The sequence below is a fragment of the Thermobia domestica genome, chromosome 15 (genome assembly GCF_964235325.1).
Source record: "Thermobia domestica chromosome 15, izTheDome1.hap1.1, whole genome shotgun sequence".
NCBI classification, from domain to species: domain Eukaryota; kingdom Metazoa; phylum Arthropoda; class Insecta; order Zygentoma; family Lepismatidae; genus Thermobia; species Thermobia domestica.
Genome location: NC_137468.1, coordinates 90,712,999 through 90,834,930, shown reverse-complemented (window position 1 = coordinate 90,834,930; position 121,932 = coordinate 90,712,999). Strand labels below are relative to the sequence as shown.

The 121,932-nt window shown below is 34.9% G+C and overlaps 2 protein-coding genes and 1 non-coding gene across 9 annotated transcripts in view; 2 read left to right on the top strand and 1 right to left on the bottom strand.

Annotated features, from left to right (window-relative positions):
- The first annotated feature begins 31,402 nt into the window (after nucleotides 1–31,402).
- Nucleotides 31,403–98,381, top strand: LOC145671139 (uncharacterized). Of its 3 annotated transcripts, none has more exons than XM_081739955.1 (11): nucleotides 31,403–31,559; nucleotides 37,216–37,697; nucleotides 43,177–43,350; nucleotides 48,847–49,422; nucleotides 59,472–59,645; nucleotides 61,659–61,802; nucleotides 65,091–65,318; nucleotides 90,261–90,442; nucleotides 93,636–93,789; nucleotides 95,337–95,429; nucleotides 97,440–98,381. In XM_081739955.1, exons 2-11 carry the CDS (start codon nucleotides 37,245–37,247, stop codon nucleotides 97,548–97,550), a joined length of 2,289 nt encoding a protein of 762 aa, XP_081596081.1. In that variant the 5' UTR covers nucleotides 31,403–31,559; nucleotides 37,216–37,244; the 3' UTR covers nucleotides 97,551–98,381. The 3 variants fall into 3 exon arrangements, with proteins under 3 accessions (XP_081596081.1, XP_081596080.1, XP_081596078.1); XM_081739954.1 differs by having other exon boundaries at nucleotides 31,450–31,716; XM_081739952.1 differs by lacking the exon at nucleotides 31,403–31,559 and adding an exon at nucleotides 32,315–32,378.
- Nucleotides 79,975–80,048, top strand: TRNAR-CCG (transfer RNA arginine (anticodon CCG)). Its single transcript has one exon. It is a non-coding gene; the product is annotated as a tRNA-Arg (tRNA).
- A 15,027-nt stretch (nucleotides 98,382–113,408) lies between the features above and the next one.
- LOC145671138 (PI-PLC X domain-containing protein 3-like) overlaps nucleotides 113,409–121,932 on the bottom strand; it is a 181,528-nt gene continuing 173,004 nt past the window's right edge. For 3 of the 5 annotated variants that reach the window (XM_081739943.1, XM_081739945.1, XM_081739944.1), the window contains exons 3-4: nucleotides 119,505–119,844; nucleotides 113,411–114,650 (exon numbers count right to left, since the gene is read on the bottom strand). In XM_081739943.1, coding sequence (XP_081596069.1) covers nucleotides 113,828–114,650; nucleotides 119,505–119,844 — 1,163 coding nt within the window. In that variant the 3' untranslated portion in view covers nucleotides 113,411–113,827. Of the gene's footprint in view, nucleotides 114,651–119,504; nucleotides 119,845–121,932 lie in introns of all 5 variants that reach the window. The other 2 variants (XM_081739951.1, XM_081739950.1) reach the window with 2 other exon arrangements.

The window sequence follows — 121,932 nt, the reverse complement described above, 5'->3', positions numbered from 1 at the left end:
CGTGTCCTAAGAGGAAGGAGGAGATTGAAAGAAAGAAAAGTGGTTTAGAAATTATGCAAACGTAGAATATGTCACGAGGTGAGGTGATATAGAATTCAGCGTGTCTTTCAGCTACTATCAAAGTTCCAGTTTTAATCATTTATATCTTTTTATTATTATTATTATTATTATTATTATTATTATTATTATTATTATTAATATTATTAAATAAGCACAGGAAACAACTAAAATGTATACCTAAGATGTATTTTGACAAATACAGTTGAAACATAAAAGTCGAAATAGAATAAAACTAATGAGCTTCAAGTCTAACATTATCACAGGTTTGATTTTGACAAAGAGATATGCTCTTACACTTCATTTAAAACATATTTAAATAGTGTTTTCTAGTGATACAAATATGGTAATTAGCTTAATTTCTCGTTTTCTTTGTTACTGTAAAGTTCATGTTATAAAGACACTTTTCTGGCTTTCAATTTGGCAAAATCTCTTTATATTGCATCCATATCAATTTCATTCAGAATGTCATCTTCAATGGCCATCAAAGCTACTCCATTTAATCGTTCTTGAGATATACTTGATTTCAAATAATTATTTATTAATTTTAGTTAAACTAGTTCAATACACAAAAATGACAAAAGTGTGTCTTAATTTATATGTAATTTGTCCCCGATCAGTGGCAGAACTTTAAAATCAGGTTTCTCCGCAAAAATTCTTTTCAGGGCCCCTTATGCTCATAGAACAATTCAATTCTTTCATGTTTCTTTCCAACATAGACGTTCGAAATCAGGCAGTAACACAATGTAAACACAAGTAATGATGCACCCATTGAGGTCCGAAGATTTTTTCGGAATAGCCTACAAAATGCAAATAATTTTGTGTATTTGCCCCCTGAAATTATGCTAATTGGGGGATTCAGACTCTCAGACTGCCTGTTCAGTGTTTCATCCACACATATTTTAGGGGGCCACTCCCCCCGGGAGGAGATCAAAATAATACGTCTATAATATAATAATAAATAAAAGAGTACCAGCAGTGGCCCTACTAAGTGTGCCCCTCGGAAGATGTTTTCTGAATAGAAAACTGCACCTATTAGGGATGCGCACGATACAAGATTTGTGGCTGTCTCGTCTCGAAAATGTGCTGAAAAAGTGATGGCTCGACTCGAAAAATGTATATTTCTCTATTGGAAGAGCCGTGTCTCGACTCGAATTTTGTCTGGAAAATTCTGTCTCGACCTGGCCCCTTGCGCATCCGTAGCACCTATGTCGGTACATTCCTGAACACAAGTAACTAATAATCAAAACTCTACTTTGCATTAGAATTATTACTAATTTAAAATATCGCTCCATCTAAATTTATTAGCAGAGAATGGATTAATAATTATTGTTATCTGTCATAATAAAACGAGCATCTGTATACGCTGCTGTGATTGAAAGTGAGAGTACTGAAAAAAAATACTTGTCATCCAAATGACTTTTCGTCGCTTTCGATTATATCCTTTCAAGTTCTATACTTATATGCCACGTGAAAACTAATTGTATTCAAACAAATTTTGAAATACATGAAATTTAATTCAGACCCGTAACCGAAATGACCGTATCGTTCCATTTTAATTCAACAATTAAATTACTGCAATCAGGTTAAAATAAATTTGTCAGCTTCAAAAGAATGTCGACCTGCAAATGCTTCGTTAACAGTGACTGATATTGACAACTCCCCACCTCAATATTTGTCTAATTTTGTCCAGCACTCGAAAGAAACTTTTTTAGAGCCTTCGGTTGCCTCTTATCTTCTTTCACGTTTTGTAGCTTTCTTTTCCGATTAAATGCTCACTTGGTTTTATATCGTTGGTCATTATTATTACATGAAAAACAAAGTACTATTAAAAAATGAAAGCACACATCATTATAAATAAAAATATAAACGAAAACGAAATGACTTAGGATAGAAATGAAAATGTTGACGAATGACAAATGACTAATAGATATTAACAAAGTGAGCATTAAGCACTGGACAGCGATTGTGAGTCATTAGGAACTTAAGTTAAAATTTCCCTCAGAAATGATTTTTAAAGAACCCATTTGTACCGCCCGTCTTTTCTTAGTATTCGCTCCACTCCCTGGACGAATGGACAAGAAAGCCTACTTGCTTGCATGGGGGCCCGAAGAATGTTTTTAGGGTGGTCATCTCCCTCGTTACTATATTACGTTTGGTATTTTTATTTGTATTAAGAAAATCTTAAGCAATTATACATATACATTATACTTGTCGTAAGCAAGGTGGGGCCTGGCCCTTTCGTCCCCTTTTGGGTGCCCATGCTTGCTTCAACTTTGATAATGTGCATTTCATTTACGGTGATCTTTCTCAATCCTTAACTGTTGAGAAAGGAATGAAGAGTCTGTTATATTTGTATTTTGTGCATATGGTGGGATTGTGGAAAGAATGCCAGTCTTTAGCTCTACGGTCATAGTGCTTAATACAACATCTATTGGAAAGCTAAATTTACATTGATTTTATCTCATATTCGTAAAATATCCCTTTTCCCTCTTTAAAAGATCTATCCTGTGCCATGGAAATTTTCCTCAAACTAGCATCTCTTGTGAGTGTGGCATTGGCATCAATTTCTAGAGGATATCAGGCTTAGCGCCTATTTTGAATTCTCCCTGTATGTTGTTATTGTTCTTCAAACAAGAAATTGTAATTATTAAATAATAAAGAAGAGACTTCCCTATGTTGTCACCTCATCCCAATACAAATTCATGCTTACCATTCTCTTCCTAGCTTCCGTAACTTCATCAAAACAAGCTCAGCCACGCCGTTTCAGCAATTAACAAACTTCCCTATTGACCAAGATAATTGTGATGAGCTAGTCATCCACGTGCGGAGCACCAGGAAGAAGCGAAAGCAAAGAAGTAGAACAAAACCAGGGGACACGGGACCCTCGAGGTGAGAAGTGTGACAGAAGCCGCCAGAAACACACTTTGGACCCCTATTCAGAAGAGTCGTCGTAGCAGCAATTGAAAGACGGTCGGCACGCCTGGGCCCTCACCAACCATTGCATGACAGAGGTGTCATTCTGAAGAGGCCAGGACATCTGGGAGCTGTTGCCCTGAGGTCGAGAGGTTCTTCACTCTCGAACGTGAGGTCCGGGATCGATACCAGACGGAAACACTCAACGAATTGGAGGATAAGGCTTCACCCGATATTTGAAGAGGCTCATCATATCGAAATGGCTGAGGTACAGTAAAACCCTTTCCTTTCCTAACCTTTGTGTCTCTGTGATTTCTTCTATTAGAAAATATGCATTTCATTTCATTCATCCCCAATTAATTACTTCAGCGCTGTACTGCTCAGATCCCCACGTACTTTCTCTCTTGCCATGCGAAGTGCTATCCCCACATTCTTTCAGTAAAGAACTAATAATTGAGCAAATAACTGTGGTTGTAACTCCACAGTACAGTACAGCAAGAAATTGATGTGCGAGTCCATTTCATTTGTAAAGGGGTGTTTTACAGCCAACCAAGCAAAGATTCGACTTTATTGTCCTTTTGATGTATTTTATCTGTATCTCAGTCTGTACAATATTTATTCGAAGCTATATGAGGAAAATTTTTCATCATATGAATATTTACATTTAAAACAAAATTCATTTTTCTAATTTGGCGCCCTGTTCACCTGGCACCTCCTGCGAACGCGTAGTTCGCAGGATTCAAGATCCGGCCCTGCAGTAACAATGGAATTCTGTATTACCGCCCGACTATCGTTGTTCTGAAAACATTCATCATAATATGACGTAGGAAAATGAGTTACATTAAGGTCTAAGATCTAATATCAAAGTTGAAACATCGCAAGTAAAACAAAAACATATAATAGCAAAAAGTTTTGAAAATAATTTCAGTTTAAACTAGCTGCGACTACATTTAATTCAAAATTGAACTTCTGGAGCGCAACATATGAGCGTAACTAAAAGAAAAAATCAATAAGAACAGTCGGGATTTGAACCTAAAGAAAACAAGTAGGAGTCCCTTATACTAACCATTCATCTACTATATTTTGTTTACTAAAAATATTTTCCATGCAGCAAAATGCCATTTCACACTGAAACATTAACAACACAAGAACAAAGTTTTCAAGAAAATTTGCCAAAGCTTATGTATTAAAAGTATCCCGGTATTCGCCCAGTGGTACTGCAAAATCACTAGTCAGGATGCCTCGTATCGAAATTTGAACCTGGAGACTCCCAATTACAAAGGTCAACGCTAACCAGTAACCTACGTTCGCTCAGTAAATGTCATGAAATTACTTTTCTGTAATTATTTTTGGAAAATGTTTATTATTTTCATGAAGCAAAGAGTGCATCTTCTACTTGGGTTGAGAACTATCTTATATAAAAAAGAGAACGTACAAATCCTTTGTTCCCTCATCACGCTAATACGGCTGAACCAATTTCTTTCATTTTTGGGGGGTTATTAGGATTTGGACCCTAGATGGTTTTTATCATATCACTTTAATTTTCAATTACCAGTGTCTTGAGATAATTGACCATTCAAGTGTCCATAACGTACAAATCCTTTGTTAGTTCATCATTGGTAAAAATAAACGTATTTATATGCAACCCGCATGACCGTGTCACTCGGCGGGTTAACATAAATGACAGGCGATATAATGTTAACATTAGTGCAATCTACTATGGTTTTTATCATATCACTTGAAAGCGAAAAAGTAAAAATTATCTAAGTAACAAAGTTTATTGCGTTCCGGGGTGACCGCAGCGAAGCGGGGCGGGTTAACATAAATGACAGGCGATATAATGTTAACATTTACTGCAATCTTCTATGGTTTTTATCATATCACTTGAAAGTGAAAAAGTAAAAATTATCTAAGTAACAAAGTTTATTGCGTTCCGGGGTGACCGCAGCGAAGCGGGGTGAACGCTGCTAGTATACTATACTTCTAAGAGTCAACTAATAGTTGATGTTTATCATTTCCGTCGATTTTCTACGTCTGCTAAGTTATTTCAATTTTCTTTAAGTTTTCCCTTCCGGTTATGACAATGATTAGAAATGAAGAGTCCTCTTCTTATACAATTCTCTATCATTGTAACATTTTTTAGTCTAAATTCTGAATTATTGAAAATATTTAAATTAGTTAGAATGAAGAGGATAATACTGAGAAACATGATTAGAAAAAAAAAGAAACATTGTTGTTTAACGAATTTATAGAATCAAGCTTTTTCAAAACAAAAAATTCTGTATGGTATGGGATGATCATGAAAAAAGTAAAAATAGCCGTCGAGGACACATTAACCAACCACTGTACGCAGGTAAGTCAAGGTTCGTTAACTTGAAAATGAAATGAAATGAAATCTTTGAGTTTTACGTCCCGCGGTTTATGCGGGTTAGGCTAAAGGAGACGGTGATGATGAATAATGAATGAAATGGTGGAATGAAGAAAGTGAGGGGAAACGGGAGAACTCCGAGAAAACCCATGCACACGGTGTTTATCCACCATAAAGTTCACTTGGCGGGGACTGGGATCGAACCCGTGACCCCAAGCACCAGAGGTGAACGTTCTATCACTGATTCGTTAACTTGGTAGACGTATATGAAGAAATCACTAACAGAAAATAGCTGATAGCTTTACGCCTAACCATCTCAGCGACCTCGAAACTATGAACTCTACATGAACATCGGTTGTCGTTTTCGATCATTTTATATGTTACTCCCGTCCAAGGTCGCAAGGTGTCTTGCCCCTTATCCCAATGCATGAAAAGCAAATATTGGGGCAGGGAAGGAAGAACGCACACAACTCGCTGTATAGCTTTAGGGCAAATACCTAAAGGCACAAGCAATAAACCACTTGACCAAGAGCAATGTTGCAAAACATAAGACAGGGTAAGCCCACGCTCAGCCTGTTCGACACAAAATCACTGACCCTTCGAACAAGATAACATTATTGCGCTCTCAGAGTCAGGTTTTAATTGCATTTGTGTTGAAGTACGTTTTCTTTGATTTTTAAACATTTGATGAAGTTCTTACACACTGTTGTGTATGATATTTTCTATGTGGAATATTATTGAATATTTTCTACTGTACACATTGTGTAAATAGAACTCATCTGTATTTCTTACATTGACTTTGAAAACTTTAGCAATGCCCTCATGCGCTGTGTACGGCTTTAAAATGAACACACGAAATAGAAAAGTTGGTGAAGCGAATGTCAAGTTCCGTTCATTTCCAAAGCAGGGAGATTTACAGCAATTGTAAAGCAATAGGGGTGTAATTTTGTCATCTGTGGTTGGACCCAAAAAGCCGTAGGTCCACGCTGCTTATGCCCTTAGCAGAGCTGAGCTGGTTTTGAGTTTAACATCCCGTTCAGCAGCGAGGCTATATGATATGTAGACCTACTGGTTAACGTGGAATCCGAATCACATGAGCTCCCACCGGGAATCGAACCTGGGTCTCCCACGCCAAAGGCGCGTACGCTAAGCTTGTACCCTTAGTTTTATGAATTTTACCAAATGAATGAATATCTACATATTTTAACACAGTATATGAGTTCTTTGCTATATTGCTTTTGTAGTAATATTTTTGTCATTAATTTGCTTATTATGTATCTTTCTATATAAAATAACAAGTTCTGGCTGGCTGATTGATCAACGCTAGGCCAAACCGCTTAAGCTAGAAACTTGAAGTTTAGAAAGAGCATATGATTTGTAATGTAAGGTCCCACTAAAAGAAGAATATTTGGAAATTTGAAGGGAAAAGGGAGAAAGAGGAGTGGCAATTATCTTAAAATGCCCATACCTTGGAATCTTTGAGTGTTAACGACATGAAATTTGGTATATGGACTTCTCATTTAAAATAATTAGATATGTATGTAAGCGTTTTTATGATATTTGCCCTAGAAAGGAAGAAAATAGGGTAAAGTTACAATTGTTATAATTGGATGGTCATAACTCGAAAATCGTTAAGGTTATTGACATGAAAATTGGTTGAGTTGATTTTGAGTTTAACGTCCCATTCAGTAGCGAAGCTATATGAAACGTTAACCTACTGATTAACGTGGAATTCGAAATACATGAGCTCCCGCCGGGAATGAAAATTGGTGTTTAGGTTTTGCAAGTAAAACAATTAAAGACATGTTTCTGCGTTTTTTCATTTTTCCTTAAAAAAAAAGGTTTAAATTGTAATTGGTAAAATAGAATGGCCATATTCCAAAATCCCTTAAGAGTAGAAACATCTTGATTAAAGATGTATTTCAGCGTTTTATATATATATATATATATATATATATATATATATATATTACGGTTAGAAGAAAAACAGCAGGAAGACAAAGTTGGGAGTTGAAATTGTTACAATAAGATAGCCATATCTCGAAACCACTTAAGATCAGAGGTCTTAGGGATATGAGAAGTGAGAGGTCGGAGCAAGAGCAAATGCAAGCGTCTGGGGGCGGACTCCCCGCCTAGCCGAAAGCAAGTTATGCAATAAAACAATTTGCATCAGTTAGACTTTACACGGCGGTTTCTGGGTGTTGGTTTTTGAAGCTCCAAGTTAATCACATAACTTCAATTTACATGTCTTTATTTTCTAAAATTCAGCAGTTGTTTATAAGTGGGTATTTTGGACTCAAATTTTACATTTAAATTCATATGTTTTTTCGTTATTTATATCTGGTATCAACTTTGTTTTCTTTATCAGAAAGATAGAAGAAATTTTCGATTATTTTTACATGTTCCTGTGTCTCCCATGATAGAACTAGAGGTGATACGGGTTTCGATTCCCGTCAGGAGTCGTGTGGTTCGGGTTCCACGTTAAGTCGTAGTTGTACGTCTTGTATAGAGTAGTAGCTGAAAGACACGCTGAACTCTATATCACCTCGCCTCGTGAGATATTCTACGTTTGCATAATTTCTAAACCACTTTTCTTTCTTTCAATCTCCTCCTTCCTCTTAGGACACGCATAGGTTCAAACAGAAACATTCTTCACGGTTGGAGGACGCAAGGCTACTGTACCATACGCGTACAACCCTTATGGGACTAGGTAGTGAGTTGCGCAGTTTGAGTAGCACGCACGAATAAACCACGCTTACATTTATTATATATAATTAATAAAATCTCATAATAGGACTTACTCTGCACGTCAAACTTTTAACATATGTGACTTTTTAGATTCTGTTCTTCTTCTGCTTTATTATTATTATTATTATTATTATTATTATTATTATTATTATTATTATTATTATTATTATTATTATTATTATTATTATATGAAGCAATTATCTCGGCAAACTTGGTTAATACACACCATTCAGCAACCGGTAGTTGTAGAAATCTGGCTTTTCCAACAGTAGTTGTTAGCTCAATCGGTAGAGCGCTCAGCCATGGGTTCAACGGTTGCGAGTTCGAATCTAGTCTAAGTCAAAAGATTTTTTTCCTGATATAATTCTTGAAATGGAAATGTTTCTCTCTTCACCTTTATCTCGTAATTCTGAATAGAGATGTTTGGATGTGAAAGAAAAAGTATACTAGAATATAAGAAAAGAGAGGTAATTTACATGATACCTTTTGCAATTTTTAACTATATTTTCACCTATCAAGGACGTTTCTAAAAAGTTCAGACTTCTAGAGCTCCTTTTCGCTCTCTTATGTGTTCTTTAACTGATTTCTACAGTTACTTAGTGAATCACATATACATATATTACAGATGTCGTATCTCTTTCTCTTCTCTCTACATCATGTCTGGAGATGAATGTTTTGACAATAGGTTACAAACACGATTTTAAAAAATAATACGATCTGCGATATCAGTGATACATATTGTGGTGTTTAACTTAACATATAAAACAATAAATAGAAAAACTGAGAATACGAATCTTTTCGTGCACTGATGCTTCAATAACAGTGAACTGATGCTTCAAATCTGTGTCTTTACTCCCTTCACCTATGTTAATTCCCTAGTCAAAATAAAAACTCTTCAAAATTAATCACAAATTCTTATACAACCATCCCTTCCTTGGAGTACTGCGCGGTCACATACCCGTCACTGCGATGTAAAGGCACTTATGGCGACGAGGATACATATGTGCATAGAGTCGGCATATAGAAAAACCTGGCACACCAGTGGAAATCCGTAAATAAGAAGTTCTATGTATTTCAAAAATACAAAGCTCCAGTATTGTAAACATTCTTCTTTCTTAACAAAATACATAGTTTTACATTTTAATTTGGAACAATTGCTTCTTAATTTAGAGATATTAGTTTCTATGAACTAGATTCCAAGGGGTTCGATCGATTCGTCGACCTTCCTGTATACACCCATGCAAACAATTAAAAGACTATGCCGAATATCGGAAATTAAAACGCAAATTGCGGTTGCTCTTACTAGTGATGAGCGCAAGAGTCTTGGTCTTGCAGTTTTTGCAAGAGTCTTGCATGCAAGACCAAGACCAAGACCAAGGGGTGCAAGATCTAGACCAAGACCATACCTGCAAGACTAAGACCAAGACCATACCTGCAAGACTAAGACCAAGACTCTTGCGCAAGAGTTTTGCACAAGTACCGACATTACTTGAAATTTTTTATAGAATGTAAAAAAGAAGGAGATGGATTTCTTTGCTTCAGTAAAAATGTTGCTGGAGTGAATGTGTTCTAAGTAGTTTATACAATCCGTGTGAGTCTATCTGCCCCTGTAGCATATAGCTACAGTATGTCATTTTCTGAATCGGTTGCTCGCGTTTACTGTAAATATTGCTCTTTTCAAGCCATACAGGTGTCGTTTTCAAGCCACACAGGCGCCATTTGAGCTTTTTGGGTGGACAAACACTGTGTGCGTGGATTTTCTCGGTGTTTTTCTGTTTTCTCCTACTTTCTTCATTTCACCATTTTAGTCATTTCTCATCATTACCGTCTCCCTTAGCCTTGATGCATAATCGTGGGACGTTAAACGAGATACTTCATTTCATTTCAAATCATGTTAGTGGTGTTCTTCTTCCAAAACTAAAGAGAAATGTAGTATTGAACATTGATAATACCGTACACCATAGGTGTCGACTACATGGGTATAGCCTTGGCTCCGAGACTCAAGCATCCGTTGGAAATTTTTAATGTGTGCTCATAAAATTAATATCAAAATAACATTTTCATGACACTGACGAAAACTTAGTGCATGTGACAGTAAGTTTGATTTTGTGGACGGGTGCTGTGTACGTTGAAACTTTTAGCCTCCTTAGGTATACGACACATCGAGGATTGAGTGATATAATATATTACAACAATAAATCTATATTATAAAATTGAAAGTGACTATTTTTGTGACTACTAATCTCTTTAGCCACCCGACCGATCTCGATCAAATGTTCAACATAGATGAGGTTTGGGCCTGGGAGTGTTTTCATCATTTCACTTTGACGGTAAAACTTAGGGGAGGGGAGAAGGGGGAGTTATAAAATAAATAAAATTTAATAACTCTTGAATCAAACGACATATCTCGATCAGTTTTTAACATAGATGAGGTTCAAGCCTGGAATATTATCTTTCAGTTCACTTTGACGGAGCAACGTAGGGGAGGAGGAGGAGAAGGAGATATACAAAAATCACTATAAATAAAAAATAGAAGTGACTAAGTTTGTGACTTAATAGCTCTTGAACCAATCTCAATAAAGTTTTTAACATGAATGAGGTTCGGGACTGGAAAGTTTTTTAGTTTGTTTCATTTTGATGGTAGAACGTAGGGGAAGAACGTTTCATTTTGATGGTAGAACGTATATATAACAAATAAAACTTAATAACTTTTGAAACACTCGACAGATCTTGATCAAATGTTCAACATAGATAAAGTTCAGGCCTGTGGCGATTTTTTATAATTTTACTTTGATGGTGCAACGTAGATGAAGGGGAGGAAGGAGATACATGTAAAAAACTAAAAATATAAGTGACTGTCATTGTGACTTCATCACTCTTGATCCAGCCGATCGATCTCAATCAAATTTACAACATAGATGAGGTTGGGACTTGTGGTGGTTTTTATCATATCACTTTGACGGTAGAATTTAGGAGAGGGGAAGGGGATGGAAAATGTACAAAAATAAATAAAATTTAATAACTCTTGAACCACCCGATCGAACTCGATCTCATTTTCAACATAGGATTTTCAACATAAGATCGTTTCTGTCATATCACTTGGACAGTGCAGTTTAGGGGGGGAGGGGAAAGATATTTAAAAATGATCGAAAATTACCGATATTAAAATGGAATCTATAGGTTTGGGGTCGCTGAGCTAAACAGTGACACTTTCGATGCTGTATAAATTCAAATTCAGCCCCATAGCTTGGCGGAGGGAAGGGAAGAGATATAAAAATGATCGAAAATGACAAATATTAGTGTCGAATCCATAGTTTTCGAGGTCGCTGAGTTGAATACTGACGTTCTGATAACGTTTACGACCAAATTCAGCATCGTAATTTGGGGGAGAGGGAGATACATAACAATAATAAAAAATGATCAAATATTAGTGTCGAATTAATAGTTTTCGGCGTCGCTAAGGTGAACAGTGATACTTCCTATCCCGTTTAAATGCAAATTCACCACCGCAACTTGGGGAGGAAGGAAATATATAAAAATTATCGAAAATTATTATTATCGATGTCGAACTCATGGTTTTCGTGGTCATTGTCATGAACAATGACACTTTCGATGCCGTGCCTCGCAACATGGGCAGGACGAGATATATACGTTTATTGAAAATGACCGACATTAGTGCCGAATCCATAGTTTCCGGGGTCTCTGAGTGAAACTTCTGATGCCGTTTAAATCCAAATTCAGCCCCAAAACTTGGGGAGGAGGAGGAGAGATAAATATAACAATAATCAAAATGACCGATATTAGAGAGCGCTTTACTAATAGTAAAAAGTAAACTGACGAACGAAATATATTACTATTTTTTTTAGTTTAACCCAAAGAAGTGGGTAATTGATGCTACTAATCCATATTCACAAGTGAAACTTCAAATAACTTCTGTTTTAATATCTTCCTTCAACTACGGTCTCTTCCTTCGCTCGCACCCTCCCTCTCTTTCCTTCCACAATACCCTCCAGCACGTCCCTCATAATACAGATCCTCCTCAACCAATATCCTAACCAGTTCCTCTTCCTCCTCTTAACAATATCTAAAATTCTTCTTTTTTCCCCTACTGCTAATATTTCTAACACCTTCTCATTCGTTTTACGTTCAACACAGCTCATTCTCTCCTTTTTTTCCTAGATGCCCACATTTCGAATACCTGCAATTTTCTTAATCGCTTTTGCGTAATGTCCATGTTTATGCCTCATATAGTACATATTGGAATCAGTAAAACAAAATCTAATATTTAACTGGAAGTTTAATACAAGGATAAGCTAATAGTGGTTGACAACAAAAACCTGACGCCTTTAGAGTTTAAAAATAATTTTCCAATGCATGGTACTTCAATAATCTGTGCCGTCTTGATTTTCTTTCATGCGTCGCAGAGGTAGCGTCCCCAGTTTGGGAACCAGAGGAGTGTTGGATCTGTTAAAAAGTATAAACAGATTACGAAATGTTGTGACTTAGGTGTACCTTATAAGTAGTGAAGCATGGTCGCCCATGAAAAAAATAAAGGTCGTCACCTATGTTGTACATTATCATCATACACGATGTTAAACTATATTACATTTAGAAACATACATTGTATTTCTGTTATTATTGGCGCATTGTAGAGCTTATTATCCCTTATATCCAGAGTAAAATTTACCTATGAAAAGCTTGAGATTTCTTAAATGCAAGACTTGCGAGACTTGCATGCAAGACCAAGACCAAGACCAAGACCAAGAGAAGGTGTGCAAGACCAAGACCAAGACCAAAGATTCCAGTGCAAGACCAAGACTAAGACTGGATGTACAAGACCAGACCAAGACCAAGACCACCCCGGTCTTGGTCTTGGTCTCGCATTTGCTCATCATTAGTTCTTACGGAAACTCAGGAGTGCTATAACGAAGATCTTGGGACAATGCGTCAGCAGGTGGTCTTTTGTGATCCTTGTTGGACAATGGATTTTGTCCTTGACTACACGCACGTATATGTGTGTGAACAATGTATTAAAGTTTAGCACACATATTTCTATGTGTAATAAATTAGGATAATGGACATGTCGGCTCTCTTTGTCCTTTGTTGACAAAATTCTTGCACAATAGCTCTTGTCCTTGACAAGATTTTTGGAGAATAGGTCTTTTGTATTCAAAATTCTCGTATAATAGATGAATGACCTTGAGTACACGCACGTGTACGTGTGGGAACAATGTACGGAATTTAACACAGATGTTTCTACGTGTAATAAATCAGGATAATTGACATGTCGGCTCTCTTTGTCCTTTGTTGACAGAATTCTCGCACAATAGCCCTTCTCCTTGACAAGATTTTCTGAGAACAGGTCTTTTGTATTCAAAATTCACGTATAATAGGTGAATGACTTTGAGTACACGCACGTGTACGTATGGGAACAATGTATGGAATTTAACACAGATGTTTGTATGTGTGATAAATTAATTGATATGTTAGCTTTCTTTGTCAAGAAAAGAGTATGATTGTGGAAGAGGCTGAATGCAGGTGTGCATTGCTTTTTTATTGTTGACAGGAATGTCGTTGACCTTGAATTGTTACGTACGCATGAGAAAATTGTTTAGGGAGGGCAGGTACGAATTATTTTTATTGACTATTTACATGACCGCATGTACGTACGCAGGGATTAAATGTTTTGTTTACTGTATAAAGAAATATTAAATTATTGAGAAAGGTGAATGATCTTGTATTTCTTAGAATTTGATGTAATTCCGAGAGGACTAGCTCAGGAGAGTAATGCTCCCGGAAGTAGGAACGGAAAACACAGTTCTGATTAGTTGGCGTTATCTATGTCTTGCCATGTTGCATTCAAATAGCAGAATTCAGATGATTGTTGTTGTCGGTCCTCGTGGCCGAGTGGGCTAGCGCTATATGCTAGTAACGAAAATCTTTTGGCGTGAGTTCAAACCCGGCCCGACGAAAGTTTTAAAACATTTTTTACATTTTTATAACACTTTTAAATTAAAATAATACGAAAATAATACTCAAAAATGTGATTTACTTACTTTTGTGCAGATAAGTAGTAGTAGTAGTAGGAACGGGTTACAAGCCCCGCAGGGCTCGTTTTGTTTCCCTTGTACTCCATGATATAAGGCTCGTTTTGTTTCCCTTGTACTAAATGATATAGATTTAAAACTGACTAGGATAAAAACTTAAAACAACTGACTAGGATAGCGCGTAAAACAGCTGGCTAGAGTAGCGCGCGAAAAAACGTACTTTCGGGAGTATTACTCTCCCGAGCGGGACGTATTCCGAGAATTTTATGTAATTCCAAGAATTCCACACGAAGATTGCCGAAGATACACGAACAATGTTTTACAAAAAACATTGTTTAGTTTAGTGATGGAATAGTATTTGTTCTGTTTTACATTTGTTTAGATAAAAAAGCATATATGAATAAAAGCCTTTTCATTGGTAAAGTAAAAGAAGAATAAGTATGGAGAGTATAGTACAGTTACGTGAAATAAGGTGTGTAAGTGTTTGAAAATTAATTTTAAATATATTAGTTAGTAACATTATATATGGGTGATAAAAAATTATTGAAGAAGAATATATTGTGTAAATGTGTTGTAAATAAAGTAGACATGAATTGTATAAAGAAGTCAATACATCAGTAGGAAATAGAAGATATTTTACTAAGTTTCGCTTACAGTTACAACTATCTTAACGAAATGGGAAATGAGTTCTTTATTTTGGGTGAAAACCTAATGAAATCTCAAGTAAAGGATATTATGGAAAACAAAGATGTGGAAGAAAATATATTTTCCACGTACGTAGAATCCCATTTTGTCGCTTTGATTACGCTAAGAGAATCATTTTATAAGATACTTTAAATTACTGAAAACGAAAAGTGATATGTTTTTAAAGGATTTTGTGGATATTCTCCTTGATAAAGATAGAAGTGTTGAATAAAAAAATAACCATTAAGAAAGTTTTGGTGTTGGTGAAAAATGTGTTTTAACATTTAAAGTTTGTGAATATATTGTAGAAAAGAAAGAAACTTTAAAATTACAGAAGAATTTTTTTTACAAAATTTGATATCGGGTATTCATATTATCAAATATTTAAATAAGAAAATGTTGGAAACTAATATTTGTTTAATACTTATAAACGCTCCATCTTTCTCATTTTCATATATTGTTTGCTGTATAGTATTATTTCACATGTTTGTATTATATTAATTTTTCATTATAGTTTATTTCATTTTAAGAAATCAGTTAAAGAATAAAATAATTACTTGGAAAATATTGTAAACTAAGTAACACTGTTTTGACTTTTTGACTTTATGAGATTTGCATATTTCAAGAAGTGTAGAAGTAAACCGGAGGTGAACGCTCTACCACTGAGCCACTGCGACCCCCATTTGGTGTGTAATCTCGCACCCAGACGACTTTGAATCGTGTGTTTATAAGTTGAATTTGAAATTATTATATGTTCTAACTCAAACGTTAATTGTGGTAATCAAATACCAATTTCCCGAAATTAGAGTTTTCCAAACGTATAACTAATATTAAAAGTATAACATAAACGAAAAATATAAGCAAGAAAAATATACATGGTTGAAATATGATATACAGAAAAATATAATAAATCAAAATAAAATAGTAGAAAAATAAAAGAAAGAAAATAGCATAGCAAGAAAATACCAGACGGCTAGCACAAAAATAAATAAAAAGGGTTAGTTTATTACGTTAGTTTTAGAACAGAAAATTGAACACAGAAATAAAAGACATAAAGGAAACATTTTAAGGAAAGGAAAAAGATTTAGTTGCAAACACAAATAACAGAACAAAAAATTAAAAAAAAATAGGTCAATTTGTTAAAATATAAAAAGCAAGAAAAAGATTTAACATACAAAGTTGTATACAAAGCATGTAATAATAATAAACAAAATTGTGCACGGTTTGAAAAATTATTTTTATGTAAATGTGTTTTTATTATTAAAAAATATTAATATCAATTTTACTTTGTATGCTAATTTTTTTGTTATTGCAATATTTATTTTAATTGCTAATGCATAATTTATTTATTTCTCAATTGTAACATTAGTTTTTTCATTAAGTAACATTTAATGACATTTTATTTTTCTACTTAAATACTTTTCATAGTCATTTATATTATGTTCTAATTAACATGTTGTATTTAGTTATAACTGAACAATCGTATATTGTGATCTGCAAAAAATTATTTATACGATCTTTTTTAAAGAAAACTCCGCTAATTTATTCTTTTGTGTTATTTATGTAAAATTGCTTTTACAAATTCAGAACACTGTGTGATCATACTAAAAGCTCGTTGTTATGTTTACTTGGTTCGGTTCCTATGGAAGTTCTGCACAATATTATTTGTGATGCTATGAAGAATGTTCCGAAAACACTAATTATTTCTAAACGGATCGCTTCTAAAAAAATGCATTTATTTATTTATTAGATCGTATATTTTTACCTCTCGTAATTCTTTTGGATCGCTTCCATAGGAAGCTCAGTTTATGTATTGGATCTTATCTTTTATTCTCTCGTCATAATTTACTCATTGGACAATCTAAGATTGTGATCCTATTAAAAGTTACTTGTAAAAATATTCCGTAATATTAATTATTTCACGGATCGCTTCTAAAGTATCTCTTTGTTAGATGTAGTTCGTACGATGTCTGTTGGAATTTCATGACAACACTCATAGAGTGTGAACCATCAAATAATTATTACACAAACTCGTTCTTAAATTCGATTGTAAAAATAATTTTAAGTTTTAAAGTTACTTATTATCTTTCAAAATAGTGTTTGTTTAACAACAAGAGTTTTACGGTATACTAGTGTGTTAAATAAAAATTTGCTTAGTTAAACACACCTATATCATATAATTTTTTCTCATAGTAAATAAATACAGAAAGTAAACAACATACCTGAGTAAAGTTTGAAAATATAGTGGTAGATAAAAGAAAAAAAGAATACCACAGACTAAGAACATTGCTGTTGTCGTCAAAGAAAATAAAATCTTAGAAAAATGAATCTAAGTTTAAAGAAGTTTTAAAAATACTCTGAGGGAAGAACAAAGTAAATAAAATTTCGTCGTAAAGGGCAAAAGATATGAATTCAAAGGTAAAAGGATTTTTAAGACAGTGTTCGAAGTAATTAAATTATTTATCAGTTTCTGTGTGTGAAAGAAAAATCTTTGAAAAGAATTTCATGGGAGAACAAATGAAAGGAAGGTTAAAAACGAAAGGAGAGGATATCAAAGTCACGCCTCTGGAGTGAGACAGCAATTCAAAGTCATGCCGCTGCAGTGGGAGACGAATTGAAAGACATGCCGTTGCAGTAGGAGTGGGAATCAAAGTCACACATCTCAGTGGAAGAGGAATTCAAAGTTATACCAACTGTAGTAAAATTATAAGGGAAGAAAAATCAAAAAGAAAACAATAACTGTTTTGTGATCAAAATATTAAAGCATTGTGTAATGTAAGAATTTCTGGTTTGAAGGAAATGTTATTATGGTACGGACAACAGGAGTTTAGCGAGGAAATTAACATTTCAGTATATCGGCTAACAACAGCGAAACGTCAACATTTTATTCCCAGTTCCCCTAAAACATTTACATTATTGAGAAAAAGAAGTCAGATTTTTTGAGATGCGGTAAAACATTTACATCAGCGAGAAAAATTCAAATTTTATGTTTGATATACATCGTAAGATAGATATTTAATCCGTACAACATAAAGAAAAAGTATATTTCTTTTGCACTTAATAATATAATATGGTCGATGGTAAAAATTCTGTTTACTAAATTTTAGCCGCTACATATTTCCTATACTTTAAATACAAACAAAGTATAAAAACATACTAGTATGTGTTTGTTAAGAAAAAATAATCATTGACTTTCATACTCAGTGATAACCATTATATTTGCTATGCACTATAATTATATCCTATACTTTAATACGTACAGCAAATAAATCATTTGTTATCGTTTATAGTAAGTGCGAACCATTATATTTATCGAGCACTGTTGCAACAAACAAAGCCTAAAATGAAATATTTCATCTGCAAGAAATTTTAACGTATATATTCCCCTTACTTCAGTTACTAATATATATATTTGACGTTAATGGTAGGTGCCATATTTTTATGCATTAACCGCATGACATATTTTAACATGTAAAATGGAATAAAATCATTGCTAACGTACAATCTAACTTTTTACAACTACGTATATTGTACGGCAATACATATAATGTGATAGGCAGCCATATTCTTTTTTTAACATTACTTAGCTCATATCTTTTATTTTCTCGTAATTACTCAAACAATCTTCGATTGTGAACTTTTCAAAAATCGTTTCTTACAGAAACTCTGTTTATTTCACTTTACACAACACTCGTAGACAGTGATCCGTCAAATAATTGCATAGCAATATTGGTTTACTTCTTTAAGAAGCTCAAAAACACTTGTAGAGTGTGATTCGTCAATTAAATCGTATATTTTAACCGCTCGTAATGATAACTCGAACAATCTATGGTTGTGATCTTACTAAAAAAACTCGTTTCAAAATATATTGCGAGAATATTCAAATTTCTTTAGAAACGCGTTGTTTAAAATTGATTGTGAACCTACTAAAATTCTTAACAGAACACTCGTAGAGTGTGAACAAATTAAAATTCTTGCGGAAGCTCGCGGAAGTATTGTTAAATAATTACTACGCACTGCACATTTCTTTTACCCATCTATAAGCACTAATGTATAGTATGTGCCTTATATTACACATTTACCACCCTCAGTGTAGCTGACATTGACTTCCTAAAACAGTAATGTACGCTATACGCATATCACTCCTTGATTATCCGCTATGCATGCATACGAAGTATTGTATGTTCCATAGCGTTACTTCACGGTGACGTTATCCTTTGAGGTTACTTAACGCTGTGCATTTCCCCTATGGATAAATACGTAGTATTTCATGTTCTGTATAGCATAACATTGTATGCAATTTATGGTAGCTTATCTTAAAACAGTAATGTATACTATATATTTTCAAACGCAATATTGCATACTGTGAGCATGATAATGTGTCATTTATACAGAAAAGCTGACAATATCTACAATACTAAGCTCCATCTGTTTTTAAATTCACGCTTTGCATTACTGTGGCGTGCCACGTATATGTGCCTTGTCAAATTTCCTCGTGCTGATTATAGCCAGCTGGCGGACGGTTCACGCGACCCGGCCCACTCCGCGCCTACCGTTATTTCGTGCCTCCCCGCGTCGGGACGGTAAACGGGTGGGCAGAAAAAATGGCGCGCCAAACGAATTCATATTGGCATGTGCTTGTCAAGTTAAAAGTCACCATACTTGTTCTGTTCCTTGTACAGAAAAGTCTATTACTTATATCTCTTACGCATATAAACTCTAAGTTTGATGTTTTGTTGAATCTATTCGAAAATAGCTCTTATGATTTCCCATTATATGAAAGCTTTTAGAATACCACACATAATTGCTATTTTTAGATATTGCCCAACATCTACGAACCATTACTACTTTTGTTTATTAATTGTAAGGTTTTCGTAATTCTTCTACTGAGATTATCTTTTTGGCCTATTACCAATATGAAATAAATTATTGATTTCTTTGAACGAAGGATTCTATATACAGGCGTAAGTTCTACTATTGTCCTGAATTAATTTCTTTATGTGAACTGCCTTCATTTATGTTGGTTTTATACTGATAAAAAATTTCGACTTTGCAATCTTTATTCATTTTTACCTAATCTTTGTAATCGTATTCTATATACATATGCATCCTCATATATGTATTTTCATGTATATCAGTTATGTCTCAATATTTACTATAGAATATTTAATATAGAAATAGGCTCTTCTCTATGAAACTAATGCACTACTAGTATACCTTCCTTCATATCAGTCAACTGATTAACTAAATAGTACAGACTTATCGTCTGTTACCAACAAGACGAACTAAGCTCAGTATCGCCTATTTGAAACACTAAGTATTTAACACTTGTAAAATATTCTAAGGCTTTACCTTAAAAGGCAAAGAATATATGCAGTTATCCTTAGACCGAATATACGAGAAAAAAAGTCTATGCTTTAAGTTCTTCTACGAATTTGCCCTTGCTCTGAAATATTCTAAAAATGCAAAGCTCACTTTGCATTGAGGACATATTCACTTCTCTTGTCCTTAATTTCCGCTGTAAGGTTACTTTTTGCGCTGTTAGTGTACAATGCAGATGTTATAAACTAATTTTTTGTGCTAAGCACGATCACACTCTTCAATATGATAATCTCAATGGACATGGCTCTTGCATTCTCTTCTGTGTAACACATGTTGGTATACAAGGGAACCCCACCGTCCCCTAAAATTTTCACGGTAGGCTCCCAAATAAACTATAATATGATTGGATTACCCACTTTTGGTGTAACACCCAAGAATTATATCTCATGCCTTACTACAGTTGATACATGCAATCTCTAATTGAATGTATTTCATTTATTTCAACAATAACTTATGGAACCCAGAGGTTCACAAATTTTTTGATTGACTTCTATTGTGCACCATTTTCAACTTTGTATTAGTATTACTGTCAATATTGCACTCGCTTCTGTGCCTAGGTCTTGTTAGTGATCTATTTTTTGCGTACATGACTTGTATACCTAACACGCATAGGCCCTAAGAATGATTACTAAACCATATATTATAGGAATTTTAAACTAAAAATCATGCATGTTTTCTCTAAAATGTGCTCGCTTACTTTGATGTAATATAAATATATATAACCTCAAATTAAGCGAGCACATTTTAGAAAAAAACATGCATGATTTTAAGTCTAAAATTCCTAGACAAGAGAGTTTCAACTGGATACTAACTCAAATTCAATGCTTTTAGTTAACATTTAAGTTCTTCATAGGTTTGTTTTTCTCTGTTAATATAGATCCTTGATTTGAAACCGTACACTTTAACAGCTTCATAATTTCCCTACAAATACCTATATTACTTATTCTGTTCGTTACTATCGAGACTCTAAATTATTAAACCTGAAAACTTTTATTTGCTTATACCGTCAACCACATATCTGTATATTATTTCATTAATGCTTACCTTTAATGGAGTGGTGCACTGAATCAGTGGTAGTGCTTATTTGTGTTGTTTGGGGGTCCCTCATTTAATCTCCAGCGCGCTGACTCATTAATAGAGTGGTTACTTTTACTAGTTGAGGTCCCTGATTGAATTTCGAGCTACTAACTCACAGGTAGAGTGCTTCCTTGTGCTACTTGGGACTTTCTCATTTAATCTGCAACGGTGTCACTCACAGGTAGAGTGCTTACTTGTGGTACTTGGGGATACCTCATTTAATTTCCACAGCTGTGATTTCGTGGTAGAGTGATTCCTTCCGGTGTGTTTTCAATCATAACATTTATGACCAAAATAAAAAATGACTTTAATTTCATAGATAATTTCAGCGATAATTAATATGTCCATGGATTTTCCACTTTATTTATCTTTCATCACTAATAATTTGTCTTAAAAAGTGAATTGCTAACCTAATTAAACTAACTAAGTAACCATATTGCTTATGGAACCAGGATGTTCAATGCCGCGTTCACAAAAGCTCTTCACTGACATTTATCTTTAGCCAAGTGCATCTACTTGGTACTTTATACTGTGCGATCCAACTTAATATTGTTCTCCCATCTCTGCCTATGTCTTCTCTTTTACTGGTTAAAATTTTGAAAGTGTTTTCATCCTAGGTGCATAACCTGTCCAAAGGAGCCTCCTAGAGTTGACGACCCTAACAATACTAACTACATAATTCCTCGTTATGAAGTTTGCACCATTCCCCATGTTCGTTCCTCTAGGGGTCCAAATATTCGTATCAGGAGTTGCTAACCTAGTCAGTATAATTGTATGACCTGATCTCATTTTCTTGTTTAACTACTACTGATTTCAACTCTTATTTCTCATCCAAACTATGTTCTATCTGTAATATACATTTACGCAATATTATACACCCTCACAAGTTGTCAAAATTATGAAATCACTGAAAGTAATGATAGTATTTCAACTTATTGTTCTACATGGATCACAATTTTTAATTTTATCATTAAAAGATTCCAGTTTGTTTCAGAAACCCTCATTCTTATTTACACCTACAATTATTCAAATGAATAGATTCGACCGTTAAAAGACGGTTATTTTACAAAAACGAAATAATTTCAAGTAATTTACTCACTGATCACTCATTTGGTTTCGATTATTGTTTATCATATCTTTTGATTGTAGCCGATATTTTTAAAATCGTAAAGTATCTAGCGGAATGACAAACATATAATCAAAGCAGTGTGTTATCCTACCTCTATAAAATTTAATGACTCGCAAACTATAGCTCACGATGGTAAGTAAGGATCAAGCTCAATTTCATTTCAATGGTCTTAGTATTTTTAATGATATTGAATTTTTTCGCCAAACTTCAAGTAAATTTTACAATAAAGAATGACTCGGAGCCATAGAATATTTTTCTTTACTATTCGATAGGAAGAAAAATATTTCACTTAGTTATTAAAGAAAGAAAGAAAGAGAAAAAAGCATGACTTCGGATATTCAAGTGTCTGTCCCACATAATACGATTACAGTTTCCGCTAATCAAATTTTGGGTTCGTCGAAGACGAAGCGCTTGGCTTTTTTTATCATCCAATTACCTCCGTTTCCTTTAACGGTAAACTTATTTGTGAAACAAAAAGGATTCATAAGAAATTTTCTCTAATAACAAAAAATGTGACAGGACACCATATGATCTCCATGTTTCAAGTTCAACTATCTATCTTTATCAATCATTTGCAATACTACATGAATCTTTGAAGTTACAGTAAAACCCTGTCAGAATTTTTGCCAAGATGTTATTTAATAAGGACAATATGTTGGTAAACCGAAGAACATAATTCTTGTAAGTTATATTTCAGAGAGTAATAATATGATTAGAATAATTTTACTGAAAAAAGTGTCAAATACGTTCCAAAGATAAGATTACCCACAACTCTTCCAGAAAATCAAGTAAATGTCCTTTATTTTAAAAGTATACAGTAAAAAGTTTCACATAAAGTAGCTCCTAAGAGAAATATTTAAGTTAAACCAGATATTTCCTAGATTATTATTTTGCTAAATTATTAATTGTTTTACTAAAAAGAATATTCTCTAAACGATTTTTTCATTTTCCTTTTCCTCAAAAGAACGAACCACTGCAATAATAACCTTAGATGCTGAAAAATCCGTCGCCCAGGTTTATAGTTCTCTTTCTAAAAAGAAAGGGCAAACAGTGAGAAAGGAACCATACACAAACAGGGGGAAATTATAGCTATTGAACTAAGGCTCACAAAATTTCTACCCCAAAACTTGTTTTGAGACCATTACTTTTAAAGTTAAAAATGAGAAACAATTGTCAAACAACAACAAATGTTTTCTTTACCATCAGCAACAAGTAAACAAACAAATTTTCTTCATTTATTTTACTCAATGTTTACACTTTTACATAACATGGACGGTCATCACCGATTTCTACAATTATTTTTTCCTTCTTCTTTTGAAGGAAAATCATCTTAGCTGATAATATGCGGAAAAATCTTAATCCTATTTTCTATCTGAATTCAATTTTTCCAGTATTGAATTCTAAGTGAATAATGTAAATCATTTTTTCATACCCTTATTTCATTAACTAAGCATTTAGCGTACATTCCGAAAAAAATCCTACAATTCAGGTCTCATATGCGTACAAAAATCAAGATAATAATAATAATAATAATAATAATAATAATAATAATAATAATAATAATAATAATAATAATAATAATAATAATAATAATAATAATAATAATAAAATTTCTTCATATCCACATTGGCAATGATAATTCCGACTTCAACTTGCGGTCGGTTGTTTATATGGTTCGAATACTATGCTATGCTGTAGGTTCACATCTCATATAGGTTAGCTGTTATCATCAGATTCTACCAGGAATAAAAGTTCTGTAAAAAGAAACAATCACCTATTCAATATAATTGGTCACTGTATTCTTTCTTCCAATGTCACCATTTTGCTCTTCTGTGCATGTTGGTAGCTTCTATGAAAGGATTTTTCAAATTTCGAAATACTTACCTTCACTTTCTGTTTAGAAGCTGTAAAATAAAAAAAAATTCTTCCACTATTCTTAATGTGTGTCAGACAATCTATTTTCAAGTCACAATTTAAGTGGTTCAGATCTTACGTTAATCTGTAGGTGTAAGTCTCAAATAGCCTTATTACTGAAAAACAAAAAACAAAGCACAATTTAAATGGTTTGGATCCCATGTTAATCTGTAGGTGTATGTCTCATATAGGTTCACTGTTGTTAAAAAACAGATTTTTTCAACAGCAAAAAGTAACCACTTTATCTTTCTTTTCTTTTTACATATCCCATTCAAAAAGAGGAATCACATTTTCTTGAAATAAAACATCAAATTTTCACTACAGCTACACCACTATACTATTTTTTTCTTTTATTTTTTTTAACTATTTGCAATATGTACACATTTTTATTGTCATAATTTTTCCATGCGGCGCTCTAAAGCAATAAATTTAAGCACCGCTCCATATTGTATGGTGTTATTTTCCTTATTTAAGTACTTTGAAAAAATTGGAAAAAGTTCTTTAGTATCACTTTTTGTTAATTTCATGTAAACGTTTTTCTTTCTGTTCCCCTGCAATTTCTTGTTCTCCTGAAAATTCTTTTCTTCGTTAGTATTTCCATATCTTTTCTCTTGTTAAGTCAACAAGTGGAATGTCTCTAGCCTCTGCCATCCTGCAAAGAAACAAAGATACAAAATAATCAATAATACAAATTTACAATCCTATACAATCTAACTTAAGTATCCTTATGGTTAACCAATTATTACAAAAGAGCTAAATCTGGTTCCCGACAATTTAATCCTATGTTAGTTACCCCTAAAATCAAAACTCAACATTTTGCTAAAGGTATACCTCTAGTACTGATAATTTTCTGTTATTTTATGCAAACATCATTTTCAATAAATTATAACTTAAAGACCGGGCTTTAGTTCTACAAAAGGTAGAAGTCTAAATAATATACATCTACTTTATGCCTAACCGATTAACGTACATGCCATTGCTTTCAAACATCTCAAGTCCTATTCCCAGCGGAAGGTCATGTAATTCAAATTACAATTTAAACAGTAGGATTTAATTCGCGTTTCCTCGTAACTCAACAGAATGATAAACTCAAGTGAACAACAAACCGATTTTTGACGATCAAATTATTTCATTACGAAAATACATCAGTTTTCCATACGACAAAAGGTTATTTTTAAGTGGTTTATCATAGCTTAGGTTATTCAGACAATAAACTAAAAAACATTTTATTTAGTTTTTCAAGGTATTAAACTAAATTTTACTATATTCATATGATTTCTTCCTAGTTCATGTAATCCTTCAGATTAGATAATCCAACAGTGCTCTGATGCATATTGGGTTGCCTATCATTTAGGGTTTAAATACAAAATTCTTCCTTTCCCCGAGGGACATCATCCCTCAAATCATAAAGGGGTAAATAGGTTTAGATATCAAACTTTATATCCTAAATCCTAAACTGTTGTCTTCTGCGGTGGGATCATTCGATCGACAAAGTGTAAAAGCTTTTCAAATCAAGCAATCTGCGTGAAAAATAGCTCATTCACACCGAACAAATTTTAATAGATTCCTTTCCTTTCGTTGGCCGCCGATGGGACGTCCTCATACGCATCGATTTAAATAATCTTAGGTACCAACAGTCTAAAAATCTAATTCCTTCATATATTAATTTCATACAAACTCATAAACCTCTGTGAAACAAATTTCATATATCGCTTCCATTAATAATTTTTCACTTAAAAGGTAAGTCAAAACTACAGCATTTGTCTCCAAATCACTAGTTTAATCCAAACTGACCTCACAAGGGGTTATACAAAACATGTAAAAAAAAAGCTCACAATTAATTTTTTCTCTCTCTCTAGAAAACAACAGTATTGGTTTCAGGACACGGTGGCTTAGTGGTAAAGCGCTTACCTTTGGTGCGAGGAGGACCCTGGTTTAATCACGGCCAAGTAAGTTTGTGCTGGACAATATCGTGTCCATAGAAAATATCATATAATGCTACTCATCAAAAAACTTCTTTTATGCAGAAAAGCAGAGAACATCCACCATCTTTATTTTCTTTCCGATCAGTGCCATCTGTTTTCCAGTCCTATGCCTTCCTTTTCCTCCGTTGTTTCTTCTATCCTTTCTATTTTGCAAAAATCTCAACATAATTTTTCTGCTCCCGACTATAAATCATGCATCAGCATATTCAAGCTATTACAATCACATTCACTATAACATCATCTGGTTTACTCTTTTCCAATCTATTACAATGGAACATGAGGAGTTCTCGCAGTAAACTGTATGCCTTACATCACCTAATATCTTTGTTCCATCCGTCTTTTCTGCTGCTCCAAGAAACCTGGTTTACAGATTCCTACCGTTTTAACATCCCTTCCTACCATTGGCTTCATGATGTTCGCCCAGACGGTCGAGGGGGACTCTCTCTCTCGGCATTCATAATGCTTTACCTTACGTTCTATACCCTCCTCCCATCCAATACCAGAAGTTCAATGCCAAATTGTCACCGTTCAATCTCTCACCCTGGTTAACCTTTATATTCCCCTCATGTTCACCTTCCTGATCATCTCTGGCTCTATCTTTCTAATTTCCTTTCCCCTCCCTGGATTGTAGGCGGTGACGTAAATTGTAACCACCCATTCTGGGGGGCACCCTTATCAAACCCAGCTGGCTCTGCCCTGTATCGCCTAGTTACCACCTTATCCTGTATTCTTCTGAATACTGACACCCCTACACGTCTTCCGCGTCCCCACGAACTCCCTACCGCTCCTGATCTTACCTTTTGTTCTCCTGGTTACTCTAGTCACCTCACATGGACCGTTTGTTCTGACTCATACAGCTGTGACCACTTCCCCATCATTTTACATAATTCTCCCCCTTTTCCTCCTTATCCACTACAGGTCGCCCATATTCTACTAACCTCGATTGATCCATTTATTCTTCCTGCTTCGACTATTTCTCACTCCCTCCCTCATCCCGCGATCCTTTACATCTTCACACTGCTTTATGTTCTCGCCTTTACCAGGAAGTATCACACTCCCACCCTCTCACTCAATTCGTTCCTCCATTGCCCATTCTCATTATCCTAAATGGTGGACTAGAGAATGTCAGCAATGGATTTTCCGAAGGCATCAAGCCACTACTCGCTCCTATTCCAACTTCCTGGTATATCTACAAACCCAAGTCACCACGACCCGTATTCTTCAACAAACCTGTCGTAATGCCTGGGGCCAATTTTGTTCAAGCCTACGTTATGGTCCTTCTCTATCTTCCATTTGGAAATTTTACCGGTGCCTTCGTAACAAGACGTGTCGTCCTCCCTCTGGTGAATATATTTCTTCTCCCTTGATTCATCAATCCCACTTCCAATTAGCCCCATCCACGTCTCTCTTCCCTCCTCTCTGGCTTTCTCCTCTATTCCCCAGAACCATCCAGCCCTCTCCATCTTCCTTTCACCATGTATGAACTCACTCTCATCTTATCCCGTCTACCCAACTCTTCATCTGGCAAAGACGGCATACATTACCGTCACCTACAACACCTTCCTCCACCGTATCAGCAATTCTTATTCACATTATATAACACTGCAGTGGCGTAGGGAAGGGGGGGGGGCCGGAGGGGCCGGGCCCCCCCAAAGAGGTCCGACAATGTACTTTGGTACTTTGATGTTTGTAATTTTTTATATATTTTTATGTTTATAAATTTTTTTGTTTGTAATTTTTCTATATGTACCTATAACAGCACTTGGCCCCCCCCCCAAACACACATCCTGGCTACGCTACTGTAACACTGTATGGTCTTCTGAACGAATTCCCCCTCCGTGGAAAGACTACCTTATTATTCCTATTCTCAAAGCCACAAAACAACCTGGTATCGCTGAACATTATCGCCCTATTGCCCTCTCCTCATGTGTCTTAAAAGTCTTCGAACATTTGAAACAACGCCTTCAATGGTTCTCTGAACACCACCTTTTATTTTACAAACAACAATACGGTTGTCGACTTGATTCCAGTGTTAGGGGGCGCTGTGGCTCAGTGGTAGAGCGTTCACCTCCGATGCTTGGGGTCCCTGGTTCGATCCCAGCTCGTGCCATGTGGACTTTGTGGTGGACAAACACCGTGCTCGTCGGTTTTCTCGGGGTTCTCCCGTTTCCTTCCATTTTCTTCATTCCACCATTTCACTCGTCTCTCACAATCACCGTCTCCTTTAGCCTAACCGGCATATTCGTGGGACGTAAAACTAAAGATTTCATTCCATTTCATTTTCATTTGATTCCAGTGTTTGCGACTGCTTTTCGTTCTTATCTTCGATATTTAGCTTGCTTTTTCTCGTGCCCAGTTTGTTTTTGCAGTATTTCTTGACCTTTCTCAGGCTTATGACTCTGTTCCTCTTTATGACCTCCTAGATATACTATGGCAACAAGGCATCTTTTCAAAATATCTCTGTATTATATACAACGTTCTGCTTCAACGTACCTTGTATCTTTGCCTTGGTTCCCAACTCCCTGAAGGTCGCACATCTTCCCTAGGTCTTCCTCAAGGTTCTGTATTAACTTCTCTTTTATTCAATCTCTTTCTGGCTTCTATTCTTGGCCAAACCAATAACACTGTACGGGTTCTTTCTTATTGTGATGATTTAGCCTTTTATATTCCTTCCACCTCCTTTCAACTCGCTATACCCCAACTCATATCTGCTCTCACCACATTCTCCACCGCGTTCACCTCTGGTGCATGGGGTACCGGGTTCAAACCCTGCTCTCGCCAAATGAACTTTGTGGTGGACAAACACTGCGTGCGTGGGTTTTCTCGGGGTTCTCCCGTTTCCTTCCAGTTTCTTCATTCCAGCATTTCATTCATTTTTCATCTTCACCGTCTCGTTTAGCCTAGCCGGCATAATCGTGGGACGTAAAACTCAAAGATTTCATTTCATTTTTTCTCCCTTGGTACTTCTATGACTATCCGTTTTTTCCCCAATCTCTTTCTATCATTTTTCCCCAATGCCCTCCCGCCCACCTTTCCACTCCCGTCTCTTACCTACATCATTTGTCCCCTTCCATTCCTCTTCTTCCTCAGCACACTGTGCGACGGTTGAGTCCAGGGCTTGCATTTCGGATAAGCCTTTTACGATTCCTCTCTTCAGCAATGTTTCAGTTTTAAACTGTCTCATTATGTCACTACTTTTCTCACTGAAGTTTATGCCTTATTTGCGACTCTTCTTCATTCTCTTCAGTATCAGTATCCATCTATCTGTATCCCACTGATTCTAAATCTCCCCTACAATTCCTACTATCTTTCCCCTGGACTTCGAAATCCTCCTGGATTCTTTATGAAATTCGTCTTCTTTTACACCGTCGCACTTCCCTTAACTAGACTACTTGCTTAATCTGGTCTAAAGGCATACTCGGGAATTCCCTAGCTGATGCCGCAGCCCGTTTCGGAGCCCTGCAAGGCACTCCCATAGATCTTTCAATCCCGCCTATTGACCTTTTTCCACTACTTACTACACTTCATTATCAAAGATTGACTGCTTATAACGCCTCATGTACAAAGGCACGTTGGTACTGGCACCATCCTTGTTCTCTCTGTTCTCCATATTGTTTCTTAATCATAATCTATCTCCCTCCTACCTGAATTTTCTTCTCCGTAACAGACTTCACATTCTGTCTACTCCCCAACGTTTATATCTTCTTCGAAAACGTACTACTCCACTTTGTAACTGTGGTCTCGATACTGGCTCCATAAATCATCTCATTTTCTCTCTACCAGCAATATCGCCAGCCATTTCTCGACATTCTTCATAAATTTCATGGTTCTGGTCCATTTAATGTAAATTCGTTAATTTTCGCTTTATCTCCACCTGTTCTTAATGCCTATTATCTTTATTTACAACGATCTACGTTATTTCGCATCTTATAAGCATCTCTAAAGATTCATCTAATTTTAGCATCTTTTTCTTTTGAAAACACTGCCTTTAATTGAAAGTGGAGCTTTATTAATGTAAGAAGCAACCTGAGAAGAAGAAGAAGAAGAAGAAACTATTTGCTGTAAGCGTATTTTCGAAATACACTGGACTCTAGCCATAAGGCATTGTGAACGGGGTGACGCTTGGCAACAATGTAGGAAAAATGAATGACGTTTATATCCCGAACGAGTCATGACCTACATATAGCACAAAGTAAACGCCAAATGCTGTCGGTTCTAGTAGCCGAGTGAGCTAGCGCAACATGCTAGTAAGGAAAATCGTTGTTGGCTTGTGTTCACATCCTGCTTAGGAAAGTTTCTTCTTATTATTAATTTTTTATAATACTTCTTTTCGTTAAAATAAGATTAAAATAATATTCAAAAAGTGATTTACCGATTATTTTTTAAAATTTTCATTAAACTTCTTTCATTAAAATAAGTTTGCCCTTGTACTTATACAGATCCATAGCAAAAGTAATAATAATAATAATAATAATAATAATAATAATAATAATAATAATAATAATAATAATAATAATAATAATAATAATAATAATAATAATAATAATAATAGCAATAGTAGTAGGCACGGGTTAGAATGCAATTCAGCATTCATTTGTTTCCGTGCGATGTTGCCAAACCTAATGCCTTCTGGCTAGGGCTGAGTGTATTTCGAAAATATGCTTGCTGTAAGAGCTTATTTGACGGAATTCGACAGTGGTCGTTACGGTGTGTGCTACGTGTGTTGTACTGCTCTGTGAAGAATAGAGTGCAGTGGGATTTCCTATACACCTACATTACACTTACATTTTCTTTTACATTTACACGTACATAACCCCTTTCTTATTTATACTCTTTCTTCTTTTTTATTCTACACTTATCACTTTCCTCTAACTTTTTGCCCTGTTCAACTTGGCTTTCAGCCCTCTTTCACTGTCTGAACTTTCCCGATTTTGACCTTTTCCTGACTTTGAACTTTTCCCGATTGTGTCCTTTCTTCCCAATTGTGTCCTGTATTTTATCAATTTTGTTCCTGAATCACAAATCCTTCGTGTGCGGTACACAGAAGGCAATTTTGCATTTTTAGCACACATGACTTTGATGCTGGTGCACTTAGACCGATAATGGTCTCAAGACGAGCCGAGCTTATCAGACAATTCAATTTCTCTTGATTACAAAATCATATGTTTGTTTCTTCTTCTTTAAAACTTTGAAGATGAAGAAAAAGACAACACAATAAAAGTTAGCTGGTTAATACGGATCAGATAATTATGGTGATTGTTTTTTTTATGTTTTTCAGAAGCAGATATAGGTTATTTTGTAGTGGTGTGCACAATCCGTCTTAATGCGCTAATATTACATTTACCACAATGATAATTATGACACAGTAAACTGCGTCGTCAATGAAAAAGTATATTTACAATTTTAAAGGTAATTTTAATTAAATGTGTAAATTCAAGCGGGTTTACCAGAAGTAATTGATGAAGTGTAATTCTTTCACGATTTGTGTATAAATATAGCTTCCGAACATACACCATAAAAAATTACTAGGTAATAGTATACAACAGTGCCTCATGATCTGTGCGCGTGGATACTTCCTACTGTTGCACTACGTATAAAAATGATTTTATTACATTTAGAAGTAGCAAGAAGCATCCACGTGCACGTGACATGCGATATGTGTTTCAAATCCCCCACATATACTCATACACTACGTACAAGGGCACATTATTATTCTTCGCATACCATAAAACACAACGAAACGCAACGCAAACCGACGTACATTTTATTTTATATTACTCAGTAATTAAATGAAAGTCGCATTTTTACCTCATTTTCAAGTTCCTATATCCTCAATGAATAATCCTTAAAAGACTGCACTTCGTGAGTCCTCGCTAAATGATGAGGCACTCTCGTATACTATATCCAATTACTATGTTAAAAACAAGCTGGGTAATAGTATACATGAGAACCCCCAAGCTGTATTAGGTGGACACTAGTAAGCACGAATGCTATTTAACCGAGTCAATACAAAGATGAGCTGATGGGTGTGCGTGATAGTATGAGCTGCGTTAGAAAGCGCGTTAGCGACGGTGGGTATGTTTATATGCATAAGTGTGACTAAAGAAAACAGTTTTTGCATTTGTTTGAGTTCCTGTAGCACTTGTAGGTACTGATTTACACTAATACTTCTACTCTTATAAACATATAATATAGCTATGTTACTATTCAATTCTGCCACCTGTAGAAATGTGTTCCTCATAAACATGTCTCCATGCACGGTATTGAAATTCACCTATAACTTTTGCCTAATGTATGTCTTCATGTGAGCATACTTGTTTTAAGTGGAATGTAAGTTTATGAGTCTATAAGATTTCCTGGACGGGCACTGCGTTCATTAACGTAAAAGCTGTCGCGTTATATTGCTTTCAACACTAGGTATTTTCGTAAATAATGCAACAAAGGTTTTTTACTTCAAATTGTTGTTTTTCTTTTGTTGATATTTATTATTTGATGTACAGATAATTATGTTTTGCCGCACTTTGCGTTCTCTTAAACAAAAGATAGCGTAAAAAAGAACACCAGTATAGACGTGTTGTACTTTTTGCAACAAGGTTTATTTTCGTAAATGATGAGATAAATTATCACCCAGTCTAATCGATCTACATTGTGTATAATTACACACTTCGTGTAAATAACCACAGTTTGCATTATGTTGTGCTTGATCTTACAGTTACGCTAAGAGAAATGTTCCGTGAGAATGGGTGTGTTGCAAAAAGTACAACCCATCATAATCCTGTCAAGTCGCAGTTTATTGCATACTAACGAAACGGAAGAAGCTGACGTCATTGTAACAGTTGATTGACGAGAGTTGACCTCTAGGAGTGTTACTGTTGGGTTTTACATCAGCACCCGTGCTTTATGGTTAATAGGCGATTTCATGTGTGAGACAAAATGACCACCAAGATGTATATCAATACTGGGGGGCTGCGGTGGCTCAGTGGTAGAGCGTTCACCTCTAGCGCATAGTGCTCCTGGTTTGATCTCAGCTCGCACCAAGTGAACTTTGTGGTGGACAAACACTGTGTGCGTCTGCTTTCTGAGGATTCTCCCACTTTGTTCATTCTACCATTTTATTCATTTCTCACCATCACCGTCTCTTTTAGCCTAGCCGGCATAACTGTGGGGCGTAAAGCTGAATAATCTTATTTCTAAATCCGTATTTTATGAATTTCGTTGATGAACTTTCGTATGTCACTGTTTTGTTTTTCTGTGTGTGGTAGACATGAGATGTTAAAATTTTAAATATACCGATAGAATACAACGTCTGCGAGCATTAAGATATATTAATAATAAAAAGATGCTTAATGAAATAGCGTGCTGATTTAATTATATCCTTAATCTTTAATCTGCACGTATAGATCACTTATTGCCTTAAAAACTATTATATATATGGACATTCTTTCATTGCATTTTTACATTTCATGCTTGCACAATTAAATACTGCGGGTGCCACCTTATAATGACAGTAAATGAATTATTATTGCAGAAAAGACCTGAATTCATTTTTTATAAATTTAGTTTATGGACATTTTCCGAATCTCTAGGGAAATATGCAACTTTCTGAATAGAAAAGATTGGAGTTTAAGATTTGACAATATTATAAACGAAGCGTCTAATTATGGATTATATACAGAAAGATGCCCATTGAAGAGTTTTGCAGTTTTCTTTCTTTTCCTCTGGAGCATAAATTGTGATCAGTCGTGAGAAAGCGGCGTTACTTTTTGCAGAATCCACCAATCATTTTGTTGAACAACACTCGAGCGCATTCAACACAAGGTGTAACTGATTTGTTCGATCAATAGGGGTAAGCAGTACAGTACCATCCACCCTGCTCTCCGAACTTAAGCCTTTGTGAATTTGTCTTGATTCCTAAGATGAAGGAACCTCTGCGTGATATTCGATTCAGAACTGTCCAAGAGAATCTCTAATTGGTAGATCGGCCCATCAGAACAGTCAACACAAGAAGTACTACTATAGGTACCCAGCGACTTCCACATCACGCTGATGACTACTTTGAAGTACTGTAAATATTTGTAACTTGTATCAGTTGTAAATAAATAATTGCTACTATTAAAGCTCCAACCCTCGTAAAATTATAAACGGCTCAATACCTTACGTCTGATTATAAGACGTTTAATCAATTAGCTTCACTTTCAGCTGTCAAATGAGGTTAAATCTGCGACCCATACCCTGAGATTTGGGACACTAACAAAATCTCTTGCGCAAAACACTCAATACCACGTGATCACCCGATATCAAAGAGTACCGTAATAACACAATCCACACAAAAGAGAGGTAAAACTTATTTAATTGTATGTACAACTTGCGAAAAAAAAAATGAAATTTGTAAGTTTTATGTCATATCACTTCTGGCATATTGTGGTTAAGTTAAGAAACGCAAACATTTCTTACGTCTTTTCAGATTTCTATTTTGATGATTACAGCAAATTATTGCAGCAGCCAGTCTTGTTGCCTCTTCTACGTAACACTAATTAAGGAAGTTTACTTCTAAATATTCTTACATGTTATTCACCTTAGTTCTTTTCCAAGAATACACTAATGGGTCGATCCATATGAAGTGAGCGAATTAAGGTTACTTAACCATTTTATAATCAAATGATTGCTTCATGGATTCCTTCATGATTAAAGACTCCAATTTTTTCTTTTCTTTTTTTCTTTTATAATCGTTTTCCCAACTACGATGGCAGCCATTTTCATTTCACAACCCGCGGTGATTTTTGCGTTTGTAGGGGCTTGCATTAAGTTATATTACTGAGAGCTGGTAAACCACAAGTTCATGAAACAAAAATAATTTTATTCAGGAAAGAAGAGCCCATTTGTGTTCAATACACTTTTAATGAAATCTGTATGCAAAATAGTCCAAATCCATCTGAACAGTTGACACCAAATTAACAAATGTGCATTGTTCGAAGGTATAAAACTCCAAGGAGGAATAATCTCAGGCTTAATTATTTGGGGATGGAGGTGATGAAGTAGTTATCTAAATATACTATATGAAAGAGAAAAATTAAACACTGGGAGTTGGTCCCTTTAGAAGTTGTAATGTCTCAAAAACCAAAACTTTGAAAAAATCGAAATTTGAATCCTTGTATCTTTCTTGAGACAAAGTTTTAAATTTTTAACAGATATATTTTCTATCGTGTATTATTCTGCTATGCTATGCTTCCAATATCATGCTTGAGATTTAGTTCATTACAAGTCACACATAAAAACGAGAAAAAAATTATGTTTATCAATAATAAATAATATGATTTTATAATTCGTAACTGAGCATATGAAACACATTATAATACATATCAAATACTAATCTGTTCCTTTTTAATAAATTTTTAGCTGATATTTTCATTACGTCCCATTGGTACTTCGGGGCTAAGCTTTACAAAATATCCTGTATGTTGTTATTAATTAGAATATCGTGAACTGGAAATATTTGCTAAAAATTCATTTAAAAAGAACAGTAAATGGGTTAGTTTTTTTATGATCTTAATTAATACGTCGTAGTGCATTTGAACCTACCTATGTTACAGAAAATAGTTGATATGATATACATTTTAAATGAACGTGAATAATTTGAAATTGTGGATAATTAGAAAGTGCATTGGTTCTCTTAGGTACGAATTAAAGGAGTTCCATTGTATAAACAACTCAGGCCTATTTAGTCACTAATTTATAACACAGTGTGTATAGAGAATATAACTGATAAAATCACTCTTGGTTTATCAAAATTATACTTTTATTGTATAAGATGAGGCCCAGGATCATTCACTAGGCCAATCGATAAACCACCATTCTCCCATTTGTAAATTATTTAGGAAATGATGCTAAAGTAGAAAGCGAATATTTTTGCGTCTTAATTATACTTTGGAACACAATACAGCTACAGTCCATTATTTTTAGCAGTATCTAGTAAACCATATCAAGGGAAATCATCCACGTTATAAACGAACGCTTCATTTATTTTTCTGACGCCACTACTAAACAGTATAAGACAAAAATTTAGTGAACTTACATCACCATAAAACAGATTTTGATTTGGAGATGAGTTGCAATTTTTTGGTTCATATCACGCCTCTGATGGTGTGGGCGGTACAACAAAACGAGAAGTAACCAAAGCAAGTCTCCGGCTCCTTACTTTAACTAAATCTTGACGTCAAAAGAAATGTTTGAATTTTGTGAAGATCATTTAAAAGAGATCACCTTCACTTTATATCAAAAATGAAGAAATCATTCAATATCACAACAGCTACGGGTTCCATAAGCCATATAGTTAGTTAATAGTAAATAAAAATTCTCAATGGTTAAAACATCCAAAAGCATAGCTCATATAGTTTTGGTTGTTAGAATACTAATTGGTTCACTTGATTGAACTCTTTCTTCATTAAAAGCCCGTGAGCTGGAAGGTATTGCAATGGAGAAAGCTTTATATATATTCAGTCCTGAGAAATATTCGAGGCGATATTGTTCTTAGGATTAATTGGCTATATTGTTGATCAGTACAATAAGGATTCATGTAATAATTGTTTAAGATATTGAAATTTATTTTAGACAGTATCAGCTGTTCTTTATAACTGTTATACTGTAATATCGTAATATTAGCTTTGACAATTCATGTTTGTTATTAATACATTACTAATATCAGCAGATATGTTGTTTCACTAATTTGTTTACCAAAACGTGATCAATTAATGATCTGTATAGTTTGTTACCATGGTCGGGTATTTTACATAACCTGGAAATAGCCAATATTCTCTGCAGTATTGTTGATATTATAATATTTTAATAATATATTGTGCAATAAAACCATACATGTGAAAATTAGTCAAAATTTCATGTTTTCTTTTGCAGTGCGAAAGTTATTTTTAATCATAATAATAATGACTTCATTGGAAGAAAATGTTACAGCCAAATCGATTTCGTGGCAAGAGAGGACAGAGAAATACGTAGACGAAAAGAAATACGAGCAATTACTGAAGACAACACCCATTCAGTTGACATATATTAATAGTGAAAAATGCAGTAATGACGAGAACAGTAAAACTGATGATGCCTCTGAAGACAAGCTTGAAAATAATAATTTTAATCCAGATACTAATTCCGTGGGAGGAGAACTCGAATCGAAGAGGGATTCTTCAGAGGAACAAATTGTTATAGAAAATGCTTCAGATCATCCAGTATATATATCATTAACACCTGTTGACAGTGCATACGCCACTTGTGAAAGTAGTTCATTGAATTTGAAGCCAGAAACTGAGAATGCAGGTGATGTAAATGTACCCAGTAAAGATACAATACGGACACCTTTGAAACCAGTGCAACAGAACTGTGAGGTAAGTTGCTCTTTAGATTTTACTCCATAAGATTTTCATTTTATTTAATTTTAATACGAGAGACTTGAAATTTGATTCGATTACTGTCCCGGTTATGCAGTTCGGGATCTGCGTTCAACGTCATAATAGTTTCAGTACTAAAAAGGTGCGAACGTGAACGTGATGTTTGTCATTTACAGTTTGGTAGGCTTAACAGGAATAGGAGGCAGTTCAATGTTGAAGTGCTTGTTTGCCATATTGTCGTGGGTTATGAAGTAGTCTATCTGTGAGAATTAAGTGCTTAATAAAATCCCTATCTATCTATCTATCTATCTTAAATGTCTCAAACATTCTCAATGTATCACTAACAACTGGAATATTTTTATTGAAATGGAAACAAGTATATATATATATATATTATTCCGATACACAAATCAGGTGATCGAGAAAATATTAGAAATTAGAGGGCTATAAGTTTAAAAAATGTATTCTGAAGACTTTTAAGATTAATTGAGGAGATTGATGCAACAAGGGCGTAAGTCTGGAGAAGAACGATGTTGAAAATTTAAGTAGTGTCTTTTTCTTATATAAAACAATGTAATATGCAGCATATTATTTCGATATTGAATTGAAATGTTACCAGAAGGTTAAACAAGCATGGCAAAAGCCACAAATGCGTTTTATGCAAAAAAGGCGTAAACTCACGTACGCCCTTATTAAAATCAAATTCCTTAATTATATAAGAAATCTTTTTGACTATAACACAACATAGATTCTGCAAATGTAGATGAATTGTAACCAATCTAACTCATTTTACAAACTTCACTTACCTCGCGATAAAGTAATTTACAGGTAGATGCTATATACATCGACATGTTGAAGGCATTGGACTCCATTGACAATGTATTGCATCTCCATAAGCTATCAAATATTAGATTGTCATTATCACAACATCTAGTGAAGGTCAAATACGGAAAGAATACCTCAGGTCCTCCTTTTGGGCCTTTTCTTTTCTCGATATTCGTTGTAATTTCTCCGAAAATATCAAACATTCAAAAAGTTCAGTACATCATGGTTCCTACAGACCTGGAAAGTTAGGGAACTTATTTTTTGTTAGGGAAAATCAGGGAAATTATTGAAGAGTTCTTTAATGTCAGGGAAACCAAGTAGTCGTTCTCGATTGTGGAGACAACTTTGAAGTAGTATGTTATCTGGGATTTATTAGAGATCGTATAGAATAATAAGTTACAGATGCATTAAGTTATGTCAAAATGTGTTGTGCCATGATTTATGGTTAGGTTCTTAACTCTAATGTACTTAATTAGATGAACTACAGCATCGAGTGTGGCGTCTCTGACCTTCTGAACTGAGATACATACGTTTTATTCGCCGACTTAAAAAAAAAGGGAGGGGGTGAAGTGTTGTGCGTATGCTCAAGCATCAGTCCTCGACGCAGGTGCACATATTTCAGTAGTTCCTTTTTGATGTTTGAAAAAGTGTTCTTTTCTGATTGTTCCACATAAATTTCATGAGAATCTAAGTATAGACTTCGAGCTAGACCATGAAGCTTCTTAATGACTTACAGTGTTCATACCATGATTGTGTGTATTATTTCACATAATTTCGACATGGATTCACCAATTTTATTGATTTACTTTTTGTTTGAAAAAGTATGTTCTCGTGATGATTTCATATAAAATCGATTAGGATCTGTTGATAATCATCGGAGCTAGACTATAAAACTCAGCGGTTGATAGTGTTAATACCTTGTGTATCTTCACGTATAATTCCGTGTCGCTTAGACCAACTGAAAATATATATACGAAGGTTAGGGAGTAAGTCATGGCAACCCAGTAATATTTCGAAAATTGAAGGATGTGTTAAAATGTGTATCCATAATGGATATTTTGTTGGTAGGAGTCATGAAAGAAAACCCAAGCAACCTGTGACAAATACATGTATTAGTGCACATGTTACAAAAACTCGTCTCATTATTCTAAACCCTTAAAATAATCTCCTGCATTGTCCACAGCATACTGTTATCAATATGAAAGATGTCAAATACCATCCGCAACGCCATCCTCTGCATCATGCCTGAAGCGATTGATCTATTGGCGCACAGGATTTTCAGTGTCCAGACAGGTAGCATATTAGTAGTTTCTTCACCTTTGGGATGAGGTGACAAATCCGGTGCATACGCTGAGTGCTGCAACTCTTCCTGTCCCTATCGGCGCAGTAGGATCCTACAAAGACTGCCTTGTGTTGCTTTGCATTATCGTGCAGTATTGATTGCATTATGCAATAAATCTGGACGCTTCTTTCTAACAGCACTTCGTAGATGTCTCTGCAGGAGGTCTTTGTAATACGTTGATGTGTCTGTGGAGCCATCAGGAACGAAGTGAAAAACAAATACTCCCCTTGCGTCATGTGCCACAATTACCATCAATTGGTTCAACATCCCAAGAATAGGTTTCATCATCTCCTTCTGCTTGAACCGGAAGTGGTAGAAATCAACTGTTTCTGGTTTCAACGTTGATCACCATAGTATAAAGATGGGGTGATATCAATAAAAATAAGTAACTACTCTTGAGAAGTCCTGCTCGAGAATCAGAGTAACTACACCTGGAGTAATCTCCTCCCTCAATTTCGTATCAATAAAACAGGCCACTACTCAGGTTTAGTCTGCTCCAGATTTATGAACGTTTACTCGCGCTTCCTCTGCACGTAGCACTGAATCGTTATCAATAAAAGAAGTGGTTACTCATTTCTCCCATCTGTTGGGCGGTCATTTCGTTGTGGGTAAAGTGCATTTGTGGATATTATAAAAGAGTTTCCAGTGATACTTTCAAAGTCTCAGTTACCAGAAAGTAAGCGAAGGAAAGCCGAAGCTTTGAAGGCAATTACAGTGAAATGCAACGAGATATCAAATACATCTACGACTGAGACACAAATCCAAAAGAGAACCTTTAATATTCGAGCGAGAATAAAACAAAAATAAAACAGAAAAAAAAAGAAAAAACGATAAACAAGAAAGTTCGAATCCAGCAATATCAAGATTAACACGACAAGCGCATATCACGTGTTGTCCAAGGTCTTTGTAGATTGTTTGGCTTTAAGAACGGAATCAGACGCTTATCCCCCCCCCCACTTTTTTTTTTTTTTTTTTTTTTTAAGTCCAGCCAGTCACATTATAAAGCACATCCATCTGATTGCATTTTCCACACCATACGTGTCCCCTTTCGCCTTGGCATAAAAAATACATTCTCATGTATACACCCTTCCTATCAACGTTGAGTTGAATTGATTTTGAGTTTAACGTCCTTTTCAGTAGTGAGGCTATATGAGACGGGACCCACTGATTAACGTGGTATCCAAACCACATGAGCTCCCGCCGGGAATCGAACGTGGGTCTCTCATGCCAAAAGCATGTACGCTAACCGCTTAGCCACGAAGGAGCTCTTCCTATTAGCGTATTCGTTTCCAAAGTACTAGGTTTCTTTATTGCCACGTGTGTATAGTCAAGTGCTCCGATAGCACCCGGAAATGTATATGGTTCTTGCCACTCTGCCTTTGCTATTTGCATATTACGCACACTTCCGGAAACAATCAATTTTCAGATATTGCAATAATCGCATCCATTACATTTGTAGTAGTCATAGATACATTACTTTGAGCAACACCAGAATCCCCTGACATTCCGACCTGGAATCCAGGATCACTCACGTAACGCAAGAAAACTCGCATCTTTTCCTCATTACGTAGTGCACCACCCCAAATTTAGATTGATTCTCCTAAAAAATGTTGTGCTAACCACTCTACATTTTCTTTCATGAACCTATAATGTTTTTGCAACATTTCTATGCAGTTTATAAGTTTTTCTACGTAGCAAAACAATCATATAATCTGCCATATTTAACACGGAGTCACCTATTTAGCTTCCTTCATAAATTTGAAGTAGTTACTCGGCTCGAGAATAGAGGTGTGGTTACTTCAAAAGGGCGGGGCTTCTCCGAGATCAGCCGAGACGACTAGTGCTCAGTTCTCTTTTTATTGATACCAATGCGAGTAACTACTACAAAATTGGGAATAATGAGTAACTTCTCCGTTTTATTGATATCACCCATGGTAGTAGATAGCGACAGGTGACTTTTAGCAATCGATTTAGGATTTCAAGAATTAATTTTGTCTTTTTCTATCCTTTCAAACCGGAAATGGTAAAAATACGATTTTCCGCTTATAACACTGATCGCGTAATGGATAAAGGGAAAAATAGGTTGCTACAAGCAGTCTTTTTTTATGTACAGCTTCAGTACCATAAGAATCTGATTTTCCACTAATACCTTTGATTTTATTCTTTTATTGTAAGTGGAAATGATAGACATCAATTAGCACTTCCGATTTCAGTATTAATATCCATAGAGCAAAAACGATAAGAGAGCAAATAATTGAGTCCTTTATAGAGATTTTGCATCTGAACAACAGGTTCTATCCTTGATCTTATTTCTCTACTGCAGTCAGTAGTTATAATGTACTATTTCAAGTGTGAGTATTAAATTAGCATAGTTTGGAAGTCTACCGTAGTTTCACACTTGGAAACGAAATTCACTTCTTTAATTTTAATCTTTTATTCCTACCTTATACAAATTTCCGCCTCGTATTTATTATTTCTTTGCTCTCGTACACACTCTCCGACCCACCTGTTCCCTCAGATTTTACTTGCACTATTGAACTCATCTACTTTCAGCCTATTACCTTCCTTGCTGATGTAGTGGCTGGCGCGTGTGTCTTTGGTGTTTGGGGTCTTGGGTTCTATTCCTTGTGGGAGAGCACTAAAATTTAATTTCACTTTTATTAATCATCTGTCTTCTTTAGCCTAAAGGGCATAAACGTGGGACGTTAAACTAAAAAAAATATCATGTAATTTTTAACTCCTAGCCTGGTAACAGTATCACAAGACCTGCTTTACAACAAACTTTCTTTTCTCCTTAATTCTTCCTCTCCATATTTGATGAAACATTTTAACTTTACCCTTCTTTTAAGAACTTACGTTTTGCAGGTAGCATAGTTTGATTTATACCTTGCAGAAAAAGAAAACTTTAAAAGCAAAAATTATATTCCTGTGTTTTCTTTAATTCCACCAAGGTATTAGATTAGAAGCTCTAAGAAAGAAAGTTAATAATGAATTGATGGGTATGCAGAAATTCAGAAAGTACATGAACCATTGTACCATCAATGGCTTTTTTTTTAATTTTTATTTTTTTATTTATTTTTTTTATTATTTTTTTTTTTATAGAAGATAAGACCTTCTTTACGTATCTTCTTATGGGAGACTTTTATCGTTATAGGAGTGTTCTTTAAACCGTGAGGGAATAAATAAGAAGTTCGTTGTTGAATGCATAGTCCTTTTTCACTACTGTGTTTTAAATGTTTGCGATAAGACAAATTTCATGTGCTTTTTGCACTAACTATTCTTTGTAAAATAATTTCCTTTCGTTTTCAGATATTTTCTGATGCCCAGGTAGTTGTTTCACAGCAATATGTCGACAAAATTCCAGACAACAAAAATGACTTTTTCCAAAAAGTAGAGTCTGTTACAAACGTCAAGGTAGAGTTGGACGAGAAGAAAAATAGGTTTGTTCTGCACGGTACATGGAACCAAATTATACTCTCTCAAGTAAGTACGTTGTGTGTAAGGTATAACATCTTAGCATATACCATATATATATATATATATATATATATATATATATATAATATTGTCGCATACCAAATTTTAAAAACCCCAAATTATTGTAAATATTTAAACTTTTGTAAAACTCTATGTAAATAATTCAAAGCTGGCTTGAGTACAAAATATTAACTGTCTGAATTGAATGAATTAAGTCAGGGTTGTTTCACTTGAAATCACTTCAAGTCTGTACTTCAGTTCTAGACTTGCCATTCGCCTTAGGAGTTACATAAGCTACAGAGGAGGCGGAGTGTTCGAGGTTTCTACAACTACCTCAAGGATCATAATGTAAGTGCCTTTAAATATTACCTTATCTGATAGTTTCAGATTCCCTGATTCGTATCTCAAGCACAGCCTTTATTCTCATTATAAGAACGAGTAATGAAATTAAAACCTCTTTATCACTCAATTTTCAGTTTCCTATTCTCTTTTATCCATGTTTGTGTCTCGCAATATTCCGTGAGAAATCAACTTAAGATTTAGGTAGACGGACAACCTATAGTCAAGGGTCTCAATTTACGTCCCAATATTAAGTATTCTTCACAAAGTGACATGGTGGAGGCGCCGGGGATCCCGGTACCTTTCGCATGCCATTCATATTTCCGTGTCTGGGAGTTCCACGTGTATGTCTGATAGAATAAAATAAGTTTTGGGCTTATTTCAATAAATAAAGAGGACTTAGATCCTGGAAACAACACTGACTTAATTCATTCAATTCAGACAGTTAATATTTGGTACTCAAGCCAGCTTTGAATTATTTACATAGATTTTTACAAAAGTTTAAATATTTACAATAATTTGTGGTTTTTAAAATTTGGTATACGACAATATATATATATATATATATATATATATATATATATATATATATATATATATATATATATATATATATAAATATCACTCCTAATCATTGATCGGAATCTAAATGAAAGTAAAAAAAAAAAATGTTTGATATTAGTCAGCCCCATAATATATTCCCGTAAAAAAAATCGTGCTCCTTAGAATTTGATTTTTGATTTTGGATCATTATTAAGTTAATTTAGCTTGGGTAAACATTTCTAATCCAAGTCGATTACACTGTGGACGCCTTTTTAAAAATGGCGGATGTATTTTTATGATGAATTAATATTTCGTGAATCATGAGACCTATATTCAATATTCTGATGTCAAAACATAGGCCTAGGCCAAGTAGTCTTATAAACATAGAAAATAACCTATCAGAGCAATCCTTTTGTCATTTTACAAAATGGCGGCTATTATATAGTAAACTATACTACAAAATGTTGTGATGGGTGCTATAATAAAGGAAAAGTAAAAATGTTTTAAAATAAACAAAATGAAAGTAGGTTTTAATCTTTTTAATGTATACACCTAACAATGTCTGAGATCAGAATTAATAGAAACAATGAATACAGGTAGATAAATATACAAAGCTACTGCAAGCCAATAACACGTCCCATTCTACCAGAAAGTTCCAAAGTGGCATCATGCAGTACCTGATACTGCAGTTTGTAAAGCCAAAGAAACTGAATTTGTCATTTCTCTTATTGGGTGTGAACTAAATGGTCAGAACAAACCAGCCCTTCATGGGGTGGAATTCGTGTTTTGATCTCTCTGAATAGCGTTCAAGTGAAGAAGGTTATTATTTATTTTATCACAAATACCATCTCGTGTCACAAACCACGTATAAGTATATACATCGGAAAATGCGTGCCCTGCTTGAAATTCTACCAATCCTGCCAATATTCCGCTACAAAAGTCTTTCGTATTGTCGCTTAGATCTGTATGATCAATTCAGAGGAACTTATTGATCTTTATCTAACGATGGCGTTTTCCACCTGACAAAGGTTGTCTTGCGGTGGACAGAAAGTTATGTAAGTGGATGTGGCATAGAGGATGCACTCATTGAGATCGAAATCTTTGGAAGCAAAACTGTGCAGTCCATATTGAGCGGAACTCAATTTGTTCAACCATTACTGGGTGTGCTCATCATCTCTGAGGCTATAGAAACATTGTGTTGAATGGCCTCCTGGAATAAGAATAACAAATTTGGTTTCACAGATGTTATAAAAGAAGTGAGCAAACCACAGACGCATTTCGTTCAGTATCACTCATTTTGAGAGCCAAGTTTGAAGAGTTAATCAAATAGTGTGAAAATAAATCAGAGCTTTGCAAGTATTGGGAAAATATTGTATTCTTAATCGGTCTAGTGAAAAATTAAGTACATGCTAATCGGAAAGGTGACTGGTAGCTACCGTGAAGACTATGGGGTCATTGATTCTGTGTGTCAGGAATTCGAGTGTATAAAATATTTAAGATATGGGTCCTGGTATTTGAAAAAAAAAAAAAAAAAAAAAAAAAGTAGAAAACAAGTACCTTTACAGCAGATTCATATAAGGACACTTTGTGGTCAAGGACAGATCCATCTGTATGTGTCCGATTTTAAACCTTCACCTCTACACACAGAATCGTCCGATCCGAATGATTCAAATAGCAGGAGAAATCCAAAAGAATGTAGTGTCGCGCCAAATTTGCGTGTATGTACATCATGGCTCCCAAAGTGAACCAGTTTTGTGAAGGCTGCGTCGAAGCACATTCCCACGCCAAGTTTTCCGTGACACAAATTCAGAAACAGGGCAGGGAAAATAGTGATTCATTGGAGTCAACGACCATCAGGAACATAATTAATCAACATAAACCCCATGACTGTTTCTATCTCGGAACTTACGCCGAATTACCCTGCAGTGAAACCTTCCTACATAACGTGTGGTGACAAGACGATTGCACGTCTCACAGTCAACTGTGAACCGCAACCTACGTGGCAAATTAAACCTTCTGGCCGTGTTTAAAATCGTGAATGTGTCCTTACTGCGTCCCATCGGAGAGAAAGAAAGACCCACTGCAGGCACCTCTATGAATGTCATCTATCCGATGAAAAGTGAAAGTTCGTTACCACACTCGATGAACTACAGATTTATCTATCAAATTGTGGCAAAATTCAAGCCATAACATGCACCCCACGCGACGCAAAAATCCGTCCTAACAGTACAAAGCAAGTTTCTCGAAGAGATTTGTGGTTGTCGCTAGACTGCTGTGAAGGCAAGTTAACTATTGGGCAAGTTCCTATAAAATAAACACCGCATTTTATCAGCAACATATCTTCACAAAAATTTATACAGAAGTTCTGCCCCGCTTATATAGAATCAAACTCGTGTGCATATGTATAGACCTCCGTTTTACACAGAGATTTCGGTAACAGATTACGGCAGACAACACCACCTCGTCTATTTCCTTCCAGGACGTACCAGTGAAGTCACCCGATGTTAGGTCCATGGATTTTTGCGGGTTTGGCCTTTCATGTCGTCGTATCACCACAGTCCGGAAATTTTGCCGGGAGGAGAGACTCAAGATTCTCGTTCCTGTACTTCAACGGAGCCTCGTACAATGGAAGGTACGGGGCAGGGCTGTTGCCAAGACACATGGCGATCACATCGAGGACAACCGATGGTGATCCCGTGATTTTTCCTAAGGCAAGTGGGACGTCAAAATCGGGCACACACAGACGGATCAACCTTCTGTAATGTGCGAATAACAAACTTAGATGTGTATTATGCAATATTTTAAATTGCAGAAGTAATATTTCTTATATAATATTTGTAATAATTTACTACATTGGAAATTGTATATAATAATTTACTACATTGGAAATTGTGAATAGTATAATTTATATAGCTTTTGCCTCAAATGTATTTATTTTTTGTAAGTTTGCCGCCTGCCTAAGTTGGCCAATTTTCAATGGAACCGATGGTGGACAGCATTGACAGATTTCACTGTAATATATGTTAACAACATATAAGGTGTAGTGAATATTACATTACATAAAGATCGACATTTTATTACATTTTGCCCTACTCTTAAAATTTCAAACTAATTTTAATTTATGCATAAAATATTGTGTGTTTGTATGCGTATTTCTTTATTAGTATAAATATATTCAAAGGAAATCAATCATATAAAAATAGAATCGTATGCGTAACAATGAGATTGACATATGTGTTAATATACGTATGATACGCTACTTTTCAACTAACAAAATTTCATTATCAAACATATATTTAATATCTGTTGATTGAAGTCAGTTTTCATAGATCTTTTTGTTTCGAAATATAGAAATTGATACAACAGGACATGATATTGAAAATAGCCAAGTAGATCGAATGTGTTGGTTCAGAACCCTGTTTTTCGATATCTCTTTTCCTTCTTCAGAGACAGAACGTTATAAATAGATGGACCGATCTCTCACAACAAGGTTAACTGAGGATTTTGCTTTTGAATCTAAAAGCTGTCTGTCCGTAACTTATAATGTGGCATTACATACTGACATTAAAAATGATTCTGACATTAAAAACAGCCAGGAAAATCCAGTGTCTTAATTTCGAGTTTGAAATCCGTTTCTTATTAACTCTTCGTTCTCAAGATGCAGACTGTTACTACAAATGTACAAGTGGACACGCAGACGAATAGACAAAAAATAATGGTATTGGAAACAGCTGGGTAAATGAGGATAACAAATCTAAAGTTAATTTGTCAAGATACGTTCTCGTTCTCGATCACTCCCCGCTGGTGTAGTGGCTAACCTGAGTGCCTTTGGTGTATGATGGTCCGAGTTCCTGGTGGGAGAGTTTTAAAAAGTTTCAATGCATTACGCTAGTTCGGATTCCACCCGAATTGTAGATTCACGTCTCATATGGCTTTGTGCTGAAAGGGACGCTAAACTTCAATCCAACCCAGCCAACTTTTCGTTCTCGAGGTAAACTGCATAACGAGCAAAGATCTACAAATTCAACACCAGGTCGTCATTTTGCACCTTGTAAAGGCACAAAGGCCGCTAAAAAACTGATGTTGGTAGAAGGAATTTTTAGTTCAATACATACTTGTAGATTTGCTCGTGTAGTTTAAAATATCAGTGCACTAGTTATAAACAGTAATACAATATTAAAAACGAGCTCCTTCGTGGCTAAGCGGTTAGCGTACGCTTGGGAGACCTAGGTTCGCTTCCCGGTGGGAGCTCATGTGATTCGGATTCCATGTTACTCAGTAGGTCCACGTCTGATATAGCCTCGCTGCTGAACGGGACGTTAAACTCAAAATCAACAATATTAAAAACGTTTTGAGAAAACGTTTATTTAAGTTATCCTTTTAGCTTTTAATTCAGAATATTTGTTTCTGATATTAAGTTTTGAATAGTTGTGAACTTATTCAGATATTTACTTCTGTTTAATTACTATTTAGATAGAAATATCAGTGTCAATGGAGATATCTCGAACTTTTTAAAAAAAAGATTTTCCAATATTGTAGTAGAACAACAATATAATTGAATATTGCAGAAAAGCTTCCAGGTATTGCAAAGTTTTATAACAATTAATTTCTTTCTTACAGGCCACATTGGAGGCGTATCTCACATACTGGAAATACGACTATAATCCAGAGGTTCAACCAGAAAGAACAGATAAACAAATAGGAAGTGAGTCTGTAGAATGTGTCTCTTCTGAACTAACTCAGAAAATTAGTGGAAGAATAAGTGCAAGTTCACAAGCAAAAATAAGTAATATAAGACTTCATCATCGTAAGGAAGCATGGCGTGCTAGACGAAAAGCGTCTAAATTTCAGTTAAGAAAGAATGAAAATGTAACTCTAAAGAAAAATAATACGTGCGAAGTTAGCTCTAGCTCTTCTACACATGAGAAACACCGCGAAAATAAAGAGAACGAAGTTTACATAAATATTACCGTAAGTGCTACTCAGTCCGACCCTTATGATAAAGAACTTGGTGATGATAAAACTGATAAAACTCAGGAAACAAGTGTGAGGACCAACGTTCGTCAACTACGGATGAAAAAAGCTAAAAGAAAAAACTATGATGAATTAGCGCCTTTTAAATATTTTTGTAGTCATTGTTCGTTTAAATCAAAACGAGGAAGTCACTACCAAAGGCATTTAGCACTACATCAGAGGGTAAGCTAAAATGTTAAAAATAAATTTCTGTCTTCATGTATACTATTTTAATGTTTATAAGGTTCTTCTATCAGTCGTCTTCTGAAAAGGAGGTGGAGTTTTCAGTTCTGTTAGTCTTAAGCTTCATATTAGGTAAGTTTATACCTCTGTACCTAGTAATACTATTTTGATTTTTCTTTTCGTGTGGTAACGCCTGCCCAACCAAAGATTTTCGTGAACTTGTGTTGTAAAAATCTTTGCCTTCTCTTGTAGTTGATTGGTTGGAATTTAGCATCTTTTTTCAGTGCCAAGGCTGTATGAGACATCGACCTATAGCTCGGTGTTGAATTAGTACCACCGAAATGGATTCACATTTCAAGGCTTCTCCACCAAGAATTATTGGATTTATTGGAGAATATTATTGAATTTATTTATTTATTGTTTATGCTGCGTCAATTATTGTATTATTTACAGTCCAGAAGTTGAATGTTCTTTTTTTGTGCATTCCTTATATGATCTTTAATTGTAGTTAATTTTTTCCCCTTGCATATGTTTCTTTTATGGAGCTAGAAATGTGATAAGTCCCACTGGCTTCTAAACTGCCTGTACAATAAGCAGAAGGAAGAAGAATTTTACTCACCAAATGCACCTCTTCTACGTTTAATTGGATAACAGTTTCAGTAACCTCTGTTATCTTTCTTTAATTCAAACATCCACAAAAAAATACAAGTACTGCGTCTTCTTAACATCACTTTAATATAGGTTGTGTGCTACTCCCTTCTGTTCCCTATGTAGACGAAGGCCGGAAGATCTAGATTACAGGTTCGTAACTAAGACAGTGTGCCTCGGAAGAAAGTGCCTAATTGAATGTAGCTAATAAATTTGATGAATATAGTGGACATAGTTACACTGCCCTATATACCAATGAAAGAAAACTTGGATATTCAGACGTGAATGAATCTTACATCCAATGTATTTTCGTACAGCTAATGTTACCTGAAGGATTCCGGAGAACGTTGATTTACATATACATCATTTTTTTTTTCTTTCTTTTAAACCTCCTGGCAACAAACCCGTTTCACAAAATATAGAAAGCAGAAGAATAAATAATTGTAGTTTATATCTTTAGGTGATTATTTTGTGGTTTAAAACTACACAAAATTATTTTTCAAAATTATTTAGTAGTTTTTGTTTTAAGACAATACACTATATATTGCACACATTCTTTCTTTTTTTTTTTTTTTTTTTTTCAAACAACTTAATTACAAAAAATTTTCAGAGATTATTTATGTCAGAGAGACAATTTTACAACATAAACATGAGGTAATTAACAAGTAATAAACGTAAACCCAATAGCGCAGATAGACATAACGTCGGCATATATATAAAAATGAATAAAGATAAACCAAACATTGAAACATTAACACTGAAATAAAATGAACAAATCTGTAAAGGTCCGTTACAGTTGACTCCCACCCTCTGGAAATTTTTGCGTTATCGTGTTGACTGTAATATAGTAATTCTATATTGTCACTTCTGTTACCTAAAATCTTAATAAATGAAAAGTTATTTCAAAATACTATATACATATAAATCCTGCTTTTATTACTTACCAATACTAATATGGTAATCTATGGTACTGCCTTTGGTGCACAAAGTTCAGAGCCGCATTATTAGGGGAAGAGCATCAAACTCACTACAGTAATTTAGATCCTACTTCAATCTGTAATTCTTGTCATATTTTGCTTCGCTGCTGACAATAGACATCTGTCAATCTAAATTGTACATTTTCATTAAGCTTTGGCAAATCTTACGTTTCAGCACTTGATAAACTTTTCTTTATTTTTGTAGTTGTTGAATTCTATATACGTTTCGGTGAGAAGTGTATGTGAAACTTAGCGATCTCTATAAACATTTATTTTTATTAACAAAGTGGTTGACTATACAGGGTGAATAAAACCTCCTACATTTTAAGGGCTAATAAAACAAAAAATATTGCAGATGAAAAGCTGTTTAGTCAAAAATATAAAATGGCATTGAAAACCGTTTGTAATTACATAAAATTCTTCTTATAATCTCTCTAGGAAGCTCTAAAGCTGCGGCATGCTTTGCTGTAAAACGTTTTGAAACTGCAAAATAGATTGTCTCACAGTTTTAATATTCTCACACGTGCAAACACTTTTAGGCAGATGTTTTTTGAACACTGACCCCGTTGTTCGAAAATTCTCGAACCATTGTAAGATAAGTCTGATCAGAAACATTTTCATTACCTGGAATAGCAAACTTTAAACGAAAATCTTTTTGCATTGTGATTACCAACTCTGCTCCTTAGAAACGATTCGACTGCGTACGCGCTATGAGTTCTTGACTAAACCATAATGACTGAAAACGGCAGGAGAGCAGTCAGCAAAAGTGATGGTCCGCACACCTCTCCTTTCTCCTCTGACAGCGCTAAAGGTGATCAAAAGTGGAGAGCTTTTATTCGGTATTATTGACAATAATTGTTATGTCATTTCAACACACAACAGAACACAATAATTCAAATCAGAACGAAGTAATTACTAATTGTTTTCAATTCTATTTTATATTTTCCAATAAACACGATTTTATGTACAATACTTTTTGTTTGATAGCCTTGAAATGTTTGATAGAGGATCGCCCTGTATAATCCCATTGTTTGTCTAAATCGCCTTTATCCAGATTTAGTATTGAATTTTTACTCTTAGAATAGATTAGAATATAATTCTTAGAATAGATTAAATCCACTTCTTTCTACAATCGAAGTAGCCTGATGTACAATTTTTACATCCTTAATTTGATATCGTGAAGCATTCAAATGTTAAGGAAATCGCAAGCACCTTGATTCAGTTTATCTAGCGTATCTAATGTGTTCCTAATTCTCATTAGGGGAGTTCGATAAGACAGAGGACCTATCGAACTTCGGGAGGGAAAATTTATCGAGTTGTCATCGGTTACTCGAAACCGTTCGAGTATTTGAAATTATCAAAGTTTCGAGTATTATCGAAATTTAGGGTATTGTCGAAAGTTCGAGTATTATTGAAGTTTCAGGTACCGGTATTATCAAAAGTTCGAGTATTATTGAAGTTTCAGGTATTATCGAAAGTACGAATATTATGAAAGTTTCTTGTAGCCAATGATTCCTTCTTGCAGCCAAACTAGTCAGACACCTTTTATCATGTGATAAGTTATTGCAAAGTTGTATTTGTGAGGGGAAAGGATAGCGTGCAGAAAGGGACTGCTTTTGCGACAGACACACACACACACACATACGCAGGAAGTTCAATTTCTTCCTGAATTCTATACTAGGGCCCTGTATCTCTGGCTTTGACAGCTATGCGAAAAAGAAAGCGAGGGTTAATACTACACTGACACCCCCCTCCCCCCATAAGATCCAATGAGTGACCGAGCTGTCACCGCTCTGACATGGAAACTAAACGTTGTTGCCGCTTCGTGTTGTCCCTTTTGTTTCTGCATAGTTGAGTGGAAAGTGCTTTGAGATTGTGTTTGGCTATTGCGACTTGGTGTTTTTTTCTTTTTGTGTGTTTGGGTGTGTTGTTAAGAATATTGTTGTAATTACGTAGTGACAACGACCAATTTCTTCAGAACCGAAGCCAAAGAAAATATGAGTGTATAAAGGATAAAGCCGAGAATTGATATACAGACTTCGTGAATATTTCGAGAAAGAGCGCGATAATGGTGGCCCTCTTCTCCCTGTGACGAGGATGGTGGATAGAGTGGCTGATGCCCTTCGTGTGGGAAAGTCTACTGTTAAGAACATAACAAAAGAAAAATGTCCCGAAGAACTGAATTCTCCCTCGGCAGTTTTGGTTACTCCAGGCAAAAAAAGAAATCGACCCAATGTTAAAACATCTTTAGATCGTTTCCAGAATGACGCAATAAGGCAACACAATTTATCAATATTATATAAGAAAAGAATTCCCGATTCGCGGTAAGCTTCTCAAGTCCTTGAAAGAAGCAGGGCTTTTCGAGGGAGGAAAAACAAGCTTGAGTGTTGTGTTAAGGCAAATTGGTTTTAGGTGGAAGAAATTCTCTGGAAGAAAAGTTCTTATGGAAAGAAGCGATATTGTTGCTGCTCGGTGCAAATTTCTGAGAGTGATGATGAAAATAAACCCGGAAAACTTAGTATGGCTGGACGAAACATGGGTGAATGCAGGACACACGAGAAGCAGTGCGTGGACAGACGATACATCCGAAGGGACAAGGAGGACACCTATTGGCAAGGGAAGTCGACTTAATTTGCTTCATGCCGGGACTGTGCGCGGATTTGTACGTGAGGCAATGTTGCTTTTTAAATCAAAGAGCACTCGTGATTATCACGAGGAAATGAATTCCACAACTTTCGAAGACTGGTTTGTCAATAGTCTACTTCCAAATATTAACGAGAATTCCGTAATCGTGCTTGATAACGCGGCTTATCATTCCGTTTAAACGAATAAACCTCAAAATACCAACAGCAAAATGGAGGACATGATAAAGTGGCTTGAAAAAAATAATGTTCCTGGTGTATCACCAGATATGAAAAAAGCCGAATTAATAGCATTACTAAAAATCTATAAGCCAAGACAGCCATCATATGAAATCGATGGAATTGCTGAGGCTCACGGGCATACAGTTATTCGACTTCCATATCATTGCCATTTTAACCCAATTGAGTTAATTTGGGCTCAAGTTAAAGGTTGTGTGGCTCAACATAATAAAACATTTCGTGTAGATGACGTGAAAAATTTAGTAATACAGGCGATCGAGAAAGTGTCCCCGAGTAATTGGAAAAACGCCGTTGAGCATACGTGGAAAATTATGCAGCAAGCTTTGGAAGCTGAGAGTGTCTTCGAACAAACTGTAGAAGATTTAATCGTAACATTGGGTGATGGTGACGATAGCAGCGACGACAGTGACGATGTAGAAGAAATTTCGGCAGTTAACTCTGACGAATTATTTCAAGATTGTGGAGTTCAACCTATCGATAGTGACGAATACATGTAGGCAGCGAAGGTATGTCAGTTTACTCGATTACTTTATGTTTAATTCGGGCTATTTTTATTTTGTTTCCTTACACGGAAAGTTTTGAAACCCCATGAAAATTCAGCATTTATTAAGTAATTCATTTCGGTTGTATTTGCTTGCTTTTTCTGTTTATTCTTAGCGTGTGCGGTTAAACCCACGACAAATTGGCAACATTGTTTTGTCCACGTGCAGAACTGTCAGAACCAGAGACATAACGGCCATAGTATAACTCTTGTTATTTGCTGACCACCTATTGAATCAGTGTTGCCAGACGTAGGTCTTAAACGTACAAATACTATAATTTGCTCTTTGTACGATATAGTATGCGGTCCAGCACCTCAACCATATTAATTATGTGTGGTGTTGCTAAACTTTTGTAGCAAAATTTTATTTTTAAGCCAAATGTGTTATCTTCTGTGATGTTTTCTCTCTCTCAATGGCCTCTAGTTCACACATTGCCGCAACCAGATATGATGATGCTTTGGGCGCAAACTTCCCCTTTCGCCTTTTAGTAAAATAAATGTTAATCAAATCAGTGGTGATTTCAGGAGGTTGCTCAGGAGGGATATTTCCCCTCAAACATATCTCTGTTCGTGTTCACCGTGGTTTACCAGTATTTTTGCTACTTTTACCCTCCGTGTATTCAAAATCTCCCGGGGTAGGATTATCATAATTTCTGGACACCAATCCCGGATATTTTTTTTTTTAGAATGGTGTGTGTTTATTGAGAAGTTTAAAAAAAAAGTCTAACCTTAAGTTCCAAAAGTGTTTATGATCATTTTCTTGACAACATATATTTGTATATTATTGTCTTAATTATTGTCTAAATTTATTTTTCTGAGTAAAGTATTCTTCCGAAGAACACCTTATCGCTATTGATTTTTTCCATAAATATCAGCACAAACCAGATTTGGAAGCCAACCATTTGACCAAACACAGTGAAATTTCCCAACCTTTTATTTTCCCTGAAATTTCGGACATTGGTTAATTCCAGACAATTTTCCGGACACAGGCTTGAATCCTGGACGTATGGTAAGCCTACTCGGGGAAAACGTTGAAATCATCACTGAGTTTAATGAAAATGAAAAATGGAAAAAGATCTATTACCACGACATGATTATATACAGTGTATGTTCTAAACTGTCGGTCTGTACTCACACACTAGCGGATTCAGAAGCGTCATTTGGTGGGGGTAGATTGCTTCCTGGACGAATAATGTTGGCTTAAAATACGTAACAGTTTTACATCAATTCAGAATAACGTAGTGGATTATTTTATATATAGGCCTATTAAAAGGAAGTCTTTGGCGGAGGGGAGGTCGGCTGGTCCCCCAGCCCTCCCCGTGGATGCGTCAGTGGATCCGCATGTGATAGTTTCGTACCATCTCAAAGTAAGTTAAACTCTATAAGTTGTCTTTTGTATTGTTCGAGCCAGTGGCGTCTGCAGAATTTCAAGGGGTGTTCATCCAGTCAATTTTATTCTTTTACAACAAGCGTGATTTTTGTATATATATATTTACATCAGTTAATGATTATGAAACCAAACACAATTCGAAGCTTTCTTGCACCCACTGGAAAACGTGAAGTAAATTAATATTTATTTGCATATATTGTTATTGTAGACGGTTCCCATAATGCCCACCGACTTCGATTTTACAAAATTTGAAAAATAAATTTCACTTTTTATTTTGTGGTCAATTTGAAGGCATTTTGTTATACTACCATTAAGAAACCCATATACATCATATTACGAATCAATCATTATGAAACAGTTTCATGTGTTACACGCAGCAGTGGTACCAATCTTTGAAAGTTTCATTTACAACTTTTTTCTTTTTTATTTGATTTTGTGAGTAATTCAGTATAAAGGTACAATAAGATTTTCTCTCTCTCTCTCTCTCTCTCTCTCTCTCTCTCTCTCTCTCTCTCTCTCTCTCTCTCTCTCTCTCTCTCTCTCTCTGTGTGTGTGTGTGTGTTTCTAGTTTCCGGCGTAAGCGTGTGGATACTACCAGGTATAACTTCCGTCTGTACATATGCTAGTGTGTGTGTGTGGCGGGGGTATATGAAGTATTAATTGGGATCGCGTAGTGGAACTTATCAATATACATATGTGCGACCGTTACTTCACACGGTAACTTTGGAAGAATGCGAATTTTTAAATTCTGCTTTTTGCAATAAATAAGTAGAGTGATACCTCTCGAGGGAGTTGGTTAATGGAGGTGATTCGCCAACTGGAAGTGATAGAAATGAGTCATTTCCGATTTTAACGTTGATCACTGTAGAGTGGAAATGGTAATAAATAGTAAGAAGCAGTTTTCGGCAATCGATAAAGGGTATCAAGGATAACTTTCAGCTTCATCCTTAATATCCTTGTAAAACCGGAGGAGATAGAACTTAACTTTGATTTCTGGCTTCAAATTAATCTATATAGTGAGATAGGAAGAAGCTGTTTTAAGAATGAATTTAGCATTGTGGGAATAAATATCGTCTTCTCTTTTAAACTTCTAATCAAATCGTAAGTAGCAAAACTCAATTACTTCCCATTTTAGTGTTGATCACAACAGATTTAAACGATACTAAATAGCGGAAAGAGGTTTTCTGAAATCAATTAAGTGTCCCAACAATATGCTCTATCTCGACTCTAATCTTTCTACTAAAACTTGAAGTGGCAGAAATCAATCGCTTCTGGTTATAACATTGAGCGTTATAGAATGGATAGCGAGAAGGCTTTTTAGGTAATTCATTAAAATTCATTAAGTGCTCCAAGAGTATATTCCATCTGGGCAGTAATCCCTCTACTCAAATCGGAAGTGAAATAAATATACTAGAACTTTTGGTTCCCAAACCACTTCAGAAAAGTTTCATGATCCTCTTTAAGATTTTTTTATTATTAGGATCACGTAGTGGAACTTGTAATATCGTAATATTAGTAGGTACATACACTCATGTCCAAAATTATTGTCGCACGTTTTATAAATATGTTGTTGTAAGAATATAATTTGATAACGAATTTGCCCGGTATTTCTTATAATGTTAGTATGTGTATAATTGGCAAGGACATATATGTGGCAAATTTCATGTCAATAGAGCAGTAAATAAGAACAATAAAACGAAAATAAAAACTTTATTGTCCATTTAGCAACATTTTGTTTTACTCATTGTAATTTTCGTATTTATAATCCTTTTCGTATGAAATTTACCACAAATATGTATTTCCCGATTATACACATAGTATCAAGTATTAAAAGTACCGTTTTTGCACGTTCAATGTTAAAGCGGGAACTAGTTTATTTCTACCACTTTCTATTTCAATACAGTATTAAGGACGGAGATGAAAGGTACTCTTGGGATGCTAAATCGACTGCCGGAAACTGTTTCTTGCTATCTATTACCCTTTTTGGTTTACAAGATCAACGTTAAAAGCAAAAATTGTTGATTTCTACCACTCCTGGTTTCTGATCCATAACCTCCTGGCTTAAGATCCTCTACTAACGAACTCTTTCGAGATAATTACTCTAGCTCTCAATTGCAAAAAACAGAAGTCAAATTCAGTTTCGTTCAAGAGTTTCGTGCGGAGTAACGGACGGGATGGATCAACGTACTAACTGTATAATATTATTATAAATCTTACTGTTTAATCCCAATAATTAGATAAATATTTCAGCGTTTTTGATTGTGATCTAGAAAGAAAGAAAAGGGTTTGGAAGAAAATAGAGGTGGATATTACAATTATTATTATACTAAGATGTTTATATCTCGGGATCCCGTGAAGTTGAAGACATGAAACGTGGTATTTGAACTGAAATTGGTATGCTTCCAGATATAAAGTGCAAGGCCATAGTCCGAACAAACACGATGGCCTGGGAGCAAAATCCCAGGTATTTGAACTGAAATTCAGTATACTTGCAGGTATGTGAGATGCGAGGCCGTAAGCCGAGCAAACACTAATGATTGCAGGTTTGAGATGCAAAGCGTTAGACCGAACAAATTTTCGGGCCTGAGGGCAAAGCCTCCAGCGAGACGAAGGCTTGTATTGAATGAACTCTGATGAAGACACTAAGGAGGCTCACAAGGAGGGAAGGCGAAAGTGTTAGGAATAAGCAGCTCCATTTGTGTGTGTGTGTGTGGGGGGGGGGTCGGAATACGGTATGGAAAAAGAAATTACACTGTTTACCTTTGATAATAATTATTTCTAATTCGTATCAACGTAGTGATCGAATAAAACATTTATATAAAATTGTATTAATCAAAATTCCTTAATTTTTTATTAGTATTCATAAAGGAATATATATATATATATTAGTTTCTTTTTTTAAATAATTAAAGGCTATCAAGATTATTTTATAATAATACATCTATATAAGCTATTAGAATTTGTGTACCCTATTAAATGGTATATTCTACAGTGGGCTCAGTTTAAAACTTGCATTGCAATACATTCAATTTAAAATATTTCGGAATAGTTTATCATTTGTTTCATTTTTGTGCCATTCTTGTAGAGGAGAAGGAGAGGATACAGAGAGTGGAGCAGAGGAAAGCTGTATCTCGGGGTCAGTTTTTAATGAATGAACTGTAATCTACGTCGGTTTAAAATTCTGAACTATAGTTTGTGATACGCAGTATACTTGATATTTTTCTGTCCTTTTAAAACTAATTTCAAACTAAGAGGACAAGGGCAAATCCGGAGGACCACTTGTGTCCGCAGATCATACTTTGAGAAAATCTTACCTACAGGAAACTGAAAGATAACTTTTGTGAAATTACCTACACATGGAACTGGTTCGTACAGATTTTTCTTTTAACTTAAAAGAACTTTCTTTTAGCTTCTTTTAACTTAGTTCCTTTTTCTCCTTAGTTAGAAATCTGAGAGTAAATTTCGTGTAGGTTTCAATACTGAAACACAAGAGTGGTAAGTTGAATAATTCTGCAGTTATACAATGAAGCTTTATAGCTGTAATCTTGACTTCGTTTCTTAAGAACTAATAGTGAAAAAGTGTAAACTGTTGACTATACATTTACTTTCAGGTATCAACGTTATATTCCTGTAACAAATGCAGTTTCACTACCATTAGACTAGGAAACCTACGACGCCATGTAGTTGAACATAGCTCAACTACCTATAGCTGTGATATCTGCCATTATCGAACAGATGATGAAAAATTCCTCATGAGACATAAACGCGTGAAACACAATGACAGGGTAAGTGTATCATCTGATGAAAATAAATAAAAAGCGTAAAGTGCGGTATTGTTCGTTAATCAAGAACAAAATACAAAAACTTGTAATTCACCTATTAAAACTCGAAAGTTTAACGCGCACTAGATAAAGGTTACTACTATGTGAAACGCACTAGTAAACCCATTTCGAACCGATAGTAAATTTTGTCCAGGGCATTGTATGACTAAATTAGAATTGATCTTAGACAAATTTGAGAAAATAAGTTTAGAAATGGCTTCATTAGATTTCCATTGATCAAAGAAAACACTCTTATCCTTATTTGTTATATGGAGAAAGCAACCAGGATTAGCTATTGACATATTTTCAGGTTGAAGATACAGTTGAATTTTCAGGTTTCAAAATAGTAATTTCATAACACGTTATGTAGCTGTTAAAACAAATAAATAAATAAAACATTTTAAAATTGCTATTGTTGTAGTTGAGTAAAAGAGAAGTATAAATGATGAAAAAGCCTGTAAAATTCGAGAACCAAAATACATTAAATTACCTGCTTGTTAACATGATATGGTCGTAACGTTAGAAAGATTAGACCCTTATCTAGTATTTTGTTGTTCCACCTTTGGGCGTCTCAATTTATTTGGCTCGTAGTAAGATTACTGTAATGAGTCCTTAATATCATTTCGGGAGAATAATGTACCACACAGATAGAATATCACTCTGCAAATCACACAGATTAACGGGTATAGGAATAGATCCATAATGTTTCGAATTACTAAAAACTCAGGCAAAAATTGATGGAGTTTAAATTATAATCGCCAAATTGTTCTCCAAATATAGTATGTTAATCAAGCAACAGGTCATTTTGTATTTTGGAGGTTAGTGCGAAAGGGTTTTTAACAAACCGTATTACTCTGTAAAGTAGCATAACGTGGCGTATATGGCGTATATATATATAATTCAAATTCGTGTATATCTCGAGACCACAGTTTCACTAAATTGGTTGGAGAATATCCAAAATTTAGATGACAAACAACTTTCGTGAAATCTGTGAGATACTCTTAAGGTTAACAAGGTTAATTCGACACCGGAAAAATTAACATAACTTACATTTTATGTGAAATTGAACTTAATTGTCTTACTAGAGCAAATAAAGCTGTATTGTAGTATACTACAAAAGAATAGCATTAACTGTCTCATGTTAGGATATTACTGAATGTAGTCAAGGAAATATCAGGAAATACTACAAAAGAAATAAGACAGATCGAACGTTTTTATCTGTGATAATATCAAATGCATTTCGCACTATTAGGTTGAGAGACTGGATATTCGGTTGGGTACTGGCAGTGAAACATTGTACAATAACCTAAAATTTGTGATGATTTCTTATCTTGACCGGCCCTTCAAAATACATAGGTTCGTAAAAATCTGAGATGGTAGGGTTGTGAAATGTATGGGGTATGTTGATTGGGTATGAAATGACCCAATTGAGTTACTAGAGATTGATAGAAAAGGACTTAATGGTAAAATCAATAATGTACTGCCTACATGTTCTTCATAGCTACTTTCATATTTTCTGTTAGGTTTCATCATGAAATAGAACTTACGTAATAACATGTTCACCAGAATAGAATTAATAATATTCTTTCTATGATGTTATCTATTGCTGTCGATGCGAATTCAGCATTCATTTGGAGAATCGAGTAGTTACTTATGAAATAACGCTAGCTCAAGTTAGTTTGTGAATGAGAAAGTTAAAAAAAAAAAGTAAGCCTGAACGTCTGCCGTTAGTGCAAATATATGAATCTGTGTTTTAAAAGATGGTACTTATATGATTACTTACTTACATCCATTTCGTCCAGAATTGACTACTTACATCTGCTCGAAATTTGCTAACTAATGTAACAAAAGCACAAAAGTCAGTTTTGATTCTCTGTGCGTCGTTTTCTGTATTTTAATGTTTTTGTACCATGTATCTTCCATTTAATAAATTTATTAGTATTATTTTATTTGTCAGACTGTTTTACTCTGTTTTAGGATATGGGAGAAAGAACTGTGGAAGTGTATAACTGTTCAGAGTGTGATTACTCTTCCACAAAGTTATCGTTTCTTCAGCGACATTTGAAGGTGCATAATAATACCAATGTACATGGATCGTCGCAGGCGTTTGAATGTCAGGATGTAAGTAGATTTTTGAGGGAAAATTAACACTAATATTGTAACGGATCATCCATGACATGCTCTATTCGTTTTGTTTCTATTTCATTTCTTGTTCTTTTCCCTTAAGTTTTGTTATTACTGATATTTAGCCATTCCAAAGATTGATTATGTTATCTTTTTTTTTCTATTTAATTTCTTTTCTTGATCATCTCAAAGATTATTTATATATGGATTGCTTATTGTGTTTAATTCTGTTTTGAAATTCGGTGTATATGTAAATGTAAACATATTGTTGGGTTATAAGTAGGGCAACCAACTTTATGCTTTATTTTTCCTTACATTATGCTTTATTATGCTTTTTCCTAAATGATACCTTAATGTGATGTTGCCTTGAATATTTATTTTTACCTATTTAAGAGTGGTGGCCAAACTATTGCCTCTGCTTCATCCTTACTTTGTACAGTTTTCCTTAACCGGTGTTTCGAAGAGGAAACATTTAGCTCACAGTCAGCTTCTCACATTTAATGAATTCAGAACAAAGAGTACAAAGTAGATTACCGCCTTCTACTTTGAAATTGTCAGTTGAAAATTCTCTTACTCTCACATATTTTTGATTTTGGCATCTTGAAATAAGCATAACCAGTCTTGCCTGCCTTTTAACAAAGTGAGGAAATTTAAAAAATCCTTCAGAGCGGAAGGTGAGGAGAGAGGAGTTCGAAGTTTCCATGGTTACGCGTAAAGGCAATTAGCATTTAATTTCCATTGTTTGCGGCATTGATGACAATCTTCGTTGATTATTTTTCCTTTGGCACAAAATATATTAACATACTTTTCTTTGTTGTATACGTATACAGGGTTCTGGATTTAAAAGCATTAAGCATTATACTTTGTTTTAAATCGTAAATTATGCTTTATTATACTTATAAGAATACCAAATTTGGATATGTAAAATGGTCAAAATCACAGATATGGTACCAACCATAGGTGGAAAATTCTATTATGCTTTTTATGCCTTATGGTTGCTCTAGTTATAAGTTATTTATTTGGTATTAATTTTACGAACCAATATGGCTAATGTTTTTAAATTTCTCTAACTCTTCAATTAGCATATACTCCCTGTTTTTTCCGTAAATATTTGCTTAAAAAATAGATACGATATAATATAATTCAGTTTCTTCTATATAAAAATGATAAAAATCATACAGTAATATAATTTGTAAATATAATTATGTTTGTCAGGTACCAAATTAACTTCAGTAATGCTATTTTAATTTGTGTTTTCGAAAAAGTAATAAGCGTATAAAACCACGAGATGCTAAATTGCTAAATGTCCCCTATGTTTTCTTGAATGCCTATACTTTATATCCTACACGTATCTCAAAGTTCTATTGCAGGGAATTTTAATGTACGAAGTCCGTACCAAAAGCACGTGCCGTTAACATATAACTTCGGTCATGTTCAATACTTAGGTGAGACCATTTTGTCACTTTTGAACATAATTTCCATCCATCTCCACGCATCGTTACAGTCTATGTATCCACCTTCCAAAGGTATCTGTGAAGTCATTTTGGGATGTATATTTGAGGCACTGGTATATTACACTTCCGAGGGAACTTCTGGGTGAAAAATATCTGCTCTGCAAGAAATTCTTGATCTTGAGAAACAGCCAGATGTCGCTGGAAGCAAGATTGCGGAATAGAATGGGCGTGGAAGAGATTCGATGTGTTTGTGCTGCAAAACATCGATGACGATGCACTCTGTATGGCTGTGCATTATCCCAGTGCAGAAGAAATCCTGAACTTGCGAGCTGTTACCGATTTTCTTGGAATGTAGAAAGCAATCTCTTCTCTAGAAGTTGCATCCAATACTGTACAGCCAAGTGATCGTACGTCCTTTTGATATATTGTCAGGAGAATTACTCCCCTTTTATCCCAAAATGTAGCATAGAGAACTTCTTCGTGAGGGAACTGTGTGAAATGTTTGGGTCGGGATGAAGAATAATGTTTCCACTATTTTGACTACGGTTTGTTTCGGGACTGACTAAACTCTTCATCCGTGGTGATCACGGAGTCAAACAATTGTCCATTGGCAGCACATTTCCTGTCAGCAGGTCACGAATATTGGGCAACATGAAGTACTTGAAGTGTGAATCATGAGTAACAGCTTAAAAATATTTTGAAATACGGAACCACACCTACCCCCTTTAAAATAATAATTATTATTAGAAAACCACTTAAGTTTTAAAAGTTACTACACAGAAAAGTATATTTGTTCGGGGATGTACGAAACTATTTATCAATGTACAGTAAATTATCTAAGAATGGCAGATATATATATATACAATGTATAAGTAAGGGATATTTTAGGTAACAATCGAAAAATAAAATATAGCAATTACAGGATAAAGAAAATATTAGAAAACCATATCATTAAAGAAATACAATTTTTGCGCAATGTTAACTCATAAATTGAAAGAACTGTGTTCGAAGTGTACCATGTCCTCTAAAGAAACCCACACTGAATTTGGATCAAAGCATCCTAAAGAAAAATCACAATATCACAATCAAATACACACGCAAGTTTGCTCCTGAGTTGATATTTAAGAGTAGTCATTCTTACTTAAGAGAGAAAGAGAGAGAGAAAAAACTAGTCATTAATTATGAAGTAGATCATAGGAAGAAAAGCACATATTAACAAATTATTCATCAGAAAATCAAGAATAAGAAGCAAGCATAGTCCGCAGGAGGCACCGGATGGGACAGTATTAAAATAATGGTGGTTCGGATTTCACCTTAAACTGTTGGTGCATATCTCGTATGCCTTTGATGTTGAAAAGGGACGCTGCTCTGCAGCAAACAACAAGAATAAGTAGATGCGAGAAAAAGGCTTCTACAAAAGTTTTCCGATCATATAAATAGGTGTATTGAATTACTTATCCTCAGAAGTTCTTTTAATAAGAAGTAATTCTGTTTCATATTTTATTCTCCCTTTTGTAAACAAGCATTGACTTATTTAGATGCTCCTAAGAAGAAGATAAAAGACCTAGGTACGTCGATTATTTTCCAAGTTATTAATTTTTAAGCATGTTTGACAGAAGAATCTCAATAATAAAATATATGTAAGAATAGTAACATGTGAACACAAGTGGGAATCTTTACTGCCGGAAGAAGAAAACTGACTAGTTTTTGAAATATTGTAGATATTTATTCACTATATCTGTCAACGAGGTAAGTATGAAAAATTTACGTATTAGATGTTAGTTTTAATTAAGTTATTAAGAAAGTAAAACTCATTATGTGTGCTTTTCAGTGTCATTACAAAACGGGAAGAAAAGAGCATTTTCTGCGGCATGTCAACAATGTTCACAACAATAAAAGACCGTATCTTTGTGATTTCTGTGGGAAGGCATTCAAACGCTATGACGCGTTGAAACAACATAGAATCATCCATGCAGATGTGGATCCAGCTGCGGTGGTTTTCTATTGTAAAATGTGTGGTAAAGGATGTAGATCACAGGCGCATTTAAATGAGCATTTGGTAAGTAATAACTGTATTTTGTCTTCAGTGGATCTATGCAAACTTACTTGATATATAGTTTTGTTTTAGAATATTTCGAAATCAAATAAAGGCCATGATAAATAACACTCCATAATATATTGACATATTTGAAAATGTTAAATATATTTAGAAACTCGAGAGCGAATCAATAAATAATGCACAACAGTTTCTTTACATGCTATATTGATCTGAGAGGTAAAAATTGAATGAAAAGCACTTTAAAGTTCGAGTGTAGTCGCCAGTTATTCGATTAGATGTACCTGTAGCGAGGGTAGCGTGAACTACTGAGTAAAGATCATGTTGTGTTACAGTCGTCTACTCGTGAAAAAGCGAGAGATGTAGTGCTTTCTTGTGGTCAAAAGGGCAAAATCCGAGGGACCAGGTAATGTAAATTCTTTGAAGAGGGCCGTGTAAACTTCGCGAATTTTTCACCTACTGGGCGTCTAGCAGCAGTTTCAAGCGAACAGAATGTCACAGCCATTGATGAGACAATTCGTAGTGAGTGGTAAATCCATCTTCGAATATTGTCGAATATGTTCAATATTTCGTACAGTATATTGTATAATGCGATGCATGGCAAACTGAAATTTTTTAAAGTGAATGCTTGGTAGGTGGTAACGAACCTCACGGACGTCCGTAAGGGGCAACGAATGATGGCATGTATGTGGACCACCTTGTACGGTACGCTGAAGAAGGACATACTTTTCTGGAAGGTATCGTTACAGGTGAACAGTCCAGCAAGCAACCCTGGAATGAAAAATACCCATTCTCCAGCAAAAGAGAAATTCAAATTGACTCAATCTTGAGACTAAGTGTTAGTGACTGTATCTGAGATATGCAAATGGTTCTACTAGCGGATTTTGTAACACGCAGGGCCGTTGTAAATGTTACATCGTATGAAACAACATTGCCCAAATTGTGTCATGTACCTCGTGACAAACATCCTGGCATTAATGCTGAAAATGTCAAACTTCACTACTATATACACATATTTTGCTAATTCTGTTTTGAGAAACTCGAGAAGTTTGGATGGGAGATGCTCGAGCGCGCGCCGTTCAGCCCTGATCTGATACCTCCAGTCTATCATCTTGGCGCGATGAAAAACTTCTTTAGCGGCAAACATTTCAGTTCTGATTATGAATTCAAATCGGTTGTCCGCATGTAACAGACCGATTAATGGTTGTTACATTCTATTTGAATTGGCTCCCGGATTGTAATGTTTACCCGTGTTGAAATGTTTACCGGTTGCTTATGCAGCGTTAAAGTTGGTTCGTGTATTTTAAAACTGCACCCGAGTGCCTCCAAAGATTCGTTTTAATGGTAATTTATTTTGTTGTCAATGAAATAAATGGCACAAAAGAGTTATTAGTTTTATATGCGATACGCAAAACACACGTAAACACACCAATAGTTTATCACAAAATTTCGAATTATTTTCTTTCTACAATGTTTTCGCGGTACTGTAATAATTCCATTTAGGTTAGAATATATTGAAAATTTGATTTATATTTTACTCTACTTCCATTTGCCTTAATTTACTTTACCTCATAATAATATCAATCCGAAACTTCGATCATAAGACAATTCTACTGATCAGGTCATTTTCCGCTGTTGCTCTTTGTCATTCTTTTGTCAAGAGCATAGCGATCATTTCGATTGCGGCCACAAGAGGGCGTTCGAATCACTATTAGAGAAAACGAAATGCTAAAAGATAATAATGGCGGATTGAAACGCAGTTAAAATTCTTAGTTACTAGGGCGACTGGTAAATAATGAGCAGGAAGAAGTAAGTGCTTATTTTTAAAATTAATAAATATAGTTTCCAGTAAGTTAGAAATTAGAAATATATATAAATCTTCGTGATCTTTAAGGTTAGATTCCTGTATCGATATATAATTATGGTAAAACTGTGTTAATTACAGTTGAACATATAATATTTAAAACCGCGTTTATTAAGGTCTGGTAAAGCGAAGGTGATGACGCAGTAAAACGCCGTTCTTACAATAAGAAGGATGATGGCTTAAGTCGGTTCCTCAAAAACAGAAATTTTGTGATCAAAAGTGTAGAAATTTTGGACGTTAACCTATTACAAATTATTTATTGGAAAACCTAACTTAGTTTGGGAGAAATAGAAACACTGAGGAACCGACCGAAGTGAAAATTCTATAAAACGATTTTGGGTAAAGCCATCAAGTGTTACTTCCGCCATTACGAGTGATAGCGTAATGTGTAGGAAGTAAGTAGTTGGAGATCATCTCGTCAAATACAGGGACCAAGTCCCATATTCAATAGGACTTGGAACCAATATCCGAGGAGATAACCTGCAACGTGTAGCTAAATAGGTTTGCTAACCTATTCCGTCCTGTGAAGCCAAGGATCCAGGTGACAAGGACTAAGAGGACTGTCTTATAGGAACTCCATCAATTTGGTAATCTTTATCCAATTTATCTTATTTCCTTCTTGTTCCGAGCATAAACAGACTCACTAATTCACCAAATGGAGTGCTTTGACATAAATATGTGTAATTAAAGTAAAAGGCGTTACGCGTTTAGACAGCTCATCTCGTTACACTCAACAGAATGATACCATAAAAGTATGTGATCAACATTGAAAATTGTTGGTGAACTTTACTTTAAGCGCACCGCTTGATATTAATATTTTCTATGTGAGAATTGATACGGTTTTCCTTTATTGTTAGATTAAGTAATATCTCCGCCCTGAAATGTTATTTTAATGTGTACCTTATTAAATAATGTGTTTAGGTTAGGTAGAATTCAGATTTAACGTGTCCGATAATATACATCTATCTTGACTGTTAGGTTAGGAAATCAGATTGTGTGCTTGCTGCCAGATAATGTACTTTTGTGGGGTCTTGTGATGTGTTTCGGGAAAATTATATTTCAATTGCTTGTTTAGGTTAGTTAGGTTAGTTAGATTGAACTCGTGTGCTGATGATTAAACAATGTGCTATTATCCTGCCTCGTGATATATATTTCGGGGAAAATTATATTTCAATTGCTTGTTTAGGTTAGTTAGGTTAATTAGATTGAACTTGTGTGCTGATGATTGAATAATGTGCTATTATCGTGCCTTGTGATATATTTCGACTAAAATTATATTTCAATTGCTTGTTTAGGTTAGTTAGATTGAACTTGTGTGCTGACTGTTAAATAATGTGCTATTAATTTTGTATTGCGATATTGCGGGAAAAACATGTTTTTGATCGTTTGCTTAGGTTATGTAAATTGAACTTATGTGCTCACCGTGAATAATGTCCTATTATTTTGTTTCGCGATATATGTTTTTTTTTTTTTCCTCTCATGTATTTCAAATTGCGTAGGTTAGGGTTTTATGTAAGTTAAGGAATTATATTTTGAAATGATTTCGTCCATCGTTGTTTCATGATACGAAGGTGCATACTTGATCTATGCAGATTTCCGATATATTTAAAATTCTGTTCGAATATGCTTCCGTGCAAGACTCTGTCTTGGGCATATATTCAGTTTAATGGTGCCAGTCACACGTTACGGGATTTCTTACATATTTGCCTCATCGAAAGTTAACGTGGTTAACTGATGTCCAACGTTACTGACAAGTAAATACGTATTTAGATTCATTCAATTTGTCGATCTTAAACACAATTCTGAATTATGTTATGTGTCCATGGCTCTTGAAAATTAATGACATGATATTGTGAACTTAAGAGTGATAATAAGGTTGATAATGACGTTCAACTTCAAATATTACGTAAACCCTGGCGTAGAGAAGTAGAAGTAGAGTATTTTTTTCTTCATTTGTAAATATATCATTTCATTAATAGTAGAAGTTTTTTTTTGTAGATGTATTATGTACGATTGATACATGCTACTTACTTGTGCTAGAGTGCAATAATAATGTAGTAGCAGTCGTGTAGGCTTATGTTGTCGCCTAATTCAAATGATATGTACAGGGTTATAAATTGCGAACGTCTATTTAGTAATAATTTCAATAATGATAATGTCATTTCGTTGAGTGAATACTTAGAGCATATGGACTGTTACATTTTTTTTTTTAGTGATCACGAACTGAATATATATATATATATTGTATAGATATGGAAATATGAAAAATCGATACAAGGTTGAAGTTAAGCCAATGTAATAACATAATATCGTAATTGTTTGAATGCACTGCGATGTAGGCAAATATTTAACAGACTTTATTCTGTTGCTCTTGTTAATTACAATGTAACTGTTGACTGATTGGCACAAATAAACAATCACGACCAAATCTCAATTTTATAATTTCGAATACCGCTCATAGAGTCAAGCATATGTAAGATTTATTTTTTTTTCTTTCTTTCATTTAATGTAAGTTAATAACGTCGAGTCGTCTTTCATTTTGATTAGCCACTTAACAAGAATTTGGGATCTTTTGATAAAATTTGTTGCGCATGCTTGAATTGAATGTTTTTTTTTAGCTAACATAACCAAAGAAAACGGTTTGGTATAAATTATTTTATTTTGATTTTTATGACCGTAAAACGGGATGTTTCAAATTGGCGACCTCAGCTTTAGGATTTTTGTTTATTTGATAATTTGTGTTAATATGTGAAGCTGATGTGTTATAAATTGGTGACTTCAGCTTCAGGATATTTGTTTACTTGATAGAGTATTCTGTTTTGTGTGCTAACCGAGATGAAAGTTAAATAATGAGTGGAGATAACGATGATGAGTTGCTAAACGCGTGACCCAATTAATATGATGTAAATATATGATGCTAAGCGATTCTGTTAGTGACGATCAGGAATTTCAAGTTTGTGTTTATTGTAAGGAAAACCTAGATCGAAGTAATGCGAAAACGATGGCATGTGCGAATTGTAGCAAAGAAGTTCACTTTGACTGTTTGAAACTATCACAGCCCGGAGTTGAACAAAGTATTAAAGTAGATTCATGCTGGGTTTGTGTTCCATGCCAACAACGCATAGTCAGTACTATGGATGAGTTATTCAGTGAAGTAATTTCTGAGGTGAAAGCTCTTAAGCATGAATATTCATACGAGATGAAAGTGCTGAAAAATGAATTATCGTCTAATATGTTAGTTTTTCGAACAGAAATGTCACCAGTATCAACGGTTAAGAATGATGAAGTAACGGAACTCGCTACTACTAAACTAGGAACCAGAGCTATGGGGTTATGTGAAACTGATAGGGTTGAAGGCACAGATTTACAATTAGCACATAATAATTGTTATGATGTTTTAGATAAGATAAATAATTATTCACAAAATGATATGGCTGCATTAGAAGCGCCTGAATTTAGTTCTCATTTGAATATTATTAATGATGATGTAACTAATGAGAATGAGGATTATGATGAAGTAGATGTAGACGTAGATTTAGATTTAGATTTAGTATTTAGTAGTAGGTATAGGATATGTGCCAATAAATATTTGTTGTGTGAGCCCCAGATAATGCATGATAAGGCTAATAATAGCTCTTTCGGGTATGCCTATTGTGAAAGAAAGAAGTATGATAGGATAGCGAATGGTAGTCGAGCGAAAAATATAAAGCTTCATATACTAAGTAGTGACAATGTTGATACTTCTTTTGATATTGATGACGAAAGGATGAATAGATTTCGAAAAGGGAGAAAAGATGTAAGAAACCATAATGGGATACCTAGCACAGATGCTAATGTAAACAGATCAAAGCTGTTTAGGTGGTTAATAGGGAATTGCTCTAGCCAGGGGCGGAGACATACGTTAATCGGAAAACACTGTTGCAAGTGGCTAGAAGCACTTTGTAGGATCAGACAGGCTAGAATATCACCGCCTGTATTAGCTCCTCCTACCACTGAATTTATAATCCTGACTTTTGTTTTCTTTCTTTTGTTGTGTTTCTAGTAGTTTAATCTGTGTTCATGATGTTTTGTGAATAAGGTAGGAGTAAAGGATTATATAGATATTTAATAACAAAATGGGAATGTAGAATCTTGATCTAGAAACTTCTCTTTTAGTGGTTTATTGAACCCAAGAACTGAAATTGTGTAAAAGAACGGCAAGTTGAGTAAAATTCGTTTAGTCAGTGGGAATGATAATTTCAGCTTAAAAAAAAAATAAAAAAAAAAAAAATGGTTAAACTCGCGGAAAAGGATATTTTCTTTTTGAAAAGGGATTATTAGGACTAACTTTGAATACTCAGGATTTGTTTACGTATCAGTATACTATGCAGTATCAGAAATGTATAATCTAACAGTATAACCTACCTGTTAGTTAATTCTGTTTGGATCCAATGATGATTCCTGTGCTTTTCCTTTAAACGTACTAATAGGTACTACGATCACATCTTCGTTATATCGCCGTATTCTTTTGTTGCAGAGAAGCTGGTTAGTAACAATAATGATAATAACAACAAAGTTTCCCATTTTGTTAGCTATTTTGGTCGTAATGCGGGAAAGCAGATTAAGCAGTTGGTATTAAATGAAAGCGATAATTGCTTGACTGAACTTCTCTCCTCGAAATAATATTTGAATGTAAAATGAATTCGTTTCGAGATGAAGTGAGTTGTACTGTCTTCCTTAAAAGTTTATTGACGTATTTTGGTCTGAAGGAAGAAGGAGGAAGTACAGCGAATCGAAATATAAGTAAAATGTATCTTGAACACAGGAGTCGAGCTGAACTTTCTAAATTATAATATTTGGAAAACCTTTTCAAAAATTCTTTTCGTTCGGTCAAGATCGACCTGTGCCCAGTATATATTTAAAATGTGGTTTCGGGAAAATGATAGTCTTCCTCTAGTATACCAGTATTTATAGTTAGAAATGAAAACTGAATTAAATAAGATGAGTAGTGAAATTTCGTCCTTGAAAGAATCTTTTGTGTCAGTAAAAGGGGAATTAAAAACCGAAATATCTAAGTTAAGAATGGAAATTGATGAGACAAAAACTAGTTTAGGACAAACCGTAAAAAAATGTACGCGATAGTTGTATGATGGAAGTAAATAATGTAAAACAGGATATGACTAGTCTTAGGTTAGATTTAGATAAAGTAACTGTAGATGTTAGTGAATTTAATGAAAATGTGAATTGTAAATTAGAAGCTACTACTAAAGAAGTGTCAGTGTTGACAACCCAATTCGGGAATATAACTTCCAAATTTGAATCTGAATTGAAAGGTGTCAAAGAGCGACAAATTGATGACTATAGGAAATTCCGGGATGTAAACGAACATACCGTGAATATGATAAAGATGTTAGAACGTGACATGGTGGACGCATATCGTCAAAATCGGGAACGATGTGAGCGGAACACCGATACTTTGAAAAAAATACTCGAGTCGGGTGATATAAATGTAAATAATGAAAACTTTCCTCTTGAAGAGAATTTGATGGCTAGTAACCGAGGTCATCAAGATGATAGGGAACCTTCAGTTCCAAAATTAGATGAAAGTCGATTTAAAGAAATTATAAATATGACTGAGATGTCCTCCTCGTCAGATGTGGAAGAAATTAGGAATAAACCCCCGCACAAACATAAGAAAATGAGACAAAGAAAGAAAGAATCGCGTTGTGAAACATGCACTGAGCGGTGTCCTCCGTTAGATCTTGTTATTAATAATCATGAAACCGAGGGTATACCTAAATTAGATTGTGAATATAGAAAAGATGACAACAGTCCTTCGTATAAAAGAAGTGCAGGAACCTATCTGAAGGAATTGCATCATTTCCCAAAATTTGATGGGCAGTTAACCCAGGGAATGGCGAAAATCTTCCTAGATGATCTTTTACACACGATGAACATGTATGTTCTCACGGATAGGGATAGGATGTATATAGTGGGACGAGTTTTAGAGAAATCTGCAAAGATCTGGTATCATAGTGTTGCTTCGCAGATAAAATCTTTCCCTGACTTTTTGCGGCTTTTCAAACTGCAATACATATCGGAGCGATTAGAGAGGGCACAGAAGCGCCACCTCTACTCGCTACGATATGACAAATCGAAACATTCTTCCTTGCTAGGGTTCGTGCGGCATATTGTCGAAAGATATAATTCAATAGTAACTTCATCTTCAGATCAGGAATTGAAGGATCTGATTTTAGATTGCCTTCCTAAGGAAGAAGCGAAAATTTTGAAGTTAGGTTCAGTCAGCACAGTGCAAGACCTGATGCTAGAAAAACCCATTTTCAATCGGATGCGTTTAAGAAGATCACACATAAGTATATGCCTGTATTCACGGGGCCTTTTGTTGCGATTCGAGTGCATCACAACTCAGTTTCTTTAAAAGATTTGGAGGGGAGAGAAGTGCCAACTCAAAATCTATCGAATGTAAAATTGTTCAATTGCTCTCCAGAAAAGAGAGAAGAGTTGTTAAAAGACTTTAAGTAGTCATAAATAAAAAAAAAAAATAAAATAAAAAAAAAAGAAAAAAAAAATATAATGTTAATGTTTTAAGTAGTTAAAAAAAAAAATTTTTTTTTTTTTCTAAAGCCGCCGGGAAAAATGTAACAGACCGATTAATGGTTGTTACATTCTATTTGAATTGGCTCCCGGATTGTAATGTTTACCCGTGTTGAAATGTTTACCGGTTGCTTATGCAGCGTTAAAGTTGGTTCGTGTATTTTAAAACTGCACCCGAGTGCCTCCAAAGATTCGTTTTAATGGTAATTTATTTTGTTGTCAATGAAATAAATGGCACAAAAGAGTTATTAGTTTTATATGCGATACGCAAAACACACGTAAACACACCAATAGTTTATCACAAAATTTCGAATTATTTTCTTTCTACAATGTTTTCGCGGTACTGTAATAATTCCATTTAGGTTAGAATATATTGAAAATTTGATTTATATTTTACTCTACTTCCATTTGCCTTAATTTACTTTACCTCATAATAATATCAATCCGAAACTTCGATCATAAGACAATTCTACTGATCAGGTCATTTTCCGCTGTTGCTCTTTGTCATTCTTTTGTCAAGAGCATAGCGATCATTTCGATTGCGGCCACAAGAGGGCGTTCGAATCACTATTAGAGAAAACGAAATGCTAAAAGATAATAATGGCGGATTGAAACGCAGTTAAAATTCTTAGTTACTAGGGCGACTGGTAAATAATGAGCAGGAAGAAGTAAGTGCTTATTTTTAAAATTAATAAATATAGTTTCCAGTAAGTTAGAAATTAGAAATATATATAAATCTTCGTGATCTTTAAGGTTAGATTCCTGTATCGATATATAATTATGGTAAAACTGTGTTAATTACAGTTGAACATATAATATTTAAAACCGCGTTTATTAAGGTCTGGTAAAGCGAAGGTGATGACGCAGTAAAACGCCGTTCTTACAATAAGAAGGATGATGGCTTAAGTCGGTTCCTCAAAAACAGAAATTTTGTGATCAAAAGTGTAGAAATTTTGGACGTTAACCTATTACAAATTATTTATTGGAAAACCTAACTTAGTTTGGGAGAAATAGAAACACTGAGGAACCGACCGAAGTGAAAATTCTATAAAACGATTTTGGGTAAAGCCATCAAGTGTTACTTCCGCCATTACGAGTGATAGCGTAATGTGTAGGAAGTAAGTAGTTGGAGATCATCTCGTCAAATACAGGGACCAAGTCCCATATTCAATAGGACTTGGAACCAATATCCGAGGAGATAACCTGCAACGTGTAGCTAAATAGGTTTGCTAACCTATTCCGTCCTGTGAAGCCAAGGATCCAGGTGACAAGGACTAAGAGGACTGTCTTATAGGAACTCCATCAATTTGGTAATCTTTATCCAATTTATCTTATTTCCTTCTTGTTCCGAGCATAAACAGACTCACTAATTCACCAAATGGAGTGCTTTGACATAAATATGTGTAATTAAAGTAAAAGGCGTTACGCGTTTAGACAGCTCATCTCGTTACACTCAACAGAATGATACCATAAAAGTATGTGATCAACATTGAAAATTGTTGGTGAACTTTACTTTAAGCGCACCGCTTGATATTAATATTTTCTATGTGAGAATTGATACGGTTTTCCTTTATTGTTAGATTAAGTAATATCTCCGCCCTGAAATGTTATTTTAATGTGTACCTTATTAAATAATGTGTTTAGGTTAGGTAGAATTCAGATTTAACGTGTCCGATAATATACATCTATCTTGACTGTTAGGTTAGGAAATCAGATTGTGTGCTTGCTGCCAGATAATGTACTTTTGTGGGGTCTTGTGATGTGTTTCGGGAAAATTATATTTCAATTGCTTGTTTAGGTTAGTTAGGTTAGTTAGATTGAACTCGTGTGCTGATGATTAAACAATGTGCTATTATCCTGCCTCGTGATATATATTTCGGGGAAAATTATATTTCAATTGCTTGTTTAGGTTAGTTAGGTTAATTAGATTGAACTTGTGTGCTGATGATTGAATAATGTGCTATTATCGTGCCTTGTGATATATTTCGACTAAAATTATATTTCAATTGCTTGTTTAGGTTAGTTAGATTGAACTTGTGTGCTGACTGTTAAATAATGTGCTATTAATTTTGTATTGCGATATTGCGGGAAAAACATGTTTTTGATCGTTTGCTTAGGTTATGTAAATTGAACTTATGTGCTCACCGTGAATAATGTCCTATTATTTTGTTTCGCGATATATGTTTTTTTTTTTTTCCTCTCATGTATTTCAAATTGCGTAGGTTAGGGTTTTATGTAAGTTAAGGAATTATATTTTGAAATGATTTCGTCCATCGTTGTTTCATGATACGAAGGTGCATACTTGATCTATGCAGATTTCCGATATATTTAAAATTCTGTTCGAATATGCTTCCGTGCAAGACTCTGTCTTGGGCATATATTCAGTTTAATGGTGCCAGTCACACGTTACGGGATTTCTTACATATTTGCCTCATCGAAAGTTAACGTGGTTAACTGATGTCCAACGTTACTGACAAGTAAATACGTATTTAGATTCATTCAATTTGTCGATCTTAAACACAATTCTGAATTATGTTATGTGTCCATGGCTCTTGAAAATTAATGACATGATATTGTGAACTTAAGAGTGATAATAAGGTTGATAATGACGTTCAACTTCAAATATTACGTAAACCCTGGCGTAGAGAAGTAGAAGTAGAGTATTTTTTTCTTCATTTGTAAATATATCATTTCATTAATAGTAGAAGTTTTTTTTTTGTAGATGTATTATGTACGATTGATACATGCTACTTACTTGTGCTAGAGTGCAATAATAATGTAGTAGCAGTCGTGTAGGCTTATGTTGTCGCCTAATTCAAATGATATGTACAGGGTTATAAATTGCGAACGTCTATTTAGTAATAATTTCAATAATGATAATGTCATTTCGTTGAGTGAATACTTAGAGCATATGGACTGTTACATTTTTTTTTTTAGTGATCACGAACTGAATATATATATATATATTGTATAGATATGGAAATATGAAAAATCGATACAAGGTTGAAGTTAAGCCAATGTAATAACATAATATCGTAATTGTTTGAATGCACTGCGATGTAGGCAAATATTTAACAGACTTTATTCTGTTGCTCTTGTTAATTACAATGTAACTGTTGACTGATTGGCACAAATAAACAATCACGACCAAATCTCAATTTTATAATTTCGAATACCGCTCATAGAGTCAAGCATATGTAAGATTTATTTTTTTTTTCTTTCTTTCATTTAATGTAAGTTAATAACGTCGAGTCGTCTTTCATTTTGATTAGCCACTTAACAAGAATTTGGGATCTTTTGATAAAATTTGTTGCGCATGCTTGAATTGAATGTTTTTTTTTTAGCTAACATAACCAAAGAAAACGGTTTGGTATAAATTATTTTATTTTGATTTTTATGACCGTAAAACGGGATGTTTCACGCAGATGACCATACTTTCAAAAGACGGGCGTCTGTGAGGAGAGTATTTTGAAACTTGTGTAACGATGGGAGAAATGTGATTGAAAGACCTGCTGACTAGGTTGAAGAGTAGCTTTAATATGAGCCTTTACTTTGTATACATGCTTGTAGTATCACCTGTTACATTTGTTCTACATAAATTGCTGTGCGTTACTTATTGATCCTTCCTCATATTTTAGATACTAAAATATAGTATTTATTTATAGGAAAGTAAATGAAAAACATGTTATGATTGTTACTGCACATCTGAGATATTAACCTAGCGTCAAAAAAAAAAAAAAAAAAAAAAAAAAGCTTAGAATATCAACTATTACTTTTTTCTTTTTAACTTTGTTCCTATCAGCCTACAAATGATGCGAATATTGAAGTATGCTGTGTAATCTCTGAAATACGATTAAATTTGCAAGGAACGGACTCTTCATTGGCATATCATTAGTGTGAATGACATATTACATTTTCGTAAGTTGTTTTACATTTTTACATAATCGGACCCTGTATTTATTTGTAACTAACTATCAAACTATTATAAGCAGAAGTTTGAAATTTAGTGGTGTTAAGTAGCTATCACCATGAAAGTATCTAGTAATCTGCTCAGATTTTGGAGGATTGCATCAGGAGATAATACACGCAAATTTTAAAATATTATGAATATTTTATAATTTGATATCGAGGAAGCCGTAAGAGGAAACATGACGTTCGCTTTGTCTATTTCTAGGGAGTCCGTAACATCTTTTGTCCATAGGATCCCCTATCTTGAGTACGGAAATAGCTATCGCTAAACGGTCCTCAGAATCGTGAATTAGCTCCTACAATTTATTATTTATATTTATTTGTAGTGAAATGTGCATTAATTGTTTGTAGATCCATTCCAGTTACTCCAAATGTGAGTCTAAAGCTCTGAAATCAAGTAGGAAATTAATAAAAAGTAGTTATTTACTTCATTTTGCACTTTTTCAAGGGACGTATTTCCTAAGTAAAAACTTCGAACTGCTACCGATTTTACATTCCTCTATGTTCTTAGTACAGATGAATAAGAAAACTGCTGTTTATAAGGTTGTGAAATTGAATTGAAGGCAAGACTAGTGATCAACGGCATTTGTATAACTGGAAGCACACATTAAAGCTGAAAATTTCTATTTGTTATTGTTGATACTTAGAAATGCTATTACTAATTGCTAACACTACCATTACAACTAACCGAACTAAATAAAAGTAACAAGAAACAGTGATTATAAATGCCTACGTTAGTATTCATATTTTTTGGAGTTTCTTGCTGAGTCAAGAGGAGTTCTGTTTTCCAGAACCGTTTTGTGGAAATCTTGATAGGGCATTCTCAGGTTCATACAAGCACCAATTTCGCCCATCATAAGCTCCGTTAACATTCTGTTTCTATCATCTGCTCCTTAAACTTCTTTCATTATACTGAACACTCGTCCGAAATATGCATTACTGACTAGTATAGCGATAATATACTGTATTTGAACAGGTTTGGTACATCTGGTTTCTCGAAGATCGCATTCCATAATCTACAACAATTCTATTCTCCTTATCAAGTGTTGGGGGGCGCGGTGGCTCAGTGGTAGAGCGTTCACCTCTGGTGCTTGGGGTCCCGGGTTCGATCCCAGCCCCCGCCAAGTGAACTTTGTGGTGGACAAACACCATGCTCGTGGGTTTTCTCGGGGTTCTCCCGTTTCCTCCCACTTTCTTCATTCCACCATTTCACTCATCTCTCATAATCACCGTCTCCTTTAGCCTAACCGGCATAACCGTGGGACGTAAAACTCATTTCCTTATCAAGTGTTGATACTATATTTTTCAAAACTGAAAACTCATTTCCATGGAACTAATTTCAAATTTGTAATCATTAAATGAAAACATTGTTGGCGACGCGTGATAATATAGGCGCAACAATAGAAAGAATTTAAATTTAACCTTTAGTTGCACTAATTAAAATATAATTATTGTAATTAACTAACAGCAACTAAGTACAGCATATTCTATAAGGTATAAATGGCATATATAATTAATTATGGCTAATTTTATATTTAAGCCCGTAGATTTAGTTTGTTGGCCTGTAGATTCGTAGAATCTATTTCGAATCCGGGTACTTCGGGTGGCGTCCGGAGATATAGCAACTGTGCCTGTTTGGTCCTAAATATGTAGATATTACTGTTGATGAGTAAACTAATGGCAAATAACACGACAAAACTAAAAACAACAAATAAAGACGTACAGCATGTTTGATTTTTTAATCTTCAGTGCTGGAGTCAACTAAGAGATTGTTGATACACAAAAAGTGAAAACTAATCACGACTGGCCCGAGACTTCAACCCGGGATCTTCGGCGTATTGTACCGATGTCTTAACCTCTGTGCTATTGTAACCCTACTTCTTTACGTAACCAGTCTAACTTTAGCCCAGTGTTATCAACTCCTGGCTCGGGATCCTAGCAATTCCGACAGGAGCCGAGAAGATGGTAATATGCGCAACGGAATTTCTTTAGACTAAAGTTAAAATTAATTAAATTTAGAACCAAGATCTTACCTACAGAGGATGCAGCACGGATAGAAGAGCAGCAGAAGAAAATCAATAACGCAATTACTTTCTTAATACTAACTTTAGTTATTCGGTATCATAAGTTGGTTGCAAACCTTTAAATGATCTCGTCAATATCTCTTAAGATATATATTTACTAACAAACAACTTAATATTCAATATCACACTCAAAGCTTATCACAGTGTGGCCCCGCGTAGCGTAGTCGCTAACGCTCTCGCCTCCGATGCGAGCGGTCCCGGGTTCGATTCCCGGTGGGGGTACTCGGTCGAAAAGGTGTAAAACCCTGAATGAGGTTTTCCTGGTTTTTCCTGATTCACACAAGGCAAATGCCGGGGGTGGTACCTAACATGTAGGTCCCAGGCCGCTTCCTTCCTTCCTTCCCTTTCCCCGGATAATGTGCTCGCCGAGGGACGTCATCCCTCAAAACGTGTAGGGCTAAATGGCCTTCGATGCCGAAAGCCGAGAAATCTAAATCCTAACATCCTAATCAAAGCTTATCACAGACTAGGTATCACAGTAAGCTTCATATATGATTGAAAATCCAAGTGCAGAGGAAAGAAAAAAATCAATGACAATTATTAAGATTACAATATGCTTGCATAAGTATCGCTTGGTTGACTCTTATTTAATGTTTATAAAATTTCCACGTGTTTCTTCCTCCAGAATGAAATATTAGTTCAGCCAAAATAGTTCCCATGTAATTCAACAGTTAATTGACGAATGATAATTTAGGTTTTAATTTCGTTTGACTTCACACTCGCTTTAATTCCACATAACCACTAAGTTTATAGTTCGGAGTTCGGACTGCCTATCTACCTTTCAGTTGTTTATATATTTAAGTTGAACTTCATGAAAGCTTGTACTTTACATATCACGTTACATACATATTGAATATCAAGAGGAGTACTTATTACATCCCGCCGGAACGCGTGTCGGGAAGCGGAAGTGCGAATCTTTCCTTACTAACTTCAGGCGTCCCCAAAATAGAAGCCACAGAAAACAGAGGATATTCATCATTATCTCAGTCATCTCTTGTTTCACAACTATGCAGCACTAGCGCTCTTTACTAGTAAATTAACTTGAATAATATTAAACCAGACATAGACCTCAAAGTCTTAAGAGAAACTTCCACACAACTATAGATTCCTGTTTACTTATTAACGTGAACAGCTGTAGATCAAGGTTCGTAGTAATATTGTGGATAGCCGAAGTAGCACTTGAAGAACGACGATGATAGTGGTGTTTCCAACTTTGCACAATGCTAAGACGAATCTACCATAACATTGTAAACATTAACTCGACGAGCGGAAGAAATTTAAACTAGCTAAAGTACTGACGGAAGAACATTCTGACTCTCAAAACCAAGCGAACATTATCTACGTGTTACGTAAACATAGTGATATTATTGACATTTGAACATTACCTATTCTTCTGTGATACCTTGCATTTGTTTTGTAAACAGAAACTCGTAAAATTGTAACCAAAGACGAATGAGACACTAAACGATATATTATTATTCATCACCAGCTATATTCCGTATGACGAGAAAGAGAGTGAGAGATATGTGAGAAATGAGAGCATTAGTCTGGACAATTACGGGATCCAGCGCTCGGTCTCCTCCCATTGGAAATGGATTTACTCAGACATGCTGCTACCAGCAGTACACAATTAGCAACAAACAAGTTAAAAATCTTCGTCAAATCACTGTTCAGACTTAATTCGTTACGGCACTGTAAAGTTTTACGTGAATCACTTCCAACAGCTTCTTTCTCGATACTTTTTATTCGACTTTCCGTCCAAAATTCGAAAACATCCTGACTGATAATATTTCCTGAAGCATGCAAAATAGTTGTAAATGTTACCTGAGTTGCGATGACTAAAAGATTCTACGTGAAGAAACACAAACCATGTGATTTCCTTTGTCAGCATAACGTTTGAACGATTATCACACCAAATAAATATCAAGACGCTTCACTGCTCATATAGACGACTCGATGTATACTTTGACTAAATTAGATGGTAAGTCTCCTTCAAGCCGATGAAAGCGGATAATTCAATAATAATCCGGACACGCAAAATCTTTAACTTCACAACTCCATGTTTCGTTTCATTTCAAAGCACAGAATACATCCAAGTACGACTACTCGGTCGAAATCAAATGCAAACGATTATTGCTCTTTTCGTCAACGGATAACTTAGTGCAAACAAATTAAACACATGAATAAAGACTAAATAAAGGAGAATATGCATGAATTAAATACGAAATATAAAGGACATAAAATATAAAGAAGGAAAATAACGACAAAAGAGAAATAACACCATTCTAACATCTGGTCTCATTCCAGGGGAGACAGGCTCATTGCGTACTTTCTACGCATTCGAATTCTCGAACGATTCATCAACTTGAATAGAAGAAGAACGAAATAAGCAAATCCACTTAGCGCAACGCAACTACTGCAAACTAATAATAATCAATACAAAACATTTATACGTAAGTTATTGGAATTTTGATTAATAAAGAAAATATAAGGGATATATGTATATAATTCACAATGAGTATACTTTAAACAGATCTGGAACAAACAGGGTATGTTTCACTATTCAGTTCGCTCCCTGAACAGTCTAGGTCCAGTCGTGCATTTTTCTTTTAACTCTCTGTATATGATTACATTCGTACCACAAACACCGTGCTCGTGGTTTTTCCCGGGGTTCCCCCGTTTCCTCCCACTTTCTTCATTCCACCATTTCATTCATTTCTCATAATCACCGTCTCCTTTAGCCTAACCGGCATAATCGTGGGGCGTAAAACTTAAAGATTTCATTTACATTCGTACCTTTAGAAGAATTGATGTGTTAAAAATCGGCTATTTCTTCTGTTTATCAATATTGGGGATTGTTACTAAATTGTGCTCGTGCGTACATAGTTTCAAACTCGAAATCTTATCTTGTACTCAATTGTCGCTCGTGTTTAGAACATTATTCTTTACTATTTCAGTCCTCTCTTGAGCCCTGAGGTATATGAGAGATCAGTGGCGCAAGGAAGGAGGGCCGTTCCCCCAAAGGGTTCCGACAAGTACTTTGATGTTTGTAATTTTTTTCTCGGAAGAAACAGAAATTACCGTCCATGTACTCTATTTTAAAACAGTATGTCGGTAAGCAGTTCCTGGACAAACTGTGTTCGCCAACGTCGTCTTTATTCTTTAAAAATGTTTGGATTTTGGGAGGTATGGAAATCGAGTTTTCTAGGAATCTGCTGTTCAAAGGGAAGAAAGGAAACAGAGTGAGAGCATACATGCATATGGTGACCTTGAAGTTATTCTTTTGCTGTTTGACATAACAATGACCACAATTTCACGTATCTTTGAACCAAAGCCTTTGCGGGCTGAGCCAGGCAATACTGAAAAGAATCAGTTTCTTTGTAATCACAAAAGGAGGTTCCGAAAAGAATTATTTTATCTTAGTTGAAGGGTTAAGAGGGAATGGAATCGATAAATACTCAGAACTTATTTTCCGTAACCTACAAGAAAAAAATAGGGGTAAAAATAAAGATCTTTTGTTGTTTTGGTTTCATTCAGATGAAAAATATTTGAGGGAAAGTTGTGAACAGGAGAAACTGGAAAACAATAGTAAAGACTTCTTGCGTGTGACTGACTCGTAGCAAGCAGTCTCTGATGGTTGATCAATTAGAGCAGTTCAGAAGAATTGCTTCAGTTAGACATGTTCAGGATGTTGAAATAAGAACGCAAAACGTTTTACAAAAGTGGTTAAGGCGGAAAAAAAGACAGTTGTGTTAATTTCGGTTAGGAAAATGTGCAAACAAACAAACCGAAAAACAACAGAGAAAAATCTAAACAAGATATTAATTCAGAGAAAGACTCGAAAAATGTTTTAGAAAAATGGCTAGAACGAAAAAAGACAATAGTGGTGTTAATTTTGGCAAAGAAAATGTGCAAAAACATGTAATGGACCGGTTTGATCCATTACAGCATTTTATGTTATTTTTCTGTTTGTGCCCTTATTCTTACCAAAGTAATTTTCAAATTAAAGATGACATAAAATTTATCTCTACCATAGAAATGCTGGCGAAATTGACAGTGAAACTAATGCTTGTTTTTATTCTTCTTCGTGTGACAGTTAAAGTTTGATCTTTTTATGTTAAAAAGAAAATAGTTTTGGCATATATATAAAAGTAGGTGGTTGAAGTGGTTTGAAGTGCGTGACACAAGTTTTCTTCTAAAGTGGTAATTTTATATATATTGTTTTTGGACGTAGTATAGCTTAAATAATGTCCAACTAAATCTAAACGTCCGGCATCCATCAGGATTCCGTGAATGGAATATATTCCTTTCCTCGTATTCATATATTTGATACATATCATATCAGGAACTTCCTGTTTAATCCTGAATTAGGTCAATCAAATGGCGATAGCAGTCACTGTTGTAATAACGATTCTCAGGTGCTAATTCTACTGTATAATGCGTTGACTTTATCCGTTAATGTAATTTCATCTCTAATGGGCTTCATGTTGTTAAAGGAGATCATTTATGGTATATCCTGCGATGAAGATGATTAATTATAATAGATATAAATATCTGATGAAGTGGATCAATGAATAAAGATATGAAATAATAGTTACGATAATTATGTATTGAATCCGTAAAATGATTATTCCCCTTAGGCACTTGATGGCTAATGACGAATGTAAACGTGAGTTGTACGTCACACATTTTCTTAAGTGTATATTAAATGCCTCACCTGTTATTATTTAATCATAAGTCGTGTTAGAAACTGCATACGCCCCTTAACCTAATTGGAGCTAAATAAAAAGTGATTCGTTGTGTCATAAGTAGGTTTAAGTATTTTATATTCATCTTAAGTAGATTTGCAACCACAAGTATTCCTGATGTGTTACAATGTTTTGAGTTTTCTTCTGGTGTGGCTTTCCTGCGTGGTGCAACGTATCTGCAATCTACAGTCCGATGCTTGCTGCTGCTGAAGCCAATCACTTCGTAGTGATCTGGCATATCAGCCAACAAATATAAGAAATCCAGAAATAGTAGCATTATTATTATTATTATTATTATTATTATTAAACATTCTGGCGCAACAAACGCTTATATATATATATAAACATATAAACATCAAGGTTCCCCAAACAAAAATCCTGGCTACACTACTGTGTCTGATGCTAGCCGAAATCTATTTTATTATTATTTAGTACATTATATCACTCCAAAACCTGTAAGTAGAAAAATCTGCACCAAGTATTCTGCGGTAAACTCCTATCAATCGTATTCAACACTTTGAGTTTCTATACAAACACCTGTTGCCTTAACTTTTGTTAATATTTCATAACGTCTATCACCGTTAAATACCTAAACCTATTTACGGGCTTGCAGAATTGTAGAATAAATATAGCAACAGATTTGTTTGAACAAAAATTCAGAAGCGTTGAGTAGAGATAGGAGTTTATCGCGGACTACTCGGTACTGATTTTCTATTTACTGGTTTTGGAGTTATATAATAATGTAATAATAATAAAATAATAGATTCCAGTTAACATTACGCCTGCACTTGAAGATGGATTCCAAAGAGGATTGAAATATCGTGTAGAATAATGTTCTAAACACGAACGCCAGTTGCGGGTAAAAGATAAGATATTGAATAAGGAATTGATGTTTCAGTTCTTTGGGGGTGATTATATTCAAGTGAGCAATAAGGGTGACGAAGGTCGCTGTAACCTGACTCGAGAGATGTTATGTTCAGGTGTGTAGGGCATAATGGGGTACGATCTGGATTACAAATCCTTCGTTTTGCTTGTTATTAGACAAATCGGAACTCATTCTTGGTTAGACTTGTAGTCCATCAACGATAGACGTTGGTTGGTCGCAAGATCTGTTCGTTTTAGTCAGAGGGTGATCCGGATATTGTCAGTCAGGGTCTGGCATTACTTATTGTGTGGATGGCGAAGTGTATAATATGCTTTGAGTTTCATGCTGTGCAATTTTATTCCCTTGTTAAGAAGGTTTATGCGTCTTTGTGTTGCTTGATGGGCATTTGAGAGTGCAGTGACTTTATTTGTGAACAGTTTATGTTTTGCGTTTTAAACGAGATAATAAATAATAATAATAATAACACAGGGCTGCAAATTAAAAAAAAAAGTTCATGTTGTTTTTTGATTAATAGGTAAACTTAATTCTTTGCTCCCAGTTGATTACGAATAATGGATTCGTTTTTCCTTGTCACGTAAAGTTTTCTTACAAATCAATGTCAAAATTTGGACCTTCTTCCGTATTCAATACTGATTTATTATACCTTATTTCTTATCTTCTATCAGACTAAAGAGCTTATTATGCTAAATAACTGAATATGTTTTGTTTAACGTGAATGCAGACAGACAAAGAAAAGAATATAAGATTCTCTACACATACAGATTACTACATATATACATATAATATGGAAATATATATACATAAATATATACGTTGTAAAATGGAAATTAACATAATTATTTTTTACATCTTTTTAGTTCGCTTTCTCCTATAAGCTTTCCTAATTTTATTGTGATTTTCTTCTCAAGTTTCTCTGTGCAATGTCCAACAGTAGTTAGCCATCATACTAACACTCCAAAGTCTCTGATACCTTTTCTCCATATACCTCATGTCTTGGTGGAACCGTTCGCCTTGTTCCTCACTTAATTCTCCGAGATTTGGTGGAAAGTAATCAAGATGAGAATGCAAAAAATGCAACTTGAGATCCATGTTGCAACCCAGTTCTTGAAATTTAACTAACATATTCTCAACAACTTCTCTGTAATCAGTACTTTTGTCGTTCCCCAGGAAGTTCACCACCACGCTTTTAAACGCTATACAAGCATCCCTTTCAGCATTAGTCATTGTTGCCTCGAAGTTTTTATTCTTCATTAACTTCATAATGTCTGGGCCAACGAAGACACCTTCTTTCACTTTGGCATATGAAAGTGAAGGAAATTTGTTGCATATGAACTTGAAACATTCGCCTTCCCTGTCAAGTGCCTTAACAAATTGTTTCATCAATCCTGATTTTATGTGAAGGGGAGGAAGTATAACTTTCTCAGGACTGACTAAATTTTGTTGAATGATGTTTTTGATCCTGCGTTCAGTGTTTTCCGTAATAGCCACTGTTTCCTTCCCCAGTGGTCATTTCGTGCCCTACTATCCCACTCGCAGATGTAACATGTCATTTTTGTATACCCACTTTGCTGCCCAAGTACAATGCTCAAAAACTTCAAATCTCCACACATCACCCAACCATGTACCTCGTTCATATTTAATTTTATTAAGAATAAATTGACCATTGTCATATGTTTCTTTCAGTGACACAGAATGAACAATAGGAACTGAGGGAAACTTATTTCCATTATGTAACAGAACAAATTTTAAACTTGTTTTATTCGAGTCAATGGATAATCTCCAATCACTAGAAAGGCAAAGGAAATTTAACTTGGTCAACAAACCAGACACATCACAACAAAACACGACAGAACCTTCTTTTGAGAAATATTGCACAAATTCTTTTTCCCGGTGTCTGTACCAGGAAAATGTTGTTCCACAGGCCAGCAAGTTATTTTCATTAAGTCTGGAACCAAGAAGTTTAGCAGATTCTTTAGACAGAGTTAGGTCTCTAACTAGATCATTGAGCTGGCGTTGAGTGAGTGGTATAGGGTCATGAGAACCGCTAGGGGGGTTGTAAACTTCATCTTCTATTTCACTATTTTCCACTGAATCACTGTACGAATAGGATCACTTACAAATTCAAGACTTGATGGAGGTGTCGGAACAGGCAAGTCTAGGCCCTGCAGCACAAGTCTCGTTGCAGAGGGAATATTGGGATACACTATCTTTGTGTTGTTTCGAGTATTGTGTCCTACAATTTCACAGGAACAGAAGTAGCAATCGTCGCTGTAATTTTTGGGTTCTCTCCACACCATTGGTATTGCGCATGGCATAGATGACCGCTTCCCAGTGTTCCAGTTCCGTAACGATTCCACACAAGGTCTACACACATTGTGTGGAGCCCACGATTTATCTTGATCTCCAAGTTCCATATGGAAGTATGCGAAATATGCTCTTCTTACAAAATCTGTAATTTTCTGTCTCTGTTTTCGTGGAACAAATTCACCACAGATGTAACAAAATAAATCTGGTCTATTCTTACAACCACGAGATGCCATGGCAACACAGTATTCAACGAAACTAAGAGATTAACATTTCATACCATTGAAGCACATCTAAGATTTCCGATAATTAAATATGAAATTCATTTGAAATGAGATAACAAGGTTTGATATAGAAATATTTTGAATATTCATGTAGACAACATTGTAGTTAATTTAACTAAATTAAACTTCCTTACATTTAAAACACGTTCATCTTTATTACCGCCTGCAAAATTCCATAACGTACTGGTGACATCTAGCGTCAATCAGTTGAATTACACTTAAACATGCATACCGCAATCAACATATATAAATCGCGAATTGTAAGAAATTCTTACGTGATATGAGAAAACTAGTGCCAGTTTCGGTTTCAGCATGTTCAAATACATATAAAACACCCAAAATTATAAAAACAACAGAACCTATGCGGCCCTGTGTAATAAATAATAATAATAATAATAATAATAATGCTACGGAGGAAATGAAACTAAGACAATGCAATCTAAGGAAAGTAGCTGCCCAAAGTTCTGGATCCAACTCTAGCTGGCTTTAGCTGCCAAGGTAATAAGATTATCATTATTTGCTATATTATTGCATTGATCTTACCTTCATAATCATTTGCTTGAAGTTATTCGTTCTTTCGCCGTGCCATTTTAAATTTACTTTTTTCCTCTTCAAGGAAGTTAGTTGAATTTGTATTAACGCTTAGGGGAACTTACCGATCGTCTTATTTGTGTGATATTATCTTAAGTTTGTCGAAGACACTAGAGTCCCATTCAAGACTCTTGACAATTGAGTCTTGATCGCTGGGTTGGATTAGCAACCCGTCAGCACCAAGAGTATTTGAGACGTGGTCTTACAGCTTAGCATGGATCTGAACCACACAAGCTCCTGCTGGGAATTGAACTCAGGTCCCCCACGACGAAGACGCGTACGTTAACAGGGTGTCTGTCGGTCATGAATGTCACGAAAACGTCACGAAATCAGAAAACGGTCATGAAAGTCACGAAACTTAGCTTTTGGGTCACGATTTTTTTAACTGTACAAATGTAAGTACAGATTGGAAAATTTTGTTCTATAAAACCTCAAAATTCACCATCAAAAATGTTTGTGGTCAGCTTTAAACGCTACCAAATCGCAATCAAAGTACGTTTCTATCGCAAGTATGAAAATTTGCCCTAATTCGCACCCAAATTCGCTCTTGAAACTGTTAGGAAATTTTATGATTTGGTAAAGAAAAGGTCACGAAAAAGTCACGAAATTTCATTTTGGAATTTTAGTAGATACCCTGGTTAATCACGTAGCCACGAGGGAAGTTCAGTCGTGACCATCTTTGATACAGTAGTCACTAGCAGGCGAGATAGAATAATTTCACAATGTGAGCAATGTGCCAAAAAAAGTTAACCATAATAAGGATTCCATCTCTGTGTAGGATAAATGGTGGTTATTGTTCTGTACAGAAAAAAAAGTCGTATGTCAAGTACCGGTAGCCTACATTTTATCACATATTATAATCATGAGATTGCTATTGAACACTAGAATGCGTCTTTGTTCTCCCATCTGAAGGAGAGTGTACTGTACGACATCCTACTTTCACACTATTGGTTGTCACCAATCGTCAAGAGCGCGACTGTATAGTAGCTGTTTAGAATATTGATCTAATCTGTATAATTTCTCTTTCCAAATATATCTATTTTGGGAGGGGGAAAGGGGAAGTAACCCTCCGCTGTTCTCATTCCTTAGAGAATAATCTCCATCATTGTCCTTCCATCGTATTGTCTTGTTCTCCCATGTTTACGTCTTCGTTGCTATATCGCATAATTTTTCAGAATTGTTTCATGAATTATTTTCCTTTTAATAGGAACATGAGTATCATTACTTGGGGTTATTTTCTGTTTATATTATTATTATTATTATTATTATTATTATTATTATTATTATTATTATTACTTTAGACAATAAAATTGATCACCCTTCCCGCTAGTATAGTGACTAGCACATACACCTTTGGTGCAGGGGTTCAAGTTCGATTCCCAATAGGAAAGCTATAACGCATTACGATGGTTCGGATTCACCTTAAACTATAGGTCAACTTCTCATATAGTCTCGGTACTGAAATGGACGCTAAACTGCAATCAACCAAGTAAATGGATCCTTAGAAATTCGTAAAAGTAAGTAGTTCTTTAAACTGGATTCTGTTGTATTTTTCTGTAAGCCGTAAAAGTGAAATTGTCTGAAATAACATACTTATTAGTTGATGTTTCCTTTCTTACAGGCAGTCCATTCCAATATTCGTTCATTTCTCTGTGAAATATGTGGAGCAGCATTTAAAACGCGATCAGTACAAAGAAAGCATGTGCTTACTATCCATAAAAATCCTCAGGCATATTCTTGCAATCAGTGTTCAAAACGATTTAATACAAAGTTTTCGTTGAGAAGACATATGAAACAACATAGGTAAGTTTACTACGAACGTACAAAAAATGTATTTACCGTGTAGATAGGTTAAAGGAGAGGGAGAAAAGTGAAAGGAAACGGAAGAATCCCGAGACAGTTCACGGATACGATGTTGTCCGTCGCAAACTCCCACCTAAGAAAAATCAATACATTTTGCGAATTGTTAGATATATTATGAGCGATATTAATTGCAATGGTTTCAAATTATTTCTGATACATCGTTTGGTGTTTTATCTACTACATATATAGAGACAAATGATTCACAAATACAATATATTACATAATAATGCGCCACAAATAGCCATTATTACAGAAAGATTGAACATATTTGTTTTCATACACTTTGTATGAATGCATGAAAACATCTCATTAATGAACAAGAAATGGATGCGAGTCTTTTGAACAGTACTGTTAAGCGGGTAAAAGCCATAACTATGTATATACCCCATTCACTACTTTGTATGTTTCCCATGTGTCGCTTTCAGTGCTGCCAACCTACTTGGAATGCTGCGTACGAGAGACTGGCACAAGGATACGTCTAACTCATGGAACCAAACTTGCACCACAGCTTCAATAAGCTCCTTCCTCGTTTGAAAGCACTTCCGTGACATCTTGCGGGGCATGATATGTCATAAATTTTCAATAGGATCCATGTTTGGAGACCACCAAAACCTTTCGATAGACATGTCCACTTCTTAACCACAGCAGCTCTGTGACACGGCGCATTATCATCTTGAAATATTAAGTAATGTAAGTTTTTGCCTGAGAAATGATCCCTTGCTATTGATAGAAGTTTACGGTTAAAATGTCCATGTAATACTGTGCATTAACTGACCTGTTGCAAATTTCTAGTCTTCCGACATCTTTTGACGTGAAACAGCCCCACACCATTACACCCTCACCAAACTTCTCTGTCGGTGATGTACAGTCGCTATTAAGTTCTTCCCCACTTCTCATCCATAGTCGGACGCCACTGTCATTCCCAAGCACCCTAAACTTTTTCATCGAAGAAAATCACATGTTCCCATTCTTTAACACCCCACGCTTCGGACATGCTAAGAATGTATTTCTTGCCTCTTACGTGATTTTCTTTAAGTATCGGCTTCTTTCTAGGTGTTTTCTTACGAATTCTTTGTTCCTTTAGCCGTCTAACAACTGTCACGTAGCTTACCCTAATATCATTATCATAGGACACAGTTTGAGCAGTTTGTCGTGAAGATGTTCTGCTTGTCAGAGCTAGGGCCTTTATTTTTCTGTCTATCCGAGGCATGTTTTTCGCTTTGGCCACATTTCTGTCTCTAAGAGGACTTACTATACATTGTTTGCTTTTTACTAACTCTACCAACCGTTGTATGATGCAGTTCAAGTTGTTTTGCAATTTGACGTTATGAAATGCCACGATGGTACATCGCTAGTATCTTCCCTTGTTTACAAAGGGATGTGTCGTTCAATATTTTACCCATTTTTAGTACGTAATCACACTAACTATTGAGAAACAATCAAAAAGCACTAAATATCATATACAAATCATAAACAACTCACAAGTACAAAAGGTCACGTATGGAACAAATTTTCATTGACAAGGTTCAGCGGGTACACTCACTTGTGCATACACGAGGCAGCCATTTGCATCCTGAATGCACTGCAACCTGTTGAGCAAAGGGCACACAAAATCCATGAGCAGTAACGAACAAAAACATATCAAAATCCAATGGCTAACAATTGTGTGATATGTTAAGCCCATTTAGAGATTAAAATAATTAACAATGTTCTTAAAAAAATTAAAACATTGTAGCTTTAGCAAGTGGTGCAGTTATTTTGTAACAAACTGTATCTGAGCAACCGTGCTCTTACAAAAGACGGGAAATTAACACTAAAATTAAGCCATATTTCTGTAGGATTTCGTAATTGATAGTGCAATTTACTTTCATGTTAAAATAACTTGAAATTTGATGTTAAAGAGTGTTCATTACGTTTCTTAAGCAGTAATAATAAAAGCCAGTAGACGTAATCAGAAAAAATATTAAAACTCAAAAGGCTTTCTTTCGATTATGTTTCCTCATCCTTCAATAGGAAAAATAAACAGTTCACAAACAAATGAGAACCCAAAAAGCCTTTCAGTGTCTCAATAAGCCGACACGTTAACTAGCTCGGTTTTACTAAGGTAATAGAGACCGTCTGCATAAATTGGCAGAGGAGCTAGTCGAGCTGCGTCAGTCAATCTCTCCAATTAATTGTTGGAAAATAATGATGATAATAATTGCCATCATAATAATGACGCTAAATCGGGAAGTATGACATCATCATCACATTGGTTTGTTTTATAGGATTTTATCGTCTGTACTATTTCCAGTTTCTTTGTTCTATTCTTATTCTGTCAACCCTTTCATCGTCATTTAGTTGTATTTAGAGCATTCAGAGGTAGAACAGAATAATTACTTTTTTTGTGAGAAATATTCACACAATGGAGATAATCCAAGAAGTTACATCGATAATATTTTTTTCTGGAAAATTTGAGGAGTGGCCGTTCTTCCGTTGAGACTTACATTTGTTATTCATCTCCTTTGATTTGAGAAGGCTTAGAGGTCCATGGTTCAATCACAGATAATGTAAGTTTGTGGCAGACTACATCGTATCTGTAGGTTTTCTCAGGAGTTCCCCTTTTCCTCCCTTATTTTCATTTTACCAATTCTTTTATAATCATTCACTGTGATTATTCATCCATCTCCTTTAGCCTAGAGGACAGAAGCGTGTAACGTAAAATCAGGAATTTCATTTGATTTGCTAAGCATAAGCTAAGGATTTCGTTTCAATACACATTTTAATATGTACATTAGTTGTATTATGTGTTAAACTTAAATTAACGAATGAGAAAAGGAAGCAATGCTTTTATACGTAATATGCAAATATCCATTTATTTATTTAAGAGAGTTGTTGCCAGTTTAACAGCTTGCAATTGTACGGGCACATTTACAGGTTGTCTAAAAAAAATATTGAAAATAGTATTTTGAAAAATCTTCCAGAAGTAGCACAGTGATTAGTTACTTTATACTGCTTGAAATTGGTTAGAACATATAACAGGCCTAGATGGTACACCAGAAGTTGATTGTGTATTTTTATTGTTAAATTTACAACTTTTACAATTCATATAGTAAAAATCACTGTTGTTTGAATGTTCATGTTTATTCTACAGTGACGAAGAAGATGGAGTGGAGCAACAGCCAGTTCTTTTTAAAGAAAATGAAGCTCAAATTCAGCCTATTATCTTCAAGGACGATAATGTAGCTGTATCGAAAGAACAAGAAGTGCAACTTGCCAAGGCGACCAACGCCTGTTTTACTGCTGTGGTATGAAAAAAAAATGAATTTTAAATTTTCTTTTCACATTTTTTTTTAAAGCTGTTACGCAATAGAATTGTTTCGCTGTTGAAACAAGAATCACACCACTAAATACTTATATATTGTAAGATTGACAAATTGAATGAAAGCAAGTCCAAAGACTAGCAGCATTTGTGTAATTGAGAACACAAATTTGAAAATTAAGATATTTTGCATGTTATTACCACCGTTACTTCCAGTGTTTGCAACCAGTGTTAGTAATACAGTCAGGGACGTAATTTCAGACTTTGCTTGAAGGGAGCAAGAGCACCACCGACATAGTTCTCTACTAGTATATTAGTAGACAATCGATTAAAGTATATGTATTCCTCAAACTCTTGGAGGGGGGGGGGGCAATTGGTTCCTCCTGCCCCCCTAAATGATGTCCCTAAATACAGTACTATTACTACTAACTAAATTGTACCGAACTAGATGAAAATAACAAAACGTTAGTGATAAGAGACACCTACCTTACTTTTCATTTTCTTGGAGATCATGGATGCGTCAAGGAGTTACATTTTCCAGGACACTTTGTAGAAATCTTGACAGGTCATTTTTATCTGAATCAAATTTTGCGTATCACAAGTTCCGTGGACATTGTCTTTCTATCGTCTGACCATGGAGCTTTTATTACACTGAACACTCGTTCGACATACGCATTACTGACTGATAGAGCAAAAATATACGTTGTTTAAAAAGGACTTCATAATTCATAACAATATATTTTCTATTAAGTGCTGATGCTATAGATTTCAAAACAAAAGATTCATTGTACAGTTCATTTCCATCGAAACTAATTTTAAGTATTATCAGTACATGTGTCAAATCATTAAATGGAATCATTGTTGGTGCCGCGAGATAGTATAAGCACAACAATGAAAAGAATTTAAATAGCCTTTCGTTACAATAAAAATATAATCTTTGTAAATAACTAACTAAGTACAACATATATTATTGCGTGACATAGATATCAGTTAAAGGTACGTTTAATATTTAAGCCAGTAGATTCAGTTTGTTGGCCAGTAGACCTGTAGAATGTGTTTCGAACTCCGGCACTCTTGACTGGGTCGGGAATCATTATTGTTTTCTGACACATGATAAATGTAAAGGAGTCGGCAATATTGTATAATATTTACTGTCATTGCTAAAATCGAATCTTCAACCTGTATACTAATGGTCAATATGTATTTGCGCCAGATTACTTAGCTACAATAAATACTTGCTATCATTGCCAAAAGTGTATACAAACGGTCGATTGTGTGTATTTGTGCCAGATCACTTTCCTTCGAAATAATTAAATATAAGATTTGGGAATCATAAGATTTTAGAAGATACTGCGATAAATTGGTCAGGAATCCGAAATGAGTAAATAATAATAAATGTAGATGAACATTATTTTCGTTGTTTTCGGGTAAATAATTTCATACCTGCTTCGGAATTCCTGTTCTGATTATGTACATATATAATTGTTTATAAATATCTCCGTTGTAAAATATTTTGGTTTTCTGCCATTGCAGATTTCGGAAGCAAACGCAGCGCCAGAGGCTCAGGCTGTGCAACAAACAGAGCACCAGACTGTTACTATGTTGCCTGTTGCACATATTGTGCAGGTGAGTTGCTCTTGTTTGTCCTATAAATGTAATTTTGTAAATAATTGAATAACTAAGAATACTTAAACGAAAAATATAAATCGTAGATTCTTTCATAGGTTTTTTATGTGAAAGAAAATGTAACATTTCTCTTACTATTTAAAGAAGAGTATTGAAAATGAATCGTATTTTATCAACGCTACAAAGTAATGAGCACATACTATAAATATTGAAGAATTTTCTAGTTTTACATCCCACGATTATGTTTTGGATATAGATTATTAATGAAAGTAAATGAGTATGAAATAATTGGTAGATTTGGCAATAAATACATTTCAATTCAATTGGTAATAAATGCATTTGGATTTCTGTATTTCAGTTCATTGAAATGAAGAAAAGTGTGAGCCATGTCCAAAAGTTGCCATGTGAAAGAGCAAGGTCTTCGAATGCAAATCAACAAATTGATTTTCTTGACCTTTTATCTTTGATATGTCGAAATCCCATTTTTAATTTTTTTTTCTAACCTCTGGTGTGTGAAGTCTCTGGTTCGATCTCTGACCAATTCCCACTTTCCCATTCCACCAATTCATCCATTATCATTCACTTGCTTTAATCATCGTCTCCCTTAGCCTAAAGGCCATAAACGTGGGACGTTAAACTGAAATATTTAATTTTTCCTACCGTGCATCAAAGGTGATCATTGATCTGTCATTGAACACGCTGTCGTCTACAGTCATTTACATTGTACAATTATTTGCAGAAGAAGGAGATGTTCCAAGTATGTAATTTACTAATGTACAGATAATAGTAGTAGTACTTGAAGTACAGATACTTATCAATGTAATGGAAACACCTGGTGTTGAAAACAGTCGGATGTCTCGGTTGGCAGCCGTCAGACGACAACCGCAGTTCTGGTCTTTTGATGATGGTGCACCTGGAGCAAATTCCGTACTACATAAACAATAGAACGGCAATGTACGGTGAATGCACAGACTGTGATAGTATAGAATGGATTTCCAAAGAGGGAAAATTGTTGGCGTTCAGTTATGTGATGCGAGCGTGACGAAAGTAGTAGATGTGTTGGATGTGTCACGAAGGACAATGCTCAAGGAGATGACGACTTACAAAACTCATGGCAAAACCACATCGGCGAAAGGGAACAGTGCTCGGAAGAAAATCTTCAGTAGCAGATCCCGTCAAACATTAAAGCGGATTGTTACTCAGAATCTTCGTGCGACTGCGCCTACCACCTGCCTGTGTCAATAATCACAGTCCGCCTCGAGTTACGTGACACGGACAAACGCTGTCGGGTTGCACAGCCGAAACCGCTGATAAAAAGCAATAACGCTTTAACACAATGCCAGTACTGTCGCAAACGTGCAACATGGACTTTTGATAACTGGAAACGTGTGATATGGTCAGATGAGTCATCGTTCACGTTATTTTCAACCATGCGCCGTGTTAATATGTGGCGGACACCCAAAGAAGCGTGTGATTCACAGTGTTTGCGTTCAATCGTGAAACATGGCGGTAGTTCTGTTTGCTATGGGCCACAGTATCCTAGTTTTTAATAGGTTCTATGCTGACGCTTACCGGTCGCGTCACTGTTATGATTATATAACCATTTTAGGGAACTATATACATTCTATGGTTTGCGGGCAATGACGCCATAATGGAAGATAATGCGCCCATTCACACAGCTGGAGCTGTTGCAGTATGGCTTAAGAACATCGGATGAAGTTTAAAATCTCCCTTGGCCCGCCATTCTCCGGATCTCAACATAATTGAACACCTGTGGCCCAGTTTGAAAACACAAATCCGGGAGACTTGTTACCACTCATGACCTCAATGACTCCAATCCACATCTCATCAGAGCCGTTCTGAAGGCCAAACATGGTCCAGCACCATATTCATCTCGAAAGTTGCACTTTTTGCAGGTGTTTCTATTAAATTAATAAGTATTTAATATTCAATATAGAATGATTTTTCACTTTTATTACTTCTACTAATCAATATTATATATTATTGTAGGATGGATTGGCCCGGGAAGGAGAAGGAATAGCATACGAACAGGCTTATATCCATGCAACTGAAGCAACTACAGCATTGCTATATCTCACAAGCAATTTCACGCCATATTAAGAAAATGTGTTTAGTTAATATGATAATTACAAATAGTGTGGTATTTGAATGGTTAATTTTTATGTTATGGTGTAGTTTTTGGTTAAAACCAGTGATAAATTTCCTTTTTAATGAATTTTTAGAATGTATGCTAAATCAGTGTAATTATTCTGCAAGAAGGTATTAAGATCTACTTGGGAAATCTTTACCGTTACTGCCCTCCAGACTTCTTTAGTGATTACAAATTTTCGAATTATCATAGAAAGGATTATATTTACAGGATGTGAAGGGATAGTTACAGATGCCGCTAGAAACAAATTCATAGATACCTCCGTGTCTTGGCGTGTATTCATCATGAATGAACAAATATAATTTCCTTTGTTAAGAAATAGAGGTGCCTGTGAATTTGTTTTAATAGCATCTATAAGTTACGATACCGTATTGTAATTATGGTTCTTTATAATCTTTTTGTAGTGTTTATTTTCATTTTCTAACTTTTGTATTTATTATTTTAACGTACTTGAAGTGAGCGAGAACTTAGTGTTGGTTCGTGAATTTGTGACCACAAGAGAAATTAGAAGGTCAGTAATGGTAAGTTGTCGGGTACACATTTAATTATTTTTATTTATAATTTATAGCATAATGGATATGTTTTTATAGTACTTTGTATTTGTATGTAGATGGAATAATTATAATGTGTAAATAAATTGGGAACATAAGTGTAAATCTATGTGTTATATTTTAAAACAGAATGACAATTATAATTTTCAGAGTTATATTGTGTATATACCTCTTCAAGTGCATATAATTATTATTATTATTTAATAAAGATGTTTTGGTACAATATTAGAACCATTAGTTTCTTATTATTTAAAAATTTTTGTCTAAAATTCATGCAAAATCAGTGTGTTTTGAAATTCGACTGCATGAAGTATATCATGCTCTGAAACACTATTAAAAGGGCTGTATGTTCGCTTGTCAAGATATTTTGTCGAGTTTGGAACGAATGTCGCTGTCAGTACTGTAACAAATCTCTTGGAGTCCTTGTGCAGGGGAGTATTTGTGGGCCCCACTAATCAATGAATTTTGAACCTGTGATAGTTGAAGTTTGGTCTCATTCCCAGAAGCCATAACAACAGGACCCCTTGAACTGATTTATGTACAGGGTGTGGAAAAAGTCCCGGAACGGTCCAATATCTCGCGAAATATACAGATCAGCAAAACAAACAGAAACACATATTAATAGTTCTGAGAAAGCAACACCCTACCCCCATACCCTTCGAGGTACGTGAGGTAACTTTAAAATTTTAAATGGGAACCCCCATTTTTTATTACACATTTGGATTTTCAGAAAAAGGGACAATGATTTGACCCAGAATTGAAAACAGTACCTACACGGATGGCTTTTGAATCGACACACAAAAATAGATGGGAATATCAAACGTTATGAAAAGGTGAGTTGTCAGTCCCGTACTCTGTGGCCATACGGTTGGCGTACTGGACTATGGAGTCAGAGGTCCTGAATTCGATCCCCAATCAAGGCAACCTTTTTTCTCTTATTTCCCCAAATAATAAGTCCATAAGTTTTAACTTCAATTAGTACTTTATTCAAATTACATACAATACAAATTTCGATAATTATTTTGCAAACTAGCTTTATGAAGTGGTTCTTAGTAATTGGGTTATTACGGTTAGAGAGTTCATACTGTTATGTACAACAAAAAGAAACCACTTTGGTCACAAGCAGTAGCGTAGCCAGGATGTGTGTTTGGGGGAGGCCCAAGTGTTGTTATAGGTACACCTTGTCTCAAAAAGGTTGAGCGCATTCTTTATTGGTGTTTTGAGGCAAAAATTTTCAAAGTCCAGCTTCGGGTATCTTCGGGAAAAAGTAAGCCAGGTTCGAACCTCCAAGCCAGCCTTTGCAAAAGGGTAAAAGTTTGCAGATGTGTTTTTCTTCTTTTAAATATAATAAGACTTGTTACCAAGTGTTTAAAAAAGCAACATTGATTGAAATACTAAATGATACAATATTTCGAAACGTTTTTATTAATGTGAGCACATGCTTGTTTGTCATTTAGCTCTCTATACGTAATGGAACATTTAAATACGTTAAAGAATCTTTCCATATGTAAAAGAATGCTCAAAATTAAGAAATAGAACATAATTATCGCCTGAGTACTAAAATAAAACTCAAAGTAGAACAGAAACTGCGTTTGTAATGGATATGAATGTCATAATCATCTTGAGATCCGTTATACGTTGCTAGAAGCTTAGTTTTAGAAGTCCTTGTGTTAGCTCATTGGTAAGCTGTCGGATTTCAAATCATATGGTTGAGAGTTCGATTCTCGTCTGGGCCAATACTTTTTTTAAAATTGCATTTTCCGCAATGCATGAAAAATTATATAAAATAATTACATTAAAATACATAAGTTGTTTATATATAACATAATAATTGCAGAACATAGTAATTATTATGTTTAAAATATAACATCTGAGATAATTTTCACAGTAGGTCGGTATTATATATGAGGATGTAAATACAAGTTAAGAAACTCGTTCAATAGCAATAAATAAATCATGTAGTGTATTTATTTGCAGCTATTTGTCATATAGAGAGTAATTCTCAACATTCATAATACAGAATGTCATTTATGTTCTTGAAAAGTTATTCGATGCATAAACAGAGGGTATAAACAGAGAATCCAAAGTCGGAACGCTCGCAAAAAAAATTCATGAACCCCAATGGTCACGTGAGCAGACTGGAATTGTGCTTATGAAGCATGCCACAGCAGAAAGTCTTTACATAGATTTTCAATTCAATTCCTGATATATGCTTTTGCAATGTGGAAGTTGTGATGCCTTGAGTCGCCTCTCTCTCGCTCGCTCGCTCGCTCACTCTCTATTTATACAGAATATAAAAGTGGATTTATGTGTGTGTTTCAACATAATTCTAATATATCTAGAGCAATTTTAACTATATTTCTTACAGTCTGGAAAAAGAGTACTGTCGGGATACATATCAAAAATGCTAGAAACGGTTCGATATTAGTATCGAATCCATAGTTTCGTGGTCGCTTAGGTGAATAGCTCTACTTTCAATTCAAGTCCAATTAAGCTCCCATTAGCACCCAGGGTGGTTACGTAGCGACATAAAGATATCGAAATCAACCGATATTAGAATCGAATCGTAAGTTTTCAGCGCCGCTAACAGTGTAGCATTTCCCATTAGTCCACATTAGTCCCATTGCCTAGAGGGCAACATATTTGCAGAGTGCAAATTTTAAAACTTGAATAATATTTTAATTTTTTCCGTATGAAAAAGTTAAAAATCATGAGCAAATATACTATTTCACGAACAATCCTCTTTTACTATTCTAATATGTTTAATAATTGCGTAAGAAATGTAATAGTAATTCAGAACATGTTTCACAGTTGTTATTTTTGTTACATAGTTGTAGCTATAGCATGTAGTGAGTGGAATTTAACTGTAATAAATTCAGTAATTAACCATATTCGAATTAAGTTTTATTTTTAAGTTCGGAATGAAGGGGCGGAGAAATATGCAGTTATTGGCGGCACCGAGCTTTTCTACATTTTACTTTCAAGATCTCCATTTTTCTTTTGTCATTTGTTCCTAATAAAAAAAGTTCAGTCACTTTTGGATTGTCATAGGATAGTAGGAGTTGGATTTTGGGATGCAGCCTGTGAGATTCTAGAGGAGCTAACTGCTTGAAAAAATATTTTTGAATCATCTGTAACATATGAAATAAGGATATGTATCATAAAAAATTGAAAGTAACTATGTCTGCGTAATCATCACGGTCAAATTGCAAAGTCAAATGAATTGACGTTTGGTATATAATCAGGCTCCAATCCCAACTGGGAAGTTATCATACGCGTGTCACTTTCATTATAATACATATCCTTAGGGGGAGTTGAAGTCCGAATTTTTGCGAAAAATTTGGTATCTCACAAGCCGTTCAACTGAGAGCTGAAATTCAGCATACAACTCTTTATTAAAAATAAAGAGAATATGCCCTGGCATTTTTTAAAATTGTCTTTTATGAGCGGGGGGACGGGGGTGCCTTTTCTATATAGTGGAAATTAATAGTGGGTTGATTTGTAAAAATAATCGAAAACGATTGATATTAGTTGAGAAAAAAATTGAGTAATGCAAACTAAAGTTCTTTTTGAATTTTATACCCACTGCTTTCTATTTATAATTGCTGAAGCTGGTGTTTAATATATGGAGCGTTCCGAGCATAAGGCAATCAAGCCATAAAGTTAGAGAAAATGGCCATAAAATTTGTATTCTAAACGTAATTACATGGGCATTTTCAATTTTTTTTTTTTTTTTTTTTTTTTTTTTTTTTTACGTTGGTCTACTTTTCCTTGATTCGAAACTTTTAAATTTCACCCTATTTTCTACTGAATGTGTCTGTAAGGCAACAAAGAAATAATTACATATGATAAATTTAAATTCATTTTAAATCGGAAAATGAGAAACACTTTGCCATTATATATCGTAAAGGTCAGACCCACCAGTATTGTAACAAAGAGGTGCTTGAGCCAATGACGGTAGAAATTCAAACTCCGATAAGTGATAATTTCACAGTCTTGTTTTATTACAAGTGTAATCTCTTTAGTCAATGGAGAGGAGGACGTGGGTCATCGGTCAGAGTTGATGTCGATGGGTTTTGGTGGGTCGGAGTTGGTCGCAATGGTTCAGAGTGGTTCATAGTTGGTGGTGGGTCAGAGTGGATCACGATGGTTGATGGGTCAGAGTGGGCCAATGGGTCATTTGGTGGTGGGTGATAGTGGGTCATGGTGGGTCGTGGATCAAATTTTCATTGACCCACACCATCTCTGGTTAAAATTGTACTAAAGATAAGAGGCACCGAAGATGCATGTCGGCTATTATGCTCAAATTTTGCGCATGGATAGTACTTTACCAGAAAGCAATAAATCTGAAACGGTTCACGGTATCACCTCCTAGAACTCGAGATGTAGGGGTTTGTCTGATTGGCTAAATTAAGACGTCAATGATTTATCCTTCAACAACCAAGCTTTTTATAATCGTTTCCGTGGGGAAGTCAGAAGAACACGTGCCTAGTAATCGTAATATTGATAGTTCGCGTCCACCCCGGCGTATTTGTTTTGTGTTTTTTTGATTCACCTAAATATAAACAAATCACACATATAGGCATTTTAACATATTTTGGGAGAGTAATTTTTGTGGTTCGTTGGCGTTTCATCGCGTCTCTGCCGCTGGTAGTAAAGTTTTCAAAATTGAACTTGGGCCATCACGGATCGTCGCTGCGGGGCCACCAATTTCTGGCGAGAGGTTAATAGTTGACCATCTGTACTCCACCGACGCTTACAGCTTAGGGTAATGAACGATGTCCTTGCCTTGTAGACTTCATGACTACCGACGTCGGCAGTCAACTAGCTTTTAGTATTCCTTTATTAACCATCTATCGTTCATGTTTGTACACGGTGTTGTCATAATAATAATAATAATAATAATAATAATAATAATAATAATAATAATAATAATAATAATAATAATAATAATAATAATAATAATAATTATTATTATTATTATTATTATTATTATTATTATTATTATTATTAATTATTATTATTATTATTATTATTATTATTATTATTATTATTATTATTATTATTATTATTATTATTTGTAGTAACAGTAGTATAATTGATGATAGAATAATTATTGTCTATGTATTGTCTAGGTAGGACTACACACAGGATTTGGCTCGTTTTGGTTCGACTTGACTCTAATCCGAGTCGAGTTGGAAGATATTTTTCGCGCCGAGTCCAAGAGTAGACCTCAAAGATGTCTGTTTCGAGTCGAGTCGAGTTTCAAAGAAAAGTCGTTCGTGCCCATCCCTACTAATGAGAGCTTAATCGGAGTTAAGCGAAATTGAAAGTCTCACTATTTATCTAAGCGACCCCGAAAACTATGAATCTAATATCGATCATTTTCTAGCAATCTTTTATATGTATCCCCCTCCCATTCACCATAGGTAACCCGACAGCACTCTTTTTGAAACTATAAGAAATGTGGTTAAAATTACTCTAGGCCAGTGGTTCTCAATCTAATTCCTATCACGATCCCCTTTTATCACACGCTCTTGCCAGCGACCCTTTTATAATTTGTTTTATAATAAGCTTGTGTGGGATTTTTAACATACCTACTTCTATAATAGTAGAATCCATTTTTTTGGTTTATAGTGAACAGTGCCATGGAAAATCATTGCCCGGGGCGAGAGTATAGTACGATGTCACCGTATATATGAGTGACGTCGACAGACTAGCTACGAAGCGCCACCATGGTTGGCACGAAGCTCAATAACATTTTCAAAATAAACCCTACCTTTCCTTAATTTTGAGCACATTTTATTACGTTTTCCTTCTATTTTACACATGTGCACATGCACTTTCCTAACATGAGTAACACACTTCCTCCGAAATGTGTGGCCCCTTTTTTAGGCGTCCGGCACTGACAGTGGATACAGTAACTGTAATATCTATATTCCCAACGACGAAGGTGATGGTTCAAGATGGATGTTAAACTCCTTCATTGAAGAGGCCATTAACGTATCCGATCTAAGCCCACAACTTCTTGACCAAATAATAGAATGATCATGCGACAAGTCTTTGCAACTGGTTTTCTGTAACGAAGACTTGGACAAGTTCTGCCTGATGAGGAGAGAAGAATATCCTGGTCTGGTGATTGCTGCTTTAAAAGTAATAATTCCATTTGCTATATCGTACTTGTGCGAAAGTGTTTTTTTTATGGTAAACATTAAAACAAAGATAAGAAATCGCTTATCAGTTGAAAATGGCTTGATAATGTTCGTCATGAAGATTGAACCGGGCATTGCTGCACTAGTGAAATTACACCATGCTTAGGTATCTCATTAGGTTTTAATTTTAATTGTATTTCAATGTGCAGGTTTTGTTTCATGTGTATTTTTCTAGTATTTCTATATACAGTTCTCATTAGTTTTATATCATACCTCTTTGATTTAAATTCATTTTTAAACAACTCTACTAACTAACTAACTCTATGGCCTATGGAACCCGGAGGTTCAATGCCGCGTTCACAAAAGCTCTACACTGACTTCTATCCTTAGCCAATTGGATCCAGTTTCTAATTTGTATTCTTATCTCAGCGAGATCCATCTTAATATTCTACTCCCATCTGCGCCTAGGTCTTCCTAATGGTCGTTTTCCGTTTGGTCTTCCTGTCAAGACTTTGAAAGCGTTTCTACTTTCTTCCATTCTAGCTACATGACCTGCCCACCTAAGCCTCCTAGACTTGACGACCCTAACAATGTTGGGTAACCGTATAAATTATGTAGTTCCTCGTTATGAAGTTTCCGCCATTCCCCATTCCCGTTCCTCTTGGGTCCGAATATTCGTCTAAGGATCTTGTTCTCAAATACTTTCAGTCTATGTTCTTCCCTCAGAGTAAGTGACCATGTTTCGCAACCATACAGAACAACAGGCATGATTATCGTTTTGTATATTTTAAGCTTCAAATTTCTCGACAGAATTCGCGACGACAAGATACTTTGAACCGAATAGTAACACGAATTCTACACCCTTTGAAAATGTTCAGTAGACTTATTTTTTATTGTTCTTTACAGTGTGTATAAAAAATAAAAGTATGCCTATCAGAACAAAATTAAAAATAATATTTAAAAATAATTTCTGGTATTAGATTCTAACTATATTTATCTCTTCCGCCTATCTTCGCGATCCCCTAGGGGCCGCGACTCCCAGGTTGAGAAACCCTGCTCTAGGCACACATGAGTTATGATGGAACATACATACATACACTTTTATATGTATAAATGCAGATAAGAGAGAGTTGAGAGAGAGCGATTAAGGAATTACCGCTCTCAATCTCTTCACTTTACTTTTGCGATTCGTGAATTTCTTACGTGACAGTTTGGGGCTAGCTAGTTTTTTTTGTCTTGAACCACGATCCGATTTTCGATATGCTCGACCTAAATGCTGTAATGCGAATATTGAGAAGTTATCTGCGATGAAAGTAGCTGCAAATAAATACATTACATAACTCATTTATTGCTATTACACGATTTTTTAAATTTGTATTCAATATTCACACATAACACACCGACGTTCTGTGAATACCTCAGATGTTATATTTTAAAGATAAGAATTACTTATGTCGTGAAATGATATGAATATATATATTCAACTCATATATACAAGTGATGGTATGAAAATATATATACAACTGATGAATTGTAATGTAACTATTTTACATAATTTTCATGCATTGAGGAAAGTAGAATATCATAAAATAATCTCACCTGAACGGGTATCGAACTCACGATTTAAACACTCGGTGGTGTACCACTGAGCTAACATGACCGCTTTTCGGAATCTGCTTCTGAAATATAACTGAGCTCATACGTAAATGCTCTTTTCCGTATGGAAATCACAATGACGAAACGAGAGTGTGAATACATAGTCTCGAAATATTGTATCATTAAGTATTTCAATCAATGTTACTTTTTTCTACACTTAATACCATTTCAACATGTCTTATTATATTTAACAGAAGGAAAAACATATCTGTACATCTTTTCCCGATTACTAAGGTTGGCTTTGGAGGTTCGAACCAACAGCTTTAGTTTACTGTTTTCCGAAGATACCCGAAGTTGGACTTCGAAAGTGTTCGTCTCAAAACAGCTATCATCATATCGCTCAATCTGTTTGGTATATGGTATATGTTTTTATACGTGTAAAGTCAGTATAACAATTCATTCTTTAAACAGCTTTTCGTATGTATTAATATTTCTTTATAAAAACTGTTTTTAATATTATTATTACGGCGCACCATTTTCAGATTTCTTTCGCGAGTCGTTGATCAAGTCGTTCGCCACCAGCGTTGCCAGACTCACAGCTCGGAATTATTCCAAAACCTGATCGAACTTATGCTAGATTCGGTCAAATTATGCTAGATCCTCATAATTACTAATTCAGGAGTTTTAAAAAAAGGAAGTTGAGATACGATAACGTAACTTAAAATACACAGAGAGCAAGAATGCATGGATAGAACTCAATACTTCACGCACCAAAATTTTAACTCAACTAAATTACTGCAGTCGTTGTCAGACTCAATGGCGTATATATCGTATAAATGAATGCAAAGTTTTTCTTTACATATTTTGAAAGAAAATTACTTCGCAGCATAAGCGGAGTTGGGAATCATCTGCTGGGGGGGGGCAGATTTTTGGTCGGTCTCGGAGCTGTCATTTCAGGAATAAATATGATCATGAAGTCAGAAATAAAGATGGTGAAGTTGCCAAAAAGTTGGGGGGAGAATGGCCCCCATAGCTCCGCCCATGCCTCGGAGTTAAAGGATTAGAAAACCCTGGGTGGAGCCACAAAAAAAAAGCCCAAAGCCGTTCCGAACTTACTTCGGAAAATAAGACTGCCTGTATGGTTTACCGAGTGTATGAATCAATGGAAGAGGATACATTTCTGCCGTTCTTTTTCTTCCCACGACCAACTTCTTTCTCATCTCCAGGTTTTACGGCTTTTTGATAACTTGCTGAAATTGTGCTAGATTTGGGCAGGATGCTAAAAGCAAGATGCTAGATGCTAGAGACATGCAAATTATGCTAGATCTAGCATCATTATGCTAGATCTGGCAACGCTGTTCCCCACAATAGGCGTGTCGTGCAAGTAACCAATCACACGCCAGGTACTAGCTTTTACCTTATGCTTCCTTCTCACAGCTCAGAACATTAGTAACTATGGATAGACGTACAGCAGTAATTACTTTATGGGAGTTGGAAGGTTATTCTGCAACTGCAGCTAGCAGGCGAGTAGGTGTCCCGGCCTCTACAGGAAGGCGATGGATTCGGAAATATGGTGTTACAGGTCAGACTGGTAATTTACGATCTCCTGGTCGTCCGCATGTGTCAACCGAAGCCCAAGATGCGAGATTAGTAAACGAAGCCCGGCTAGACCCACTAAGGACGTCTGGACAGCTAAGGGAAGCTTCTCTCTTTCCTGGTAGTAAGCATACAGCTCTGCGAAGGCTTCGTCATGCTGGGTTACGTGGCCGTGTTGCTGCCGTGAAGGAAAAACTCTCAGACGACCACAAAATTTACCGTCTCGCGTTTGCACAGGCGAATGTGGGTCTCAATTGGGAAAACGTAGTTTTCTCAGATGAATCCATATTCACAACATCAAAGGAGGGACGCCGTTTTGTGTATCGTCCGAGAGGCACCCGATATGACCATGGATATGTGGCTGCTTGCAATCGCAGTGGCCATGTATCTATTTTATGTTGGGGTTGGATTTCCAGTCGCGGAGCAGGACAGCTTCATAGAATTGAAGGACATCTGGACAATGCTCAGTACTTAGACATTATCAGTAATATCATGGTGCCATCTGTACGAGTATTTCAGCCTGATGGTGTAATTCAGTTCCAGCAATACCAGTCGCCAATACATACTTCCCATGTGGTTCATGAATGGTTCGCAGGGCACCCTGAGATTGATTTAATCGACTGGCCGCCTCGTGGAGCAGACCTCAATCTCATGGAAAATATGTGGGCAGAAGTGAAGCGTACTCTAAGGGAAAGTTGGCCTGAGGCAGATCCACCAAGAACTCAGGATGACCTGTGGCATCTTGTTTCCGAAGCATGGCTGGAGGTAGGGGAAGGAGATAGATTTGTCACCCATGTAATAGATTCCATGCCCAGAAGAATGGGGCGTGTAATAAATTCAGAAGGGTCTTGGACACAATATTAATGCCCCCCCCCTTAACTCGCGAAAAAAGCCCTTTTCAGGGCTACCTAAACGCTTCTGAAAATATTTCTAGAAGTAAACCGCTCCTTGTATCCGATTTCTGTGCAATCCTACTAACAAAAGAATGATAATTAGCTGTAGGCTTTGAACTCAATACCTCTTCAGTGGCAAGTCCGTACTCTACCAGTGAACTAACATGAACACGCAAACCCAACCTGAAGAAACACGACTTTCAATTTCTGGTATTCGATGACAATGATGCTCATATACTTTGCAAATGTTGTATTCAACTTGGGATATTCCGCAACACACACACACACATAAACAAAGCGAAAGAGAGAGAGAGAGAGAGAGAGATGAATACACAAAAGCATATTCAACGTATTCGAATGAGACTCTAAGTAACGACATTCCGTTCTAAAGAGAATTTGTGTTTCTTCCCGTGACGTTAAGGGGATCGGGAAAAGTTGTGTCTTGAAGCAGGATACGACTTTGGATACTCTGTTTATACACTTTCTATATCCGTAGGAATATACTGTATTTCACGAATATAAATAACATACTGTAATGAGAATATTGAGAAGTTAAATCTGTATGACAAATAGCTGCAAATAAATACACTACATAACTTATTTATTGCTATTAAACGATTTTCCTAACTTGTATTTAACATTATCATATATAATACCGACCTACTGTGAAAATTATCTCAGATGTTATATTTTAAACATAATACTTACTATGTTCTGCAATTATTATGTTATATATAAACAACTTGTGTATTTTAATGTAATTATTTTATATAATTTTTCATGCATTGCGGAAAATATAATTTTAAAAAAAAGTATTGGCCCAGACGAGAATCGAACTCTCAACCGTATGATTTGAAAGCCGACAGCTTACCAATGAGCTAACACAAGGACTTCTAGAACTAAGCTTCTAGCGATGTATAACGGATCTCATGATAATTATGACATTCATATCCATTACAAACGCAGTTTCTGTTCTACTTTGAGTTTTATTTTAGTACTCAGGCGATAATTATGTTCTATTTCTTAATTTTGAGCATTCTTTTACATATGGAAAGATTCTTTAACGTATTTAAATGTTCCATTACGTATAGAGAGCTAAATGACAAACAAGCATGTGCTCACATTAATAAAAACGTTTCGAAATATTGTATCATTTAGTATTTCAATCAATGTTGCTTTTTTAAACACTTGGTAACAAGTCTTATTATATTTAAAAGAAGAAAAACACATCTGCAAACTTTTACCCTTTTGCAAAGGCTGGCTTGGAGGTTCGAACCTGGCTTACTTTTTCCCGAAGATACCCGAAGCTGGACTTTGAAAATTTTTGCCTCAAAACACCAATAAAGAATGCGCTCAACCTTTTTGAGACAAGGTGTACATATAGAAACATTACAAACAAAGAAATTTATAAACATAAAAATATATAAAAAATTACAAACGTCAAAGTACCGAAGTACATTGTCGGACCTCTTTGGGGGGAGGCCCCTCTGGGCCCCCCTTCCCTACGCCACTGGTCACAAGTTGTATTTTCTTGCAAGTTAATAAATTATGAACAAATACATTATTTTTATCGAAGTTAAAATGTATGAATTTAATATTTTGATACAAAAAATACACATAAAGATGTTACTCTGCGCGGGAATCGAACTGAGGGCCTCTGTCTCCGCAGTTCAGTATCCTAACCGTATGGTCACATAATATGGAACTGACAATTCACATTTTCATAACATTTTGGCGCCCCTTCCCTTTTTTTGTCTGCCGATTCAAGCTCCATCCATGAAGGTACTGTTCTTAATTCGAGGTCAAATAACTGTCCCTTTTTTTAGAATCCAAATGTGCAAAAAGAAATGGAGGTTCCGATTTAAAATTTTAAAGTTATCCCCGTACCCCCAAAGGGGGTGGGGATAGGGTGTTGCGTTTGATATCATTAGATAGCTTTTTCAAAACTATTTAACACGTGTTTTTGTTTGTTTTGGTGATTTGTATATTTCGCGATATTGGACCGTTTCGGGGCTTTTTCCGCACCCAGTATATGTTTTCCTTGTTGTTTCTGTGAATCCTTTTCTCGTAGGAGCATCTTGCTGCTGCAATGGCTGGTCCTCTTCTTCTGGGAATCATGAACGAGCAACACCATTAAAACAAAACAAGTCAGTCTACTAGATTTTCGATTTCAACAAAGACATATTATATGAGGTTTTGACAATTATCATAATGATATTGATGTTCGGTTTCGCCGTTGTTCCAGTGACTTTTGCTTTTCTGCATTCAAGAGCCCATCCTAAGCTGGCTATCTGCAATTATGTTGTGTATTGTGAAATGTGAGCTGTCATTTTATAATGTACAAATCTCAAAAAACAGGATGATTTAAGTATTCAGAAATAAGTAATGAGGATCAAACAGCGGATGTGGGACCCCGGTACGCTGCATCGTTTGCATCATCGATTGTTACGTTCTGTTCCCTGTAACGAACGACAGTATAACGAAAGGTTCAGAATTACGAAATTATTATTATTATTTTCGTCTTCCCTTTTCTTTCCCTCTTTAATGTGTGTTAAAATATTTCATTTTAATGAATTTCGAATTTTCAGTATGACAAATAAAATTTAGTATTTTACTTATATTTAACTTTATCTTCTCAAAATATAATTGAAATTCATTCTATTTAATATAAATATTTTTCTTGTTATACAATTTTATTATCACTGATGAACTTGTGACAAATTATGAGGGAAAGAAATCCGTGTGATGATGAGGTAGAAGAGAAAGAAATGCCTCACAATGATGGGCAGAGTTTGACTTTCGTGTAATGGTAAGTAATGGTACTTTCGTGTAGGCAGCGAACATGGCACGTCATAATCTTCAAGATTTTCTTCTGTCGCGAAGTTATGTGCCAGACTCTGTGTTAACTTGAAGTACGGTAGTTGGACTATCTTTTGTGTCTGGAAATGTTCAGAAGAAAATCAATTTTTTCCAAAAATAGAAGTCCTGAACATTGTTGTAATCTCAGATATATATATATATATATATATATATATATATATATATACTAATTTTTCTGTCATCTAATAAAGATTATTTTATTTTCAATAATTCGTGCTAAAGTAATGTAGGTACTACAATGGATACAACAGCAAGCAAGTTAAGTTCTTGAGAACTGACTATAACAAAGATCCCCAAAATTTCATTATAGTGATATTTTACGAGTATAGATTCTTTAGTTTCTTTTTTTCTTTTCGTAGATTGAGAAATTTTCCCCTTTGTAAACCGTATACAGCTTTTTTTCTTATTTCTGAAGTTATTGATGTTAGAACGGATGATGTAGGTATATAGTTTTATTGGCAACTGTACACTGTTCAGTAAAATAAGTGGTTTGAATTTTCAGTTGTTCAGTTAAGTTTACCTGTGTGTGTATAGCTGTATTTGAAACTTTAATCTGGTAGTTTCAAAATGTAATGTCCTCTACAAAAAATACTCCGAGAATGAGATTGTAGAGGAAATTCGTTGTGGTCCTGTAAAATCTCAGATATGGCAGCCGGTATAGGACTCAAAACCCGATTGTGTTTCGGTAAAGGAAAACCTAGAAAATGTTTTAGAATTATTCCAGTTTCAGTTCCATGAAATCTCTTTTAATAACAGGTTCGTGGTATAGGTTGGAAACTTCGTGTGTGTGTGTTGATTCACAATTAGTCAGTCTATTATTGTTATTATTATTAGTAGTAGTAGTAGTGTAAGTAATGTGAATATCTAATTAATCTTCAGTGTCAACATTTTTTATGTCTGAAACTCAATATTTCTTTATTAAATACATAATGACAACAATTCAGTTTGAACATGCATTTCCTGTTCCTGCAGTTCCATCTGACTTATAGGCGTAAAAGATCGCCGAAAAGGAATGGGAGAAGAAAAAAAGTTGGGCCTTATACAATAGTACATAATTTTATATGGCTTTCCTACTCTTACTTACCTTCCTTACACTTATGAACCGGATCGAAACTTCAGGATGATGAACTTGTGACAAAAGTTATGAGAGAAAGAGATCCTTATGATGAGGTAGAAGAGAAAGAAGTGCCTCAAAGTGATCGGCAGAGTGTGACATTCGTGCAGGCAACGAACATGGCACGTCGTAGTCTTCAAGATTTTCTTCTGTCACGAAGTTATCTGCCAGAATGTGTGTTAAATTTAAGTACGGTAGTTGGTGACTATCTTGAACTATCTTTTGTGCCTAAAATCATTAACTTTTTACCGTTTCTTTCAACGACATGAAACCTACCCTGAGAAAATGACAATTTCATGTACTTTTCAAGGAGATAATGTAATTCCGTATGAATATTATTGAAATGATGCTCAATTCTCGCTTTTCAAAATCCCTGCTGATAAAAGTACATGTGATTAGTACTTAAATTCGATGGGAACAAAAGAGAGAGAAGTGATGAATGCGTTGCTTGTTACAGAGAAGTTCGTATTTCTGTTATTTTAATTTATGTTTCTTATCGTAATTCAGGATACAAACTACTCAGAGATAAGCTGGCTGCCATAATCACCAGAATTAATTATCACGACTTAGCAGAGCTCAGAGCATGAAAGTGACTATTGTCTTTTCACTAATCATTTTATCATTACCATTTATTTCGCATTGTTACCTTTAGCCTAAAGAGGTTCAAAAACCCATTGCTTCAAAAACCCATTGTAACTGTTTATGAAATGGCATCCTAGCCACTTCCCATCCCCCACCTGCAATTCCCTCCAAGCTTTGTGCCTGCGCAATATTTAACTTCGAAAAATGTAAGTCGGCTCCGTGCTACCGTGGGACGAGGGGAATCTCTCGCGTAGAGCGGAGCCGACTTATACCTTTACCTGTAGTTTATTTACTTATTTGATCATTTCCTTCTTTGTGCTCTTTTTGGTATGCATAAACTAAAAACCTGAATCCTACAACCTGTCACAGATAAACATTTCTAGGAAACTAAAGCTGAAGCATTTATCATAGGTATCTGTATAATCTATCTTAACAATGATCAAGCTGAAAAAGATCACACATATTTATTAACTGTGTACAACTATTTACATTATTTCAATTATTTTTTAAATAGTTGTGTAAAATACAAATATTTTACAAATAGTTTTTTATTTTTTTTATTTTTTATGCTATCATTTCTTACATTTATTTACACATACTAAAAACATAATAGTTACTTTAAATTAATCGTTTTGTTGTAAAACACAAGATACATTCTGATCGATTTATACATGTATTTACAAGGACATGAAATTTGTTCGTTTTTTATGGATAAGGGTATCACAAATACAAATATGTTAAATTTATATCACAAAATATATAATAAAGTACAGTGGGTAAGGTATTATCCACTCTGTGTGTTAAAAAATAAAAACATAATATGTTTCGTTGTGTGTATAAATTACTGGTTAAATAACTTCTTTTTTAACAACGTACTCTTTTAAGGTTTGCTTTAACCGCAACATCTATCAAATTAGTCCCACGGAAATAATCAGCTGCAACAATATTAGCCTTTTCCCACCATAGTTTCTGAAACCATTCTGTTACGTTTCTATTCACACTGTCTGCCATGTGTCGTAAACTAATAGCCGAGCCGAAAAATATATCAATCGTTGTTGGTGTTAATTCGGCCATTGCTGCCCACAGTTTATGTGACTGATGTTTTTTTATCACTATGGACGTCAGGTACTTTTTAAGGTCTTCTATGTTCTGTTTATTACCCCATTCTTGAGGTAAAGGGTACCATAATGTCCCTTCACTGTTAGCAATTGATCTTTCCCCGTAAAACACAATAAGGCGAAAAGGTGTGTTCCATAATGTTTTTAAGGTAACCATGTGACCAAACATTGAAGGCGCCATATATTGTCCAAGTTCTTCTTTAATAAGAGCGACTAATCTGCGGTGACGACGCAATCTACGCGAAAACCCTACGGGAAAGCGATGAAAGTCCAAAATAACAATTTCATTAGTCTCTTGTAGAAATCTTTTAACATCACGTAGAACTGGGACTAGTGATGTAATTCGTAGAAGATCATGGTTTATCCAGAATTTTTCGTCTAAATGTGAGTAATATCCAATTCGCAGATCAAGATATCGTATTCCAGCGACTAGTTGTTGCCAAATGGATACATCTTGCGTAAGCAGGAATTTAAAGAAACCTCCGCGTTCCTTGTGCATATGGAAACATCCTGAGTTGTGTGTTCCTGGCAAAAAGATCTTGCTCAGAGCCAAAGATTCTAATCGAGACCTGCGAAAATAATAATAAATTTGATAAATACTATTCTCAATGCATCGATGATTTTACATTCGAACTCAGTGGCAAGCTTCCAAAATTATGACTTCGAGGGAGAAGTAAAAAGTTCTTAGAGACATATTAAATAGTGAAGATAAAATTGTATTTAAAATGTTGGGTTGAATCCTTTTAAATGGATCACATTTTATCATCTCTTTAATCTTTAGTGACAGAAGCGAAGCCTTACTTAATGTTCAGTGCACTGAGGACGTTGTTGAAGGTGATCTGATAGCCGAGCTAGAACGTGTTCATATGAATAAGTATGAACACCTGCCGAATGGATGGTGTATTTGCGCCATTTCTCCCGTATTCATTTGTTTTCGGTTGTGTTGGGAGTCTGGTGGTGCAGTTTTAGGTGATACCAAGGAAGATGTTGGGGGTGAAAAGTGCTAAAGGTTAGTATACAGATAGCGTAAACAAAAGAAGAACGTAATTAGGTTTAGAAAATAAAAAGGGTAACTAGGTGATTGTTTGTATGTGTATTTAGTTGATGACTGAAATGAGACAGATGTGGCTGAAGTTGTTTGTATGTTCAGGAGGTATTATAGCCTAGTGTGGCTATTGATATATTTTAAGTATATTGTATAGCCAGGTGTGGCTTACATTACTGAAATGGTTCTCAGAATACAGGAAGGTTCCTGTTTAGTGAATGTAGTAGTATAAGTGAAGTAAAGATAGATCGGGAAAGAAAGTGATATAGTCATTCATTTGTAAAGCCTAATTAAAGTAAATACGTTTGCACTAACTAATTTTGGACGACCTAACAGGTTGGTTCCAAAGACTTGGGCTACGTATGGGACTTACAATGATTACATTTTACGTTGACTTATACATTTACTCATATGATGAAACAGAAAATTGCAAATTTTGTTTGTTTGTTTGTTTGTTTAAATTTGCGAAAGAAAGAAGGAACTTGAAAGATCAAAGACAAGGAAAACAAAGAAACATATTCACTTGAAAATAAAGAGAAACACACATTGGACAATGCTTTCTTTATCAAGCAGACGTATTGTTTGAAACCGAAAATATGAGTTTTCGAACCGAATCAAAAATGAGAGTTCGAGTTTTCAAGGTATATAAATGACTGTCCATTGACAATTGATTATTGGTAACATTAAGGGCCCTATTACATAGGCCACTGGTGGCAACACCACACTCTCGCGTATCGTCCACCAGTGGCGCAACCAAACCAAGGCGAATATTTTCATGAGAAAGTGTCTTCAGTGAGTGAAAGCATGCTTCTCCTTGCCCTCTTGATAAAAAAAAGAGGCGAAGGAAGAAGGTATACGTACACACATTCGACTTCAGTACTATTTTATGTAATCTCGAAACACTGTACTGAGAGGTTTCTTTTTTTTCTGTTTTATTGTTTTACTTTTCAAATTCCACTAGAACGATTGAACAAGCTGTACAGTAATTAATATAGGCCTATTTAATACTATACTGTACCTCATCTCTTTATTACTGTACGCACCACAATGTGAATAAAATCACATATCCTGTAAATCACGTTTTGTCAGAAGTATTTCCTTTTTATTTAGACGCAATGTTCAAAGATTTCAATAGGATGAAACAGTTCTGACACATTTATTTTCAATATTTTTGTTCAACAATAGCTTAAAATAATTAAATTAGAAGCATAGGAATTAAATATGGGCTAACTTTCTTTCAAACTGTTACAAGGGAATTTCGTAGAGGGAAAATGATACTACTCAGCACTAAACCTTGGAAAATCATTCCCAAGAACAAGGCTTTCGTGAATCTAGATTTACGTATGATACATATCAAATCTTATCAAGTCGTTTTCTGTCGTAAAATTATCATAAATATTAGCTGCAGTATTACAGTATTTGTATCCAAACATTGCTTCAACAGATTTAGGAAGCAATCCATGAAACATTTGTATCGAAATACATGAACAGCAAACTTCTTTAACTGTTTTTTCTTATATAAATCAGTGAATTAACCATCATAAGTGAAAAATAATAATAATCCAACGATAAGATGATAAGAAAACGGAATTCTTAAAATCAAAGTTCATATGTTCTAATCCAACATATTTTTTTTTAAAATAAGTGAAATTAATTATTAAGAAAATATTAACCATAACGGTTCATAGAAAAGCTTGGGACAAATCTGAAAAGAGCATTCAAAGAGTGATACAATGTCGTCGTACACATTAAAAAACAAGTTGCTCCATGCAAAAAATACGGTTTGGACTAAACAACATATGTTAGTCTTTGCCAGAAGTTGACAGCTAGGCAAGAGGACGTAAACAAGTCCTGAATTTTGAACGCACTTCTCGTTTGCCGAAAAATTCCGTTTCTTCATTGACAGGCAATTGAAGGAATTGTAAAAGCCTGGATTGGAAGTCTAATATATTTTTATACAAGTCATAGCAGTTTCAAATTAATAAATCATGGCTTCGCGTACCAATAGGTGCATCATATATGTGTACATTTCTAGAATAATTGTAAGTTGTCTTACCATCTATACGCCACTCTATTTCTCGGTAAACAACCGTCTTTTTCTCAAATATGTTTCAATATATTCCTTACACACGAGTAACGCGCAATATTAGGCATATATATCCAGAAACTAATATTTACGTAGCTTCGCATGAAATGATTAAGAATTAGTCAATTATACATGCTGAACCATGCTGAACAAGATCATTGGCACTGTAAGGATGCTCACGAGATGAGAAGAGAATTAAGGTTTTCTCGCCTCGTGTCGAATGTGCCGAATTACAAAAATAATACAAATTAAAATACATAATATAAAACTAGAATAGAAAATTCGCAACATTCTGATCAACATGCATATTAAACAAAACGGACGATGAGCAAACAATTCACGAGCCAATATTTTCTACTCTTTTTGAGTTGTCCAACTTTAAGGTCACTAGCTTTGTTCCGAGCTTAATATATAAAAAATAATATAAATAATAATAATAATATAAATAAAAAGACTTCAAGAACAAATAATAAAGAAACTAAGTCTACCTGATGGATAACAAGAAATGCAATAAAGCTGACCAGTACGGTACTGTATACCTACTTTTGGGCCACCCTATATATATGCGCCTTGTGAACTTTTGATGTTTGGGTGCTCATCAGTCGCGCCCCACTTTTCCATATTCTTCAAAATATTGCGAAAGTTAAAATTAATCCTATAATTTATCTACGTAATTACTTGTATGCAATATTTAGAGAATACCACTAATTTGGAATGGTTTGTGTTGTCAATATGTTATCTTTTCTGAAGGGGTATATCTTCAATTTAATTATAATTTCTTGGATTAGGTAGCAAACTAAGCAAGTACGAAGACCATTTTTAAAAGTATTGGTTAGAAAGTTGTGCAGAAATTATTTAATCATCAATTACGAAAATTAATATTATTAAAGTGATATTATTTACAATTACACATTGTTAATTTCTATAGTAACAACTATGGAATTGCATTAGCTTTAGATGTAAAAATGTGGTATTTTAGTTTTTTCTTTCTTCAGTGAGGTGTCAAAGCGCTTTTTTTAAAAAAACAAAAAAATACTCTGTAAGTATTATAATTCTTTTTCAAGTGGTTTCGTAATATCTATTATCAGAATTCTCTCCCTCAAGTTCATTTAATTCCAAACATTTGTTTATGTTTCTGTTGCTTAAGTTTAGCACTTAATTCTGTAAGTGTTGAACTTGAGCAACAGCAACAGAAACAAATGTTTGGAATTAAATGAACTTGAGGGAGAGAATTCTGATAATAGATATTACGAAACCACTTGAAAAAGAATTATAATACTTACAGAGTATTTTTTTGTTTTTTTAAAAAAAGCGCTTTGACACCTCATTGAAGAAAGAAAAAACTAAAATACCACATTTATTATTGGAAGTTTAACTTATTGGAAGATTTTTTTTCCAGTGTATGTTATTCAGTCTTACTGGATTACACTTAAAATGAGGCCAGTAGTATATTAACTATCAATATACATTATTTATCATTTGACTGATCAATTATAATTTTAATTTAATTGAAAATACAAGTTTTCTAAGCGCATTTTAAGGAATAGAACAACAACAGTCATTTTATACATATTTACGTCCATATTAAAACAAAAATTTCTTGCTTCATATCTTTGTATCTTGACAAATCATGTTGTCATTAATGATGTATGTTTTTAGTTAGAGAATTGGAGAAATACACATTTAAGAATGTCAGAAAAAGTTCTATTTCTAATCAAACTTTCTTAAATGATAATATTACGTAGAGGAGGCAATTTACGATAGAATATCGATTTTTTTTTTTTTAAAGAATGAAACATTTGTTTCTGTTTAAAGCTATTGCATATTTTGAGATGGACTTCTACAGTTTGTTTTTGATAGAGTAATCACCATTAAATTCCATGTAATAATTGACTGTTTTTGAAGTATATAGTTTCTGCGAATTAAATGTCGTTCTTGCTGACATACATTTAATGTATTGCGACTTCTTCAAAATTCAAAACTAATTTTGTTGTAATTTAAACAAAGTTTGCCAAGATATCAAGTCTGACTCTTGAAACTTTACCTAGTGACACTAAATACTAAAGTAAAACATCAATTTTATCCTAAAGTTAATTCCAAGAACGGCTATCCTGAAAAAGTTTGTTTTTGATAGATCTTTTTTTATTCCGTCCGCCAAACGAATGCCGAAAAGATAAACCCATTTTTAAATATCCAGCCTGCTACAATTTCATTCTTACTTTCAATTTTGAATACTTCTATTATAAATTGGCTTATCAACTATTTAAAACTATGTTAAGTGAATGTTTGTACCTGTGGTCCCACATCCATGTTGGCCTGATCTTTAGGCAGTCTGAATAAAGTGTTTCGTTGTTTTGAATATAGCCAATCCAGTAGTTCAAACAGTGATCTCCATCAGTTAATTCCCAGTTAATATCCTCGATGTTTGTACTAACATTAGTAAGAATCCAACCCTTTGGTTGTAATACTTTCAGTTCTTCCAATGGCTCAGATATATTAATATTTGGGTCACTTGCGAATAATCCAATCCAATCATCTGGCATCACTACAGGTACATCCCAATTAAGTTCTAGTGCATTCTTTCCTATTGATGATACTGTGAGAAACACTGGTATAGTGGGTGGATCACAACCTGAAAAAAAAAAAAAACGTTAAACAATTTCATTAATATAAAAATGTTCATAAAATACTCCCCCAAATTAATGCTGATTTTTGATGGATGTGGAAGTGCAGGAAGACTAGACGACCTGTAATAATTTTTATAATCATTTCTGCATGTATAATTTGCGGCAAAAGAAGACAATATACCTGCCTATCTAATTTTTTTCATCAATAACTGAAAACAAGTAACTATTCAACCACACATTTCTGTAACGTAAAGGGAGTGTTGTCTACAGTAAACTTAATTCAATCTGAAGTTTTTAAGAAAATAAATTATACTTATTATTGCAACTAAATATACATTTCATGTTCATTTGAAATCAATTTTATAGTAAATAATAAAAAAATTGGTTATCTATCATATTTTATTAGAACAAAGCATTTAAGTAAATTTTAATATCTTATAGATAAGACAAGACTTTGGCGTCTGATAGCGTCTCACCTCCAATTTATTGCTGCCTACGGCATCTTCCATCAGTCAATTCTCTAAACCACCTGAGTTCAAATAAAGCGCGAACTGCAACTTTACTATTTATGTTAAATACCAATAGTAGCGACACTATGTGTCGCAGTTCTAAAGTTTTCTTCCACGGAGTCGACGGCAACATTCTTAGTATTTAGGAAATTATATTAGCCAATTAGTTTAGCAATAGATATCGTTAATTCCAACAATAAACAATGCATTGTTTAAACAGGCAGAGACAGATAAGTGAATAATAATTGAAGTTCCCATGTTAAAATAACTTTCTGCCAAATTTAAATGGAAAAGTATTTTTACTATATAATAAAACTATCTAGATTTAAATTAATTTATACAATAAAATCATAAAACTAGGGACCGCATAATAGAAGAGTAAAAGAAACAAAAAGAGTAGAAATATGTTTCTATTCGTAGACGACATGACGAGTAAGAAGTATAAAGACAATTGGATGTTTGTGGCATATGTGAAAAAGAAACTGGTCTCCCTATAAGCAAAGAGAAAAGTTAAGCTCTGATCATTTCAAGAATAAACATCATCAGAAAACAAACAAATAAAGTTACAAAGGAAACCTTGAAACATAGCAGAAACTTTCAAGCATGTGCATTAAAGAAAAAAGTAGATGATCGAATGAAAGAAAAAAGTAAGAAAATAAATCGTCAGTAATAAACTTAAGTAAGAGTATTCGAAAAGGAACAGAGAAAAAATCTAGGATACACTGTTGTAGACATGTTCAAAGAATAAACAAACTTTACTTAAGAATTATCTATATGAATGGTAGAGTGAAATAAGAGACCGAAGAGACCTCATGATGCGCAGATGGGCTGAATACTGTAATAATAATAATATATTTTATATCTCTAGTGGTCAAATAGGACTGATATGAGTCAGCGTGAGTAAATTAGTGCTAACGATACCCATACAAAGAAAATTAGCCCTCTTACCAGAAAGCGAATATTTCACATTCTTTGTGGATGAGGATGTTTTCATGTAAAGATAGCCCCATCCACAAACAATGTGAAATACTAGCTTTCTGATAAAGCGCTAGTTTTCTTTCTGTGTGGTATGCTAATTTTCTCATGTGAGTGACACTGTCTTCACGGAAATAGTGTCTCTGGCCCTAAGGACCGTCTGATGCTGAGAGTCCTAAGAATCTTCTGATGGTGATGCTGGTAGGCCTTCTGATCATTAGTTAGATCATCATTTAGTTGAAGTCGTCAAACATGAATCGATAGTAGAAAAACTGAATAAATAATGATAATAATGGATAGTAATAATAATAAATAACAACAAAGTCACATCTACGATAAACTAATAATCTGATACAAAGATAAAAGCTACAAAGTACAAGCAGATGCAGATACAAAGTAAAAGCTAAAACTTAACGATTCTTCACGAAAACGATCACTTATGGTACTGTTTAGTGAAGGAAAAGTCGGACGGAAAAGAGCGACTACGCGAATTGACATCCCCTATATATTAAAAGAGAGCTGAGCAGGACAAATCAAGCTGACTTTAAAAAAAAAAAAAAAAAAGTTTCAGAGAAAATCTAAGTTCAAAAAGTGAATTATAAACTAATT

Bases quoted from the DNA above. Each gene is read 5' to 3' on its own strand.
- LOC145671139 (XM_081739952.1), top strand. From the start codon at position 32,330: ATGGGTGTGCGTGATAGTATGAGCTGCGTTAGAAAGCGCGTTAGCGAC. The intron at 43,351-48,846 runs GTAAGTACGTTG...TCTTTCTTACAG, and splicing joins ACCAAATTATACTCTCTCAA to GCCACATTGGAGGCGTATCT. The intron at 49,423-59,471 runs GTAAGCTAAAAT...ATTTACTTTCAG, and splicing joins ATTTAGCACTACATCAGAGG to GTATCAACGTTATATTCCTG.